The sequence below is a fragment of the Micromys minutus genome (genome assembly GCF_963924665.1).
Source record: "Micromys minutus genome assembly, chromosome: 15".
NCBI lineage: Eukaryota > Metazoa > Chordata > Mammalia > Rodentia > Muridae > Micromys > Micromys minutus.
In genome coordinates, this window is record NC_137984.1 from 3,981,290 (window position 1) to 4,098,474 (window position 117,185).

Genomic DNA, 117,185 nt, shown 5'->3' on the forward strand with positions numbered 1-117,185 from the left:
TCACCTGAAGTTTCTATTCATGAAGAGAATTGTAGCTAGACACTGAGAAGAAACCTAGACTTGAAAGAAAGAGGGGGAGGAGGGAGGAAGGGAGTAGAAACAAAGGAACAAAGGAACAAAGAAACAAACAAACAAACAAAAAAAAAAGAAACAAAGAAACAGAAGGAATAACATGAGGCCAATTAAACCACAGACTGTAGTAGTATGTTATAACTTTTACTTCATGATTATAAAACTAAATTTAGATACTCAACAATAACATCCAATACTCGAAGCCAATTGAATTGAATTTCTGAGAACTAAAAAAAAAAAAAAAAAAAAAAAAAACTTAATTAAATGAAATGGGTCATTTTTAAGGAAAATAACTTCTGCTCCTAAAAGGCAGCTGCTTTTTAAATTATACCAGTTGGACTAAGATTTTGTTCTCTTCCCTATAAAGGTAGTTTCGGTTAAATATAGTAACCAGAATCTACAGTTTTGGCTTTCCTGCCTTGGGCATTCTTAGGTTCAATTACCACTGTTTTTAGTTTTATACAGTTGTTCCAAGAACATACCTTTTCTCAAAAGCCAGTATGTCCTCTACGTTCAAAAAGGCAATTTAAGCAAAAGGTCAGGGAAAAAAAGCAAACTCCCTTAAAATGTACTTAATTTGCTTCTTGGAATTCATGCACAGCTGATTTTCTTTAGTTCAGTCTATTGTAAAGCAAAAGCCCCAGAGAAATTCATAGCTATAACTCCACAACCTAGACTACTATTAACAGTCTAGATGACATTAGCCACAAAGATTCAGCTAATCCCTTGAGGGCCCCTCTGCTCTGAGGCACTGGGAGATCAGCAGTGAGATCCTAATTGGGTCGGGGATACCAGCTGGAATGAAAGGATGTGTAGGGGTCATATTTCTGCTGGCTTATGGGGACAAGTTGAAAAAGTAACAAGAAGTGAACCCCTAGAATAATAGGGGCCAGGAGTCATGATTGACTCACGGGGACTTTCGATGGTAATCACCATTAAAACCAAAGTTGGCGCTGGTGACTCCCACAGCTATTTGAATAATTGGTAGGAGGAGAATATATCTTCTGATGGAGAAAGAAACTAAGTTTTCAAAGTCTCTGATGCATGCAGGAGACTCATAGACAGCTCTTTGTTGGATGCTGCATATTCCTAAGGTCTATGGACAGGAAGAGATGGCTGGAAAAGTGCTTGAGATTTAAGGCAGCATAAGGAAAATGGAGGCGTGGAGTGAAGTGAAGAGAAGGCTAAAGAAAGGAGAGAGGGTTGGATAGTGTGGCCCAAATTATCAGGGCAGCCCAAAGACTTTAAAATGAAGAGTGGAAACTGTTAATTAGTGTGATGCCACTCCTACTGGGGTACCTTAGAATATTTTACCTAAACCTCGGTAAAATCTGAAATGCACTTTGCGGTCGTGAAGTCTTGCTCAACTTTTCACACATTAGCACAAATCTCACCTCTCTGCACGGTGACACCACCTGATCATCTGTCTCCCTGAGAGTCCACCAGTGTAACGGCAGCTCTACACTGTCCCTGTTTCTGCAGAGCATCCTTGCAAAACACTCTAGAATTTACCAGCTGAATTTACGGTGTTGATTCAGATCTCTGCCTCTGTGAACTGAGATGGCTTCTGGGTACAGATGCTTGCTACCAAAGTCTGACGGCCTGAATTCCAGCCCTAGAATCACACGATGAAAGGAGAGAACTGGTACCCAGGAATTGTCCTCTGACCTCTGCGGGCACACACATGAATACGTAAAATTCTCTAATCTAGAATTCTATGTGCTCCTTAGTTAAGGGACTTTTTGTAACCTCCACATCTTAGCACCCACTAACCCCCAATCAACATTCAACACGTTGGCTGGTGTGAACCGGTCCAGGGAGTTTTATAAGAACAAATCAGGGTTTCAGCAACAAAGTAAAGGTTGCTATTCATGTAGGCGGGCTGATATGAAAGTCAACCCTGTAATTGTAGCATATAAAGTATAACGTTTTGTAGGTCAATGTCCGGGATACAACAGCTTTTCCAACAGCATTTGCACAGTTGTGTTGCTAGCTACTGTTTTCTGAGGCTCAAGCACGGCTGCACCAACCTGACATGGCGTGGAAGAGTCTAGAAAGAGTTTGAGAAGAGAATTAGACAAAGAAGGATAGGAATGGGGACAAACGGGAGTGGGGGAAGTCAATATTAAAATTGGAGACTGTGGTTAAAGAAAATATTATTAAAATGTCTTGGGGTATTTTGATAGGGTTGGAAGTCTCGAGGTCAAATAAGGCTCCGAGCCATGTGTTTCCATGTTGACAGTGACAAAGCCAAGTGAGACCCCGAGGCTTCCCGGTCTCCTCCTTATTCCTTAGGTGCCACATACGCATCTGACTCACATCAAAACAGCAAGCTGGACTCCTCCTATCAGAATGTGCTGGCAGGCGATCTGGGTGACCTTAAAGAGTCAGTCCTTCCAAATGGGCGCTTGAGCAGACGGAGTACGCCTGGACTGCCTCACATCCACAGACGCTGGCAACGAGGCACACCTCCAGTTACAAGCAGCACAGGTTTTTCTTTTTTTCCTTCAAACTGCCTGCCCAAACCTTCCAGTATTTTCCAGAAAACGGCGCCAGCCTCGGGTTGAACAGGATGTGAAAACTCTCCCTCCCTGTTTGGAGACAGTCTCCCCTCCTTTGCTTCAGCTCCCGCTGCTGGCAGCCTTTACTCGGCCCTGTGCGATTTGCGTAAATTGTTGTAGCAGCCAGATATTAAGAGCAAACACTGGGCTATCTTCTTCCTGTGTCAGTGAGTTCCCCACAGCAGGCAGCACTGCACCCTCTGAGCTGGTCCTACACCAGGCTGGTTGGCTCGCTGTAGGTAAACACAGCTGAGCAGCAGCCTCCACCCCTTCTGTCCTTCCTCAGCCTTTCTTAGTAGCCTTTCCAAGACTAGGGTCCAACTGCCTTCCCTTAGTCTTTCATTAGAGACCATGTGGAGTAGGGTGGGGGCCACCAATAAAGAACTTGGGTGGACTTTTAAAGCTAAATACAAATTATGATCCTAGGATATTATACCACTTTGGTATTTCTGAAAGCTCCTCTGAGTGAAATGTCAAGGTTTTCCTTTTGAATCTTAGTGCAAATAGCTCTTATTCAAGTGAACACATGTATGTGCCCACTCATACATATGTACACCTACACATGTGCACACTCACATGCTTTCCTAAACAGACATAGATTTGTGAGGGTATGGGAGGCTATTGCTTTCTTTGTGGCAGTGTGTGTGCATGTGTGTGTGCATGTGTGTGTGTGCATATATGTGTGTGTTGGGTATATATGTATGTATATGTGTTATATGTGCATACATGTCTATGTGTGTGTGGTAGTGTGTGTCCGTTGTGTTTTGTGTATGTGAGCATGTTATGAGTGTTGTGTGTTGTGTGTATGTGTGATAAAGGATATTAATGTTTTTTCAATTCCACACGTATGCACAGTGCACTGGGATTACACATACTCCCATGACCTTCTGTGCCCCCCCATGCTGATCTGCTTCTTTCGTCTCTCTCTCCTTTCTTTCATTCCCCTCCCCCATGTCTCCATCCCTGCATGTGCCCCTGATCACCCTGTTTGTGACTGCTATCCTCTCCATGTTGGCCTCCGTGGTCCTTCTCTCCATCTTCCATGACGCTCCTGGAACCTCAGAGGATCTGGGATAAATGTTGACTCTGGCCACGGTGAGTATACAACTTTTAAGTTCAAAAAGAAATCCCCAGTGCTTGGCTCTCCAAAGTCACAGTTTCTGACAACAGCGGATATAATAAAGATTGTCCCCTAAAAGTGACGTTTCACTTCAGGTGAAAGAGCCTAGTTAGGAAGGAAGTGATGTCACCAACCAATCGGTGACATTCTGGACACTTGTCACAATCTATTGATGTTTAGGTAGCATTCAGTGGTGAAAACTAATTTTATATGAGGGTCTACTGATGAAAAGATTTTTTTTCCATTTTGATTACATTAGTAGAAAATACACAAACTACTCATTTATAATTAAATACAGGATGAATAGAATATTTTCCCAAGAACCTGTTTGTTGGCCATTATATTATATGGAAATAAAATTGAGGGAATATTTTTGGCTATATTCTTTTTAAAATGTTATTGAATGTTTTATTTATTTATATTTTTAAATGTTAGCCCCTTTCCCAGTTTCCCCTCCACAAACCCTCCCATCTCATCCCCCCTCGCCCTGTTTCTATGACGATTCTCCCTCACCCACCCACTCCCACCTCACTGCCCTGGCATCCCCTACACTGGGGCATCAAGCCTTCCCAGAACCAATGGCTTCTCCTCCCGTTAATGTCAGACAATGTCATCCTCTGCTACATATGCGGCTGGAGCCATGGGTCCCTCCATGTGTGCTCATCGGTTGGTGATTTAGTCCCTGGGAGCTCTTAACACTCTTTCTTAATATGTGTGTCATTTGCCAAGTACTTGGGATCCCTTATCAAAGCCTGCATTGTGCGCTCCTTACCTGCACCCTTACACGGGTGTCTTCCTGATGGACAGAGCTCTACTCTTCCTGTTCTCACTGGCTAAGGGCTGGTGGCAATATCTGTGCTTCCGCCAGAGATGTACTGCCTAGCACTTCGCTCTGCTGTACACACAAACAAAGCATTGCCCTTTAGAGCTTCCAATAAAGTCTCAGACCGAATACGGCCACAGTCTTAGCCTCCGTGCTGTTCACGGCTGCGTCCCCACCCGGAGCTTACTCTGCGTCGTCTTTACTGCCCACCTTTCTGTCAGCATCCTGATATTCTGATGCTCCGCCAGAACTGCCCCACCCAGAAACGGCATTCTGAACTTTTTCTAACCTGCTCCATTCAGTTTTCCTGATTTGCTTCCATGGCTTTATTTGAAAGGAACTTCCATATTGCCAGGAATGTAGCTATCGTTAATGGCCTCACTTATAGGCATCGATTTCTTGTATTAATCAGTATCCCATCCAAAAGCAAAACAATAATTTTAATAGGGAATAGATAATCATCATCATCACCATCTTGATAATCTTAAGAAAAAGAGGTTAATTCTGGCTCATGATCCTGGTGCATGACTGGTTAGACTATTGCTTTTTGGGTTTATGGCAAGGCAGTAAGAATACTGTGGGAGTGTGAAGAGAGAAAAACTGCATGTGCTATAGCCAGAACACAGAAATAAGTGCTTGGGTCTACTTACTTCAAAGGGATTCCAACTTTCCTGATCCACGAGTTTCCTCTCACTGGGACCCCACCCCACCACGGCTATCACTGCCTTCCAATGGTGCTGGTGCTGCATTAAAAACCAAATTTTGAACAATGGTCCCTTAGAAAGTCTCCTGATCCAACTATAGTCCTATAACCAGCTATTGCCCCCCCCCAAGGTTTTCTAAATAAGGAAACAATCTTTTATCTTACTGTTTAATGCTATCAAACCATGAATTCACTAGAATTCATGGTACAGGAACAGCCGATGCGATGGCAGGAAAGCGCAGCTGCTCTGAGAGAATCCTATCCCATTCCCAATGGACAGACCGAGCAGAAACAAAGTGCTGCCTGCCATCCTCATTCCAAATCCTCTTCAAAGTTTTTCCTGTCCCCCTGGACCCTTCAGAACAAGAGTCTCCTACCTCAAGAGCGAGACCCTGGGCCAGAGCGCTTTGGAGCAGTTCCGGGAGGCGGTGCTGTGGAAAGAAGGGGGCGTGGTAGTTGATCATTGCTTGCTAGGTAGTCTTGCTCACATCTGACCCTTGCTTCTAACCTGTGAAAGACCAGACCATGTTTCAAGGAAGAATTAAATATGCCATGCACACCACTTGTCACCGGGCTAATAACACAATGCTCCAATGGCTTTTGTGATAGCTATTCGTTGTCCACTTGACAAAGTGACCTAGACTCACCTGAGGGAGGGGCCTCTGAGCATGTCAGAAGGGGCTAACTTTGATGGTGAGAAGAATCATCTTGTCTATGGTTAGGACCACTCTGTGGGAGAGATTCCTGGACTGAATAGAAGGCAACCTGTGCATCCATCCACCTGTTTCCTGACAATGAATGCCATGGCAACCAGCTGCTTCAAGCTCCGCCCACATGAATAGACCAGACCCTTGAACTGTGAACTTTTCTCTATAAAGTTGCTCTTGTCAGAATATTTTACCACAGCAACAGAAGCGAAACTAGAATGGCACTTATCAAAATGTATCCTCCCCCAAAACTGATCACATGGTTTCTTCTAACCATCTGGCCCATAGTTCAAAGCTACACAGGAGGCGTCATGAACTGAACCACCCAGCTGCATGGAGGTTGATGACACACCCACGAACAATTCCTCCCCTGGAACACTTACCAGCCACTGAACTTCAATTTTGTCACCCATAAATTAGGCCAATAGTAGCTTACCCCTCCAGTTTATTTTTTTTTTGTGTGTGTGTGCAGGTTTTAAACTGTGTGTAATACGTTAAATATTTAGTAAAATTCCTGGTCTATTATAAATATTAATACATATTAAGATAGTTACCACTTTACTACTTCAGCTGTTTCTACTTAGAATATTTGTGATTCAAACGAATAGAAATCATTTCCGTGTTTCTCAGGCAAGTGTTTCTCAGGTTGAAATCTGCTTGGTCTGACGTGTGATACTGTGGAAGAAGTCCCATTTGGGAGGGCACAGTAATGGCAGAAATACGAACGGCCCTTAAAGTCCGGACACTCAAACATCCCAGCAGAGAAATGAGAGCAGGGACCGAAAATCCAGCTGAACTGAGTCTCACCCTGACTCTGTGTCTCTTATACTCTAGGAGAGGATAAAGAGAAGACACGGCCACGTTCCACAGGAAGCCAATAGGAAGCACCTGTTGTTAGACGCCAAACCATCCCAAAACTGTGTACATGAGGCCTGTCTGAAATTTAGAAGCTCTGAGAGCTTCTAAAGAGATTCACTCTCCCGAATTTGCTGCTGGAAGCTCTCCCGCACACCTCACTGCCTAGCCAGTCCCATGCTGGCTTGGCCTAGCCGGGCATCTCTCGGTGGACCCCTGCTAGAGCCCCTCTCCCCTTTGCCTGAACCCACGCACCCAGCCCGACCCAGCAGCGGAGGCGGAGGAAGCCATTCCCTCTCCCTGACCAGAGATCTCCGTGTGGGGCTTCCGGCACACAGCCCCACAAAATGGTGATGCCAAGCACCGGAAGCAGATTGTGAACAATGGCCTATGCCACACAGTACTGCCTCATGACAACAAACATCTGTTTACCCGTGCACATATTTATTTTCTGGTTAATATATCAGAAACCATTAGCTGACAGCAGCGCTACAACGTTGTTACAGTTGAGTTGTGTCAGGAGGCCACATCCAGTGGTGAATGTAGGTTTGCGTAGATCCGCTCTTCAACATTCACCCAAGATCCCACCCCAGTGATGCTGAGCTCTTCTTAATTACCGCTAATTTCTTACGTCTGACTGACGAGTATCAACAGTCCCGGTAACGCAAAGGTTCTGGTATCTTCTTAATCACAGCTGATTCTTCAGCCCCAGCTAACCAGAACCCCAGAATCTTAAATGAAAACCACAAACAGCCCTGATAGAGTCTTCCCTCTGAAGCTTCACAAGACCGGCCATCTGCACTGCCCCCAACGTTCTTATCCTCTAAGCTCCTACAAAACATCCCACTGAGCCCTTAACAGCCAAATCTTTTATAGTTCAAAGTTCCAAACTCTTTCCACAATCCGTCCAAACAAAACAAACAAACAAGAACACAGTGAGAACTGTCGTAACAATACCTCACTACGCTGGTACCAAGTACGGTTTCCATCATTATGACAAAGCACCCAGGCCAACAAGCAAGTTGGGGGAAAAAATTGATTTGGCTTACAGTTTCAGATTATAATCCATCACTGGAAGAAGTGAGGACAGGAACTCAAGCGGGGCCGGGACCTGGAGGCAGGAGCTGATGCAGCGGTGCTGCTTACTGGCTTTCTCCCCGTGGCTTCCTTGACCTGCTTTCTTATAGAACTCAGGACCACTCTCCCACGGGCGACAACACTCAGTGTGTTGAGTTATGCACCATCTGTTACTAATTAAGAAAATGACCCACAAGCTTGCCTGAAGTCCATTTCATGGAAGCACCTTCCTGAGGTTGCCTCCTCTCAGATGACTTTAGCTCTGGTCAAGTGTCCTAAAATTAGCCACTACAGGTTTGCAAAAATTTCTATTAAAAAGCATATAAGATGGAATGTATTTTTTGCCTTACAACAGAATAGAAGGAAGTATAAACTTTCAGGTGAACCATGCAGGTGTATGTGCCTATAATCATGTCATTGAGGGGTTGGACACAGGATCAAGGTCATCTTGAGATAGTTTGCCAGTTTGATGAGATGGGTAAATGGATAGATAGATAGATAGATAGATAGATAGATAGATAGATAGATAGATAGATTGATTGATTGATAGATTGATTGAGAGATGACAAACAGGAACTTGAGGCAGCTGGTCTTTGTAGCGAAACTTCTCAAATCCTTTTGTGTGTTTTAAAGATGTAAATTATCTTCAATCTCCCTATATTTGCAATAGCATACCAGAATTGCTTTTTCTATAGCCTACAACCCTTTAATCAAGTCTTCCTTTACTAAAGTCGGGATTGATTCCACAAATTTATCATTTTCTCTGCAGGGTAACATATCAACCACAAGAGGGCACTGTGCTCACTGCTTACTCAAAAGGAACCTAAATTCTCACTAGCTTAGAGCCATTCTGGATTGTTTCAGAAAGCGCCAAATATTTGAAAAACAAAAACAAAACTTCTTGGGTCTGTCTCTTGTACTGAGATGTTGCTGAAACTGGAGAATTTATTTTGAGTTAGCTCAGTTCTAAAAGCAAGAATATGAATGTGAGACTTGATCAACAGTCATTCTTCGTCTGTGCCACACGATGGCGCCTGTTCCTCAATTACAGCTGCGCTGCAGAAAGACCCAGCGCTCATTTCCCCCCTCTCCGAACTCTCATTTTGAAAACAGAATGTTTCTTAACTACAAAACACCATGACAGAAAAGGAAGTTGTGGAGAGAAGGGTTTATTTGACTTACTCTTTTCACGTTGTTCATCATCAAAGAAAACCAGGACAGAAACTCAAGCAGGTCGGGAACCTGGCGGGGAGGAGCTGATATAGAGACCACGGAGGGTCCCCGTGGCTTCCTCAGTCTGCTTTCTTATAGAACCCAGTACCATGAGCCATGGGATGCAACTCCCACCAGGGGCTGAGCCCTCCTTATCAGTCACTAAGAAAATGCTTTACAGCTGGATCTCACTGAGGCATTTCCTCCACTGAGGCCCCTTCCTCTCTGATGACACTACATCGTGTCAAGTTGCCCCACAAAACCTGCCAGTACGCTTTTAAAAGAGACCTTGCAGATTTTACTTCTGTTTTATTTCCTCACCTCATTAAACAAAAGGTCTGTAACTTCTAGACAACATTCCCTCTAGAAATGACCTAACATTAAAAGTTGAAATGAAATTTAAAAAATTATCATTCTTAACTTTGCCAGATTCTGTGCAGATTCCAGTAAATGCAACAAGGTGTATTTCCACATTGTCCTTAGTCTCCTGTGTGTTAAAATACATTAACCATGAAAAGATGCTTTTTGCTCTGGAAAAGTGGTCCTGCCGGGCATAATGGTCCATGCCTTTGATCCCAGTACTCTGGAGGCAAAGGCAAAAGGATCTCTGTGAGTTCAAGGCCAGCGTGTTCTGCATACTGAGGTCCAGGCCAGCAGCACAAGGTAACACAGTGAGATTATGTCCCATAGAAATGAACAAACACACAGTTCCATTACTCGGTAGAGCAGTTTCAGTTCTGCCCCTCTTTTGATTTATTTCCTTTCTGGACATTAACATACTCATTTAGTGATAACTGAAAAAACTGGACATCAGAAATCAGTTCTCCCAATTTTTATGCATCTGGTGACAAAGCCTTCAGGGTCAGCGGTAAGTCCCGTTAAGCAAACTGAACAACAGCTCTGTCACCCGAAAATGTGGAGACACTACACTCAGCAGAGGCCCACTTCACTGCATGTGCCTTGGATTAGGTAACTATTAGCTGCTTTGTTCTCTATTTAGCATTTGTAACGTCTTATTCTGAAATACTTCTAAAAAATGATAATTGTAGGAAGAATACAACCAACCCTTGCACCCTTCATTTCAGCTCCATGATGGTTATTCTTTGATCACACTTAAATAATTTATTCTCTCTGAAAATAGATAAATAGATTGATGTTAAAAAATATGAAGAAGGTGGAAGCCTTTGGGAGCCCAAGGCCAATCAGCTTGGACCCCTGCTGCTCTGAGCCATTCCCAGTGACACAACCTGCAGAGGTGAGTTGAAGAGGCCCCTTGAACTCCATTATCTAGCTCTGAGCTCACTCTTTAGTTCTGAGGAGCCTTGTGGGATCCAAAAAGTGTCCTGATTCCCTGTTTCCCTTGGGGCCTATGGAGACCCTAATAACTACCAACTTGGAACATTGCCCTACCAGTCCCTTGTCACTGGGACAGCCTGGGGCATGGCCAGCAGAGTCTGGCACCTGACATCCATTGTCTAGCCCATGGTTTCCTTCACATTCCCAAGAAGTCCTGCTGCCATCAGGGTCACCCAGCAGACACCAGGGAGACCCAGATAACTGAAGGATAAAACACAATCAGCAAGGCCCAGGGCAATGCGGCCCAGCTATCCTACTGCAGCAACCTCTAGATTGCCTAATGACATTGAAGCACAAGAAGAGGATCTTAAATCCGATACTATAAGGACAACAGAGGCCTTAAAACAGGAAATGGATAAATTCACAAAAGAAATGCAGGAAAATGCATTAAAAGACAAACAGGTTAGAGGCATTAAAAGAGAAACAAATAATTATACAGAAACACAGGAAAATATAACCAAACTGGTGAAAGACCTAAATAAAACTGTCCACGACCTGAAAAGAGGAATAGAAGCGATAGAGAAAAGCAACCGAGGCAATCCTGGAGATGGAAAACCGAGGCAATCCTGGAAATGAAAAACCAAGGCAATCCTGGAGATGGAAAACCGAGGCAATCCTGGAGATGGAAAACCGAGGCAATCCTGGAGATGGAAAACTGAGAAAAGAGAGCAGAACTATAGACATAAGTGTCACTAATAGAACACTGGAGATGAAAGGCAGGATCTCACACATAGAAGGTACGATAGGAAAAACAATCAACATATTAATCAAAGAAAATGCAAACTCTAAAATGTTCATGGCATAAAATGTCCAGAAAATTTGGAGCACTATGAAAAGACCACACTTGAAAATAATAGGAATGGAAGAAAAAGATTCACAGCTCAAAGGCCCAAAAAACATCCTCAACAAAATCATAGAAGAAAATTTTCCCATCCTATAGAAAAAAGATGTCTATAAATGTAGGAGAAGCTTATAGAACACCAGATAGGACCAGAAAAGAAAACTCTCCTGCCACATTATAATTTAAACACAAATATCCAGAAGAAAGAAAGAATTTTAAAAGCAGCAAGGAGAAAAGGTCAAGTAACATACAAAGGCAGACCCATCAGAATTGCACCCAATTTCTTATTTGAGACTCTAAAAGCTAGAAGGGCCTGGGCAGTGGTTCTGCAGACCCTAAGAGACACAGATGTCAGCCTAGGCTACTATGCCCAGCAAAACTTTCAATCACCATGGATAGAGAAACCAAAATATTCCATGACAAAATAAAATTTAAACAGTATCTTTCCACTAATCCAGCTAAACAGAGGATTCTAGAAGAAAACTCAAACCCAATGAGTCTAACTGCACTTAAGAAAACACAAGAAATAATTTCATATTATTAAAATCAACAGAAGAGGAGAAATACACACACACATACACACACAACCAACCAACCAACATAAAAATAACAGGAAGTAACAATTATTGGTCATTAATATATCTCAATATCAATGGACTCAATTACCCAGTAAAAAAATAGGCTAACAGAGTGGGTGTGTAAACAGAATTCATCATTCTGCTGTATACAAGCAACACAGCTCAGTAACAACGATAGATAATAGCTCATAATAAAAGGGCAGGACATAGGTTTTGCAAGGGAAGAAATATAGAAATTAAAGACTTTCTAGAAATCAATGAAACTGAAGGCACAGCATATCCACACTTATGAGATACAATGAAATCAATGTTAAGGGCCTTCATAAAGAAACTGGAGAGTTCTCATACAAACTAATTAAGAGTACATCTGAAGGTTCTAGGAAACAGGAAGAGGAGGAAATAGAAGAAGAAGGAGAAGGGGACAGGAAAGGGAAAGAGGAAGAGGAAGAAGAAGAAGAAGAAGAAGAAGAAGAAGAAGAAGAAGAAGAAGAAGAAGAAGAAGAAGAAGAAGAAGAAGAAGAAGAAGAAGAAGAAGAAGAAGAAGAAGAAGAAGGGGAGGGGAGAGGAAAGAGGAAAAAGAGAAAGAGGAAAAGGAAGAAGAAGAGGAAGAGGAAGAGGAAAAAGAGGAACCAGAAGCAGCAACAGCAGCAGCAAACACACCAGGAGGAGTAGATAGCAGGCATTAATCACAATCAGGGCTGAACTCAATAAACGAGAAACCAAAAGAATCAATGAAACCAAGAGCTGATTCTTTGAGAAAAACAAGGTAGAAAAACCTGCAGACTAACTAAAAGGCATACTTTTTTAAAGTACCCAAAATTAACAAAATTAGAAATGAAAGGGGAGAATTTTCATTTCTGACACTGAGGAAATTCAAAGAATTATTATGTCGTACATCAAAAGCCTGTGCTTTCATAAATGAAATAGATCATTTTTTCTAGTCAGATACCAATTACCAAACCTAAATCAAGATTAGGTAAACTATTTTAGCAGCTCTATAACCCCTAAGGAAATATAAACAGTAATTAAAAGTCTCCCAGACCCTCTGTCCCCCCCCAAAAGCCCAGGGCCAGATGGTTTTAGTACATACTTCTATCAGATTTTCAAAAAAGACATACTGTTAATACCTTCTCAAACAATTCCTCAAAATACAAACAGAAGTAATATTGTCAAGGTCATTCTATGAGGCCACACTTTTCTGATCCCTAATCCACTAAGAATCAACAAATGAAGATAATTTCAGACCAATTTCACTTATGAACATTAATGAAAAACTACTCAATAAAATCCTTGCAAACTCAATCCAAAAAGACGTCATATACCATGGTCAAGTAGGCTTAATCCCAGGGATGCAGAAAAGGTTCAATATACAAAAGTTCATTAACATAATCCACCATGTAAACAAACTGAAAGAAAAACAAACACATGATCATCCTATTAGATGCTGAAGAAGCCTTTGACAAAATTCAACACCCCTTCATGTTAAAAGTCTTGGAGATATCAAGAATTTTAGGTACATACCGAAACACAATAAAGCCAATATATACCAAGCTAATAGATAACATCAAATTAAATGGAGAGAAACTTAAAATAGTTCCACTAAAATTAGGGATAAGGCTGTCCACTCTCTTTCTCTGTGTTCAATATAGTACTTAAAATTCTAGCTAGAGCAATAAGACAAGTAGAAGAGATCAAGGGGATACTGATTGGAAAGAGTCAAAGTATCACCACCCATAGATGATATGATAGAATAATAAGAGACACCAAAAATTCAGCCAGAAAACCTTACAGCTGATAAACACCTTTAGCCAAGTGACCGTATACAAAATTAACTTGAAGAAATCAGTAGCCCTTCTTTATATAAACAATAAATGTGCTGAGAAAGAAGTAAGGGAAATAAGACCCTTCATAATGGCCACAAATAATATAAAATAGATTGGTGCAACTCTAACCAAGCAAGTGAAAAACCTGTATGACAAGAAGTTCAAGTCTTTGAAGAAAGAAATTGAGGAAGATAACAGAAGATGGAAAGATCTTCTAGTCTCATGGCTTGGTAGGGAAAATGCTCATCTTACCAAAAGCAATCAACAGATTCAATACAATCCCATCAAAATTCCAACACAATTCTTTAAGCTCTTGAAAGAACTCAATTCTCCACTTCATATGAAAACAATCTAAAAACCTGAACAATAAAAGAACTCTTGGAGGTATCACTATACATGACTTCAAGCCGTACTACAGAGAAATAGTAATGAAAACTGCATAGAATTGGTGTTGAAATAGGTTGATCAATGGCATCAAATCAAAGACCTGAAAATAAACCCATACACCTGTGGACACTTGATTTTTGACAAAGAAAAGCCAAAACCATACAGTGGAACAGGAAGAACATTCTCAACAAATGGTGATGATCTAACTGGATGTCTCTATGTAGGAAATGCAAATAGATCCATACATGTCACCTGCACAAAATTCAAACTCGAAGGGATCAAAGACCTCAACAAAAGGAGACACACTAAATCTAGTAGAACAAAAAGTATGAAATAACCTTGAACTCATTGGTACAGGAGAGAACTTCCTGAGCAGAAGCCCAATGGCTCAGGCACTAAGGTCAAGAATTAGTAAATGGGACCTCATAAAGCTGAAAAGCTTCTGTAAGTCAAAGGACACTGTCAATAGGACAAAATGGCAGCCTACAGATTGGGTAAAGACTGTTTTCAACTCTACATCTGGCAGGAAGATAATACCCAAAATATATAAAGAACTCAAGAACTTAAACACCAGCAAATCAAATAATAGAATTAAAAAATGGGGAACAGAGCTAAACAGAGAATTCCCAACAGAAGAAATCTTGAATGGCTGAGAAACACCTAAAGAAATGCTCAACATCCTTAGTCATCAGGGAAATGTTAATCAAAATTACCCTGAGGTTCTATCTTACACTCATCAGAATGGCTAAGATAAAGAACTTAAGGGATAGCACATGTTGGTGAGGTTATGGAGCAAGGGGAAAACTCCTTCGTCACTGGTGGGAATGCAAGGTTATATAACCATTTTGGAAATCAATTTGGTGGTTTCTAAGAAATTTGAGAACAGTTCTACCTCAAGATCCAGCTATATAACTCCTTGACACATACCTGAAAAAATGTTCCACCATTCCACAAGGCCAAGGGTGGACTGGTGTAGAGAAGGATGGTGGGAGGGCTATAGTGGGGGTGGAGATAATACCTAGAAGGGGGGGTCTTTCTCCCTTACCAAAGGAGAAGAGGAAGGAGAGGAGGTTCTGATACTGAGATGTAGAGTGAATAAAAAAAGTCTCAAAACATGTGAAGAAAAGTGATGGACAACTATCAATATTTCATCAGCATTCATGGACAAGCATGCGATTGTTTCTGTGATTCCTTTAAACTGAATCAGTTGTACAGAGATACTCAGAGGTGATAATTTTATTTTCTTTTAAGAAACTTAAATGATGCTCAACACATAGAAAACCAAAAGTAGCCTTCCTGCTTCATGCTCAGTAGTGAGTGTGATTAAGCAAACTGTATAATGTGTTTATTTCTGCTTCCAAGCATCCCTTACTTGGTCTCTGAAGCCATCAGAATTGGGGTCACAGCAAAGCTGCTCAGTAATTGCAGTAATTGTCTCAGCTGACTGCATAGACCTTCCTCCTGCTAAGGTTCCTGAACCTGTTCAGAAAAGTGTGACCATCCAAGGTTCCCCCAACAATGATAGATTCTGAATTCCGTGTCTCCTTCACCAGCCCTGCAGGTGAAGATTAAGACAGAGGCTATCTCTCCTGTTTAGATCCCACTCTTCCTCAGGTGTCAGGCTTCTTTGCCTGACAATCTCAGAAAGGAGCTAAGGCTGACCGAGGCAGCATCAGGAAGACCATGAAAAATAAGCACTGGCAGTTTGAAACAGTTTACTTAGCACCTTATCAAACAACTTAGGAGATAGTAAGTACCACGCAGTAGTCTCACTACATAAGCTTTCCTAATCCCACCACATATGTGGTTCTTTGAAGCCCCAGGATACCGTAGGCGAGCATAGTTCCAGCTTGTACCCAGCAGCACCAGTGTAAAGAGGTCTCCTGGGCTGGCCCCTCACATGCAAGCTTCTGAAGCTCTTTGTACTGTTTTGCTTGCTGTGCTCACTTTCCTTACCGAAAGCAGTAACAGCGAGTAAGTTATAATATATAACAACGACAGCAAATATAGTACCGAATCATTCCCAGTGGAAATCACTTGGTTTTGGTCACTCAGATCTCAGACATTCTGAAGTAGAAATAAAAATGGAATTTCAAATAGGGGTGTCTGAGCTAATCATATTTCTCAGGCAAATATTCAAATGAAAAATACATAGAAAAATCATGGAATCTGATATAAACCATCCACACAAGTAAGTAAAATTAGCCACAAAATATATCAATGTTTTCCCAAATGTAAAAATTATTTGAATCAAGAAGTAAAAATTTTAAAGCATAAAATTTATTTAAATGACAATATAGTTTATGTTTGTAAGACAGAAAGGGCTTAAAGTGGAAAAAAATACAGTTTCTTGGCTGATTTTATTGACATCAGTATTCAATAACTTGATTCTCCCATGACTAACATAAGATACTATACAAAACCTCTAATTCCATTAAGTGTATGATCCAAACATTCAGCTTAATGGAATAGGACATAAAACAGGATTCAAGCAGATAATACAAAGAGAACCAAAAGGATAAGATCTTCAGTTGGTAGCAATTTTATATTGGGAGTCAGTTTACTAACTAATATAAAAATAAATTTATCATAGGAAATGTGACTCAGATCAACCCAGTGGGTAACACTGAGTGTTGAGAAACCTTACAGACCTCATGGCCTCCTGCATGTTGACCCTGTATATTCTTTTTGGAAATCTTGTCCCACCTAGAATCCTTCACGGCAAGAGGTTTGCAGCTCTCCCTCTGTATTTTTTCTCTGTCAACAATCAGCCACCATCACCTCTACACTTGTCAAATTTTATTTTAAGAGAGTTGGAGAGCTTAAGAAAAATTTTCAGCCTGGCAGTGCTACAGAGACTGGGAAATATTCTGGTGTGCGCTTGGGCATCAATAGACTCTCGGCTTAGTGAGGAAACAAACACTGAGGTCAGAGAACCACGAGTAAAGTTGTAGAAAACATGAGGAATGGGCATGTCGAAGAGAGGGCTGCGGTCACTTTGGGACATTACACCAGAAAGGAAGCAGGAGCAAAGAGTAACTCCACTAATGCTGTTAAGGTAAATGTGTTTGTGAGAAGGACCACCAAAGTAAGGTTAAAATCACATGGAATGTTGAAAATTTAAAGATTCTCTTCTTGCCCCTTGATGTGCTAAATCAGGTTCATTTTATTCTACTAATCATATGCACAGAACATAGACTTTTGAGCGGAAACCCAGAGAACCACAGTGACATCACTCAGGTGGCTTGGGAAGAAAAATGGACGGAGCATGTGTACAAAATTAAAGTTCCCAGGTTCTTCTCACTCAACCATCTCTTCATGCCTAACATGAATATGGTCTTTAACCTGACTTTAAAGGACAGTCTCATATTCCAAACTCTAGTATGACTATGCTCAGCAGTCACAAGCCCTGGGTGCTCAGCATACTTCCAAGAACCAAAGAGCACGCAAGTAAGCTGAGAGGGAAAATGCCATGCAAAGGTGAGGAAGCTGACGTCCCGCACACCAGAGGTTCTGCTTTATAAGGCTTTTTGATGTCAGGAGGTAATGCTGTCATTCCTTGAATCTGAAAAACAAACAAACAAAAAAGAAGGTAATTTTTCTGAGCAGCTGTTTAAGGGTAAGGCTGTGGCCTAGCTCACTTTAGTAGTCTTAATGATAAGGAGCCCCAACACTCATATACTTGAATACTTAATTTCCAGTTAGTGAAACTGTTTGAAAGGGATAAAAAGGTGTGGACTTTCTTTTCTTTCTTTCTTTCTTTCTCTTTTCTTTTCTTTTTCTTTTCTTTTTTTTTTTTTTTTTTTTTTTTTTTTTTTTTTGGAGTATGTGTGTCACTGTGAGTAGGTTTTGAGGTTTCAGTTAGTGCTCTCTCTGTCTCTCTCTGTCTTTCTCACTGTCTCTCACTCTTTGCTTCCCACTTCTACTTAGATAAGAATGTGATCTCTCAGTTACTGCTCCAGCATCATGCCTGCCTGCCTGCCTGCCTGTGCCAGGTTCCTCACCATAATAGTCAGGGAATAACCCTGTGCAATTGTAAGTCCCAAATAAACTCTTCTGTATCAGTGCTTCTCAACCTTCCTAATTCAGAGACCCTTTAACACAGTTCCTCATGTTATGGTGACCTGCCCAACCATAAAATTATTGCATTGCTATGTTATAACTCTAACATTACTACTGTTATGAATCATAATATAAACACATGCATAATATCGAAAGGGATTGTGATCAGAAGGTTGAGAACCATTGTTCTGTAAGTTGCTGTAGTCACAGCCTCTTATCATAGCAGGACACCTGCCTAGTCAGCTCCACATCTGCTGGAGATTAGGGAGTAGGCTCTACTTGCTGAGGAAGCAGCAGGTTCCCATGGTATCTAAAGCTGCCCATGTATTGCCACTTCCCAACTATAGTTTCAGAATAAATGTCTCTCTTCAAAGGGAGTTCTCAGGAATCAAAGGTGCATCAAAGGACACCCAACCACTGGTTTATGGATGAGCACCCGGAGCATAGATTTTTGGCAGAGGATGAAAAGCTGGGCTTACCGACCACTCCGCATTGTCTGTCTTGGAACACCTCACATTCACGGGCAGGCTAAGGACAAGCTTGTTGAAGGACAACCCTTCTTTTTTGGTCCATTTAAACTTGTTCATGGCATCCATGAAAGAAAGGTTTCTGTACTGCTTAGGGCTTTTGATAATGAAAGGCCATGTCCTGAAATTAAATAATCACAATTACATTACATTGCAGTTCCTGAAAACTTTTTTCTTCATTTTAACATAGACTACATGCATGTTCACTTTTCACATACAAAAATAACCCCATATAAAACATTTAGGGACTCATTAGTTGTTAGAAGAAATCCATTGCAAATAAAGGAGTTCTCTTTTTTTTCCTTTTATATTAATTTATTTTGTGTATTCAAGTGCTTCAGTTACATATATGGATGTGCACGGCATAGTGCCTAGTGTCAAGAGAGAAAGGAAGTAGGGTTCAGACTCCCTAGAATTGGAGAGTGATGGGTGGTGGTGTGCTGATATTTGGGTGCTGACAAATGAACCAGGTTTCCCTCTTAACTGCTGAACAGTCCTTCTAGTGAACAAATAGGAAGGCTTTTAAAAGAATGATTCTTTTTCAGGCACAGTTACTATTGCTTGTTTTCATTGTTTTAAGTAAAATCAGATGTAATTTTTATTTATATTTTTCAGTTTCACACATTGATCAAATTTTGTTTCACATTGTTTTGTTTTTAGAGAGATTCTTTTTTGTTCAGATTCTCTTTACTTTTGAAATTTTCATACACATATACAACAAAATACCACATAAATATCTATATATATGTATCCAATTTTATCCCTCTAACCGCATTCCTCAACACACCCCCTCCCAACTCCATGTCTTTTTTCTTTCCTTTGTTTATAACCCACTGAATCCAGTTGGTGCTGTGCCTCTGTAGATGGACATTGAGCCCTGCACCAGACAATGAGAATTCTGAGAGTGACTTTTAACTTTTAAGCAGATTATTTTCCTTCAGAAAGCTTTCTTTGTGTTTGAGAATTCCAGCTGACATTATAATATAATTGGTAAGTATTAACATATGAACAGGGTATTGTTACTAATGATATAACAGTACCTGAGAGAAACAATACAGATTATTGAATCTGTGGTTTAAAGCAGAGAATCCACCTGTGATGACCCTACCTATAACCCCAGCATCCAGACAGAAGGTGGGTAAATAGTTCAAGGCCAACTTTCAATACATAGTGAGTTAAAGATCAGTCTTGGGCTACACGTAGGTGACCCCATGTCAAAAAAATGTAATGAGAAAATTATGCTTTACACCCAATATACTCTGCTTTCATGGGTTCCCTTTAAAAAAGCATGTTGGCTTTAAATGCCAAAGAATGAAAAGATAACACAAAACGATCTTAGCCTGCTTGAAAGACTGTTCAGGAGTCTGCTTCCTTTCAATGTTGTACACTATCGATTTCTGGAGGGAAAAAGGTATATTTATGCATCTAAAACTTTACCTTAATTAATCTACAGCTGTTACACAGGACTGTCATGAGAGATCAGTAGGTGTCAGACTAGTGATGGCCCCACAGGATGATTTGGTGATTGTCAGAATTCACAAATAATCATCCTGGCTGCTGAACCTAAGGTCTAAACACTTGGTCCTGGCACTCTGACCACGTGTTTTCTAACTTGAGGCACACTGGGTGTCACCATTTTAAATAAGCTAGGCCAGCATGATGAGTCTGAGGGAAGAGATTATAAAGGTAATATTTTCATGCCAAATTTGAAAATTATTTTTCACTACTCTAAGAACCGAGAACATGAGGAAAGTGGGTAGAATTTGAGCAGGGTTATATCCTTCAGTCCTCATCCTCCACCCCAATTAAAGTCAAAATGTCTCTGTAGAATTTTAAATGCACTGGTTCACACTGTCATTAAAATTGAGTTTAGGAGCAGTCTTCATCACACTACATTAAATAAATTACCCAGTTTCCTAACGCCTATAGCATTTCTCAGCAAATCATGATGACGTATAACCCAGAACTGAAGTAGAGCAATCCTTGACTGGAAAGAATCCTGTTAAATTTGCATATTCTGCATTTAAATTTTGCTCCTAGTTTTACTTAATGATTTTTATTATTTATTTAATTTTATTTATTATAAGACAGTTCTATAAATATTATAATAACATTTACCTTCCAAGGGAGAAGAAGTATATGTTGCAAAAAATAAACTATGTGTGTAAATAGAAATGTGCAGGAGGGGCACTGGAAGTATCTGCCTGCAATCCCCTGAAAGACCACAAGGGGACGCCTGAACTTTTACGACGGCATTTGATGTGATTAATGTAAAAGTGACTTTTGTGCAGCTTTGCTGTCCAAAGTGAACACTGAAAGCATTCTGTAGAGATGACTTTAGAACCTTAGAGTCTATAATAAGTCAGTAAATTAATATTTATGGAAGATTCAGCGAAGCAAAAGGAGTGGAAGTTATAGGAGTTGGTAGGACAGCCAGAGAGCTGGGAGCAAACTCAAAGGTTCACACATTAGAGATGAAGCTTGAGGACTAGGAATCTGAAAATGCAGTACCAGTCTCTTGAGCCTGTTCACCGCATATGCTGCCTCTTTCCACCCCCGGTAATAAATGTCTTTTTTGTCACCTCTAACCTTTCCTGCTTCTCTAAGAGCAAAGCTCAAATTACTTCCAACAGAACTGAGAGAGGAAACCTGGCAAAAGCAAATATGCTAATTATTTGTTTGAAAAAGTCTACATTCTAGCAGAAACATTTACCCTGAAAGTAACAAAACTAGCCGGATTTGGTGGTGTCTGCCTGTTATCTCAGCACCTGGGACATGAGTTCAAGGCTAGTCTGGTCTAAAGAACAAGCCAGGGCTACACAGAGAAACCCTGTCTTGGAAACAAAAACAAACTAGGAATATTGTGTACTCCTGCTATTACTGGGTAAGGCTGAGTCAGAAGAATGGAGAATCTTAGAGAAACTAAAACAGTATATTTTGTCACACTCAAGTAAGTACTGGATGTGTCTACCCAGACCCACTTATAAATAAGTAGATAATACCAATAATCACTGTGGTTGATTTGAACAAATTGTGTTAATAGTATATTTTAACACTGACAGATAATTTTCCCCTGTAAGTCAAATTTAAACTTGGAATTACACTTTTCTTATAACCCAGTAAGACTTACATCAGCACACAATGATATAGAGCATATTTTAACTTTTTTTCTGTGAAACATAAACAATTTGTAAATTCAGCCCACTCAGGGAAGCATTTAAAGTTTAATGACTTTAGACATGGTTCTTCTGCTCCATAAAATGTAAGACCAGATGGGAGAAAATGACATGCATCTGTGAGTTTTTAGACTTCTTATCTGCCTGGCACCACACTGTGCTTGTGAAGATCTTACCGCTGGAGTCATTCTTAGGAGCAGGAGGAGGTGTGGGGAGAAGGAAGGGCAAAGGGTGAACCCAGACAGGAAGTGACATCAGGCCCACACAACTGAATTTAATGACCCTACAGATTGTCCTCCACAGCACAAATAAGCATATGGTCAAAAATTAGTAAAACAAACAAAATGTTCATTAATAGACTTTCACTCCTGGCCATGTGAAGCAACTAACACCAGCTTACTGTGTGGGGGAAAAGCTGACACTCACGGACAAAGCTGTACAGAGTGTCTGGCATAAGAGTCTGGAAAAACAGGAATGAGAAAACTCTGACCCAGAGGAAATGAAGACATGTCACATCCGAACACTATGTTCACTCCAGACTTCTGCCTGTGAGCATTCCTGGGATCACAGTGAAGAAAGGAGACTTTCTGACAATAAAACGACCATCTCAAGGAACTAGAGAGATGGAAGTCGGAGTTAGGGAGTCCAAGGTGACTCCTCCAAGTTGAGTACTGCAGGGGGATCCGGCTCACAGGGCTCTTTAAGTTTGTATTAGGGACCACCAAGTGCATGCTGAGTAATGAGCCAACTAGAATGAAACTGCACAAGGATGGAGCAGGAGTAATGGGGGCCATTGCTTTTAAATGAGGAACACGGGTCAGATGTTGAGTGATCCAGCTCAGATGCCTGAGAACAGGGCAGGCCTTAGCCAAGCTGCACACAAGACCCTCAACATCCATTCTAGAGTCACAGTGACATGGACATTAAGGGTTAGAGATAGTCGACAACCACTAGGCATGTGAGCAGCTACCAAAAGATAAGTTTAATCTGCAGAGACAGACTGGGAAAACTCACGCTCAGTGGACCAAAAGCCTCAAAAAACAATTCACAGACCTTATGAAGCTCAAAAAGAAGGAAGGCCAGAATGTGGATGCCTCAGTCCTTCTTAGCAGGGAGAACAAAACACTCATGGGAGGAAATACAAAGTCAAATAGAGGAACAGGGATTGAAGAAAAGATCATTCAGAGACTGCCTCACCCTGGGATTTACCCTATATTTAACCACCAAACCCAGTCACTATTGTGATGCCAAGAAGTGCTTACTGGCAGGAGTCTGATATGGATGCCTCTTCAGAGGCTCTGCCAGAGTCATACAGATACAGTTGAGGATGCTTGCAGCTAGCCATTTCACTGAACACGGGGACCCCACTGAAAGAGCTAGAGAAAGGACTGAAGGAGCTGAAAGTGTTTGCAACCCCATGGGAAGAACAACATTATCAACCAACCAAACCCTCTAGAACACCCAGGGACTAAAGCCCCAACCAAGGAGCTCACATGGAAAGACCCAGGGCTTCAGAACATATATGTAGCAGAGGATAGCAGTGTCTGGCATCAATGGGAGGAGAGGCCTTCAGTCCAGTGAAGGCTTGTTTTCTCAGTTTAGGGGATTGCGAAGGCACTGAGGTGGAGAGGGTGGTTGGAAGTGGAAACACCTTCATGGAGCAAATGGAGGGGGCATGGAGGTGGGGGAAAGGAGGATAACATTTGAAATGTAAATACAGAGAATGTCTAATAAAAATTAACTAAAAAACAATGGGCTTTGAATTCGCCTTGTGCCACCAAAAAATATATTTGAAATGATTCATCCATCTAAATTAAAAGTTACAGAGGGGGAAAGTTTCTATAAACTATAAAGTTGCAGAGGGGGAAAATGAGGTACAGTTTACAAAAATTTTATGGAGGGAATTTCAAGTCAAAATGAGACACAAGATGACAGACAGAACCTTGACAAGCACAGTGAAAGAATAAAAATGAAGTTATAGGTCAAGAGGAATGATCTGTGGCTCAGATCTAAGAGGTGAGTATCCACAATATAAAGAGTATTTATAATTCAACAAGAAAAGAAACAACCCAATTGAACAGTATACAAAACATGTATAGCAAAAGTAAAAAGGACTCTGAGAGACAGACTCACAGATGACTTCGGGGAGCTTTCTTGCTATACTTCTGAAGGTTAACTGTAAAATGCTTTAGGAATGCAACATGTCAAACAGTCAGGCAGGCCGGCTGGCTGCAGAGTCCGCTTGGTCCCAGTACTCCTTGATGTGGTGTGAATGTTTACAACTCACTGAAACTGTATTTCCACAGTGACAGGTACATAGGAAGTGAATTCACCATGGGGCAATTACTCAGCAAGGAAAAGATACTGATTGATTCAGCCACGAACAGGGAAAAATCTCAGAATCAGTCTTCATAAAGGAACCAGACACAGAAGCACATGGCACAACTGCACATGCATAAATACAGGAAAGAACAAATTTACATTTGTATAGATTATTTATGTGTATATATGAAATATAGCAGATATTCAGCTTCCCAGAACCTTATGGAGGAGGTGGGATTGCCAAACCTCTTTGTTACTATTAGTTAGGATGGATGTGATATCAATGACACTTCCTAAGATTATATTTAAGATTGGCACACTTTGATTTTAAATTGACATAAAAATAAACATGGTGCCTGGAGGCAGGTCATCAAGAAAAAAAAAAAACAAAACCAAGATTAACACCGTGCCGTAACCTGCACAAGATGATCTTAACAGGGAAAGATGTCAGAACTGTCTCAGTGGTGTCTCCTAATCTGCTCACATTCTCTTGTGAATGACTGGAAGCCACATTAGCCAGATGGAGTCTCCCAGTCAGGAGGCAGGCTCCACGGCGGCAAGCGAGTGGACAACCCCGTCCAAAACTGACAAGTTCCTCCACAGGTGTGACTCGGCTTACCAGAGTTAAGGCAGCTCTAATGGCAGTAATAAAGCCAAGGGAGAAACAGTGCACACATTGAACCTGGGAGCATCCAGTCCCACTCCACAACCCTTTACCCTCACCATATAAAAGTCTGTGTGCCAGAAATGAGTCATCTAATCCTCCAGCTGTGGTGTGGCAAGAAGAAAGCCGAGGTTCAAATAAGTTTGATGAGGTTCTGGCTAGAGCCCGCAGAATAAGCAAGAAAATAGATGGGAACCATGAAACCAAAAGGCTAAAGAAAATTATGTGGTACAACTTACACCCTACAGGTAGGTAGGTAGAGGTAGAGGGAGAGACTGCTCAGAGGTTGAGAATATGTATGGCTCTTCCAGAGGACCTAAGTTCTATTCCCAGTATCCAAGTCTCACAGCACACAACTGCCAATACCTCAGCTCCAGGAGTATCTGATACCTCTGCCCTTTGTGACCATTTACGTTCATGTACATGAAAACTCCCCCATACACATATTTAAAAATAATAAAAACAAGTATTTTAAAGATACCGGAAACTGAGATTAGAAGATAGCTAGAAAAAATAAAACTGGAAATTTTTATTTTTTTTTCTAGCTATCTTCTAAGCTCAGTCTAGAAGTTGTTTCTTCTTTAAGTTTATTTTAATATCATTGTTCTTCCCATGAGGCTGCAAACACTTTCAGCTCCTTCAGTCCTTTCTCTATCTCCTCCATTGGGGTCCCTGGTTAGCTGCAAGCATCCTCATCTGTATCAGTATGGCTCTGGCAGAGCCTCTGAGGAGACATCCATATCAGGCTCCTGCCAGTAATCACTTCTTGGCATCAGCAATAGAGCCTGGGTTTGGTGGCTGCATATGGGTTGGATCCCCAGGTGAGGCAGTCTCTGAATGATCTTTTCTTCAATCCCTGCTCCTCTATTTGTCCCTGTATTTCCTCCCATGAGTGTTTTGTTCTCCTTTCTAAGAAGGACTAAGGCATCTACTTTCTGGCCTTCCTTCTTTTTGAGCTTCATAAGGTCTGAGAATTGTTTCTTGGGTATTCAGAGCTTTCTGGGGCTAGTATCCACTTACCAGTGAATGCATAGCATGAGTGTTATTTTGTTACTAGGTTACCTCATTCAGGATGATAGCTTCTACCTCCATCAATTTGTGTAAGAATTTCATAAAGTCATTGTTTTTAACAGCTGAGCAGTACTTCATTGTGTAAATATATCACAATTTCTGTATCCACTCCTGTATTGATGGACATCTGGGTTTTTTTTCCAGCTTCTGGCTATTATAAATAAAGCTGCTATAAACATGGTGGAGCATGTGTCCTTGTTATATATTAGATTGTCTTTTGGATATATGGCCAGGAGTGGTATAGCTGGGTCCTCAGGTAGTATTATGTCCAATATTCTAATGAACCACTGGACTGATTTCCAGAGTGGTTGTATCAGCTAGCAATCCCACCAACAATGGAGGAGTGTTCCTCTTTCTCCACATCCTCACCAGCACCTGCTGTTACCTGAGTTTTTTATCTTAGCCATCCTGACTGGTGTGAGGTGGAATCTCAGGGGTGTTTTGCTTGGTATCTCCCTGATAATTAGAGATGTTGAACATTTCTTTAGGTTCTTCTCAGCCATTCAGTATTGCTCATTTGAGAACTCTTTGTTTAGCTCCATACTCCATTTTTAATAGGATTATTTGATTCTCTGAAGTCTAACTTCTTGAGTTCTTTGTATATATTAGATACTGGCCCTCTCTTGGATTTAGAATTGGTAAAGATCTTTTTCCAATCTGTTGTTTGCCATTTTGTACTATTAACACAATATCAACCAACCCCTTCCCCTCACCCCCACAGAACTCCCAGGTACTAAAGCACCAGCCAATGAGCACACATGGAGAGACCCATGGCTCCAGTTGCATATATAGCAGAGGATGGCATTGCCTGGCATCAATGGTGGGAGAGGCCTCTGGTCCAGCAAAGGCTCATTTTCCTAGTGTAGGAAAATGCCAAGAGGCTGAGGTGGGACTGGGTGGTTGGGAGTGGAAGCATTTTTATGGAAGCAAGAGAAAAGGGAGGTAGGAGAGTGGGAAAGGGGATAATATTTGAAATGTAAATACAGAGAATATCCAATAAAAATATTTTGCATTTATTTTAATAGTATGAATTTAGTAATGTGAAAATTTAATCTAAGGATCAAAAACTCAAGTAGAGGATGATAAAGTAATAGAATAATATGAGAGGCAAACTATAGAGCAAAAGAAGAAAGACAAAATAAATTATAATAAGTGAAGTGTGGATGATGGCTAATGAGAAGAGTTAGTATTGAAAAAAATTATTTGGAGCCAAGCTTGGAGTTCACATCTACAATTTCATTAACTGGCAGGGTGTAGCAGGAGGATTGTCATGGGTCTGAGGTCAGTCTGGACTACAGAAAAACTCGGTGTCTGAGTTTTTGCCTCCAAGAGAGGAAGGGAGGACAGGGAGGGAGAGAGGGAGAGATGGAAGAAGAAAAGAAATAAGAGGAAAAAACTGTGGAATTTTTTTAAACAGATTATAAAATATACATATAATACAACGAAATTTCTGTGAAATGAAATATAGTGGCTATTTGAACTGAAAGAATCTGTGTTTGAGTAAAATTTGATCAGATGTTCAACATTTAAGTATATTCAATTTAAATGAGATCTTAGGGTTTTACTGTTATGAACAGACACTATGACCAAAGCAAGTCTTATAAAGACAACATTTAATTGGGGCTGGCTTACAGGTTCAGGGGTTCAGTCCATTATTATCAAGGTGGAAACATAGGGACATCCAGGAAGGCATGGTGCAGAGCTGAGAGTTCTACATCACCAGCTGAAGGCTACTAACCAAATGCTGGCTTCCAGACAACTAGGATAAGGGTCTTAAAGGTTGCACCCACAGTGACACACCTACTCAACCTACTCCAGCATGTCTATGCCCTCTACTAGTGCCACTCCCTGGGCTTATCATATACAAACTATCACATTCCATTCCTGGCCCCCATAGGATTGTTAAAACATACAAGTCTATGGAACCATACCTAAACATAGGATAATGCAAAATACATTTAGTTCAATTTCAAAAGTCCCCGTGGTCTATAGCATAACCTTAAGAAGAACAATCTTTGTATTTAATCATGCTAGTTTCTATGGTATGAAGTTAGACACTATTTATGGAGCTGGCCTGAATCTGCCACCTTCCTGACCATGATCTTCTTACCTGCACTTGGAGGCATACAACTAGAATCCCAGTACCTGGGAGGCAGAGCTAAGAGGATGACATGTTTGAAACCAACCCAAGTCCTGCAGGAGGCCCTATCTAAAGTGAGAAAGTTGGCTTGCAAGGTTCAGTAGCGCCTAGCAACTTAAATAGCTGGGACTTTCCTAAGCTGATATAAAGCATTCTCTAAGTTACCAGAAGGCTCAGCCTACGTCGGCACTGTAGCCAATGTTTTGTGCTGAGTGCTTGCTTTCTATCATCAAGTCAGCAAGTTGGTCCTGCATCGGGAAGCATCTCCAGTGAAAAGCCTGGACACATCTGCTCCACAGAGTTTTTCTCAAAAGCCCTACTTCACAGACACCATCTTGACTGCTTGTGCCTTCTGTGTGGAGACCCAGAGAGAAGTCTGGGAGCTTGGCTGTTCAGAACTTTGTAATAACTTACCCAGGAGTTCAGCTAATGGCTGACTCCCTTAGGTCTTCTACTGAACCACTTATCTCAAGGCTGTTTTGGAGGACTTTGGATATGGCAACCAAGCTTACTTGGTCCCTTGACTTTCGAGCAAGCCAAAAGCGCAGCACACAATACAACCCATGATGCAATAGTTGTCTCAGCATGAAGATGGGAACCACTCTTGGATGCCCATAAGCCAATGGCACTCACGTGACAGGCCTGTAGATCTCCTTCACGCCGATGAATTGCAGCTGTTCCATGATGTCTGGGATGCTGGCACATCGAGTCAGGTTAATTCTTGGATAATAAAGAAGGTACGAGAGACACATTTCATTCCTAGTGCTTAGTCCTCCCTGGAAAAAAAATATACATTGCAAAGCTCTTAGACACAGAACACAAATGCAAAGGTGTCACACAGATCCACTCAATTCTGAAATGCATTCCGTCTTTATCATTTGCAAGTAGAGGCTTATTGTTTTTATTTCTTGTGGTACTGAGGGTCAAATCTGGGCCTCGGAGTTGCTGGAGAAATCACTAATACTCTTGACTCAGCCTCTCACTAAGTTTCTCAGGTTGTCCTTGAACCTACAGTTCTTGTACTTCTGCCTCTAAATCGCTGGTTTGAAAATTGTTAATTTACAGGACTCTTAACACTCGTAATATATTGAAACATTAAATATTAATATTATTTCTATCTCTTTAAAATGTCCCTTTCCTAGATAACTCATTAACGCTCTTAAGAGTTCTGTTGATCTGATACAAACTCGTGACGCCGTAGAGATCTCTGAGGTTCCTGGTGATGTGCCCATATTAGGAAATCCCTTGGATGGAATTATTCAGCATTGTGGGTGGGGGAGGAGACAGGGTCTTGTGGAGATCAGGATGCTTTCTGAGCAGTTCGTCAGCTGAACTGAATTTCCTGTGCTATTATCACTACGTACATCAACATCCGCAGCCTTGTGCCATGGTGGCTCCGCCATATTTTAGCCCCAACTCCCAACAATCTGAGGGAAGCAGAGCTGCTTCAACATTAGAAAAATTTTAAAGAAACAGTGAACTGTGATATTTACTCAAGAAAAGGAAGGCATTAGTCACACAGCGAAGGGCGATACAGACGTTAGGTTTAGCGAGGGTCATGAAAGTCTGGTCATTGAGGGCAAACATGATCAAAGAAGGAAAGACTTCAGAAGCAGCGCTGGAAAGAGAAAACTCAAGACAGGTAGGACATTAAGTGCTGAAAGTACAAAATGGAGTAGACTGTCCACAGGAGTGCCCACGGGAACATCCACGGGAAAGTCCACAGAACGATCATTGGAAGGCCTACAGAAAGTGTAGACCCACAGAAGACATTCAACAACACATTTGCTAGGAGCTAGGGAGGAATTAGTGAACTTAAAAATTTATTGATAGAAATAATCTGGATAACAGAGAGGAAAAGAAACCTATATAAAAAAAAAACCATTTATTTTTCTTACTCTGGGAACTCATCAATCATGTCACCATATCAAAAACCCCACAATGCCTCACCCATCTGAATACCCTGTTGTGAATCCTCAACCACATTTCCAATGTAGGATTGTAGATTTGTTGTTCTTCTGTTCTTTGCCATTGTGAGCAAATATTTTTAATTTAATATTGACTACAGATTTGATTGTAGCTAACTTTGGTCTAGGTAAGGCCATTCCCTCCTTTTGCTGGCTATGGCCTTTTGTAATCCCCCTGTGGTAGTCTTAAGTTTTAGGAAGTTTTCCCTCTGCCTTTTGTGGAGAAATAATATCCTCTTCCTTCAACCTCTTAACATGGAATGACAGGATAGATTTTCTTTTTTTAATTTAATTTTATATTCTTTATCTAAACCCAAACCAGTTATAGCAGTAGATTTATACATAAAGCAGGATAGTGGTCTTTCAATATTTTGTCAAAGGCCTGGTTTATGTAGCTGTAGATCAAAGGTTGTATTCTCTTCATGAAACAAGATGGTGGGAGATGACCTGTCCTTGTGCTCTTAGAAGAGACTGAGCAAGGCACAGAATATCTATTTCTTGAAAGCTTGGCAGAAGTCCTCAATAAATCTGTGGGGACCACGTTTCTTTTTGGGTTAGAAGCTGTGAGTTCATGTACTGCATATTTCCTTTGAAGTCCAGAGTTATCTAAGTAAACATCCCAGTAGAGCCAAGTGATATAGAGATGAGTTAGTGCCTTGACTATTTGATGGGGACAAAGTTAAAGATAAAGAAGGGTAGCCTCCACAAAGCACCAGTAAATTACACCGCGGTTACTACCGGTACCATTCAAGCCTGATAAAGCACTGATGGAGCTCAGTTCACCTTATGAGGCTTCGTGCTAAAGTGTCTCAAAGCTTTGTTTCAAGATGGGAATGGACTTTGCTTTTTATTGTACTTCCTTTTCAATCAAAGGTTATGCCTTCCTGTCTTCAAATGAGCTAAGACTAGCATTTTCTTACCCAAGTCATCGAAGCTCGGTCCTTGGTGTTATACCGGCATTCGGTGATCAGGCTGTCACCCTGAAACAGAAGCAAGAGCCTTCAAGTCGGGGTTTTAGACCACTTTGCTTATCTAATTCATCCTTAGATGCACTTTCACTGTGTGGCTTTGATCTGCTTAACTCCGGTTTGTTAATACACTCAGGAAGCAAGAAAACAAGGGGACTCTCCCAGTTAGGACCAGACTCTGCAGCTTTCCAGATGCACATCTAGATAAGAGGCTAAAACCTCTGGATAGGATGTGTGTGTAAGTACAGTGAGTAAAGCAGCACTTACCTTTCACAGCTGTGATGAGGTCTTGTGATGCCATAATTAGCAGCTAGGCTTTAGTGGAGATAATTATTTAGGGAACTATTAGTCACAAGCCTACCGTGCTTACTTATACATCCATTACCATCCTTAAAGCTCTTGGGTTACATTCTTATTTCCTCGGATATTAATAGTGATTTACTGTTTTAGTGCTTTCCAACGTTTTGAGCATTACAGCGCACATAAAAATTATGATTATTTTAATGTAGCTCTCCCCCATGTAGATAAGATATTTCTGCTGGTGTCGTTTTACCTTTGAGAGCAGTCTTAAAGGGCCAGGGAGAAGATGGTTCAGTGTTAAAACCCTTCCTATCAAGTGTGACAAGTCTAGTCTGATCCCTAGGGGGAAAAGAGACACCTTCTAAGTACATGGGTCGGAGGTGGGCATCTCTGGCCACCCCTGGATTTTCCTCACTGCACCTGAAGTTCAGCTTGCACAGTCCTGAGCACAGCACAGGCAAACATAACAGTAGGGAAGATAACAGCCGTAAGAGCAACACAAGAAGAGAAAGGAGAGCAAAGTGTTCCTTCACAAAACCTCATATGCCTGTGGAGGTATACAATAAGTTATAAAAGGAACCATGAGGCTAAGCTATGAGTAAAGTGTGATCATTAAAAAAAAACACATAGGTCCTTCTCTCTGTTAGATACTTCTATTTTTCCACAGTCCTCAACCTCTTCCTGACAGCTCACGCCTTCAAAAATTCTACTGCTAGCCTAGTTCACCTCGAGCAGACCTGTGTGTCATGGCCATCTAACAGACTACGTGAACATCTAAATCTTAACGGTCTATTTAAGGATAGGAAATTGTATGCCCACTGAGCCTGAGGGGTATCGAGAGGAGTCAATGCAATTCTAAAATTAAAGATGAAATGAAAACTGTCACTATTGTAAGAGAATTCTCTTCTTCTACCCTAACCTCGAGCATTGGTACAAGTTGGCACGCGCGCGCACACACACACACACACATACCCACACACACACACACGAGTGCATAAGCATATACTGGTGTGACTGACTCTCACATCTTTGTCCCCCAACATGCAGGTCATAAGGATGCAGAACTGTGTCCAGTTTCTACAAGGTTGTGGAACATTTGAACTGACACCCTCATGTTTACAAAGCAAGCACTCGAACCCACTGAGCCATTCCCCTAGCTCTGCTCTTCTACTGGAAGAATTATCCTAGGTCCATTGTTCACTCAGAGGAAACTAATGAAATGTGTCCTCTCTTCAAAATGACATATCATAACGAACAATTGTGCTGTTATCATAATTGCGACCTAAAGGCTCGGGAGCTGGTGATCTGAATCTGAGCTGTGCAGTTGTTTAGTTTCTTTCTTCCTTTCTTTCTTTAATCAGGAACTTGCACTGCCCCCAGGGAATGGTAAGAAAAGTGAGTTTCTAGTTTGGGAAGCAGATCAAACACATTCCAGATTCTGATGTAAGCAACACCCACTGTGGGTGGCTTTAAGACTATGAGCAAGCAATTCTCTTGGCTAGCAGGAGCCCTACTGCACCTTGGGTGCTAAACCTGAAGACACAGGCTCTGGAAAAGAACATGCATGCATACTGGTAAGATTGTTTGTTCTTCCGTCAGATACTGAAACTCCTGGAAATTGAAGTCATAGTCATCATCATAAGCCAGCAACCGCATTTCCTCTCCTTTTCGAAAATGACGCAGCCTGATGCCTTTGCCGGCCAGGTGAGCATGAAGAAGAACCGCAAACACTTGGATTCCACTTGGTTTCTCAGCACCCAGGGCCTGCAGGGCAGCGAGAAGGATCCGATTAGCTCCTGGAGGGCATGCTCAGACAGTTCAGGCATACTTGAGGTATAACTGACTAAAAGATGAAGCAATGTAAGTGAAACCCTGAGGTGCCAAACACCTTGAATTTGGATTGTGGACTTCTCTGTGATCAGTGTTTGCCAGAAGGAAAGACACCAAGCCACAGTGACTTAGCTTTCTCTTCCCTTCCTCTGGGAGATGGAGAATCAGACAATGGTCCCAGGGAAAAGATTACAGCATCAGGTCAATCACTGCGAAGTGAAAACTCTCCAGAGAAGAACCTGCTCCCACTTTCCCCAATAAAAGAAAGCATACTTCCGAGTGAAATTACGTGGCTTGCTCAGGGTCTGGAGCTGGTATGTGTTGTCATGGTAATCTGAATCAGGGTTTAAATGACTCAACAGAACATGTTCTTCCCCTTTACCATCATACGGTCACAGTATTTCATAAATAATACGACTCACATTGAAACACTCTGATGCAGGAGAAAAATCTGTTAATGGGGGTAGTTGTGAAAAGCCTACAGTTTACAACTTTCCCTGTGCACTTCACAGTTTTTTCTTATTAAAAGAAAAAATTCTATAAAGCAGAGAAAAACAGACAAAAAAACAAAGAGAGTCATGAAAAAGTACAGAGATAACAGGTGAAACGGAGAAAGGAGAAAGAAGCCACACAGATGAAGAAAACTCACAAAATGCCCAAAGGAAGTAGAAAGAAAAGTGGTCCAGGGAGGAAGAAATCACCTCACAGGTCATTCTGCCCCCCATAATTCTTTTCTCCCATCCTTCCTGTCATAAACATGCAAGGAAACTTTCATAACTCTGTGTCTGACGGCATGAGCTAATCTGGAGACGTCAGGTTGTGGACAAGGATACTGCTTACCTCCTCTAGGCATTCCAGAGTACAGTGACCCTCAGAACGAAACTCGGGCATCCCTGGAGGGATTGTGTGGAAGAGGCTCACCCAGAGGCCAGCCTCAATCACTCCTGCATCATATCTTCTTATATCTGTAGTATGGAAAAACCTCAGCCCAGAACTGTCTATTAGGCCTGTAACAGGAGCACATAAAAAAGAGAGGGTTTGAACACTTCTAAAAGGTCTTCACATCATTTGAAGTGGATCATTTCTGTTAAAATCTCATGAGGAAAAGGAATACAAGCAGAAATGAATGGAAGACTAAAATTACCTTTGTGAAAAGAAATTGGAACACAAATCACCATATTATCTCTAAGCAGTCAGATAACGTTCTATGGGAAATGTGCTCGGCTACCTATCGGTCATATTTCACTGTTATCTACCACAATGACAGAACAACAAAATTAAAGTCATTCATTATAAGATTGAGCAACACTAGAAGGTTTACTTTATATTGTTTTTGGGTTACTTCAAATCTTACTAACCATTCAGCTATTGATACAGAAAGCTGCTAAAGGTTAATTCTCCACAGTTTATCATCCTCTCACTCCCTAACGACCTCATCAGTCTTTGAGAGTTGATATGTGTTAGCCTTCTGTCTAACCTCCATCCTATAGTTACCTGGCAACAGCCAGGGATGCCTGGCACTATAAAAGGGAGCTGCTTGCACCTCCTCACTCTCTTGTTCTCTCTTGCTCTCTTCTCTCTCTCTTCTCTCTCTCTCTCTCTCTCTCTCTCTCTCTCTCTCTCTCTCTCTCTCTCTTTCTCTCTCTCTCTCTGCCTCCACTACCCTCATAACTCCCCTCCCCCTGTCCTGAATAAACTCCACTCTATACTATATCATCATGTAGCTGGTCCCTCAGGGGGAAGGGATGCCCAACATGGACCTTCCTGAGGCACCTTTTCCCCGACACCTCACCGCACATCCATAGAACATATTCTCTCTTCATCTTTTTATAAACACATCATATGGTGCCGAAACCTGGGAAATGTCCTCTCTTTATCTTTTTTATAAACACATCAATATGTGGTGGGCATATTATGGGATTAAAAGACAAATAACACATTCTCTGCTATGACATGTTATGAGGAATACTACAAACCTGTAATTAATTTTAATTAATTGAAACCTTTCCCACAGGTACCTAGACATAGATCTATGAAGAATCCTTTTTAACAAGCAAAGTTTTGCAGACTATCACCACATCCTACAGGCTTAATTAGGTCAACAATTAAATACTCTCACACTGTCAGTAACATCTCTTTTGTATCAACTGACAGAAACCTGTAATTTTATTTTAATTGTTTCTCTTTCCTACTGGGCCATAACTTTTGTTTGTTTCATTTTGTGTTGTTTTGACTCAGGGTCTTACTATATAGACCAAGATGGCCTCAAACTTGTGATCTTTTGCTCTTGGATCCCAAGTGTTGGGATTGCAGGCATTTACTATTATACAGAGCTATGGCGATAACTTCCATCGATGAGAAAGTGTCTTTTTCACTCATGTTAATCTTTAAACACAGAATAACCATGTAGTTGATGTTTAATGTCTACTGAATAATTACACAGTAAAATAATGAAGACTGCTTTCACTGGTGACTTTACATCTCATCTACTGATTATTCTTCTTTGCTTTGAAAAATGGCATAAGTACACTCAGAACTTAAATTCATATCCTCACACTAACCTCTTATCAGACAGCTTTTTACCAAAAGTATCTCTTCAGTTTCACTGTGGATAGCCCATAAAACAACAAACTGCCAGTAGCTTTTAGTGTGATAGGTGGTAGCTATTTCATAAGAAAAATGTTTGGGGCCAGAGAGGGCTCAGTTGAGAAAGTGCTTGATCTGCAAGCAAGAGGTCCTGAGTGGCATTCCCAGCAGTATTGAGGAAGCAAAGACAGAGGGTCCCTGGGGCTTGCTGATAAGCCATTCTAGTAAAATCAATGTGATTCAGATTAGTGAGAGATTCCATGTCTTAGTTACTTTTCTATTGCTGTGAAGAGACAAGATGATCAAGAGAATTTACCAAAGAGTTTGCTGGAAGGCTTGCTTACAGTTTCAGAGGGTCAGTCAATGACAATCAAGGTGGGGACCATGGTGACACACAGGCACAGCACTTGAGAACAGTAGCTGAGAGTTTAGATCTTGAGGAAACAACCATGAAAGAACTAAGTGGGTGCAGCTGGTATGGGCTTCTGAAATGTCAAATGTCTAGTGACCCACCTTCTCCAACAAGACAACGCTCAATCCTTTCCAATTTTACCAACTAGGAACCAAGTTGACCAAATATGAGCCTATGTGAGCCATTCTCACTCAAATTCTTCCTTCCTGTCTCAAAAAGTAAAATGGAAGGCAGTTGAGGAAGGTACCCAACATGGAACTAATGTCATGTCAGCATACATATATACATACATACATACGTCATACATACATACATACATACATACATACACACACACATACACAGAGAGAGAGAGAGAGAGAGAGAGAGAGAGACAGAGAGACAGAGAGACAGAGAGAGAAAGGAGGGAGGGAGGGAGAGAGAGGGTCTTTTAAATATCACATATATTTGAAATTAATTTAAATGACAAAGGAACTGCCTATTTTCCTACTTCTGGTATCAAATATGAGAATGTACTGTTAGGATCTGAGGCCATAGATGCCCATTTGCACAGATGCTGCTGACTCATGGCTACTGTTTCAGTGTAATTCTGCATAGCACTGTGTTAGGCTATTAAAAGAATCCTACTTTGGACGTACAAGTTAAAACTTTCTAATACAAAATTTCCTATTTCACTTCAACTATGTTATGGACAATAGTTATAATAACATGTAAAAACTGGCAGGTAAAACAAAGGAAGTACTTACCTTTCTTACGTGCAGGATTGTCATAATGGACTTCTAAAAGCACATAATGAGGATCCAGTGGCATGCCTAGGGATAATCCAACATGAGGTGGATAGGTAAAGCCCTAAATATGGGGGGAAAACTTCATGAGACAGCAACTTGTGTAAATCCCTAAGAATTCTGGCTCCCAAACCCAACCATTCCTTCAAGACCCTTCAGGTTTTAGAACAACATCACTCATTAAGCACAAATAATACAATCATATTTAGGGAAAAAACTTTCCTATGAAAGTGGACATATAAATAAATTATGTATTTTTTATTATGTATTTTTGTGTAAGAGCAGCGTGTTTCCACTAGAGCCACGCACATGAGAGAAGTACAATCAGATAACTGCCTGTGGGTTGGTCATCAGCATTGGTCTCACCTCTCCACCAATGCCCCAAGCAAAAATCACAGTTTCACAGGTAAGGAAAGCATCGGGCATATTCGGGTGGTAGCACTCATGGCCGAAGTCCAGGACGCTGTCGTTAAAGTTGCTGCTGCATTGATAGAGCAGGATGTGATGGACCAGGTTCTCATGGCCTCTCTCTATTATCGGCTCCACCTAGACAAATCCAAATAACAGGGAGAGGGTCAGAAATGAGAGAGCCTTCCTGCACGCTACAGTGGACACTGAAACAGCAGCAAGGACTGCCCAGTCTGCAAAGGCATTTCCCTCTCTGCTAAACGAAAGGCACTGAGATCCAAACATAAGTTGTCCTGAAGTTGTCGATGATGGTGATGATGATGGTGGATGGATGATAACAACAAAGATGAAACAAGTATTTCCTCCAAGAGCTGCAGAACATCATCAGTTTCATCAGTTTTCTTTTTGTGTGTCTAAGTCATGTCTGCTTCCTTCATTCACATTTGCAATGTCCCTTCCTCTCTTCCAGACTTTCAAAATACGTTCTTATCATTCCTCTCGTTTTCCCCTCAGACAGAAAATTCATATTAAGACTACCAGCACACACCCTGTTTTTCTCTTTTCCACATCAAAATATTATTTTTTACCCTACATGAGGTGGCAGATCATGTCTTAGTCATTTTTTATATATGTGGGCTGGGCATAAAGTAGGACTCAATAATAGGTATTTTTATTTTAATGATAAAGGTCATATTATAATGACAGATTAGGGGGGCAATTTGAGAGTCAAAAAAAAAAAAAAAAAAAAAAAAAAAAAAAAGAATTTACCGCAACAATGTTACTTCTTGAAATGTGAAGGGAAATTTTGAAGCCAGTTAAAACAGAAAAAGTCAATTGGTACTGATGGTCCCTGTGAACTACTCTTTTCTATTGAACTCTTTGTAAGTTTTCTTCATGGCACTTGTCTATATCAGTCAGGAACATATGAACCCAGAATGAACAAAGCATGTCACCATGCCAGACATCAATGCCCACACCCAGATGAAATGGAAGTCTGGGCTATGGGTTTGAGCCTCTGTTACAGTGGTTCTTAAGATGCTTCTGCAGTTCCAACATTCTCAGAACTCAGAGATGTTTTTGCTTTAGCTCACCCTCATTACATGCAGGCACTGCATTCAAAAACCCTTGCTTGCTCTCTCTACTTGAGACTGAAGATTTAGATGAAACATCTTCAGCCATTTTCTTCTAGGATATTGCATCTGTTGCCCCTGTGGGTTCTCTCTCTCTCTGTGTGTGTGTCTCTTTCTCGTAGGAAAATTCAAGCACAGGGATGTAGTGGGTTTGAAGTAGGCTGCTAAGAGAGCCAGCTTTATCAGGTCAGTTTTATATTGTCCACTGGTATATTTCAGACCTCCATTAATGACAATAAGGAAGCACATGGCTTTATTTACTCTTATCTTTAAAAGGTCACAAGCCTGAAGGCTGAGACTGTTTTTCATTTGCCTGGGAATAGTGGTGATGGTTCAAATGTGATTATAAAATTAGCCATGATTACACAGAACTCTAATTCAGACCTTCTATGGAAATTTTGTTTTGATATCCGGTTTGAGCTGTCCTGTGATATTATAAACGTATTTTGGTGCTTCTGTTCAGCCAAAAAGACAAAAACAAGACAAGGATTTCAACAGGCAGATTTTCAAAGTCATGTGAGGGTTTCATTATATGCCTCGGAACAGTTCCAAGTTTGCACTGAATTCTGCAAAACAAAACTCAGAAAGGAGCCACAGTACAAAGAAAGAGCCAGATGTTGTCAAGACAGCTTCTTCAAGGCATGGTGAGAGGGAGCTAAGAGTCTGTGATGCTGGGTGATGGCTGAGTTTAGGGAATTCAAATACTACTTAAAATTAAGAGCAATTTTTGTTGTCTTAAGAAACATTGAAATGAATGTTTCAAGCCTCCAGATTGCAGTGCATTCTTGAAATAATAACATCTATCCTTTATCCAATAACTCCCATGTCCAAACTGTCAGGAAGAAAATAGAGAAGAGGGGATATGTTCTACAAAGGTGTGGTGAGGTATGGGGGGCAAGGGGGATGCCTCTGGTGGAGCCATGTTGGGTCTCTTCCCCCGAGGGACCAGCCACAGGATAGTATGGTATGAAAAAGAGCTTATTCAGGGCACAGGGAGGGGACCTAAGAGGATAGTAGGGTCAGAGAAAGAAAAGAGGAGAAGAGGAGTAGAAAAGTAGAGGAGTAGGGGCTGGCCATGAGCTGGTGGATGGGTCAGGGGAGGAAATGGGGAGAAAAAGACAAAGGGACAAAGGCAAGAAAAGAGAACAAGAGAGCAAGAGCAAGAGAGTGAGGAGGGGGCAAGCAGCCGCGTTTACAGTGCCAGGTCACTGGGGTGGAGCATACTTGGCTGTTGCCATGTAACTGTGGGGTGGGGTTTACAGAATCCCAACACCAACCTCCATGTTATCCTTTGTTGCTATATCTGGCCTACATACTTAATATAAATGTCATAGGTATAAGCTCAGTGTTACTGTCTCCTTCACAGAAAGAGGGACTTGCAGAGAGTAGGCACCAGGTCACAGATACTTATGGAGAGGGAAACAGAGATAAGAAGCCAGACTGTTCTGACTTCTCTTCTGATGGAAACATGCTGTGACGAGAAGGTGTGTTGTTAGTCCATCAATGCTACAAGCCACTACCAGCAGGAGGGAGATGAAAGACTGCAGTAGGTTTAGCTGGAGACAGCTGGAGGGAGAGAAACGGCATCACGGGAAAATGCCAGGAGGTTCTTTGGGAAACCACAAACACACAAAGCTGCCATTGGAGAAGCTGTATCAGGCTGGGTTCTGTACTTTACCCCCAGTCCCTTGGCTGTTACTATGTCCTTCCCTCAAAGAGGACAGAAGACAGCGTGTCTCCAGTGAACCTGCCAGAGCTTCATGGAGAAGTTAGATTACAAATTGAGGGTAAAACCTAAAAGGGGAAAAAATGATTCTTTGAGGAGGAAAGTACTTATAAAGGAGACTGGCTACACACCTGGGTACTGACTAGAAAAGGAGAGGAGAGTAGTTTGGAAGGAGCAGCCTTTGAACATGAAAGAAGTGGGGGAGAGGGAAAAAGAGAAGGCAGTGGTCCAGCCCCACCTCCACCTTGAGCTGGGGTGGAATGTCTTCGTGGTTTCAAGATGTCCTATTTATTACAGCATCTTAGAGAGCTGGTGTATCACCTGTTCTGAATTTTGTACTATAAATTAACAATGTTCAGATCTGTACATTTATATGGAAGTCATGACTACCCATGCAATTGTCTGGAACACAGAAGACATGTGTCCCTTGTGATTAATACCATCTTTATCTCAGACTAAATCTTTATGTTTCTTTCTTTTTAAGGAGGCAGTAAAGAGGGAGAAGGAGCTTTCTTGTCCTGTACAACTACAGGGCACCAGTGACTGGAACTCCTTGGAACAGTTTCTATTTTCTTGTCCTTCCAAGTTATCTGCCTAAGATGTGGTTCTTTGCTTGTTGGAACATGAGTGGGGGAGTGGAGGGAAGCTCGCCAAAAACAACGTGCATGTCAATAAATTAAAATGTAAAACAAAGGCAGAGGTGATGGGAGGGACTCTGGGAAGAGCTGGAACTTTTGTAAGGTTCAATCACTTGTCTTCCTGTTCATATTCCTCCTGCTGGAGTTCATGAACCCTCCACTCTCTAGCCTCCAGACTCAGGGTAGAGTCCATGGGAAAGTCCATAAACCCTGGCAAAGGACACCTAGAGTTTGGCTGGTGCTGAGGTCTCTGTTGAGATGCTCATTTCCACACTGGCCTTACCCTCATCTCTGGCCTTACACTCATCATGGGTGACATGAGACCAACAATACGTTCAATCGAATTGGGTATAGAGTCTTCATCCCATAAATATCCCACTCTGACAAGTCCGGGATGAGAACAAAGACTGTCTTGATGTGGCTTCTAAAAACCAACAAGAATAAACTTGGCATCTAAAGAAGGTGACAGTAGGAGACTGAACTAGGGTAGAAATGGAGAAGAAGAATGAAAAAATAAAACAGAAGTAGGAAGAAAGAGGAGCATTCTGGGAAAGCATTCACCCTTTACTGCAGTCTAGAATTCTCATGAGAATCACCATCCTATACAAACCACAACTGACAAGCTTTGAGATGGGTAGCTGCACATCACGCTGTCCTGGGGTTTCTTAAACTATAAGAAGTATTCCACTGCCCTTGAAGGGCCACATTAGGAAGCCAGCAGATGTCACAGTGACGTGTTTCTGCCTTGGTACAGTAGGTTCCACACAGAGAATTGTAGTCTATTATAAAAACTAAAGGATAAACTCATCTGGTACGTAACTTAATAGTAAACACTAGTAAAATTGTACTAAATTCAGTCCAGTTTGGTGGCTATTTCCACTTTTCATTAAATGCAATTATTTTACCTGTGTTTTCCCCAACGTTAAGGAGCAATCATTGTTTTTCTTATGCTACCAATTTATTACATGGAGCAAAGGTTTTCAGAACCGAGAGAGAGAAGGAGAGAGAGGGGGGCAGGGAGGGAGGGAGGGAGGGAGAGAGATAGAGAGCTCACAGGAGAGTGAGCATGTGTGTGCATACCTGTGTGTGCATGCCGGTGTGTATGTGTAAATGTTTAGTGCATATACATGTGAGAGTTAACAAAATACACCGTAGAGACAAACTCCTGCACATACATGCACACACATGTACACTAATAAGTATTCACAACACAGAGAGAGACACATCTACACACGGCCACACTATGTACTCTCTGACATGGCAGCGCTGGTGCCCATTTAAACATGCACTGTTCCTGAAAGATAGATTTTTGTCTTGCACATTTCAAATTCTGGGAGTTTGTAGAGCCAAGCGTGCATAAGTCCATATGTATCCTTCATGCTATAGACAACATGGTTTAGAAAACATTTAAGCATATTTAGTTTTAATCAATGTATGGTCTTCAGTGCTGCCATTAAGTCAAAGAGACACATGCAGCTATTTATGCCGTCTGCTCAGGATGGACAGACAGACATCGATGGACCTGCTATAAGAGGCGTGAACCCTGCAGAGACAGGGAAACATTCATGTAACTACACGTCACAGTCTGACAGAGAAGACACACTATGGGACGAAGTGCACTCATGACCCGGCTTTATTTTGTGTCTCGCTCCCCCAACCCAGAGAAGAAAACTAAATGCAACAAAAGAATTGGAAACGGCATTTTATATGCATGTGAGTGTGTGTGTGTCTATATGTGTATATATGTGAGTGTCTATATGTATGTGTGTATATGTGTGTGTAAATTTCTAGAAAAAAATACAGCTCAGACATTAGAATCCAGAGCATTTTGCCATTCCTTTTAACAACTCTACATGATTAATTTTCTGTGAAGAGAATAATGATTCACAGTACATATTTAAAATTCTGGTTTTTATCACTAAATGGTCTATGAGAAATGACTTATCATTATGGCCTTCAACTTCCTTTCATATAAGGAGATCGGAGGACATGTTGCCCAAGAACCCCCCCCCCCCACACACACACACATCAGAGAGTAACAACCCAATAGCAATGCTCACTTTTCTCTCCGGAAATCTTTATTTCTTTGAAAAATTAAACTATACTTATTATGGGCCATCATAGTTAATTAGCAGAAGTTTGCACAAACCTTCAAAGTATTTACTTCTACCCACTAACTCACTGTACGCTGACTTACAGTTAGATCCAAGCAGGTTCTAACATGCTATGACCCAGAGAAACATTGCAGGAAATAGTGTGCATTGCATTTCTCACAAATTTAGGAGGAAAGACTTAAAATGTTTTCAGCATAAAAAATGAACAGTGTTTGAGAAGGAAGGCATATGTGTTTTGATGTAAACATTATTCAAACATGCATGTACATGTGAGTCATTATAGAGTGTCCATATGTACATCTTTTCTATGTTTTTTATATTGGATAAACTTTCTAATTTAAATATTATGAGTATTTATTTTCCAAATACTAAGTTAACACAACACAATTAATCTCCTCATATAACTTGTTTTTAAATTTTATAATTAAGTACTAACCATGATAGGTTTTGTCTAACGATGCATATATTCCATTTGAAAACTCAATTATGCCCCATGAGGCTTTCATCTCTTAGATTAACCAGCATGGTTTTATTACTTAATGCTGCTATGAAACCTTCACAGCCCAAATGTGTGGGTCCCTCAACAGCTTCGTCCCCTTGTGAGATGTTAGCAAGTGTATCACTGTCTCTCCTGGATTCTACAGTGAGTACCCTCTGAGTTGAAGCTCCAATATGGGTCTCCTTGGAAGATCTGCCTGCTGGGCTCATCTTGTTTGTCTTTGTTCTGTGTTTCATTTTATTATGTTTTTAAATGTATAATTTCAGGGTCTTAATGCCAATATGACAGGACAGAACTCAATTACCAACAGATGGCTCTCAGGATAAAATGTCACAGCCCTAAAGTAGCAGTGGAAAAGTTTTTCATTTAATATTCCAATATGAATTACAAAGAAAAGCAAGTTGAACATAACAGTTGAATACGTCATGTTTTAACTCTTACCAGTCTTGTAAGAAAATACAGAAACTCTTTTATCTTCAAACTTTGATTGCCTATGTTAAATATAATTTCTCATAATAATTTGGTAATTTTAAATAAAGCACGGTTTTTTAGTGTTTATTTATCATAATTTAAAGGTTTATTTGCTAGAAGAATTCAATAAATGAATTGAATATTTTTATGTCTTGTCTTGTTTTTACTTCTGAGAGCCAGAATGTAAGACAATGGCAGTCTTTATTTCTTCAGACATAATCTAAAAGATGAGATCTAATTGCACACAATACAAATTAGCAACATCGTTTCCTGGAAAAGTCTGTTCTGGACTCTATCCAAAAGCCCAGAATTCATTACTCTCTTAAAGGCCTGCAAAGTAAATTCTCTTTTATCAGTAACGAAGGCGGGAGATACTGATGTTGTTTTCTAAGATTCCAAATAAACTTGCTTTGGACCTGATAACCGTCCAGCTTTTGCAACAGTTGTCTGCTTTCCTGACTCTTGGCTTCAGCTGTGCACCATAGCTCATCACCCTGCCTTTCAGTTAAACACAGCCTCCTCGGATATCGGCCACTCTTTTAAAGTTCACTTGTCCTAGAGAGAAAACAGATGTGTAGAATACGGTTACAACTCACCAGATCTTTCTCCACTTAGTCTAGATTTGAGTCATTGGTTCGACAAAGATATACTGAGCTCTTGGGATCTGTATGCAGTGCTGAAGACCCAAGATGGCATAACGCAGTGGTCCAGGGACTTAAAGTTAAAACAGAGTCTAGATGCAAACGGTGACTATCATTTGTTCATCTGTTACACACACACACAGGCACACACACACACTCCTTCTGTGGCACTGAGACTTGTGTTCACTATTCCTGCTTTATAAACAAAGATACTGAGGACCCAAGTAGCATTCATACAGCTTCTGAGAACTGAGCCTGATTCACACTCAATTTCATGTCTTCAGTCTCATTCTGAGGACGGCACTGCTTGACAGCCACTCTGACAGCATTGTTTCAAAAGTCATTTTATTCTACGGAGTATTTCTTATTGGCAGAAGAGAGAATACTTTTAATTAGAAAGGCATTATTGTTCTTGTTATTAATTTGGGATCCACTCTTCCTACAACTGAGACATGTAGTCTAGGTTCAGTGAGTAAAGTGCCAGCTTCACATGCTTCAGGTGTGTGAGTGTGTGTGTGTGAGTTTGTGTGTGTGTGTGTGTGTGTGTGTGTGTGTACAACATGCAGGTTAGAGCTGATCTCAGTGGTGTGTGTGTGTGCTTCATGCAGGTAAGAGCCAAGTGCAGTAGTGTGTGTGTGTGTGTGTGTGTGTGTGTGTGTGAAGCATGCAGGTAAGAGCCAAGTGCAGTGGTGTGTGTGTATGTGTGTGTGTGTGTGTGTGTGAGTTTGTGTGTGTGTGTGTGTGTGTGTGTGTGTACAACATGCAGGTTAGAGCTGATCTCAGTGGTGTGTGTGTGTGTATGTGTGTGTGCTTCATGAAGGAAGAGCCAAGTGCAGTGGTGTGTGTGTGTGTGTGTGTGTGTGTGTGTGTGTGTGTGTGTGTGTGTGTGAAGCATGCAGGTAAAAGCCAAGTGCAATAGTGTGTGTGTATGTGTGTAGCATGCAGGTAAGACCCAAGCACAGTGGTGTGTATGTGTGAAGCATGCAGGTATGAGCTGAGCACAGTGGTGTGTGTCTCTAACTCTAGCTCTGGGACTGTGAGGCAATGAAGATCCCAGGTGGCCAGCCTGTCTTCCCTAAACATGAGAAGCCCTATGTTCCATAATTGGCTCTCTGTCTCAAAACATAATGTAGAGAGCAATTTGTTGTTATTCATTTGTTTTGTTACTTTTTGTAGGTTGATGTCAAGGTGCTATATGATTGGACGTTGGAGAGGTAGGCGGGTAAAAGTCTAGGGAAACGGAAGAGGAGGCGAAGACTGGGGAGGAAGAAGATGCAAGCCAACTTATATGTTTCTCTTGGCACATCTCTAGCTTGATAAGGTTGTTATAATTATTTCTAAGGGTCTCTATGGGTCTAATTTATCTTATCTGGATGGGCAGTTTATATCTTTGTCCGCTGGTTGTGAGCTTATTGTATAGAGGGTTTGTGAATTGAGAATTTAACATATAAACCTGTTTGATAAGTTAACGTTTGTGTTGTCATGTTTATACCAAGTTAGAGGTCCTGAAGTGTCATGTGGCCCATGGGTGTTAGCACTAGCTCAGGAAAATTCCCCATTTTAATATTACTGCAACAATTTCCCCCCAAACATGACAGCTCCCTTTAAACAAAACAAATGCAATAGTTTGCTAGAATTTAAATTTCCTTAGGTTGTGGGCCATAAAAATTACATTGAAAAATGGATCTACTTACAAATGAAACATAAAACACATGGGTGATTTATTCTATATTTGGGTATTTTCCCAGGCATATAAAAACCAAACCACATTTAACTGTGTAATTCACTCTCCTTAGGTGCTCAAAGAAAAGGTTTACAATCTGAGAAATGTGGTAGATGTCTTTTCTTGGCAGATGAAGAAGAGATCTGAAGGGCTGGTAAACTGAATTATAATCATGGTTCTAAGAAAGAACTTACCATACTCTCAGCTTTGAACCACTAGTTCCTTTTAGATGTTTATTACGGTCCCAATGCCTAGCAACAAATGAATTAACACACGAGATTTGTCCTTTGCAAGCTCTCATGACCCTCTGTGCCTCTTGCCAAGGCTGCTCTCCCGGCAGCCTTTCCCCTCACCCTGTCCTGTCCAAATACTTACGGCAGAGCTCCTAGCTCTAGTGAACTGATTTCTAAATTCTACAGCAGACCCTTCCATTTCTCCAACGTAGTAGGTTTGGTTATGGAAATGACCCAGTGGAGGAAGTACTTGTCTCCAGAGGATGAAGATCCGAGTCGGAAATTCAGTGCCCAAGAACAAAACCTGAGTGCAGTAGTGCATGTCCGTGATCAGAGCACTGGAAGGAAGGCAGGCAGATTCCCAGGCTTGCTGGCCTGGGGATTTGTGCAAAGTAGTGAGCTGCAGATTCAGTGAGAGACCTTGTCTCAAAATCAGGTGGAGAAACAATGGACATCCCTTGTTGAAGTTTCACTTCTACATTCACATGCTTGTACTTATGAGCTCACACACACATGAGCTCACATACACATGTACTCACATACACATAAACTCACATACACATGAGCTCACATATACAAGTACTCACATACACAAGTACTCACATACACATGTGCTCACACACACATGTGCTCACATACACAAGAGCTCACACACACATGTGCTCACATACACATGTACTCACATACACATAAACTCACATACACATGAGCTCACATATACAAGTACTCACATACACAAGTACTCACATACACATGTGCTCACATACACATGTGCTCACATACACAAGCTCACATACACATGCACTCACATAAACTCACATACACATGTACTCACATATACATGAGCTCACATACACATGTGCTCACATACACATGCACTCACATACACATAAACTCACATACACATGAGCTCACATACACATGCATTCACATACACATAAACTCACATACACATAAACTCACATACACATGAGCTCACATACACAAGAGCTCACATACATATGAGCTCACATACACATGTACTCACATACATATGTACTCACATAGCATGTAATTGCATACACTTGTACTCACATACACATTCCCTAACATACACATGTCCTCACATACACATGTACTCATATACACATGTACTCACATACACTTATACTCACACATGCCCTCACATACACTTGTACTTACATACACATGCACTCACAAACACATGTACTCACATACACTTGTACTAACACATACATGTACACATGAACTCACACAGGTGTATACACATACTCATAATGCATGTATACATGTAATCACACACACGTATACATGTAACTCATACTTACATATACATGTATTCGCATACATATGTGCTTTGTTTCTGCTCAAAAACAAAATGAACAAATGAAAGAATCCAATTCACTTCAGGGACTGGGGAGATGTCTTGGTGGGTAAATATGCTTTTCCTGCAAGCATGAGGGCCAGAATTTGAATCCCACTACCCATGTAAAAAGCCAGACCTGGATGGGTGTGTCCATAACCCCAGTGTAAACAGCAGAGAGCTATAGGGAAGACATCCAATGTCCTGCTTTGCCTTCTGTATCTATGCACAGGGACATACACACACACACACACACACACACACACACACATCTACATGTACCACACACATACATGAACAGTGATGGCAAAGAATGAAGGGAAGGAGAAACACACATAAACATGCTAAAAAAATGTACAGACTTTATGTAATGGCCTACTCTGCACGATCTTTCTGGCCCTTTCACAAGCCTTCAGTCGTTCCCAGTACCATCTTTGTCTCCAAGCCTAAGATCACGCACTTAGAAACTTCTAAAGCCCCAAACTGCTGAAATAGTCAGACCCCTCAACACTTGTGCTTCTGACAGAAAGTATCGAGGTATTCTGAACCTCCCTCAGAACCCTCTGTTTTAGCCACCAGTTGGCAATGACTGACATACCTAGTGCTAAAAGGATGCTGGGAAGATAATCACACAGCGGTGGTGATGGGAGAGACATGTTTAGAAACTAAACTGGTTAGTATATTAACATGAATAACGTCTATAGCCTTGACCAGTGAATCGTGCAATCCAACCATCAATGGGACTATCAATACTTAAGGTTCTGCTTCTAACCTTATGAACTATGAACACAACCCACAAGTCACCTTGAATGCACATCAGTGAAAGATGATTACAGAAGTCGGGCTCATACAAAGCAGAAGATTAAATTAGGAACCAAAAGCTTTTTATATTTTAACCTGCAAAAAAAAAAGTATGGTGATTTGATAAAATGGATTTCAAAGTAACTTTAAAAAGAAGGTAAATTAAGCTCAAGGGGAGGCCCCAAGGGTCTCTATTAGTGAGGTTATAAAGCACTCACAAGAAGGAACCTATCATGACTGCCCTCCAAAAGACCCAACAAGAAGCTGAAGGAGTCAGATGCAGATATTTGCATCCAACTAATCAACAGAAGGGGCTGAGCCCTGTAGTTGAATTAGGGAAAATCTGGAAGAAGCTGAGGAAGAAGTCGACCCTGTAGGAGGACCAGCAGTCTCAATGTAGCCTGGACCCCGGAGATCTCTCAGACACTGGATCAGGCAGCACAGACCAGTTGATATGAGGCTGGGTCTGGGTTCAGTCAGAAAAGATGGACCTAACCCTCATGAAACTGGAGGCCCCAGGGAGTTTAGTTTTGGTGGGTTGGGTGGGGTGGAGACATCCTCTTGGTGACAGAGGTGGGGGGCAGAGAGAAAGAATGGAATGTGGTACAGTCAGTGGATCAGGAGGGAAATAAAATCTGGAGTGTAAAAATAAAAAGAAGGGGCTGGAGAGATGTCTCAGTGGTTAAGAACACTGACTGCTCTTCCAGAGGTCCTGAGTTCAATTCCCCGCAACCACATGGTGGCTCACAACCATCTGTAATGTGCTCCTATATCCTCTTCTGGTGAGTCTGAAGACAGTTACAGTGAACTCACATATACAAAATAAATAAATCTTAAAAAAAGAAAAAATAATAAAAACTTACGTAAAGTATTAATTTTGGTGTGTAATTTTTTATTTGCAAGTCTTTTAATAATAAAAGAAAAGCATAAACAGGAAAACTATTTAAGGAATGAAAATAAAAACAAGTATCATTACATTGAAATAAACAACAGGATCCCAGTCTCCTGTTGGAGATTGAGCACTGTCTTATGGGCAGGGCAGAGGACATTCTCCTCCACCCTCCCAGTGGGGAGGGATCTACAAGCAGCTGTTGGGACTTCTCAAGACCTGCTGCGCAGGGTCTGACAAAAGAATCTCCTACGACTATTAACTCCAGCTGAAGACGTAAATTATTCCATAATGGTAACCTTAGCACTTCAATAAATAGCATTTGAAAATTTGTGATCACATCAGCAAACGGTTGGAAATTTTTAATTGTTACATACATGAAAACATTACTCAGAGAGTTCCTGTTCTCTGTTTATCATTGCAGAGAACTTAGTTCTCTGACCTTGTAAATTTTATGTCTGTAAATCTTACAAACCTAACCTCAGTAGAAGAGAGCTTACACAACTAAGGGTTTGGGGTAGTAATCTCCTAACTGCTTAGAACATAGAAATCTAAAGCAAAGATGGTCAAAGCAATGAATTCCAAGATATAAAGGAATTAGTATACCTCAGAAAACCCAGTCAGCTATAAACAAATATATTGCAACTTTCTATTTTAAAATATCTCGACGCAACCAACAAAATCAAAGTGAACTGCTTTGAATTATTGGGTAATTACATTCAAGTAATTAGAGCTTTTTCAAAGGCTCTAAAATTCTTTAATTATAGATTATTAAAAGATGACCATATACACACAAGATATATATATATTTATATTTATATAAAATCTGAAGATTCTTTTCAAACTTCACATGTTAAAATGGAAATGGAAATAAATAACGGCAATTTGTGACTTAAATTTAAGTTCTAGCTAGTTAACAGGTTGATAAAGAGGTTTTTTTTTTCACTAGACTTCATTTTTTTAACATCTGTGCAATAAAATATTGACAAAATGAGACAGCTAGTCAGATTGTCAGAAAAGAAAAAGGATAAGAAGGTGACTCTGCTTCATCTCTTGGCCTCAAATGCTCACTAAACATTTTCAAGTAAGTTCCAGGATCATTTGTTTTGCCAGTACAGAAACTAAGACTCAAAGAAGATATTAAAGATTAAGGGTGGTCCGAGTATTTGAAAGCTTCTCTGTGAGCTGAAAGACAAGGCCCTTCAACCTCAGCTTCAGTTAACTAAATAAAATTAAATCGTCTCATTCTTGTGATTCACTGTGTTCATATTCCCTACATACACAGCAGTCATGGAGACCAGGCTATTAGACTCTAAATGCCATCCTGTCTCGCCTCCAGCTCTAAGTCTCTGGAGACAACGTCTATCATTTCTGAGCCTTGGTTTGCTCTTCTGGGAAACGACGTGACTATTAAATGAAGCAGTATCTGCGATACATTAAGCAATCTGTAAGCATGTGTGCTATCTAGTGAAACGTGTGACACTTTCAAAGCATTTGCACTTACAAGTGGATATATACACATACTGCTGCCAAGATCATGGCAGTTAAAGGAAAAAGCTGTCTTTGCTCATAGTTGCCGTAGTCTTAGTTGTGATGAGGAACTTGGACTGAGCTTTCCTCCAAAGGGATGAATTTTACCTTGAAGTCATGAGGTCAAAGGTCAACTACTCTGGATATAACGACTGGTTTCATAGTAGAAGTGATTGTAGAAAGAAGATGGGGGGCGACCAAAGGTGTGGCTCAGTGGTTAACATGATCATTGTGAAAGTTAAGTTCAGACCCCCAGAACCCAGGTAAAGGTGGGGTGTGTATGGAGTTTTCATTTTTAACTCCAGTCCAGGAAGGCAGGGTCAGGACTTCCCTGAGGTAAACCAGTTGGAGGTAACTGATGGGTGAGCTCAGAGCTTTGTGTCCTAACTCAAAGAATAAGGAGACAGAGTGAATCATGAAGAACCCCTGACTCATGTGCATCCACACACAGGAAAGCACGCATGTACATGTTTACATAGACCACACAGTTATACACACATATACAGCAAAATTCCACAACGAGTTTAATATTCAAGAGAACCAAGGGTACTTTTTAGGTAGGTGGTTTTAAGGTGCTAACTTTTCCTTTTCATATTTGATACAGAATTTTGCTACAACATAACAGGCTTCCCTTGACGTCATGATCCTCTGGCCTCCACCTCTTGGGTGCTGATGTTATAAATGTGTAGCATCATGCCTGCTTAAAGGAGTCGTATTTCTTCAATGTTGAAAGATAAGCAAATAAATAATCCTGACATCATTTTAGTTTTGTATGTTGCCTTAGTTTGTTTTCTATTGCTGTGAAAAACACTAGGACCAAAAAGCAAGTTGAGAGGAAAAGGGTTTATTCAGCTCACACTTCCACATCCCTGTCCATCACTGAAGGAAGTCAGGACAGGAACTCAAATTGGTCTGGAACCTGAGCCAGGAGCTGATGCAGAGGCCATGAAGGGATGTCACTTACTGGCTTGTTTCCTATGGCTTGCTCAGCCTGCTTTCTTATAGAACCCAGGACCACCAGCACAAAGATGGCTCCACCCACAATGGACTGTGCCCTCCCGGACTGATCACTAGTTGAGAAAATGCCTTACAGCTGGATCTCATGGAGGCATTTCCTCAACTGAGGCTCCTTCCTCTCTAAATACTGTAGCTTGTGTCACATTAACACACAAAACCAACTAATACGTATGTCCTAAAATGGAAAGCTAAATTATATAAACATTTCAAAGAAGCCCACATGGATCACGTACATTTAAACTATTAGGAAAGGTTGAACAACCATGGCCTGGGAACAGATATTATTTGAATATTCCAACAAACTCAAGTTGTAGTCCCTAAGGAAGATCCCTTTATTTCCACAAGAGCTGAAGGACCACCACCAGGATTGGAGAAACAGCCACATCTTCCTTCCAATACTCATGTGCACGCAATTAAGAGAAAGCCTTGATTTCTCTTTTGGGAAGAGTCATGCAATCTGCCAAAGTTTTAACACTAAAGGATGCTGTTAGCCCCATATAATGATATAATTTAAGACAAATCTCTGTGATCTCATGTAGGTTTAAAATTTTGATATTTCACAATAGGAGTCTTGGTGTGGTGGTGGCATTCATTAATTTTATGAAAAAGTGTTTTCCATTACAAGAAGTCAGTGAACATCCACATTTAACTAACATGCATCACTTCACCCATAAAAGACACAGACAGCACCAAATACTATTTATCGCACACACTTGCTCCCTAGACACTCTTTTGTCCTCTGTAATCGTGTGGATAAATGGACGGTGCTGCAGGGTTAAGATACACAGTGGGCAGGATGAGCGTGTACCTAAAGGCACCGTTGTCTAGAGATGCTGTGCTTTCAGGACTTCTTCAAGCTGAGAAGCAATAGATATCATGTGCATGCTAAAAGCTACCCACATGGTCTTGATTTTACTCAACACTTAAAATGCAGTTACAGTGATTTTGTGAGAATTTGGGTTCAGTGATGGAACTGTTTCCTTAATAAAGACATTCTTTTAAAAGTCAGCTTCAGGATTGCTTCTGAAATGCCCTTAAACTGTAAACATTAATGTACAGATATAATGTCAGGGCACCGGTTTTATTAGAACGTGGATCTTTTCCCCTACATCAAGAAAGCATCCTCGAGCTCGGAAGTCATTCTGGTTTTTTAACGGAAGGCAGCTGTGGCTCCAGGAAATATGTGTGTTTTCAGCGTTTCTATTTCTACAAATAGATACACAATGCACCAAGGAATAAATCATGTCAACTGAACTGTTGAATTATAAAGAATTGTTCTTAATAATGCTATGTGCATGGCCATGTCTGCCTAAGTTCAGGTATACTGTATCCCACGGTGCAGCTTCCCACAGAGGCTGGATGAAAGTACTGGACCCCCTGGAGTTGTATTTACATGGCATTGTAAGCCACCATGTGGATTCTAGGTATCAACCCTGGGTCTTTTCTAAGAGTAGCAGGTACACTGAACCATTTCTCTAGTGAACTGAGTTGTTCTTCATGGGCAACAATACCACAAATGACAGTAGATGCTCAGTGTGAGCTCAACCTTCAATATGTGTTGAGCAATTTTATACAATGTAGTATTAATGCTACTGTGAAAAGCATTTTACTGTGTTCTATAAAATAATAGTGCTTTGCTGGGGCAAAGACATGAAGGAACATTTCACTGAAGCAGACATAGGAGAGCGGATGGTCTGCTAAAGCAAGCACGTGAAAGGACATGTAATAAGGATTCTTTGCTAACAACATGCATGTATTGATCTGTCTTATATATGTAGTTGAGCTGCAGTTGTCAGGTCTCAGAGTGAAAAGCACCAAAAAAAAAAAAAAAAAAAAAAAAAACCTCCTGGTGGTAGGCTGCAGTTTCTTGCTGCTTCCGTGGACTGGGGCTGATTGGATTCACTTGCTGAGGTAAGACACATGCTTAGGCAAAACCCATGCTGAGGCAAGGTACATGGGGAACACATGATGTTTGAAGGCTATAAATAAGAGTCTATGGAATGACAGAGAGAGCTTGGCTGGTACTGCGCAATGCTTGTGGGCCTCCTGTCTTTGCTGGTCTTCACTTCCCTGAGAGAGGCAAAGCTGAGAACTTCTCCTGATCTTCCTCCCTGGTCCCTCCCGGTGACTCTTGCTTAGGCTGAGGCCTGGCTGTCTCTGCTAGGGAGTGTGCTTCTGTTGCTAACTCACCTCTACCAAACTGGACCGCTGGTGTATCGGTGAAGTGTTTGCAAGTGGATCAAGCTGCCGCCACCTGCTAACCTGTGAACTGAGCTGCTAATTTCCAGACAACACAGACGGAGAGTTGCTCCAGAGAACCTTTCTAAACAGGTCCGCCACCCCCCCCACACACACACCTTATCCGTTCTTTTCTACTACCTCTGGTAGGTGGTGGGCTACATGGGAGGTTAAAGCAGTTTAAGAATCATCATTAAAAATAAGGTTTGAAATAAGTAAAGTTACAAGAGCCATCTGGGGATTTTAAACCAAGCAGTAGTTCTCAAATAATAGGTTGGCATGTATTTGTAGAACTTTTCCAGAGAATATCAACAACTATCCCTTTACTCAGGAGTTGGCACCATACTTAGAGATTTAACGTAGATCATTTTTAAGCTGTACCCTAAGGATATGAACCGAGCAGAACAATAGTGACTCACCAGAGCAAGACAGATCCATAAAGCTTTTAAATTTGGTGTGATTTTCCCCTTTCTAAAATAGTTGTATTATTAACCTTCTCTTCTGAACATCTGATGAGTAAATAGCTCAGTAATGTTTTGAGAAATGTAAAGTAGAACGCTGTAAAATATATTCGACTCATGAGTTATAAAAACTTAAATTGCTAATATCTCTTTTACTAAAAGTCAGTTTTCATTTCAGGCATGACAAAAGTTTCATTCATAAAAACTATAATAATTTGTTGTTGCATTAATTGTGTCAATTTGTGATGTCATCCTGGTTGTATATTAATATGATTTTTTACACAGGAAATTGCAATATAATCCTCTTTAGGAACACACCAATTTATCTGCATGATTTTTTGTACTTATAAGGTAATTTTGCATTATAACTTAATTTACCAATGAATGAAAAGAAATACTTATAAATGTATGAGTTCATAAATCCTCATTTTTCTGAAGTCCAATATTTCATGAATGAAGAAACATTCTTAAGGATTGTTAATCACACAGAACCACCTCTCAGTTTCTCAGATTTACAGTTTTCCAGTGGTTTGGGTAACGTGAGTTTAATCTCCTAGAGGAAACATGGTATTAGTTTTCAGGTTGCCAGTGGATTGGGGTTGGATCGGAATCTGTGCTCTCAGGGTTTCCTAGGCAGCCAGTTTCTCTAGCTTCCTTCCCAACATGCCTTTTCTTGTCTTATGGCACTACAGGCATTTTGACACACACTTAAGACCAAATGAAAACATCAGTGTTTCATCTCACGGGTCCTTTTATATAGAGCATTGTTGGGATGGGGATAAAATGGTCCATTACCATCACTTTCATTTCCAATGAAGATCTGTTTTTTTAACTCTACCAAACAGCTGCTGGCCTTTCTCCAAGGATCCTTATGATGCGGCACATGCTCAGTAAGGTTAGAGCCCATTGCCTCCTTTCATTTAAATTATTGCTAATTCTTTTCCCTTCACCATCATCTCAGGCTCAGCATTCTGCCCTTTTCTAGAAACATGCATAATCTTTAGCCTGAACATCTGAACTCTGACCTTAAGTAGTTTCTTAAATCATTCATGAGGCTTTATTTGTATCGTCGGCGTCATTGATAAGTGTGTCTATTTTTAGCAGCACATTAAAACTCTGGATTTCTGTGTACTCAGATGCCATGTAAAGTCTGCCAGCTACCAGGATTCTTAACCCAAGGTCTCTGAAGGTTCTGGTGGGGTCCCCTTATGCAGCCCAAGAAGTATGCTCACATTGTATGGGACTCAAAAGCAGCCTTGCCCAATATGGTTCTGAATACTTTCAAAGTTTATTAACGTAGCACAATCCTTGTTGAGTGTTCTTAGTACAACAGAGAGAAGGGAGCATTAGGAAACATTGGGGGGCAGTGCAAATGTCCTTTCCCTTGGCATTGGAAATAATATCGGGGTATTTAAATACATTCAAGCTCACCACATAGTGCACATGCAGTTCTTTATAGACCACATGTCTCAGTGAAACCGTCAGAACAAAAACAAACTTCGCCTGTGCTCTCAGGAGTCTCCTGAAAAGTCTCAAGGCTGAATCTGAGCTCTGTGACATCTCCACATGGATTTTTATTTTCATTTTACCACAAATGTCTTTGGAGGTGGGGGAGTCAGAAGGCTTGAGTTAGGAAGACTATACAGACAGATCTATCAGTCTTTCTCAGAGGAGCTATGCTCAAATCTTGGTTCTGCTTCCAACGCATCGTATGGGGTTGAATAAGTTATTCTAACCTTGCCTGACTCCAGAAACTTGTGGAAGGTCACTTTTATCCAGAGAAACTATGAAGTCCTGAACAGATAATATATCTAAGTAGGAAAAATTAACAGAAGATTTACCTACATTCTTTCCTGTGTCACTAACAAAAATCATTCATACCTATCTCAGCATATCTACTAATCTGACGGTAGCACCCACACCGGGAATTTAATATAAATATTTTCTCATTCTGTCACTAGAAGTGATGATTAAGTCACTTGGCAATTTTCCTGCCATTGCCTCCCATTATATGTGCTAACGCTTTACTGTGTTTCCATCCGGCTGCTGCATGGTTGACATCCAGCTGCTGCATGATTGACATCCAGCTGCTGCATGGTTGAAATAATAAACTAGATCGGAGGGGGAGTAGGATTGGGTGGTGGGGGAGAAGGAAAATAAATATCCAGAGTCTGCTGAAAAATGTACTATTTAAAGTTATCAAGTGCAAGACTAATGGGAGCTCTAAGAATGCCCAAGAATGTCCCAGGGGAGAACCACCAGCTGGTCATTGTCCCTACTTAGACAAGAGCAGGGGGGAACGTAGCTTACATTTCATTTGGTTTAGAGTAATAGAAGCAAGCAATGAAATTCAACTCCTAAGGAATCTTCCCTTCAAATAAGAGTGACTTACTGCCTGCCATGGCCTCTGTGAAGCCTTTAAGAAAATCCTATATGGCAAGTCTATATGAGAAAATTCTAGAACTTTTAGTCATCATCTCTAATCCCCTTCGAGGGAAAAAAACAAGCAATTATGAGCCTGTTATGCAACAGGTGTTTTTGCTTGTGTACACTTAATCTTCACTGAGAACTACTTTTCCTACTTTACGACTGACGAGGCAAGCTTTGAGAGTTTTCTTTGCCCAAGGGGCACTTAGCTAATGAGAAACAATCAGAATATCCCATTGTACTCAGTTCCAGCCTATTTCAGTAAAACCTTGCCCCTGTCTTATCCTACAATTTAAAGCATGAAAACCATGGTAAATTGGTAACATGGCTTAGTTCGTGTTAAGCTAATACATGCTAACATGTAAACACTCATTTGGTAATGACAGCTAACAATTTAAGGAAGTACTTTTATTAGCCCTGTTTACAAATGGTAGCCTAAGACTTAAGTGAAGAACTCCCTTGGGATCAACATCTATTGGCTGAGGAGCCAAGATCTGAATCATGATGGCTGACATCATAGACTATGCTTGAGCCACTTCACAATAGAGCAAACATGTGTGATTTCATTAGTTAAATGTGAATTCTTCATATGTTCACAATTTTATTTAAAAGTAATAGTCATTGAATAATTATAGTAACAAGCTCGGTCAATTGTGGGTGTAAGGATTAAACCAAACAGCTTATAGCCCAGGCATAATAAAGTCTCCTGCTCATCCTTTTAAAAATGGAGTCTGTTAACGTACTGAGCTATTACAATTGTGTCTAGACTTCCCCCACTTCTCTTGGTGGCATACCCTAGAGATGACAGAGATACACGAAAATCTATGCTAATGGAGTCCCTGTGAAATAGATCTTTTAACCTCTGGAAAAGAGGCACATTTCTCTCTGGACCTGCTGTAGGCCTGTGAGATACCAGAGAATGGGGATCTCAGACTACAGGACATGTGATCTCCAACACAGACTTTAGTCTTAGTTTTCAGCAAGTCACAGACATTTAGAGTCAGAAAGAGCCCACTGAGATCATGGGGTGAAATCTCTTCATCTAACTGGGCAAAAGTTTGAGGAACAGGCAAGGTTAAGTGCTTTTTCTAGGGTCAGCAAGCTAATTATCAGGGCAATAAACCATGTTCCTGAATAGACATGCTTTCCAAGTGAACTCAATCCCTTGCAGTCTATGTGACTATGAAGAACACCCAAGTAGTGAGACAAACCCCTGATATATCTGACATAGATGTAGCCCAGGAGGATACAGTGCAAAGTCTTCAATACTGAGCATCCTGCCCGTATCAGCAATCTTTAAAATCTGCTTCTTTAAGTCACATCATTACCAGTAAGGCTGACGGTTCTACTAACATCTCTCCACCTAAAATTTTAAGTTTAGCCACCGTAAAACCCCCTGTCTTTTCGTCTTTGTGTTTGTATGAGTGTGTGTGTGTGTGTGTGTGTGTGTGTGTGTGCATTAAGCATGTGTATATTTGTGTGTGTATAAAATCAGATTCCTTAAATATAAAGGATATAATTACTTGCCACTGATCCTCTTTGTAGCACAAATTGCCAAAATGTCAATTGTTGAAACTTTTATACTTACAGCATGAAATTTTACTGGAATAGTGAGTGTGGCAAAGTTTTTAGAAGAAGTGGAAGGAACACGGTTTTCCATGAGGCTTATTGTAAAAATGCATTTGTCTCAACTTGTTAAACAGATCCATCTACAGATCCAAAGATCTGCCTCCAGGGAATATGGTAAGAGAGCCAGGGATGAAAGGGAGACAGCGGTGAGCAAAAGCCATCCCCATGGTGAGAGCAGATCTGGGAAAGCACACCCAACCACTGAGTCAGAGTCAACAGCAAACATCTTGTTCCCGCATGATAACATGAAACAGAAGGTGAGCACATGACAAAGGCTGATGACAGCGTGGGCACACATCCCAAGGACAAGAACAAAAAGCATTTCCATGATGAAGAAAGGCAACATCAATGAACACACCACTTCAGGGGCTAGGGAGGGAGAAGGGAACAGGAGTGAGATACACCGGGAGAGAAAAGCTAATTCTGATCCTCAGAGACACAAGTAGTTTTATATCAGCCATGTTAAATTCCCATGATTAAGAAAATCGACTACAACCAGTTTACACTCTTTTAAAATAGTAACCTATTGGCACATTTGACGTTTTGTAGCATGCTTTAATGATGTTCTTCATCCAACGATACCCTTTCATCTTGAGAAATGACTGAACACAATACGGCACCTGGTCAGCCAGATCTATTCAATATATGATATGATGACAGAGACGTTTACTCTATGCGTATGGAATCCAATTTCTAGTAACGATTTTATGACTGTGCAGCACTCAAGTTTAAGGACCCTTCATGCCTATTTAACAGCAGTTATGCCTGGGTTCCCCTTGGAAGCATCCTCAACAATCTGCCATTGAGATTTAGTAGAAATAAAGTCTGATCTCCTGGAAATGCACACATTTCTTCAGGGATGCACATAAGGCATAGCATTTCCCTTCCAGTGCGCATTGAAGAGGACAGTGATTTATTTTACTTCAATGTCTCTCTTGTGCGTTCACTAAAGCATGCATTTTTCAAGTCGATCTCCCCAAGTGATGTGACTGATAACAGAGAGGTTCTCTGTTGTGTGGTGTATGTGCTCACATAGAGGTCATATGGAGGTCAACATTGGCAGTCTTCCTCAATGGCTCTCCACTTTATTGCTCTTAGACAAGATTTAACAGTGAACCTGAAGTTCAAATATAACTAGACTGGACCCTCCTGTTTTGGTCTCCCCAGAATTGAAGCTACAGGCAATTTACATGGAGGTTGGGGGTCAAACTCATTTACTCATGCATACTCAGCAAGTATGTTACTGACTGAGTTGTCTCCCCAACCTCAGAATGTAGCTTTTATTTAAATTCCTGAACATCTAGAAAGGCTGATGGGAAACCCCTTGGCAACCCAGTCAACTAGCAAGATGAACAATATGTAAAAAAACCACTTCTATATGTTGTAAATAATCTACCAGCTTATTAAATGTGTCAGTTTGGGCATGGTACTAAATATTAAGCCCCTTTAACTCATAAGTCATAGTAATACCTATGTTAAAAGTTAGTTAACTAAGTTAAGTAAAACCTATTCCTCCAAATTCTAGGAGGGGAAATTAGCAGATAAAGGAAAACAGTTTATAATTAGTTAAAGCCATCCTAACTGAGACTCAGCTCTGAATGAACTTTTGGCACAGTGCTCTGCTCTTTTCCAGGTGTTCAGAAAATGTAGTTTTAGAGAGAAGTCATTCCATGAGAATCAATTGAAACAAACTTTCCAACAGCAGTGTCAGGTTGTCAAAGAGTTTCTGAGTCTGCTGTGCTGAGAAAAACAAAATTCAAAAACAAAAAATAAACAGACAAACAAAACCCACTCAAACCACTCAAATGCTAGTCTAGCTCTTAGTCTAAGACACTCCCGAGGAAGGTATTATTTCTGTAGAATAGCTAACAGCTCTCCCTTAAATAAGATGCGCAAATCACTTAAAAGGATTCAAATAGATTTAACTAATATCATTAACTTTAGTTATTCCAATTAAATAAAGTCATGATTGGGTCATTGATAAGTTTTACCTGTTTAGTTTTGTTATTATTCACAGCCATAAAATACATAACCATAACATTTATGCCACAAATAAGAACCCTCTTTGAATTACAGTAAAATTTTAACCTTACAAAAATTAATCTATAATCGATATTTTTGAAACTCACTGAAAATCACATACTTGATTGTAGATAGTCCTGAAGCTGTTTGTAATTTGGTGCTAATTCCACTTCCCCAAGAAGGGCTGCCTAGTCACATACTCACGAAGGTGACTTTATCTGAACCTTCCCATTTTAATTAGTAAAATAAAGGCAAGAGCTGGTGATTGGGAAGGGTAAGGGAGGTGGAGAGAGAGGGTCAGAGGTCAGAGGAGAGAGGAGGATGAGGAGAAAGTTCCAAGATGGAGGTTGAGAAGGATGAGTTGGATCCAGGTGGGCTTTATTTGCGTTAAGTAGCTATGAATATTTAAGAATTCCATAGGTCTAATATCTCATACAGAAGGGCTGTTTGTATCTTTGTCTATTTGATGTAATTTTATTGTGTAGAGGGTTTGTGGATTGAAAATTGAATATATAAACCTGTATGAAAAGCTATCGGGCCTTAGAGTTGTGTTTGTGTTGGGATTGGGGTAAAGAAACACCCCAGGACAAAGGCAGTAGGGCAGGCGAAGTAAACTGCCAGGGAAGGGAATCATGCAGAGGAAGTGAGAGCATGGAGGCAGCTCAGACGGAGTGACAGAGTCGGTGCAGCAGCTCCGTACTAGAAGCAGTGCCCGAAGCGTGAGACCGTGGGGGCTGATAAAGAGAGAAGTTAATCTATTTTTTTAAATATTTACTGAAACACTTGATGATCCAAGAAACAACCTTCCATAAAAGAGAAGGACTACCTTTTAAATATGTGTTGGGTTATTTGTTGCATGTCTGTTAGACGCACTGCAGAAGTGTGCAGAAATGTGAGGTAACTTGTGGGAGCTTGCTATCTCTTTTCACCCCCCTGTTTCAGGCTGTAAAGCTTCCCAGCCAATGCTGAAATGTCAATGCCAATGTCCTGAAAGGACATCTCCCCAGTCTGGTGGAGCCCTTTCCACACAGTGTTAACACATTGTTGGGCATGCAGCTGGGGACAATGAGAAACACCTGACCCATGGCTTTTTAAAACATGAGTCATTCCATATGGGAAGGACACATATTGCTCATCAAATAATAGAGAGCATCTCTTCTAGGACAAAGAGACTGGAAAAAATATTTCCAAGAAATTTCTAGGTCTATAAAATCTACTTCATCACTTTACTAGACTCTTACTTTACCATTCACTAAAAATAAAACATCTTTTGAAAGATGGAGTCTAAACAACGTGTCCAGTGCAAAGTGTTTAACCCTGTTTCTGTAGGCTTTGTGTAGCATGAACTGGGGGTTGTGCAGCTGCAAAAGCATCTCCTTTGGGAGGACCTAATTGAGGACTGCCTGAGAGAGCAAGGATTGCTGGTGCAGGTAATGCCAGCCAACCAGAAACTGCTGTTTAGAATAGATGCTTTCTTGGGACCAATGGGGCATGTATGGAGGGTATTAAAGGAGCTTGCATCAATGTTCAGATGAGCTTGCTGTAGCCTTTCTCATCTGCTCCCTGAGTCTGTGTTCTTGACTCTGTACCAACTCACCCCTAACCCCCAAGAGCAGGTTGGAGCCAGTAGAAAGCTACCCAGGGTACAAGGAACAGATTTGGTTCTTAGTATGCTGTCTTACTTGGAGGATGATATTTCATAATATTAGGTAAACTTTACTTTGGGGGCTGAGAGATGAGAGCAGAAATCTATCCTGTGGGAAATATTTTAAACTAAACAATTCAGTTTTAAAGCGTTAATCACCAAAACTCTCCTCATTCACAAAATTTGACAGGAACCATTTTCTACTTGGTGACCCTCCTCCAAATCCTGTCTTCCTCAAAGTAAAGCTTTCTTGGGTTTCGATACAACAGCAGATCCTGCAAAAAGTCTTTCATGCATGAATTCTTCCCGCTACACATGGAGTAAAGACATGAACAGGTGCCAAAATACCTATCCAAGGGCCCGTGTCTGTTTGTTGAAGTGATATGCTTGTGACAAAAGAAGCTCAGAACTCTTGGTGAGGTGCCAAACAAGGAAATCCGTACTGACTTCCCACAGACAGACACGATCATCTTTGTCTCATGAAGCTCCAGCTTTTGCATAAGTAATGATAAGAATAAAGCATGTCAGTGGAACAAGTTATGAATTTTACCACCTACCAAGATTTAAAATGAATAAAGACCCTATTTAGTGAAAAGGATGTTTTCATTTCGGAACCTGGTTTTATTCCTGTTTCTTAAGCCAGAAGCTTGTAAAATTACTGCAAATGACACATAGTTGTTTATGAATATTCTGTTTTCTGGGAAAGACTTTACTGACATAATTAAAGAACTTTGACCCTGCATTAAGTACATAAATTTGCATCCACTTTCTACTTACATAAAGTTAAAAAAAAAAAAAGCTTTTTCTAGAGGCAAGCAATGCATTCATAGTCATATGGTTGCTATGACACCTGTTGGCAAAATATGTGCTGTAAATGTTTGGGGCCATCTAATAACTCATACAGTCTTTGTACCCTACACAGCTGTGGCGCATCCCAGAAACAGACAGATCTGAGCACCTGGATGAATACATCTGAAATCAACAGGTTCCCGTCACTCTAAGATATGAGTGTTTCCACCTCGGGTTAAATGCTGTGAGCCTGGAAGAGAGACTGTTATGACTGAGATGTTTACTGCAGAGGGAACTGTGGCTACAGCTGTCTTCAGAGTCCTTACCTGAGAGAACAGTGGGAATGGAAGGACGAACCACTGACTCCGATGCACAAGTCATCTAAGAGCCAGAGTCGAACCATTTGTTCCTCTCTCACATCCACACCATTTCATTACTCACTCAGGCTCCCTAAAGGCTCAAGTTATTCAGTTGGCAATATTTAATTCTGTCTTATTCTACAAGAACCGTGAGGTTTTGGAGAACATGCAGCATAATGTTCCGTCTCTTTGAAACTGCCAATAATGATCAGGGCCAGAGGAGCGTTCATTCCTTAATTAGATGTCAGAGTCTGGGGAGACGCAATCCCAACGAACAGAAAAGAATTGTATGTCATAGGCAATTTGATCTCATCCATTTTGAGTTTGTAAAATTTTTCATTTTCAACAATTTGGTACAAATTCACTGATTATCTTTTTTCCCCATCTTCAAAAAAAAAAACGCAACAGAATTTTTTTATGACAAGATCTCTTCTTTTCAGTGAACCAGATATTCTCAAACAGTATAAGTGATAAATCCTACATTGGATGCATTAATATACTATTTAAAATACACTATTTAAAATAGCAATTCCTGATATAGAACTATTATCTACTTACATTAGATGTGTAAAGTTATGAAATACGATTAAGCTTTCACTCTCTAAAGACAGATGTAAATCAGGTTAAACAGTCTCTATTCTCTTAATAACATTTATATACTTAGAAATCAATTTCTATTTTCATTTTTTAAAAAACATTTTTTTCTCCATTTATACCAATGAAGTTAGACCCACATGACAGTCACATACCTTTATCACATGATGCTTTTCTTGAAATGTAGGGATCTTAAACATTTGGCACCAGTACGTTGTGCCTTTGCTTGGAATGGGGACCTGTCTTAAGAAAAAGGGGAAGAAAATAAAAAGTCACATTTAGGTGATATGACAATAAATTGAATAATATAAACAAACATCTCCTATAAACTTTCGGTTAACCCATCTTTTTGTTTAAAAACAAAAAAGGAAAAGAAAAGGATAGAGACAGAGAGAGACAGAAAGAAAAAAGGAACTTACGTCTTGATTTACCAGATCAAAATATGGTGAGACTGTAGACAACACACTGGCTTTCTCAGGATTCAGTAACCGTAGACTCTTTGTGCCTCTATTTGAGTCATGGTACTTGGGACCAGATTCTCCAGGGTCTTCATGGTGGTAGGCCCAGATAACTCTCACTGTGCTATCCTGTTCATCAGACATGGACATGTTACGTCTCATAACAGCACTTTCCTTACCTCTAACTTATATTCAAAGAACACTCCTTAAAGCAGCACATATGAGTGAAGAAACGAGAATAAAGGTATTTAGATTTTCCAGGGCGTTAATTCTTCACCACCCTCCCAAAACCCCTAAAATTGACAAAGTACTAGTAAAACTGAACAAAATAAGGAATAGGAATACTCAAATTAATAAAATTGGAGATTAAAATGGAGAAAGTTATCAAAACACAATCCAGAAACTTATTTTAAAAATCCCTTGAAGACTAATATTCAAAAAACTGGAAGATTTTGAAATAATGATAAATTTCTAAAAATATATGTGTTGTGTAGCAATTTCCACTAGAATAAAACCTTCCATCTTTGAGGCACATTATATAAAGAACAGGGTGTTCTAAGTGTGGTGAAACATTTTATACTGAAAGTAATTTCCTTAAACTGCAGAAGTAAACAACTCAACAACCTCAGGAAGTTCTTGAAACTGACCAGATACTCTAGGCTCCTCATTCTCAAATGTATATAAGCTCTAAGAACTTCTAAAAGGCACACTCAGACAAGAACCTCTGAGAATACTTTCTAATCAGCTGAGCCACTTCAAAGGCTTAGACAAGCTGAGCTGTCTAGAAGAGGTTAAAACTCCATCTACCCAGATATCTGAAAGAAGCAGAGACCAGCTGAACTGATTAAAAGAAAGAGTACAACCTGCTGAGATGCCTACAACTTGTCCAGTGTACTCCAAGTAAGCTGTGACACATGCTGAGGTGAGCCTTTACTAATTTAGCTTCCTATGTATTTCAGTTGCTGTAAGTATCCTCTGATTCCTCTGATCCATATTTCTGTTAATAATCCCAATAAAACACATTGGTTCACTAAGTTTGACTTTGGTATTATCTTTAATTCATTGTTAGTTGTCAAGTGAGTAGATGCTTGTTTGTGTCTAATCATGAATAATGCTGCACAACAACATGGCCAACCCAAATTAAACTAAGAGGATATAAATTATTTAAACATACACATAATAACCAACAAGATTTAAACAGTAGTGTGACAACAAGAAGCTTGTGACTATATGGATTCATTGCCAAATTCTACCAAACCATTTTCCATATTGAATATATAGGCAAAAGTTTCATGAAAATTCTATTAAACCAAACTCAAAAACACATTACAAAGACCATACTCCATGCTTGGGTTTACTTATTCCCAGGTTGTCATGGCTATTCCCGGTTGTGAACTAGTCTATATCTGAAATGAACTACAACCCAGAAATGGAGGGCACATCTGTGATCCAGATCTTGATGCTGGAATACACAGGTTTCAGACCTGGATCTCGAGGCTTGGTGGCCATGAAAAGTTTAGGTCCAGGCGAGGTAGCCTTTAATCCCAAGAGACTGAGGCAAGCAGATCTCTGAGTTCAAGGTCAGCCTGGGACAAAGCAAATTCCAGATCCAAGTGTGGTCTTTAATTTGGACCACCTTTAATCTAGGTCACACCTCTTGCTGGAGGCATACATGAGGACATTGGAAGAAGAACTCTTATTTGTCTCTTTGCACCTACTTACCAGCACATCTGCTGGAACCTACTTCTTCAGCATTCCAGCTTATACAGAAGATGAACTAAAACACCTTGTGGGACTGAAGAACTACTAGATTCTGAGACTTCCCATTCTCAGCTGCCCATTATTAGGTTAGCTGGACTGCAGACTGTAAATCATTCCAATATTCCATAATTTCTGTGACTCCACAGAACCCCGATTAATACACAAGTTGTGAGGTTGGTGCAATATACCCAAGCCAGTAAAAATCATACAGCCCATAAACATAAGAAGAGAAATCATGTAAGGGGTACATCAGGTCAGAATAGGCCTTCCATCAAGTTCATGACAGAAGCTCTGAAGATGCCAGGAATAAAAAGAACATATCTCAAACAAATAAAGGCCATATAAGACAAAACTGTAGCCAGCACAAAGCATAAAGGGAAACTGAGAACATTCTCTAAAGTCAAGAATGAGATAAGTGTGCCCACTTGACCTTTATTTGCTATAGCATTGAAGCCTTAGTTAGAGTACTGAGACAGAAATAACATTATAAGAGTAAGAGATAAATAAACAAAATTATTGGTATTTGCTGATGACATATTCTTATATTTGAAAGACACTAAAGTTTCCAACAGCCTTATACCTGATAAATATAAAGGACAAAGTAGCAGAATATAAAACTCACATACACAATTATCATTAGCTTTTCTATATGTGAAGAATAAATTTGTTGAGTATGAAATTAGGTGAAAACGTCATTTGCAATGGTTTTAAACAAAAAAAAAAAAAAAAAAAAAAAAAAAAAAAAAAAAAAAACTTTGAAATAAAACTAAGCCAGGAGGTGAAAGACCTCTACAGTCAAAACGAAGTTGAGAAAATGATTGGAAGATGCAAAGGCCTTCCGCCCTCATGGGTCGGCAAAATTAATATTAAGCAGACATGTAGATCAATACATTGGAGCACTTAGGAATAAATTCACAAAGCTATTGATACCTGCTTTTCAACAGTGTCCTCAAAACACACACTGCAGAAGAGAAAACATCCTTAACAAATAGATAAGGGAAGCTGGACTTCCATATGAAGAAAAAAATTAATAGTTCATCCAGATCAGAAAATTGATCCAGAATGGATCAAATATTAGCCAGACGTAAGACCAGAAACTTTTTAATGGCTACAGGAAAACACAAGTAAAACATTTCACAATCTATGTTTAGGCAAGGACTGTTGCTAAATAGAACTGGAAATAATTCCAAAATTGAAAAATAGGATGACAGAAAATCAGACAGTACCTGCACATTGAAAGAAACAATTGTCAGGGTAAAGTCTTACCCAGCAACTCATCAGAAAGGGAAATAGTGTCTTTTGGACATAAAGAACTATAAAAATTAATTATCAAATCTCAAAGTCAGCCAAAAATCAAATCAGCTATTGGCAGAATAGTCTATTCTCAGAATAAATACAAATGACCAACAAATACTTGAAATAGAAGTTTCAAATCCTTTGCCATTAGAGAATTTCAAATTAAACTTTGAGATCTTTGGGAGCGTCCTTGGTGCCACTTTGATTAAGAAATCAATTACATGTGATCCAGTCCTGACAATGGAGGTTTTACTTAGTAGCATAAGATTTTCATAGTAGTAGATTTCCATATGGCTGCCAATGGCCCCTAATGCTAATTGTCCCTTCCCATATCCCTTCCTCTACCCCTCTCTTCTTTCCCTTCTAGTCTTGAGATTCCATTTCTCAGGCAGAACAGCCATCACCAAGAAAACCAATGACAATTCCGGTGATGGTGTGATAAAATCCAGCCCTTAATTCACGGCTGACGGGAGTGCAGGCATGTGCAGCCACCTTGAGATTGGCATGGAATTTGCTCAAAGAGTGGAAAAACATAATCATATAACCCAGCTGTTCCATTCTTGGGCATCCTCCAAAGGACTCTAATATCCTGCTACAGAGGCATTTACCTATAGATGCTCACTTCTAGTCTATTCAAAATAGCTAGGAGAGGAAATCAGCTTAGGTTTCCACAACTGATGAATGGATGATGGAAATGTTGCACGTACATACAGTAGAACATTTCATAGCTGTTTACAAAAGGAAATTGTGGTATTTTCAGGAAAACTGATGCAACTGAAAAATCTCCATGCTAAACAAAACAAGCCAGACTCAGAAACCATCTGTATGTTTTCTATAGTAAGTAGAACCAGAGTTTAAATTATGTGTATGTGTGCCTTTGTACACATGAAACTAGACTGGGTATCATGAGACAGCTGTACACGATCTTCAAGACAAGGGAAAGACAGATAACAAAGCAGAAAAAAATCTATCAAGAGAAAGAAAGGACGAAGACAGAAAAAAGAGGGTGGGGGCATAGGGATGGCAGTGGGGAAGGGGATCAAACAGCAAAGTATAAATAACATGCTTGTATGGAAATGCTACAAATAAATCTACTACTTTTGTATGCTAAATTAAAAATACTTTTAACATAAAAGGTACTTTTAAAAATTTCCCTAAGACTGTATCATAGATTTACAGAACATACAAATACAGAAGAAGGCAGTTCTGGGTCCGGTCTTGTTTACTTTCTGTCTCAAATCTATGTTCAGCATATGAATCCCGGGAATTTCCAAGAGGAAGCAAGTAAAACTGGCTTGGAGTGAACAGAAGAGAGAAACCGCCCAGGGGGTTGTGGGATGGAAAGGGAAGAGTTTGCAGGAGGCTGGGAAAATGAGTCCTTCCGCAGATAAAATGTTTGCCAGCTCCTTAAAACAAAAACTCTGAGAATAAATAATAAAGAGAAAACTACTTGTTCTCTTTGCTCTACTGTGTGATGACTGTAGTAGTTTCCCAACTGAATGATAATTGTGCTGTGTTACAGGAAAGCGATCCAGCCAGTCCCCGAGCATTCTTCCTCCTTGGCTCCTTACATCGAAGGGAAATCAGAATTCAGATTTGTTATATTATTTTTTGAAGCTTTTGTGAATTAAATTAAAAAAATTATCATTCTATCAAAATGAAATGGCACAAGCAACTGGTGGAAAGTGCCACAGGAGTGTGTCTCCTCTAGATATTTATTTTGCATATTCATGAAGATAATTTTGTATCAAATCTGAAAATAAGAAATCTCATATAGCATGCCAATAGGTGATTATAATCAACTGACTATTCAGCTGGATTTTAGAAATATACAAAGCCAAATCAGTTACAAATAGATGAATTGCTCTCTCACATTCAGCATCACAGTTATCCTTTGAGTAATAGTTCTTCAACCTTTATTATCTATTTTAAAATTTTATAGGGAAAAAGCTAAGGCATGCTTTTATTTCTTTTAAACCAAGAGCCTTAAAAGAGATTTTTGAAAATGTTAAATTTGCATATAAATTCACTGAATGAAACTTATGGTTTTAAAATTGTGGGTGTTCGTCAAGTGTGTAGAGGGTTCAAAAAAATCCTGAGGATTGTGTGACGTTGGTGACACTGTTTTTCAATAGCTCTTCCCACATGCAAACGCACACTGCTGGTGAAGTCGTCACTGTCACATGCCTTACCGTGAGACTCTGGTCATTGACATCACATGTGTGCAAGTCTCTGCTCAACTCAATCACCGTGTGTGTGCTGTTCTCCAGGGCGTAATCTAAGCGGTAATCCTGCTGGGCATCTTTTTCCAACTCTTTGTCTGCATTTGTGAAATAGTCCTGTGGAAAACAGGAAAAAAAAAAAAACCCAAAATCAAGATATTTAATATACATATTCTTAAGTATGAAAATAATTTAAGAGAGTTTAAAGGACCTTTCAAAGTACATTCTTGGTTTGTTTATGATAGTACCCTTTATGTAAACCCACACTATGAATCCTGGGACTTCCTAAGGGCTTATTACACATTGAGAGTTGGTTATCTAGGGAACCAGGCTATATTTAGACAACTGGCCTTCTGGGAACCAGCAGTAGAGATGTATGCTACCACAAAGCATTGCCAATAAATGCCTATTTGAGGTCACTCCGTGGATTTCTCCTGGTGTACAATTGAAAAAGGAGAGACAGGCACCATGTGATGGCTTATGCCCACCAGAGTCAGCAGCAAAGCCAGAACCCACCCCACGATCAGCCCTGTCTGCTCCCCTACCTCCTATAACATGCCATCATTAGAAACTCCAGCCCTGACCGGAGTCACTGGGAATCTCAAAACAGACTTGGAGAACACATGCTTATTACAATGAAATACAAGATACACAAAAAAAAAATCTTACTGAATTATGAGGTGAATTATGGCAACTGAAAAAAACATCTAATTTTGTGGATCATTTCTGGGATGCACACAGGAACAGTGAAGGAAGCCTGGGCTTGAAGCCAAGTGACCCGACTTTGACCCCCAGCTGCCCTGGTGAATGGCTCTGCAGAGTATAGAAAGTCAAAATTCTGAGATCTTTGGAGGACAGCAAAGTGGAGATAGCATGTATTTTTCTTGTAGATTTTGAAATAGTATATAGCTTACCATACTAAAAAGGATCAAAATAAAGGTGTTCATTTTTATTGCTTAAAAAAATAGTTTTCTGTAGAGTTTAATTATAATTCCAATGTATTTTATTTTTGAAAAGAATCATGTTGTGTTAGAATAAACATATCGTAACATAACTTTGATGACTATAACTGACATTGAATTATATCTGAAGAATTGATTGCTGTGCTAGACTCAGAAAACACAACACAAGAAAAGCCTTTGGCCACATCTGAGAAAGACACGTGAGCAGCTTTTGGCAGGTTTATTCTGAGTACACTCCCCATAGCTACCAAATGTGTAGACATTGACATCCAAGGTCTAGATATACAAGGACTTTGTAAGTGCACGAATGCGTCAGATAACTGACTATAAACTAGCCTTTATTTACGTCGCATTCCAGTAGTGTAACCTGTACATATATGAGCTACTCCAGGTCTGCTGCAGCGTGCTCCAAGTACAACAAATTGACATGGAACCAGTGAAGCAAGGTGTGTAGATCATCCAGCTGGAAATGCTAACCGCACAATCAGATGCTGTCAGCCAGAGCTCAGTGTGTGTCCTTCTCTGTGGTGTCCACTGCTGAACTTCGATGGATCCATTTATTTTCGTTATTTTTCCTGCCTGTTGAAATTCATTACATTCATTTTGACATAGAATATCCCCTATATAGGCTAAACATGAGGGCTGACTATTCATTCTGAGAACTAAGGTTGAAAACAATTTAAACAACATATTCTGTGATGATGCCTGCATGTCTATTCATTTCAATCGCATAGATTTGAGCCCTACAGTGACACCCCAATACTGTGGAAAGAAGAGACTGGGATCAGCTGTGCCTTTACACTTGGCTCATGTTTTGTTATGTTCTTTATAGAATTCACTTTGCAAACAAAATCAATACAACACACACCATAATCAGTTCAAAGAGTAGAACAATTATCCTGATCTCACAAATGTTTTCCAAACCTATAGTTGTAGAAAATGTCCATCTTGCTTGCCAAGTTTTCATTCATCTCTTTCCCGCTCACCAAAAACTAACTCCTATCATGTACTTTTCTCTTGCTTCTCAGAGAGATCATCTATAAAATAGGCTGCTCCCTTGGCTACCACTGTAGACCCCTCATTCTGTCACAGATAATCAGTAAGAACTATGGATACATGTATCTATGGTGGATTTTGTGGTACCATGTGCTAGGCAAGTGCTCTACTATGAAGGCATGTCCCCAGTACCCTTTCTAATTTTCTTTTTTGCAACAGGGTTTTACTGAGTTGCCAAGGGTGTCTTTGAATTCATTCTGTATCCCAGGATGGTGTTGAATTTTAAGTTGTGATCTGCCTGTCTCAGCTTCCCAAGAAGAGGAAATGATAGGTCTATGCAGTCTTTAATGTTCAGAAAAGTTTGGAGTAAACTTTTATGTGGTGGCATTCATCTGTGGAGCCAGATGGATGAGATTTAATGATTTAATGAGTTTGGAGCCTAAGTAACGCTGTCTAAAAGAGGCTGATAATCTCAACATTAGTAAATCAAATTATGGTTGAATGTTATTAAAGTTAAATTGATATGTAAAATAATTGAATCTCATAATGGTTTTCCCCCATTTTCCCCTTCTTAGAAGCTTATTTATCGGGTATCCAAATGCTATTACTGTGTATATATTTAGTTCAGATCATCAGTGACTAAAGGTCTACATGACTTCAGGCCTCCCAACTACAGGCATCTTTACAGGATGTGAACATTTCCTCACCCTCACCCTATGTGTCTTCTCCCTCATAATGAAAATTTCAGCCACGATACTTGAGGTCTCTTTCCTTAACTTCTTTCAATCCTAGAAAATTCCACCTCTACTAAATGCACTACAACTAAAAGATCCATGTAGATTGACAAAGTGAGTGTAAATAAAATACAGGGGCATTAACAAAAAAGTCAGATCAGATCATGCAGACATTCAAAGTTTATGATGTCATGCACTTCTTAGTGAAAAATGGAAAAAAATTAGACAGAAATAAAAATGGATAAGCCAATAAAACTCATTCAGGGGAAGAAACGACCAAAGTGATCTCATAAGTGAAACGCCTTCCTCCCTGCCAAAGCAAGTCTAGGCCATTATGGTTTCACTGGAAACTTCATCAGATGTCTTAAGGAAAGTTAATTCCAGTTGAAGTGGAAATTTCTTGTATTTTCAGAGACTTGGCTGTGTCATGTGATGTTTTCCTGGACTCTGTCTTATGAGAAGATGTTTTTCTAAGAACAGGCATGTGAGGTTTTCTGGAAGCTGCCTGCCCAATGGGGCATGTGTGTTATGCTAGAGCAGACACTTGAGAGAACTTGTGATGTGTAGAAAGGGCATAACCCAACAGACAGTGGACAGTAGCATTGGTTCGCCTTGCCACTCTTTGCTGGTCTTTGTTGGGATTTCCTGGTGCTGGTCTTCACTTCTGTGGCATTGGTTCACCTTGCCTTCACTGATATTGTAGAGAGAAATGCACCAAAGAACTTCTCGTGATATTCCAGTGTCTTCTTACACTTCTGTGGACTTGGTCTGATTAGCAGAGACTTGTGGTTTCTTCTGGATCAAACTGCCCTTGCTGACTTGTAAATGCTGATTGTGAGTGTACTGAGCTACCACTGCTGCTTTGTATAAACCGAACTGCTGATATCCTGAAATCAATGATTGGATTTGGTCAAAGACCTATTTCTAAACAGGTCTACATCATCCTTTGCCATATTAACCTTGCCTAGAGAGAGGTTAAAGCCTAAAGGTGGCACCCAATGTGGGTACCAATCCTTTCTAAAATTTCCTAGAAAATATGAGAATAGTTTTTAAGTCATACTTTTAAATCTCTAGCATTACTCTGATACCAATGTGAAAGACATTGTAAAATTTGCAGATTGATATCTCTCATAGAACTAAGTATAAACTTTCATAAAAGTAAATACAGAAATAATTAGAAAATCATGGCTTCAATATTAAAATGATATATCATGTATATGCAGACTTGAGTGAACAACAGAGAAACAGTCATCTAAATGTCCTTTTCTAACCAAGAACAGTCATATTTCAACAAAAGCCTTCAAGGCCCTAGAGTTTATTCATGGCCAAACCTCTCTATAACCATGCAGTAGAAAGGGAGTACTTTCAACGTTCAGCCACAGAAGGGACACAAATGATACAGTTAACGTCGTAGTTAATGATGAAGGATTGAATTGTCTTCCTACACAAGGTTGAGAATAAGTCTTGGAAGCAAGGCAAAGAAGTTACACACACACCACATGCGCATACACACACGTGCACATGCACACTCACACACCACACACACACACACACACACACACACACACACACATACATACACACACACACCGCACACACATATACACCACACACTCATACACACAAAAGCATATGAGCACACACACACACGTGCATGCACACATACAATACCTCAGATGGATATTGACAACCCCACTGTTAGAGATCTAGTCTATCCCCTATTGTTCTCTGGCCCTATTGAGTCCTCCCATCCTCTTCAGATTGTCATCTTTTAATCAGTATCACCAAAGCACATTTGACTGACAAGTCTTGCTGTCACTTCAAGTGAACCTTGTATTTCTGCCCACAATGTGTGCATGTGTTTTCCAGATTGTTTTTAATGATCCTGACACCCTTCCTGCCATCCAAATTCAAAGTCCTTGTCTTTTTAAACTTCCCCCCAGGACTCCTCTCTGTACAGACATCTTCTGCCCGATCAACTCAGACTCTGGAAAGATTAATCTGCCTTGTTTTATTTCACTTCAACAACTCATTTCTGACCCTATCAATTAAACAGCGCTGTCAAGGTTGGCTTGGAGATGTTACTTCATTTCTCTCAGTATGCCACTGTGTTTTATCCAATATCATGCACTACAACATATGAAAATCGAGATTCCAGGTTCCTTGTTTCCCTCAAACTTAGCCTTACCTACCTTTCTACAGTTGTTATGATTGATAATAATATAGGTTCACTGTGTATTATTTCCTTCAAACATTTAAATGTCGGATTTTCATTGTTTACATTCTTCCTTTCTGTCTCTCTCGTCTTTGACCGTAACTGAGATCCTCTCTCTCCACTAACATCACCATCGGAAGCTCATTCTTCAAACCTCGTAGTTCCATTTCTCTATACGGTTTACACTGAGCATCCCAGCAGGTAAAGTTCGCTACAGTTCGGAATCTCTGTTCCTCTACTCGAATTCCTATTTAACATGTAATACTTTCTAGATACTGCAAAACCATCCCAAGCCAGGCACCATTGACAAGAGATGGACAGCTAATCCTCTTAACCTAATCATATGTTTCTATATTTAAAACGGTCGATCACATTGTAGATGGAGCCACCCAAAGATTATCTAATATATTATGTTAATGCATCCTGCCAATTACATCTTTAAGACCCAGTGTGGAAGATGTTGGGATAGATTAGCTTTTGGGAGCTCAGCTTTCTGTAACACTCAGAAATGCTGTCATGATCTCTTAGCTTACAAAAAGTAAACTCACAAGTTAACAGGGGGAGCCTTTGAGGTGACTCCTTTACACAGCAAGGACACTTTAAAGAAGAAGAAAGTAAAAGGCACATCTGGTGTGTGTATCTTTGTAGCAGAGAAAGAGTTAAACTTAGGGAAGCACAGACAAAGTGCTGTGGAGGGTGGAGTTGTTAATCGAGGAGCATTATTGTCCTCTGGAGAGAAGAAATGACACAAGAATAATAAAACATAACCAATTAATAATTCAGATATGAATAAAATGACCTACAAGCTAATATTCATAAAATGATTCTGTATAATACTTGTGATATTAAATTTCCCTGCTGGCCTTCACTGGATCTTATTTCTTCCTTGATAATTGAACCGAACGATGCCCTGACTACTTCATGACCTACACAGCACATGGAACTACACACACACATGTGCACTGCACATGCAGAGAGTCATTACTCAGCCATCTGCCTGCAGTGGATGGCGGTCTGAGACTCCTATAGGCACAGGATGGCTCACAGTGCACAGGGGCTGTGATGGGAGAATCCCGAAGCCATTATAAGACATTTAATTGTACCATCTATGCATTAGATACATCATCTATTATAAACTTAACATAATGGTGATGAATAAAACGTTCAGTTCAGATGAATTAAAAGTGTCTGGAGAGGTGCTCAGTCAATAAGCGTCTGCTGCACAAGCAGGAGGACCTGAGTTTGCAGCCCTGACACCTATGGGAAAGCCAGGTGTGGTGACATGCACCTGTGACTCCACACCATGAGGGTGAGGGGCAGAGATGAGCAGATCCCTGATGCTCTTTGGCCGGCCAGCCTAGTAGAATTAGTGAACATTAGAGTTAGGTTCAGTGAGAGACTCTGAGTAATGGCTAAAAAAGTGGAGAGGACTCAAGACACTGAAGTCCACTTCTGCCTTCTACAAAAACCCCACCGCGCGTGTGCGCACACACACACACACACACACATATTACACACCCATACACAGAAACACACACTACACACACAAACACATACTACACACATACACATGCATCCATATTACTCACACACACACACACACACACACAGTACACATACAAAGACACACACATTTTTTATTAATTCATTAAAATAGAATCTTGCAACACGCAGGAGGTAGTTTGGATCGAGGAAAGCTCCACCTCACAGAAGCTGGGAGGGTTTACGGATAACATCAGGCAGGCGTCACTCACAATGCAAGCAGAAGCTCTGACACGCAGAAGCCAGGCTTGGCCGTGCTCAGTCAGCTCCAGTGCTCTGTGCTCTTTGCTTATCTCTGTGGGTCTCCATGGATCCTCACCGCAGACACTCAGTATCTCTGTGGGTCTCCATGGATCCTCACCGCAGACACTCAGTATCTCTGTGGGTCTCCATGGATCCTCACCGCAGACACTCAGTATCTCTGTGGGTCTCCATGGATCCTCACCGCAGACACTCAGTATCTCTGTGGGTCTCCATGGATCCTCACCGCAGACACTCAGTATCTCTGTGGGTCTCCATGGATCCTCACCGCAGACACTCAGTATCTCTGTGGGTCTCCATGGATCCTCACCGCAGACACTCAGTATCTCTGTGGGTCTCCATGGATCCTCACCGCAGACACTCAGTATCTCTGTGGGTCTCCATGGATCCTCACCGCAGACACTCACCCACCTTCCACCTGGACTGACATTGATTGAGGACTGTTTTATTGATCATGCACCAACCCCATTCCCATTTTCCTAATAAAATACCATCCCAAAGTGAGTTAATTAAACCCAACAATGAAGATTTTCCTTAGCTGTGTTCCAGAACGTATGCCTCCTGAAGCATGTTTTCTCGTGATACCCGCCCCGTGATACCCCCCCGTGATACCCCCCGTGATATCCCCCCCGTGATACCCCCCCGTGATACCCCCCCGTGATATCCCCCCGTGATACCCCCCCGTGATACCCCCCCGTGATATCCCCCCGTGATACCCCCCCCCGTGATATCCCCCCCCCGTGATATCCCCCCCCAGCACTTTATACTTTGGAAAAAAATAACATCAAGTATATAATTGAGGTTTTTGGAGTATTTTTTTAAGGTTTATCTATCCTTGTATATGTGGGTACACTGTAGCTGTCTTCAGACACACCAGAAGAGGGCATCAAATCTCATTACAGATGGTTGTGAGCCACCATGTGGTTGCCAGGAATTGAACTGAGAACCTCTGGAAGAGCACTCAGTGATCTTAACCGCTGAGTCATAATTGAGGTTTTAAAATGCTGTGCAGCAACAATAAAGTAAGTTGCCCCCAGCAGCAGTTGGCAGGGAGTTGACAGCAAGTATTTCATAGGGTGCCAGGAACACGGGCTGCCATTTCCAGAGTAAGAACGTGTACCCCAAAGCTAGCTTTGCTGACATTGCTGAGGCCTCTTGCTCAGAAACAGGATCACACAGATGTTCAGTGGCTTCTTGCTCACTGTTGGTCTTTTTCTTGCTCTCTGAAATGAAATCTCTGCCATAGAATAGAGCTTTGACGGCTGCTGCATTAAACAGGACGAAGCTGGTACTCTGGTGGGTGTGACGAAGGATGTCAATAGACCGGGCGCAAGCGCGGCTGCACCGTCTTGGGGGGAAGACGTCTGCCACCGTCTCCCACTCAGGTCCTGCAGTTCCTCTTCTGTGCCTGATACCCAGAAGCCAAGCACAGCACACATTTCTGTGTGTGGTTCCGACTTCTGGGATAAGGTTTGGCTGACAGTGCGGAGTTAACGGAACCTATGTGATCCTAATGACCAGGAGGTTGTACCCGGCTCGAGTGGAGGCCGCATGGACGAAAGCTTCACATTTCAATCACTTCCTACACGAATGTCTTCACTAACAAATCGAGACGAAACCTCAAAACAGAACTTGACTGTGCTTAGGAAACAGCACCAGGCAAACTTCTCTCTTGTCCCTCACGGGTCATTAAATATCCAACTGAATTTCGGGTACCAGGCACCCCAGGAATGGGGTTTTCTGACACACACGAGGTTTTGTACCCATTAGATCATCTCAGTTTTCACGTAAAGTCATCTATAGAATTATGAGACATATACAATAAAGTTTCTTGTTAGACTCTTCTAACCATATGCTTTGGTGGAAAGAAATATCTGTTTTAATTGTTAAAGTAACATTATGTTTCTTCCTTCCTAACCTACCTTCTAATTAAAAAAAAAAAAAAGGTGTTTAGAAGACTTCACTTAAGAGCCTAAGTTGACTTTATCCAAGCAGTAATAAAAATCTTTAGAACAGCAGGTTTTTTCTTTGTTTCTAGGCTCCTCCCCTTCTCCTCTCCCCTCTTTCCTTTTCTCTTGCCGTTTTCTTCCTTGCTTCCTCTCATGCAAGGGTGTGTGCATGTGCCTGCGTGGGTACGTGCATGAGTGTGTGTGTGTGTGTGTGTGTGTGTGTGTGTGTGTGTGTGTGTGTGTGTGTATGTGTGTGTGTGTGTGTGTGTGCGTATGTGTGTATGTGCCTGTGCCTATGAATGAAGTATCACAGACAACTGTGGCTACTGTGGAGAAGGAAGAGGAGGGATGCAGATTGTGACCAAGAGATACAGAAATCTCTCAGGAATCCCACTGGTTTTTGTTTAGCCGAAGAGAACTGAGCAGCTTTTAGATTCTGGTAGGAAAGACATTGGGACCTGAGATAGGGGTTCGAACCTGGATAAAGGAAAGGGGAGGAGAAATGGTTGCTCCTACTTTTTAACTGTTGCTTGCAAAGACTGCCACCTCTTAAGGTAGGGAAGGTTGGCAAAGAGACTGGCTTGGCATGAATCATGCTCAGTTAGAGCAGAGAATCTATATTGTGGTGGGCAGGTCAGGTGGCATGAAGTATTTTAAGAAAGGGACAGGCCTCAGAAACTCAACAACTTTGCTCTTGAGACCTTCCAAATATGGCTTTGAGAGATAAATATTCATATTTTTATGTTTTTCATATTTAAAGATAAACAGATCTGCTATATATAGTTAAAAGTACTGAAGTTCATGAAAGGGCTAAAGATGAGATACTTTTATGACACTGTAACAGCTCCATACATAACTATCACACACACACACACACACACACACACACACACACGTTAAAGAAAGAAAGGAAGAAAGAAATAAAGAATGAAAGAAAGGAAGGAAGGAAGGAAGGAAGAAAACTGTTGTTTTTAAAGCATCATGGAGTTTTTTAATGGTTACAACTTCCTCTGCCCATATTTTGGATTATCTGCATGGAGTGGAGGACTCTTCAGTACTGGGTTGTAGCTGGAAAAATTTCTGAGGTAAACCTAATCTTGTCTGGCACTGAGCACACATTCTCCCAAGGGCTTTTCTAGCACATGTTTGTGCATGTGCTTGTGTCTGAGCGTGGGGTGTGCATGCACCGCAGCGTCCTTCCTCAGATGCCTTTCCAGTGTGTCTGACTGGCCTGCCACAGCACCCCTCCAGCTTCCTGCAGGGGACCCAAACACCAGGCCTGCTTCTGCACAACCACACCGTCGTCTAATCTGTCCTTCCCTTGCTCCGGGTCCCTGGAGAGGCCTCTAAGACATGAGCACACAGGGCAGAACTCTTGCAGTGTGAAGTTCAGGACCTCACAGCCTCACAGGGCCGGGGCACCCATCCCAGGTTCGCATCTCTGGCACAAACAGTGAAGCTATGCCACAGTATCCTCTGAGCCCTTAAGGTGTGCCGACTAGATCTTTATTTTTCTAGAACACTAGAAGTGATGTTGCTGGAGGAAGTCAGCCCACCACACGATAACGATCATTCTTTCTCCGTGAAAACACTGCCAGCTATTTATCTGTCCTTCGGTATCCAAATTTTCAGAAGTTTCAGTGACTCTCAGAATGCTACCACTTACTTACTCCTCTTTGGAGAAACGATATTCCTAGAAAGGATCTTTTGGTGTAAACCTCCTGGGACATAGTACAGTGACACTATTGAATCCTTTGATGTGAACAGCTCCAGTCGCTAGTTAATACAACCTCTGTTTACCAGCCCCATTACAGTGAACTGAAACGTGTCTCCCAAATTAAGACCTTTTCCACATGAGGCAGATTGTACAATTTTACAGCGTTGTACATCTACAGTTAGTTTTATTCAACTAAATTGTCATTTTCATTTATATCTTAAACAATTGTTTAGCCTCTGGTTTCCACACATTATTTTAGTGTGGTGCTGTTTTATAAGCCCTCATCAGTAACCTGAGGCAGTTGATATCGTGTTTGGGTATGGATATCAAATATTTATGATTCTAGCTAGCTAATTCAATATTTTAATCTATTGTCTAGACGGGTTGAATGAGACACCCCACTCACCCAACCCCAGCCCAGCTAAATGCTTTACTGTATCATTCAGATGCACCATTTGTTTAAGGCCTTAACCCACAAGAACAATAATTCAAACACAAAGGAAAACACAGACACATCCTATAAATTACGTTCATGGAAATAAGTAAGCCTCCAGGTGGTAATGGTTGAAACAATCACCACCCAACTGCCTGCACTTTGTCCCCCAGACTTCTTCATGTTTTAAGCCCCTCATCTGTATACTTAGTGAATGCCTTTTCAAAAGCTGGGAAGTTCCCATAATTCACCAGTGATCATTATAGTCATCACTCTCGCTTACAAAGGTCTGTGAGTAGCACTCTCTGCTAAGAGCTTTAGTGCTTAATCCTTGCAAAACCCATGAGCTAAAGAACATGATCTCCCTTCTGCACAAAAGGAAACTGCCACTTAGGGAGGGGTTAAGGGTTTGCCAAGGGCCACACAAGAATTAAGCACCAGCATCGGTGAGACTCATACCCAGCCTAGAAGACTCCTGGTCTTATCCACACCAGCTACCCAGCCATCTTTGCTGAGATCCTGCCAGGCACATGGAATGGTTCCTGCTACCTCAGGGAGGTTTGGCAGCGCTGACAGAGTCATCAGCCTACAATGTTCCATCCTATCTGTGCCCTAATAAGACACTAATTATCTACCACTCCCGTACCTTACCTGTACCTCGTCTTCGGCTTCCTCTGCAAGGATAGCCCAAGGGTATTTACCAGCTTGCAAAATGGGGGAGGAAGGGAAAGGTGATCTATTTATATAACAAAAAACACGAGAGAATTTTCAAATATAAAAAGAAAGCCCTGCTGTTAACGCTAATCAAAAGTTTCTAGTCAGAACCCTTCTCTTGGCGAAATAATAGACGATAACCTGAGGCCTGGGACCTTCTGTCAATAATGAAAGAAACAAGGTAGCCTGTGGTAACACATAACTGTTACCTGCTTCACTGTGTGAGGGCAGACAGTGCTGCTTAGGAATACAGTTAGCACAGGCCAGCATGAGGCCTGCAGTTAGAAAGAGGGCTATGGGAAGGAGGGAAAGACCCCTTGCTAAGCATGCTTTGAAACACTTACACTCAAAGAACCACTGTTCTTGTCCCAGCATGTGGATTTAGGGAAATGCTTGGAACGACATGCAAATCCATTAAGTGCATCTCAGAAGCATCTCCGCACTAAGAACAACCACCTTGTGTTTCTATTTTAAAATGTACTGCTGAACAGCCACAGAGATATTAACCCCACCAAATGGTCACTGAGAAATGACTTTGTAGGAACTTCTCCCCCTGGAATCTTCTAAGCGACTGCAGGCTAAGATCCATGAGTTCTATCACAGAGCCTGACCACAGGGAATCAGTCACTCACAGACTTGCCTTCCTACTAGAATTACCTTAGAAACCTGAAATATGACTTCCCCATATCCATATGTGGTCTTCTTCAGCTAGGGGTGGGTACTGGGGCATTGAAAACCATGGCAGACGTGCCTTTGCAAGAATGTGCCTATTTGTATGGAAGCCAGAGGAATGTCTCAACTGCCATTCCTGAGGAGTGTCTACCCCAGTTCTGAGACAGGCTCTTAGACCGGAGGCTAGTGTTCACAGGCTAGGCCAGGCTAGGCTGACTGGCCAGCAAGCCTTGGGGACCATCCTATTTCCACTTCTCCAGAACAGTGGGTCGCAAGTTTGACACTACACCTGGCTTTTTTCACATGGGTTCTGAGGAAACAGCCTCAAATCCTTTTGTGGGTAAAGCAACTACTTTACCACCTGATAATATCCCCAGTCACTGGGGAACATTTTAAAAGAAGATCAAGTCACTTGTTTTTTGAGGCGGAACTAGACGATATACGTCCTGATTCTCAGTGACCAGGCATCTTACCGCAGCAGCTCGGCAGTCTGCCATCATGGTACCCAACACTGAGAGGGAGAAAGAGCCCATGTGCTTCAGAAACTCCTTACAACAAAGGGCAAATTATTATCTTTTCTCCAGGTAAATAGTTTCCTAAATCCAATGCCTTCAGAGACCTTTATTCCCAGGCAACACTGCCTTCTTCCTAGTATAGGACACTGGGTTGGAAACACCTATGGTCAACCGCCAAAGACAATCCTCAACATTCTCCCTGCTTGTGTGAGTTAGACCAGCAGCCACACATTCTTCACATCCCTCTACCTTTTTTTAAAACAATTACTTGCTTATGGAAACCGCTAAACCAAAATGCAGGCTTATAAGATTCCTGGTGACCTCTGGTTCTAAGATATACGTCTAGAACTGTCAATTGATATTGCCTGATCGAAAGATGGAGTATCCCAGCATCTTCTGCCGATAGGTGAGCCCTTCACTGAAGTTACACATGGAAACCACAGGTGATTTCAATGATGAGTAACCCAGAGCCCAGAGTTTTCACCGAAGATATTGGCCTCAGATGGGCCATTTGAGACTTACATGATCAGCACATCTAAAAGACTTATCAAAATGAAGGGTTCATGTCTGTGACATTTATAATAGAATAAAATATAGTAAGAGACATAATTCACAGTTTACATGTACTTTTGTTATTTAAAAAGGAAACTAGAATATTTTGGGGTAGAGGCTTCTTATAGAAGTCTAAGTGGCACCAAATCAGGATTCATAGGGAATGACTGTAGACTTGGATCTATTTGTAAGGCACCAAAAAGTTACTTAACAGTTACCTAAGGTCTACTCCCCACCTACGACATGAGGAGAGCAAGCTAGGGGTAGGAAGTTTGAAATGAAGCCATCAAATTCTGATGGAGTAATGATTAAGTACTCAAAGCAACATTTAGCCTGCAAAAGCAGTGGAGAGACCTCATAACTCTTAGGCTCATAGGTGAACAAACTGCCTTCTTAATAAACCTTTTGTGTATACAGCAATGGAATAGGTGATCCAAGAAGTTAATAAAGTTATGCTTCTGTTCTTTTTTTTTAACTGGGGAAGAGGAGAGCTGTGTGTGCACAGGGCATGTATAGACCAGAGGATAACATTACAAAGTTAGTTATCTCTTTCCTCCGAGCAGGTTCCAGGCACTAAACTCAGGTCATCAGGAATGGCAGCCAGCAGTGTATTGAGCCAGCAGCCTACAATTACTGTTCGAACAGCCTTTGCTCATATGCTTGGTGTATGCTGCCCTTCAAACACATATTTTTACTCTACAGTTTGGCAAGTTAAGAAAAAAAGATACAAATTTGAAGCTGGGTGTGGCAGCCCACTCCTTTAATTCAGTACTTGTAAGGCAGAGGAAGATGGATCTGTGTGAGTTCAAAGCCAGCCTGGTCTACAGAGTGAATTACAGCACAACTGGAACTACAAAGAGAGACCCTGTCTCAAAACAAACAAACAAACAAACAGAACATTCTGGGTGTGAAAGAAATTATGCTTTCTGTGTTACATTCTTTTAGACATGCTATATATAACCTGTTCTGTGATTTATTTCTCTCAGGTTTGGAACAAGGGAGTTAAACACACACATGGGGGGTGGGGAAGAGACAGACAGATAGACAGACACAGACAGAGGGACAAAGAGACACAGACAGAAAAGCAGACACAGACCGAGAAAGAGACAGCGAGATGGACAGAGAAACAGACAGAGAAAGAGAGACAGACAGTCAAAGAGAGGAAGGTGGAAGAAGATTCCTAAAGAAATTGTTCCTACTTGGAGATCCTTTCTGTTTGAAAGTTCTTTACTAGTGATTAATTATTACTACAGCAAAGCATGTGAGGCATTGTTCTGCACCGTTTTTATTATTACTGTTGTTGTTGCTGTTGTTACTACACATGAATGAAGCATTCCCAGAAACACAGTACTGTGTAAGGAATCCATCTCTTTTGTGAGGAACTTTAATGGCCCCCTTACAAGCTTTGACTCAATCAGGCAGGCACCATTCATTTCCTTTGAAGTGGACTCTGTTTCTCCTTCCAAGAAGGCCAGAATCTGCCTCTGGTCACCCGAAGCCTTGAACTCTGTTTGTCAATTCAGGTGCATTGTACCCTTGGCTCTGAGGGTGGCTCCTTTCTCCAAGCCAATTACGAAGCCCCCCACTCTTACCCGGAGAGGCACAAGCTTATTTGAACAGTGGGACTTGGCTCTTTGCTTAGCAATGCCAAGAGCAAGAAGCTTGGAAAGGCCCCTTCCTCATCTGGTAGTCAGAGGGCATCCCGAGATTTATAAATATCTCTTGCCGAAGCCACAGCTGAGCTGTGTGGGACTTGCACACTCCCAGTGTGCTTTGCCAATGTTGCTTTGTTGCAGTTGGCTGGGGTGTGCTTAACAAGCAGTCCATGTTAACCACAAAGAGTGATTTCAGATCTCCTGCAGGAACTTCCTCAGTGAGGGGCCGGCAGCAATGACCCAGATGCTCCACACAGAAAAGCTTCAGTCTCTCAATGGGTCAACAAGCAAGGTTACCACAAATAATGACATATGTGTCGGACTCCATTCACTGGCGATGTCTGCCCCCATAGGAAGGGTGAATCCATTTTTGTGCAAATCCAGAGTTCGTCTGACAATGATGCCCTCTTTTCCCGCTCGCACAAACTGGGCATTCATACACAGGATCGCTAGCCTCGAATGGACACTCACAGTTGCTAAATGGTTCCGATGGGGGTGGAGTTGTGTGTCAAAGGGGCAAAGAACAGGGGAAGGACAGGGATGCATCAAAGAATGAAAGTCCGGCTGACGCAAGAGACAAAATACTGTGGTTCTAAGAAGCCACTCTGGAAAAGACAGAGTGCTTCCAACCTGGCCTGGCTCCTAATGAGAAAGACAAACTAGAAAATGACCTGCCCAGCACCCCAGAAGGACTGTAACTCTGTAAGTGTAAAGTCCCCGGTTTCTCCTTCATATACTTTATCCCCAAGATTTCCCAGAGGCAGACTTCCTTTCATAGCAAACCCTTCCACTCTTCCTTCCCATTTGGAAACCCATATGACATACAATATATTCACAACATATATTATTATGATAAATAGTGATTATATGTTATATATAATATATGCCATATATAAAATATTTAAAATCTGTTATAAATGATATATAATAATATTATATATGTATACATTCATACATGCACATATATGTGTGTATATATAACCCTCTGTAACATATATTATATATAATGATTATATCTTATATATGATCTATAATGATTATGTTATACATAATATATGTCATATATATTTACAGTATGTTATAAATGATATATTATATATGTATAATATATCATTTATAATATATATTGTATATTATAATACACACATATATATACACATATGTGTTTGTGTGTGTGTATGACCTTCTATAAGCTAGTCAGCAAATGTTACAGTGTCATCTACAGATGGTTCCCTTGGGTCTAACCTGAACAAGTGATTGGTAACCATTAAAAAGGACAGGTTTGCCAAAGTTTAGAAAACTCATATTGGGGAGCAGGCTCATGGAGAGAGAAAACTGATTGTGTAAACAGGTGGTGGGGGAGGGGTGAGTGCCATTAAAAGGAGAGGATTGTCTCCTGACTTAAGTAACGTCAAAAGAGAGTAGGTGTGCATATATAGTGTTTGAAGTGAGCAGAGGCGTGGCGGAAGGAGAAAGGTGGGAGAATCCAGGTTACAAAAGTGGCCACACTAATACACTCATTATCAAGATAAGGTCCGCAATTCTTTCTGAGTCTATAGCCTTTGACAGCAGCAGAAGTGCATCAGTGACTGACTCAGACATAAGGCCATAAAGGGCTACAGTGAGGCTCTGGGATGATCGGTCTGAGACCAGCCACTATGCTGGGAGGGAACCACGCAGGCAGGTGGAAAGGCCACAGTCACACCACAGAACTGGCCAAATGGGTCCAGCCTCTGGTCAACCTCAATCCCAGAGAGATAAAAAGGTGAGTGAGTCTCCAGGTACTTCCAGCCACACCTCTTAGAGTTGACACAGAATGGAGACCAGCAGCTGATTCCACCAAGCCCTGCTCAAATTCTGTATGTTAGAGCAAGATAACGGTGATGTGCTGTTTGGGGTAAATTTGTTTTTTACATAAAAGTCAATAGCCCCCCCCCCACACACACACATACTCTGACTTCCCGTGTTCTCTCTAGAACAATACAAACAAAATATCTGGTAATGCTGGATTTGTGCTTCCCCTGAAAATGTAACTGACAAAGACTGAGGCTTTTCCCGTGTGCCCCATCTTCCCTCCTCCCCTCCAGCCACGCTCTGCATAGCCTGTCCTCTTGATTTCTCCAGACATTAGGGTTTGGGGCATCAATGGAGCTGAAAATTCTCTTCGTTTTTGCTAGGAATCTCTCCAGGTCGCATGGGAGTCAACACCCATGTGCAAAGAAGAGTTTATAGGCAATTTTTAAAAGTAAAATAAAAATATTAAGAACATGAAAGCTTAAGTTCAAAATTACATGGAGAAGGCTGAAATACAAGGGGAAGCCATCAAAGGGAGGGACTGAGGTGTCAGCTTAAGTTAAATCACACAGTGTGGTGCCATTGTACGGCTGTCCCTGTGTTCTGTACTTAGACTAAAGCCCCAAGGAACCAATGCTTTGTGTGCCATTGCTCCACACAAAGTCTATTCTCACTAGAAGCAAAATTGCATGAAATGCGGGGTCTACTAATAAAATCATATACGGTTCATTAAAGAAGCATGTTTTGGTTTGTGTTAATCTATTTAATCAAGGCACACCTGTCACAGCACTGTATGAGAAATCTTAAAGAATATCTAGGGAGAAAAAATGTTTTTCAGTATTAGAAAATAAAATCTCCTATCCTGGATTACTGGCAAAAATCAAGGCATTTATATTAATGTTATTAATATTTTACCTTATTAGAGAGGTCTTTTAATAGGCTCTCTTGCCACCTAACCAATTAATATGTGCCCCAAAGTCAGAAGAACCTCTAAGGAAATGAAGTGGTAAAGGAAATCAGGCAAATAAGAAACTTAGAAACTCTTGTATATGAAACCAAAGAACATATTTCTGGACCTACAGGAAATAGAAAAGATTATTTCCCATTCATTACACACAGAGAGACCATTTTTAATGAATCATACATTAATACATAACTGCTGCTTTAAGAAGAGTTTCAAAATCAATCTGAAAAATACTTAATTCTTACAAAATCGTAGGAATAGCCACCCACAAGAAGCAAAGATTGTGTGGTTGGGAAGAGGGTTGTGATGGGTCTGTTAGCCGAAGTTGGATCAGATTCTTCCCTTGAAATTCCATTTGATATCTAATTGTGTGGGCTTTCTAGAAATGCTACTGTTTGGGCAAAAGTACTGTCACGTTCACTGTAAATGTGTCCTGTTGCTGTTACCTCAGCCAGATGTGTCATGGCCACTTCTGTAGGCTGTGCAAGGGTTGTGATACGATACAAAACTAGCTTTAAATCTTTCCCCCATTGTAATGGGTATTAAAGCAAGGCAGCATTTTCCTCAGATCATGGGCGAGTATGCTAGCTGGTTAGTGAGGCCTGGGATCAAATCCTCAGCCACCAAATTCCGTATCTGAGATGCTGCAGCGTCAGAAAAGTTACACGTGGGGAGTGAACAGAGAGAGCCCGGTCGAGCTTGATTCTGTGAGAGGTGCGCAGCACTGGAGTGGAGAGGAAACGGTGACTTGGGGAAAAGAAGTAAACACACGATAGAGTGGCTTGGAAATGTAAATTGCTGTCCATCTATTTCTAGTCAAATATTTCAGCGTCAGAACTGAAGCTAAAATACAGTAGCACCTCAGTCAGAACGCTGTGAAAACGCATCTTAGAAGACCGGAGAAAGTATCGAGGCATACACGTTGAAATTCACAAGGGGCATTTTTTATGCTGCCCAAGGGGAGGCGATCTCAATAGTTTTCATGGGGCTCCTTAGCCTGCCTTCTAGGATGGAAGTTGGTCCTTGAGATCCACTATGACAGAGATGTTTGTTCAATATGCAGGGAGCGCAGCTACAGAATTCCGGTCGTCTCCCTACACACAGATAACTAACTGTATGTGTAGCATCTTCCAGGGCTCTTTCCCCTGAGGCTAATGCGCAGCAAGTGAATCGGGTGAACTTTGTTGCCTATTAAAGTGGGGGGAAACCCTATCCCTGAAGAGAGGGTTCTGCCTGGAGATTCTGGGTTGTGCTTGGCTAGCTAAGCCAGGCTTCCGAGACAGCTGCTGTCAATAACTAAAGTTCCTTAAGCAACTCTTCAGGGACCTTCATTCATCTCGAGCATGGTCTAGTAAATGTTGACCCTGCTCCTGGGGTGTCCCCAAAACCAACCACTGGAGACTCCCAACAGGCAAGTGCGTGCAGATCTGACCTGTTAGGTCTCCAAAGCTGTGGTCTTTTCTTTCTTGAGGGGTGGAGGGAAATGTGTGGCCTGTGAGCATTGGTCTGTTTAAGTGGGGCACCAGGGTGCAAGCTTCCCGAGGAGGGAACCTTCCCTGAGTGAAGGCTGCAAGTGTCTTAGGCAGGAACCCCAGGGCAAGCTCTGGTGACCCTGGGGCAAAAGGTGGCAAAGAAGGTGAGTGGGGCTCTGCTGAGTCTCGCGCTCCGGTGGACTCTGCCGCCCATCGCGCTCCGGGAGCCATCCCAGCTCAGGGGGCTCCCCGAAGGTACCCGAGCTTACCTGGAGGTAGGGCCTCCCGTGGGCCACGCCGCCCACCACGATGTCTGCCGCAGCCATGGTTCCCGTGGGCGAGAAGCCGAAGCCCACGTAGCCGTTCGTGCGCACCTCCAGACGGAAGGCCAGCCGCTCGCCCTGCCGGCCCCAGTGCAGCCAGTACATGCCTTCGGGGTCGAGGACCACGCGGTGCGGGTACGAGCGGCCCGAGCTCCCCGCAGCCGTCGCGGGGAGCAGCGCACAGAGCACTAGCAGCGGCCAGCAGCACATCTTTCTGTCCCGCCGCACCTGGGCTGCAGCCACTGGGGGGCGAAGACCGGGAGCCCAACTTGGGACCGCCCCGGGGCTGGCCGCGCCCGCCCGATGTCCCCGCCCCTTGTTGGCTCTGGGTCCTACCAGGAGATTCCCCAGCCTCTCTCAGGGCATCCACCTGCTGCCAAGGTGAGTCTGATTTTGTCCCTGAAGTCTGGGTTAAGAGGGCCAGAATGAGAAGAGCTTCCTGGAAGAAGCGGAGAAAAGGGGACACAGCCGGGTAGAGGGAAAGGAGGGGGGGAAGGAGGTGAAGTGCAGACTGGGAGGGACCTAGGGAAAGAATTGTAAAGTGATGAGATAGAAAAGCGTCCCGCTCAGGAAGTCAGCTGAGGGAATCTGGGGTGCAGTGGAGAGAAAGCGAAAGCACGCCTACCCCCAGGTGGTAACTGTACAGTTTGCAGCCCTGGCTGTTGACTTTCCTGAGCTGGGGCACCTAGTGATGCCTGGTCCCTTTCTTCAATCTTTCCCCTTCTGGGAGGAGGCAGGGGTGGAGAGGTGCAATTCTTAGTTCCCCTGGTGATTTAGGAGTTTCCCATCTAAATTCGATTTCTTCCTTCGGTTTGGCAGTAAAGGGATAACGTCTGCCTACATATCAGAGGAATAGGTCAAGATCAACTTTCCTTTGAGACCTTCCCCCTCTCCACCCTCCCCACCCTCCCCTCGGCCGTGCCATGGTCCTGTTAATCCCAAGTCTTATTTGGCTTGGCTTTGAACACAACACTCCAGTATTCCAGATGCGCAGCTCTCGTACTGAGGACAAATTAGATCCCCCACTAGTTCATGGACTGTGTTTCAGAAGCAAACTCTTGTCTGATTTAAAACAAACAAACCAAAACCAAAGGGGATAACAAATACGGGGAGATCAGACCAAACTGTGGATAAGAACACAGACAAGCACGCTGTTGCTCTCGGTGCTGCTGCGTTTCTCTAAGTGTATGTAGATGTCAGCATAGGGTGTGTGTGTGTGTGAGTGTGTGTGAGTGTGTGTGTGTGTGTGTGTGTGTGTGTGTGTGTGTAGTCTTTTCTCAAGGCAACTTTTAAATAGAACTGCCTCCTGAAGAATTTGGGCAGGTATCTGAAGAAATAATTTGTTCCCAGGAAAGAAGGAACTCTGTCCCCAAGGTCAGCCTCTGTCCTTAGAAATATTTCCTGAGCCTCTCTGCATATGCCTCAGCCAGGTGGTATGAGTTCCTCGGTGACAATGCATGAACAGTTTCAGATGTCCTATATCACATCGGTGCATGAGCAGTCTGTTTACATGCTCGGCCTCTTAAGGGTCACACTGCCTAGAGAACTGATGGGCACAGACAGATATTTAATGAGTATCTGTAGGAAAACCAAGTCTTAAGGTCTCTAGGTTATACTGTAAGAGTCCCACTAACTAAGTGGGCTAGGGAGGGCAAGTATTGGGGCTGTGATTGCATGCTGTACTTTACATAGGTATTGTAATGGTTTGGAAGAAAATGGCCCCATAGGTTTATAGGGAGTGGCACTATTAGGGGGTGTGGTCTTGTTGGAGTAGGTGTGGTCTTGTCAGAAATGTGTTTGATTTTCTTCCTGCAGCCTACAGATCAGATCATAGAACTCTCAGCGACCTCTCCAGCACCAGGTCTGCCTGCTTACTACCATGCTTCCTGCCACGGTGACAGTGGACTAAACCTTTAAATTGTAAACTAGCCCCAACTAAATGTTTCCCTTTATAAGAGTTATGTGGTCATGGTGTTTTTTCACAGCAATAGAAACCCTAACAAACACAGATATTAAGACGAAATATTAGAGATAACACCTGAACATGCAACAGAGAAAACTGTAAGCCAGATTCATGAAGATCAAGGAGTGTGAAGTTATTGATTCCCACCCCCAGGAGAAAGTAGATTTTAACAGTAACATGAAATGTTAATATCATCGAATAAATGATGAAATTGAAATTACTAAGTAAGCTGTCGGAAATATATATAAAACAGTTTCACAAATAATCCACAGACCAAAAGGTAACTATTTAAAGCTGCATTATTTAATATCCACTTAAACACATTGGGTTCGTGTGTATGTGCCAATCATCACAGCCACGCCCACCAACAGTATGGATTGGATGTTGTGATGGGATAGACTTCCACACATTTCACTGAAAGATCAGTCTGGTGACACTAAATTCTTCATAAAAAGGAGTTGCTGTATTTTGTCTGTCATGGTTGGTGTTACGACTCAATCTTCTGGGGACAGAGAAACATTAACACTAATGTATTCATCTTGAGCTTAGTTGAACATGGAGAAATCTATCCACACAATGCCTACTCAGGAGAGACACTCTACTTTGGTCTGAAGTAGTACTGTAAGATAAAATTTCAAAATGTGTTCTGTTCCTTTTGTAAGTAAGTGCTGGAGTTCCCCGGATCAAAATGGTCTTGTCAACTCATTTGGAAATAGGTTGCTGCATTAATGCCTGTCTTAAATTTATAAGGACATCAGAAGGGTAGCTAGGGTGTGGCTCAGTAGTTGTAGTGTGGTTAACCAGATCTGATCCTTAAGAATAGGGAAGGTAGTTAAGGGAGGAAGCAGGAAGGTCCATTAAAACGTGGTGTATAGAAGAAAAAAAATGAAGTTGAAGGTAAAGAGGGTTCTCATTCATCTTTTATGCTATTGACTTTGTAAAAATGAAATGTGACCACTGCGGGGAGCCTCTGGAAAGCAGAGTTAAAGTAAACTTGAAAAGCAAACCTGAAAATCTGTCATCCAAACGTAACCTTGTGCATTTCTGGACATTGTCTCCAGAACCTGCTTGCATTGAAGTATCCCAGGAACAGCCTGCTGGACAAGAATGTGCCAACAAGTGAATTAATTCTGTGAAGACGCCACTCGAAATAAACAGAGTGACTGGAACCCTTGGATGGGCCTCATTTTCTTCCCACATCCACAAGGGTAGATTGGGATGTGGGGGGAGAGATGAAAGAAAAGAAAGAGGAAGGAAGGCGGGCAAGGGGGCGAGAGGCCCCAGCATTCTTCGGGATCCCACATTCAGCCAGATCACTTCTCACAGTTTTCCTTCAGGAACTCAAAACTTAATACTTGTGTTGATATTCATCCTGTGATGGTACACAGCAGGACATCAGCCGGAGAGACTGTACTCAAGCTGAGCTTCCTCATCCCCACCCCAAACCTCTGTGGCTAAAGTTTATTTATATTGCTACACTGGCCAACAGCACAGAGCTGGTGGGAGGGTGGAGGATAAGGAAAGCCAGCAGACAGTCAGGTGGGGGTAAGTCAACTCAAGGTCATTTGGTATGCTAAGAAGTCTGAAAGAGTGCACTTCTTGGGAAGGTCATAACTGTCCTGTTTCCTTGTACCTAAGGAGTAACAACAATACTAAATATTTATAAAGTTCCTGTCTTCTTTCGAGCTCAAAGGAAAATATTTATATAAGTGTCCAGCAGTTCTTCAACTCTAGACTAGGAAACTTGAAGCACTTTCTCACTTTATAACCAACCTGCATTGGTGGGTAGGTGTCTAGTTCAAACTCTTCCCTGAGTCAGTGACAGAAAACGCTGAAACAGAAATGAGACGTCTTTCCAAAATGTATGTTCCTCAGCTCTAAGCTCATCTTCAGTAGAAACAATAACAAAATTTAAAGCCACTGGCTCTTTGTCTTGGAGCATTCAGTAGGGCTGGTATTTCCTTTCCCCATGAGTCAGGCAGGAGGTGCTGTGGGCCAAGTGGATTGATGGCATGTTCCTCATCGAAACTATTGTTGCTGTGACTGTAGAGATATGTAAGAAAAAGGATGAGAACCAAGTGAATCTGCCATGTCTGAAATTCAACTGCTTTAACTTTAAAAAGTTGAGGTTGTAGGGTGCAGAAGCGAGCCTTCTTACTACTAATGATGCTACTTCGTAGGATTGCTCTTCTAAAGGAAGCACAGGGGAGTCAGCGATGTGTTCCATGCAGTCAACTTCGTTAACATGGAGCCATGTCTAAAGGAGGCTTGTGGGCCTCGTGAGGACAGGCATTGGAACTGTGCTCTTACCAGATCAATCCTTAACACGAGGGAAATGCTCATAGTCTCATGTTTTATGAGATATCACTTCTGAGGGGACCAGACAACCTGAGCTGTCAGCAACTGCAGGGAGAGAGGTGAGGGAGGGGCCAAAGGACTAGGTAGGTCACTTTCACGAATGTCAGCTTTGCAGAGAACCATAAAAAAAAATACCACGTTCTCATCTTGCAGATAAAGGAAATGAGTCCCATAGAAAAGAGAATTGTTCCAGAATACAGGTTTTAAATTAAGTAAGCAGAGAAATGGGTTGTCCCATACAATCAACAGTACCTGTTCAATCCTCCCCTTATAGGAGTCTTGAGTATCTCCACTGGCAGTAATCTGACAGCTCAGAAGAGGTATGGAGAGAGCAGAGAAGGGGAAGACATTTTTCTCACCCGAGCCTATAACTTCTCATTATCACCCTTCCTGCTAGACTTGGTGCTTAAATATTTTGATCTTTTGTGCTTCCATATCCATCAACTTAAAGAAAGGCATGCCTTCTGCCAAAATAGAGTAAAATGACTTCAATTCAAAGTCAAAGGCAAGTTTAACACCACACTTACAATGGCAGGCAGGTCCAGGGTAACTCACTTGATTCCAGAATTCCACATGTTGTTTGGGAAAACTTATTGAAATCTATACTATACTGAAATAATACACTATGACCTGTATTCTAACAAAAGAACATAAAGATCAGAAATTAAAAAAAGAAAACCTAAATCATAATATCCAAGAACTTAACTGAAGGCATTATGGCCATTGCCAAGAATAACAAACAGTGAACAGTTTCCTCTGAAGAGGAAAAACTAGAATTAAGCGTTTATCCTCGTATGGGAAGTGACTGACTCAGGGCACATTTGGGACTGAGGCACACTAGTCAGCATGGGGATAAGGGAACTGTGTGAGCCTATTTCTTATTTTATTTCAGAACTAAATCTAACCTCTTATCTCAATTATCTTCAGACATTTCTACTTTTTAAGACCCAAACTATATAATTGGCCTCTTATAACTATAGTTTTGTTTTGTTTTTAAAAAGGATCATTTCCCTTTCTTTGATAACTACAAAGTAACTCTTTAAATAATGGGGTTCAGCATCACAACTTGACACAAACTAGACGTATCTGAGAATAGAGAACCTGAGCTAAGGAAATGCCTTTGGATGGGCCTGTAGGCCTCCCACGTGTGTTTGTTTTGTTTTTAATTAGTGATGGATGTGAAGTCGGTGCTTGGCCCAGTTTGGGTGGTGCCTAACCGGTGGTCCTAGATTAGATGAGAAAGCTGACTGAGCAACCATAGATAGCAGACAGGGAACAGTCGTCCTCCATAGCCTCAGCTTCAGTTTCTCCAGGTTCCTGCCTTGACTTCCTGCCCTGACTTTGTCCAAAGAATGCCTTTCTTCCCTGGCTTGCTTTTGGTCATAGTGTATTACAGAAACCTGAGCTAAGGCATGGACCAGATCATCACTTGCACTTTGCTTAAAGCTATGTTTGCCCAGACGGGGGTTCTGTCCAGACCCTAGGCTGTCCCAAAATGACCCAGAACAGCACAACAGCCAATGGAGTCTCACCAACAGAACAGAGTTCAAGGAGTCTAGGTTTGGGGAGAGGGACTTATTTTATGCTCATTTCCCTTTTTCTCCCCCTCTCTTTTCCATCTATCACATTATCAGCTTCCAATATGGCATCAGGACAAGCCAACCCTCGCCTGAGACACCAGAAGCATAAAGAGCAACTGCTGGCAGGAAGTGAAAGAAGCCAGCTACCATTAGTGTTTAGTGTAAAGCGACAACACTAATTCAGAGCCCTCAGGTGTAATACACAGATCAATTCACTTAACTTCGTGGAAACCGTTGAGAAGCAACTGACCAAGAAAAAAATAAAATAAAATAAAGTTTAAGTGTAGCATGAACTGGGAGAGGATATCTTGTAAGACACAACTTTAGCACAAAGGAAACCCAGCCCTCCTTTTCAGGTTATGTTATCACTCCTTGGAATTCACAGCAGAAAAACATTGTGGAGGAAATTGCCAGGATCAAATATTTTAAATTATGTGATTGTCTTGTGTCCTGCAGTGGCATCAGAAGGCAAAGGCACGTAGATCCTTCAGACAGTAACTGCAGATAGCCCTTAACCTATCACTGGCTACATTTCGAAGTTCTATTGCAGTATAAATACCTTTGCAGATCACTGGGTTTCTCCATGGAGTTTTTCTTATGTGCACACACTCAACTTCCACCATACCAACCCCTACCCACTTCTTTCACCACATTTTCTACTTCATCCCTACTCTGCCATCTCTGTCTTCTAAATTCATGTCATTTTTGAACATATAACTTAAAATCTTCATTAACTGACCCGACTAATAAGGTTTCATTATTGATATTTATGTCAGCACTAAATAATAATAATAATAACAACAATAATAATAATAACCCTAAGCAGAAAAAATCTCCCCTGAGATAAAATCCAGGAAATTCACATTACTTTAATATCTGCAATATTATTAAAGAGCTTCTTTGCTTCCCTAGCAGAACCAAGACTGATTTGAAGAAAGAAAAAAGAAAATTTTGTGAGATTTATCCCTGTAGAGAACATTGAATGTGTAACTATTCAAGGGAGGAGTTTTGAGATGATTTTTGGAAACTGCCTTTTCTACTACTGACAAAGAAGAAGTGGAAAAAAAACCGTCATACAGCCAAACTAGGTCCTGGTTCCAACCTTCCTTCTTCTTCAAAACTCATCGTGATCATGCAGAGATGTGCACACAGTCTAGGTCCTGGAAGCATGGTAAGTGATGTAGGGTAAAGAGCGTTAACCGTGTTAACACATGGTGAACACAAGATTAGCACGGGAGTCGCATGCTACTTTAAGATGACAAATGATTACTGCTATTGTGAGGGTCCATGATTCTCCAAAGAACAATACCCCTGAATAGTACATAAAAGCAAAAAGTGTTCTATTCTGCAGAGGCATCATGGGGTCTCCCATTCTAAGATGGAGACACCCAAGTGAGCTCCCAGACCTAACTTAAAGCACATCAGGGGAATTCTGGGAGGGCTGGGTGACCTCTGTCATTGTCTCTATCTCTAGCCACATTCTAAAACCATTACTGGGGAAGTCTGGAAACTGTTGCTGAGGAAGTCTGGAAACTGCTGCTGACCCATTGTCCTTGCTCCAGGCCAGGTGGTGGGGCCACTTTTGATACCTGGACTTGCTTGAACTTGCTGGGTTCTAGGAAACAGAAATGTAGGCATTGTCTCCTGTACTGCCAAATTAAAGCCTGTCATAGAGTCAGCCTGTCACACTGTGAAAATATTTAAAGCCAGGATACTAACGGAGAGGATGAGATGTGGACAAAATACAAGAATCAGATCTTGTCACTGCCTGAGGACAAGGAGAGAAAGCACTAGAAAGTAGCAGGTGAAATTCCTCTGAACAGGTCAGGGGACATATATAAAACCAAGGGGTAAGGATGACTAGAATTTTTGAGTCCTCTTAACATGGATCTCCTGGCCTTGACCCCCATGAACTCTACCTCCCACGCCATCCCCATTTCAAACATCACTCTATTCACTATGATCCACATCCTTCTTGGCCATTTTGTAGAATTTTGCCATTGACCTAATAAACCAGCAGAACAATGTTTGTGGTTCAACAGAAGATACAGCTCACCTGGGATGATTTTCCCAAGATAGTTTTGTCCAGATGACAAACACATCAGACTGGTACAGCCTGAAAAGGAAATGTGAAGATTAAAATACAAATAAACATGTATGTGTGTAAAATTGCCTGAATGGTTCTGGTTTTATGATAGAGCTTCATTTAGAGCCCTCGGCTGTGGGGGACACCCACACTTTAAAATCAGAAATCTCAAAGCATTGTGATTTTTGCATAAAGGAAAAATTTTAATGAAGATGAATCCCTTTGACACTTGAATAAGAAACATTATTAATATATACTCAATAATTAAAAATGACTATTTTAAGAAATCTGAGCTTGTGAATAACTACCAGAATTTACAAATTTCTATATTTGTGAGTAGTTCATTTTTATGTAAGAGGTCTTCTAGTCAGAAAAAAAATTAAATAAATGCTTTAAAGCAAGACTTTTCGGAGGAGGAGTCATACTGACACAGCTCTATAAATGGACAGCTCTTTGATTCGTTGAAACTGATTCTTTCATGTTTTATGTGTTTAAAAACACACGCATTTCTCATTTATCTTTGCATCAACATGAAATGTTACTTTGCTCATGATTCACCAATGTTTGTGAGCTTCTACTATGTCCCTGTGGGTTTCCAGACACTTGAGACACAGTGAATGAAACCCATCTTGTCTTTGTATGGATCCTGCATTCTAGGCCACAGGTGACTTAGAAGGAGGAAACAAACAGAGGAAGTCACAGACCTGACACCCTCACCTTTAAACTGAATATGGAAAACATTTCTTCATTAACATTAAATAATTTAAAAATATTAGTCTGTTATAGCTGGGAGTGGTAGTTCATGTGGGAGGAATATGTGGGAAGGAGGATCAGGTGCACAAGGCCAGCCTTGGCTAGGTAGCCAATTCAAGTCAATTTGATAGACGTGAAATTTTTCTGTCCTCTCTCTCTCTCTCTCTCTCTCTCTCTCTCTCTCTCTCTCTCTCTCTCTCTCTCCCCCTCTCTCTCTCTCTTTCTCTCTCATCTTTATCTCTATCTCTCACTCTCAGTTTCTTTCTCTCTGCCTCAGTCTCTCTCTTCCTTTTTTTCTTTCTTCTTCCCCCTCTCTCCCTCTTTTCTTCCCTCCCTCCATCCTTCCCTCCCTCTCTTTCTACCTGTCTATCACCTACCTATATTTCTACTTGTCTTCTATTCATCTGACCTGCTTTATTTTGAGCTCAACAAAACAAAAGTACAAAAAACGAGCCCTTTATTCTCCTAAATAAAATTTGAATTGCTTTGTGCATGTGGTAAGAATTATCAGAACTAAAACAAAACAAAAAACTGTGGGAAAGGATATTTACATAAAATAAAACTACATCAAGATACTCTGCATGGAGCCAAGACACAAAGTTTTAACCAGTAAAGAGTCATGCACTTGGGTTCTAAAGAAAGGAATAGAAAAGGGTCGTTCTGAGTAGGGCTTTAGCTTACCAAAGTCAGGAATGTGTGTGTGTGTGTGTGTGTGTGTGTGTGTGTGTGTGTGTGTCTGTGTATCTTAATGTGGTATTCCAAAGACAGATATTTATCAAGTTAATGCATTAGGAAGCAAATTCAGCTGAGCAACTGACTTTACATATATACAAATCACCTTATTATGAGCTATCATGGAAATAAAAATAGTCCCAACTGCTCTACTATATTTATTTGAATGTTTGCACATAATCATGGTCAACATCGCTCTGTAAGATTCACTGTTTAAGCTTCCCCTCCCAACCTTATTTCCTGTGCAGCCTCCATTCCACTTTGGACTGATCCAGCACACAGTGTGCTTTATGGAATAGCTGAGTCTTCCTAGAAAACACACACATCTACAATATCTGACTAAATGTAATTCCGTCCAATTTTGCAAGAGGTAAGCCTCAGTTATTGGGTCCACATTTTAAAACAGGATCTTTTATTTAGGAAAAATGCTGAAAGAAGAAACTTTCCTTCTATGTTTTGATCAATATACATTGATCATATATGTATAATGTATGTTATATTAATATATATATTGTTTTCTCCCTATTTTCCCTAACCCTCCTTCTCCTGTTCTTTCTTTTTGTTTCCCCTCCCTTCCTTCTCTGGGCTCTGTAAGCAAGTAAAGCTGTAGGTGACAATGTGGCTTCGGCTTCAGAGACTGTAGCAGGAATGCTGGTACAAGGAGTGAATTCCTGGAACTGGCTCTCAGCCTGGCCACCTACAGTTTCCACAACATCAACTGAGTTTCTCTGTGCTTCGTTTTTCTGTTTTGTGAAATGTAGGTAAGAATAATAATTATTTCAGAGACTGGTAGGGAAAAGTAGACTCATGTTCCAAATTCTCAGAGTCCGGCACTAGGAAATAATGTGTAAGCATGTAGTTAATAAAATTAAAGAATAACACTTAAGACAAAATTTATCTTCACTCCTAGAAACAGAGACTTGGAAAGTTTGCTAAAAGGCCAGATTTTTCCGTTGACCCGCCCACGTTACTCCTGTCCCTGCACAACAAATGTGTTGTGTATGAAGTCATTTTTTTCACCCATTGAATTCATATATGCACATGCAAGTTCTTCAGAGTGCCCACGGCTCCCATTGCACCAGTGCTGAGAGGCAGGAGCTCTTCAGAAGTTAGGTGGGTTGAGAGATGAATGCATCAGAGGTGCCTTTAAAATGCAGGCAGTGAAGCAAGAAAAATGTTTACAAATGCTGCGATGAAAGGCGTCTAGTGAGCCTTGCTCACCTTGCCGGCTTCCTATCACAGACTAGAGAACTGGGCCCTTTCCTGAGCCATTAGCTATAAATACAGGATGAAGAGTTACAGCGTAAATAACATCAAAGGCAAAGGGAAAGTGTAATAGGCCAAGAGGCCCAACCATTCCCCCTGGACCAACTAGATTTTCCAGTGTACTAACCAAACCTTCAGCTTTGATGTTAAGTGTGAGTTTTTTTACCAGCTCTGCCATATAAGCATCTAAGAGGCATTAAAAAAATGTAACTCCTAGGGACCAACTTAGAAATTCTTGAAATTAGGCACCAGATGTCTCATGAGCCATGAGACTATTGTGTGGAATTCTTGAATAAGGTCCTCTCAGACTGGCAGACTCCCCTAAGGGCTTTGACATCACTCACAAAACACTCACCCTCTATGAGCTGCATCAAGTTGACCTTTGACCAGATGGAAAGATCTAGTTCCTGAGGGTTCTGAAATAGCCATTCATTTGGAAGGAAGTGAAAACCCAAGTCTAAGTAAGTCATCTGGAACTAGTCAACAACCCTGAGAGTTTAAAGTGGGCATTGTTGATTTGTTTATTGCTGAGTTCAGAAGTCACTGTTCTGTTCTTACACTTTCAAAAATAAATAAGTGAAAGGAAAAGTCGAATGCGAAGACATGGGGTAAGATGAGTGTTTTCATTTACATTTGCCAAGTACAGCACAGTACTTGAACCAACCAATACCAGAAGTGTGATCTTTTTGTATGACAGAAGGGGTTTCTATGGGGCCATTCCAGTGACTAAGTCATGTATCAACAAGTAAAGGTGGCCACTGGGCTCTCTCTGACTTTACCTATTTCCAAGCACGAGATGTTTGCAACCAACTAATTCAGATTACAGAAACTATCTGGTATGCCGAAAAGATGTTTTGAGTAGGGGAATGCCTCTGAGTAGAGATGGCAAGCTGAGTCACCTTCGGGCTGACTTACCTGGATCCCTCCCAAGCCTCAGCTGGTTCCTGCTGCAGAGCCTGAAACCCAGGAGGAAGACTAGAAAGACTCTTGTGACATAAGTTCCACTAAATCTCAGTGCTTGGTATTTTCAGCCCCTAGCTCTCAGAGTGGGAAAGTGCAAACCCTACAGGTATTGTAGGAAACCCAGCTACCCCAAATGAAAGCCAGAGACCAAGTCAACTGCAAAACTAGCAAAAGAGAGTGAGTGAGTAATTGCTTTATATATTGCCAGAGGCCTCCATTGTGGCGTTGAATAAAGGAAGAACATCAGCTATCCGTGCTTTGAAGGTGATTTTCAAGAAGACAGATACAGCCATTCTCAGTTACATAGGATGCCCCTGAGATATTTTCATGGGTACACATTATTCCTTCCAGAAGTTTTATTTCTGTCTCGTTGAGCTATTTGTGTCATTTGTGAGCACTGGTCTTCTCAGATGTGTTTCTACATGAATGCATCATTTCTGAGCCATCTCTGAAGAAGCATGTTTGTACCACTGCTGCTGCTTCAAGAAGATACCGCATCCAGATCAGCTGCTCTGTCCAGCTTTACAGAGAACAAACTAGTCCCTCATCCCCCATCACATGGCCATATTGGTTATATTATTTATAACTAGTGTTTTGTTCGTCAAGTACATGGTTCTGCCAAACTGAGTGATTTTTATGTGTATTTCCTTTTACTATTTTATTGTTATTTTAACATATAATTCCAATTTATTAGTTTGGTTCTGTCGTGTGTTATTCCTGTGATTCTCACCCAGAATGCCTTATTTGCTAGTGTGCTTTATAACTTTGTAACGTGTTCTTGGGCTTACTGTGTAGGGATCATGGAAGCCATAATGTAAAGTCTTGCTGCTCCTCGTGGTGGCTTGAGGAATGCGCTCCATGAACTCCTGTATTTGACCACTTACTCCCAGTTAGGGGTACTGTTTGGGAAGTTTCTGGAAGTCAGTCTTGTCTTCACTGACAACACTAAAGGGGATGTTGAGAGTGTATAATTTCACCCCACTTTTAAGTCATTTTCCTCACTTCATGCTTATAGCTAATGACGTGATCTCTCAGCTTAGTAACTCTACGACCAAGCTTGCTGGTTGTTACCATGCCTACCACCATAAAAGAGTCACTCTTCTGAAGCTACAAGCCAAAATAAACTCCTACTCCCATTAGCTGTACTTGTGATATTTTCTCACAGCAGCGGCAATGGTGCTGACATGATACCCTTCTTCAGAGATGACTTACAGTTGATGCTTCCATGTGTCTCAAAGCCACCAGCTCTGGACCATGTTATGGGGTTTTTCAGTGTTGGGTTTGGGGGTTCTTCAGTAAGTGGGGTTTCACAACCCCAGAGTTATGTGGAAGTTCAGTAAATATATGCCCTTAAGGAGGATTTCCTCCTACCAGCACACAGAGCAGTAGACGCGTTGCTATGATATTTTCGTGGTCTTCTTGGCTGTCACATGCTTCTCGACTTTATTTCCCTATGGATTCGGCATTTTGAGGTTCTTCCTACAGTGTGTGTCCTGTTCCCAATTTTGTCTTTCTGGAATTATAATAAGTGTTGTTATTTTTGAGCTCAGTGATATACTACCCATGCTTTAGGTAGGAAAAAGGGAAGGACCAGATTCCATGTTGTTTCTACAAAAGCATTTTCTCTATTTCTCAAGTGCACACTAAGTATCAGCAACATGTTCAGTTCTGAAGGCAGCCTTCAGTGTCCTCTTCCTGCTGGTACCCAGCTCTCTGTGCTGCTTGCTCTGTCTGCTTCAAATGGCTGAGCTTTAGGTAACGTGGAAACGACAGTCTGGTTTCCAAGTTAGGTCCATCTTACAGCTTTGCTTTTGCTTGGCTTTTGTGCTTCTGTCTCTCTAATAGTCCAACCTTTCTTTTCTCTTACCCCTTTTCCCTGACCTCACCCTCCCCCACCCCGACACAGCTGCTTATCACTATTAAAGATACCAATAACTATAACTAGTCTATATTTTACTAGAACATAGACATTACAGAGGCACGGGTTTTGGTCTGATAAGTTACTGCTATGCTTTGTAACATTAAAAACTGTTTCTGGAAAATGGTATCAGATCAGTAAGGAAGCGGGTAAAAAGTTAACATGAGCCTTATTCAGGTTATGCTGATAAATCTCTCTCCTCAGAACTCTGATCTAGTCCCAAAGATTCCCAGGAAGATCAAGTGTGAAGCCCCTGGTCTCCAGATACAGGGGTGTGTGCACCATGCTATCTCTCATGTTCCTTCCAACTCCTCTCAGGGCCTATACTCCTCACTTGAATCTCAGTCACTAAAATCAGTTGCCAAATAGGTTTCCCCAAGTTTCCTGTTTCTCTCTTGCTTGTTTTATAATATCTTTGATGTCTCTTAAGTCTTGTTGATACGTAACAGTCACTCCATATTGAAGTCAACCCTTTTCAGATCTGTGCGTGAAAAGGCATGACTCATTCACATAATGTTTATCAGGGCTCAGCATTTCTTCCATAGACTTCCTGGAAAATTTAATTGTGGACAGTGGGAATCGCATTGTTCAAGATACTCAATATTTTAAAAAATATCTATGCAAAATAACAATGGAAAATTCCAAGAAGGAAAACTGAGTATAAATAATTTTAAGAATTTTAGTCTTCCTTGCATTCTGAACCAAAATGATCTTTTGGTTTGGACATAAACACCATAAAAAAGTATGTCAGTTTGGTTCTTCTTCAAAAAAACAAAACAAAAAAACAAAGGAAGAAAAAAAACTAGGATTGTCATTATAAATATTGAGGAATGTGGGTTACCAAGTAAGACTGTAACCTAATTAGGCTCATTCTTCTTCCTCCCCTTACCACACTGTTTTGGCAGCAGAACATGATCAAAGCTGGCCACTTCTCCACTAAGAGGAATACAAAGGAACAGTTGTTTTAACTTAAGCAACATCTCTCTTAGAATTCTACTAGGAAATATTTACTTGGGCAGAATATGGGAGCAAAGCTATTTCTGGTTCTTAAAGCATCTGGACATTTGAAGTCACATAAGTCTGCCCTTCTGCTGACTAATATCAGATCTCCACATGGCAAAAGAACCAAGTCAATTACACATGGAGCATTCGTTGTTTCGAGGTTGACTCAGCTGTCACAGACATGGAGCACTACAGGAGGAGAATGAAGAACCAACCAAAATCAGTTGTGCATCTACCAACATTGGACACAGTTCTCTAGGGATTTGTCATGGTCATAATGAAATTTAAGGAGAAAATATTGGCCAGTTTCTGGCTGTATAATCTAAAGATGAGATGGCCAACCATTGCTATCAAGATGAATGAAATCACTGATACATTTTAACTATTCACGTTGATACACAAAATATTCAAAATGTTTTCTTTTCCTTTTGTGTATCTGCTATAAGTTATTTTGTGGCAATGAACTCTGAAAGATTCAAGACTTCCCCTAGCTTACTAGAGATTTCTGGACCTTGTCTGCAGTGGCCAATAGGAACATGTCTGTGACTATGCTTGCAGCTGAGGATAAAATTCAGAGGGTCACACTTTTCCTTCATGACATCTTTGCTGCCCTGGGTTTGAGCTGTTAGGCCCCCTGTTTATTGCAGTACATTGAATATTTTCAGTGAGGTTGGACAAAACCTGTAAATGTGTAACTGCTCTGGGGAAGCCGTTTAGGACCACATATGCTATTTCAATAGGTATTCTGGGCAATCAAAACTATATTTATTTAGCATGGGACAATAATAAAAATCTATATATAGATACTAACCAGTGATTGCTTTGGGATCACAGAGATGACAACTGGTGAGGAATCAAAGAATCAGGTCTCAGTGGAGGGCAAGGAAAGACTGTGTTAATTATTAGGCCAGCTAGATACCAGTTTGGTAAGGGACAGTGAACTGCACAGAATGTGGGAATGACTAGAGAACAGGATCAGAATCAGGTAAAGCCCCAAGTCTTTACATGAACATACCTGAGTGTTTAACTTCCTGAACTCCTCCTACCAAATATAATCCTGAGAGAAGTCCAAGAGGTCTTCTTCTTGTGAATTTTTTTTTCAGTACAAGATATGGGAGGAAATGCTCTCACCAGTGCCTGGAAGTACCTTATGCCTATTCATGTATGAATCCCATAAACACAAGCTTTGCCCCCACTTCCCAATTGGGAGTTATTACTATTTGAATATGAAATGTCTCATGGTCTCATTTCAGGAACTTGGTCCTCAGATGCTGTGGAACCTTCAGGTATCGGAGCTTCAAGGGAGGAAGTTGATCCCTGAAACTCAGATATAGCTGAGTTGTACTTCCTGTTTTGTTTCTGTTTTCTGTTCAGCCAACAAGTGAGGACGTAGAACACTGTAGCTACATTCTCCTGCTGCCATGGAGCCACCTGCTGCCCAGGCCTTCTCCGCCATGATAGGCAGACTGTATTCTTCAAACTGTGAGCCAAAGTAAATACTTTCTCCCTTAAATGGCCATAGGCAGAAATTCTACCATGGAAAAGAAAAGGTAACTAATATGGAAAGGTCTCTATGAGTCTAATTTATCTTTTCTGGGTAGGCAGTTTGTATCTTTGTCTGCTGGTTGTAAGCTTGTAGAGGGTTTGTGATTGAGAATTTAACATATAAACCTGTTTGATAAGTTGATGGTTGTGAGTCACATTTTTATTGGGCTGTGGAAAATGTGAGCTAAGTTCTCCTCTGGTAGAGGAGCAGCCAGGGTGAGCAGTTTCAGCAAGTGGCCTGCGTCTGGAACTGGTAGCCAAAGTTCCAGACTAAAAGAGAGACAGCTAAGAGAGGGTGGTGTGGGGACTGCATGGTAGAAAAAGGACCTGGAATAAAATGTTTCCACTATTTAATGTTACCACTACACGGAAGTCCTGAATATGATTACACAAGACATGTATTTGTTTTTTAAAATACCTCATTTATTCAATTAAAAAAATATATATATATACCAACAAACTGTAAATTACTGACTCAACAATTTGAGGGATGGTAAAAAGACAAGGGTTCAAACTGCAGAATATAGGCATGAAATTCAAAGTCTAACTGAAATAATTCTCATTCTGTTTAACCTTTTAAATATTTTATGGTCAAAATGGTAAAACATGTACATATATAGTGTGTTCTGCTGCACATATTTAATGCCTTGTTTCATATTGGAAATTCAATGGCTTAGTGGAGTAAAATATATACTTTCTTTCTTTGAATAGTATGGACATAAATTTTCAACTGGTTACTAAGTTCATAATTTTCTTCTTAACTATGAACCCAGTATCTTTTTTCCTTTGTCTTAATTTCTAAAATCATCTTTCAACTGAAGCAAGGCTTTGAACTTATACATAAAATAAACAAAAATTATGACCATTGCCTGCCATTGACAGATGGCTTCATTTATATTGTTTGCAGTTATAAGAAAATATAATTGAAGAACGGTAATATGAGCATACAATTTACCCAAACATTTATAAAACTCTTCAAATTCACAGGAGAAAAAGTTACAGCACATTATCTCAAATGTAAACAGCATTGATTTCTAAATATCCAAAGTTGCTACTCAGTCATGTTCTTGATTTAAATGGAACCAAGTGAACAAGTAACTATCCTTGAACAAAGTTATTTTAAACAAAATATGAGGCTGGAAACAGTGGACATCTCACTTTCTCTCTCATTTCTAAACTATAGAAATATTTAATAGCTTGTAGCATCTAATGTTTTGGGTTACTATAAGTATTAAACATCTGTCATTTATCGGTGATAATCTTAAATAAAACCAGATGTGGCCCTTGCTTGATTAATCTCACTGATTTCCCCCCTGTGGAATATCTTGTGCTCCTGCATTCATTTTGCCTCTAGTCAAATGATTCAAATGAGACCCCGAGCAATGTGGACTATTCAACTTCTAAACAGTAAGTTTTCTGAGAATAAGCAAATGTCATTCTTTTTTTCTAAGCACTGTCTTGGAGAGAACGTGTGGTATTATACTTGAAACAGTTATTCATCTTTCAAACATGAATGTTTCAGAACTCTAATACCACACGAACACCCTCAAAACTATAAACCAAATTAAAGTAAATTTTCTCAGATGCTGTCCTAAGACTGAAAAAAAAAAAATCTCTGCAGGACAGATGCAGATACTTACTGCCAACCATTGGACTGAGGTTAGGAATCCTGTGTGAGAGTTAGGGAAGGCTTGAAGGAGCTGAAGGAGATGGCAATCCTATTGAAAGGGCAACAGTGTCAACCAACCTGGACCCCAGGGAGCTACAAGAGACTGAACCACCAACCAAAGAGCAGACATAGGCTGGTCTGAGGCCCCAGGGACATATGTGGCAGAGGAATGCCTTGTCTGGCCCGAGTGAGACAGAATACTCAGAGAGGAGCAGAGACTTGATGCCCCAGGAAGGGGAGAAGCCAGAGGGGCACCCTCTTAGAAGCAAAGGGGAATGGAGAAGGGGAAGAACTCTGGGAGAGGAGTCCAGGAAGGAGACAACATTTGAGATATAAATAAGTAAACTAATTAATTAATTAAAATTATAAAACACAAACACAAGAAAACAAAAACTTGTTATTGTACAAACTAATGTGTTTCAGTGTGGCATAACATGCTCATATATAATTGATTGTGTTATGTGCCTACTCACCTCCCTACATTGCCCCTTTACACGCTTCTTCTCACTCTCCCTGCCCCTTCTTCTTCCAAATAGTCTCCTGTCTGCTTTTGTTTCACACATGTGTTCACACACACATGTGCACAACATGTATACTTGACACATGTGCACATATATGTACACACAGAGACACACGTGTATACACTCACATCTGCAAATACACACACACACACACACATACACACACACACACACACACACACACACACACACATAACCCTAGTTTCCACTGGAGAAGTAGCATTAATTTCTGTTCTTCTTTCCCTTTCTTGGTCCCCTTTCTGTTCGCCCCATTCCTCCTTCATGCTAATATGCCCTTGGACTAGAATCCCCCTACTTCAGTTCCCAGTTGCTGGATTGAACACAGGCATGCAACACAATTCCTGGCATTATCCCGATTTTTTAAAATGCTTTAATACATTTTTCATGTCCCTAAAATGTAAATGATAGATGTGGAAAATCAACATTGAAGTTTTTTTTTCTTTATTCTGTTTGTTATAACAGCTAATTAATGATAAATTTTCCTAGAAAAATTATAACTACATGAACCAATTGAAATTATCTTAAAATCAGGTATTGCTGAATAAAAGACTCAGTGGGGACAAAAGAGAAGCTCTCTTTTCTGGAAGTTATATAAACCTTCCAAGTATTTTAACAAATTAAGAACAAAAGACATCTTTTTACCCTGTGGCATAGGAGACTGAAAAACTGTTAGCGTATATTCATTGCACACAGAGACGGGCTTCATAAAGACATTTTTAGTCCTGTAGATTTTTTTTAAGTTTTATTTGCTTTTTCCCTGCACTGGTTCGGTTGTGGGGGAGACTGCAATCAAATGTCATGAAAGGACTGTGGGGGTGATCACATTTTAGGGCAGCATTAATGCCAGCTACTGCCCCCCCACATACACCCCCACCTCACAATACCTCACTCAATAGGATCTTTTCTAGTTACTTGCATTTCATTTTTTCTTTATAGCTGAAAAACTTTCCATGGTACATGCATGGCATTCAGTACAATTAGGCTAGAGGAGCCCAAGCCAAAACATATTGTTTCCTAGGAATTATTGTAGTAGTTTGAATGTAACTGGGCTCCATAGGCCCATAGGGAGTGGTACTATTTGGAGGTGTGGCCTTGTTGGAGTAGGTGTGGCCTTGTTGAGTAGGTGTGGTCTTGTTGAGTAGGTGTGGCCTTGTTGAGTAGGTGTGGCCTTGTTGAGTAGGTGTGGCCTTGTTGGGCTCTGAGGTCTCCTCTCCTAAGCTTTAGCTATTCCCAATAAGGTATTCAGTCTCCTTCTGATGCCTCTGGATCAAGAGGTAGACCTCTCAGTTTCTTCTCCGGCACCATGTCTGCCTGCACACTGCCATACTTCCCACCATGATGATAATAGACTAAATCCCTGAAACTGTAAGACAGCCCTAATTAAATGTTTTCCCTTGTTAGGTTACTGTGATCCTGAACTCTCTTCACAGCAATAGTGAATAACTAAGACAGTGATAATATCATTCCTCTCTATGCAGATTTTGTAAGTTACAGAAAGAGTAGCAGGTCCTTGAAATACAACTAGTGTTGAATTAGTCAACATACCAAGTAATCATTAAGGGCACCACAAAACAGGGGACTTGGAAGTAGCCAAGAAAAGATTAGCTCCATTTACTCATTATTTTGAAATAAGGGAGCATCATTTGAATGCCAGTATTCATGAAAAAAAGGAAGTTTTCTTTTGAATTATAAGGAAGTCATCATCATAACCTTTATAATGTGTGAGATTCCTAAAACTCTCAATATAGCCCCAGAACAGCTTTAACCATGGAGCAAAAGCATCACAGACAAAAATGAGTTCCCTTACAGCTCCCTGACATTTATATACATGAGCTTTGCTTACCTCTAAGAACATGCAGTTTCCCTAGTGCCAGTCTTTCTTCACAGGGTTCTGTTTATTTGCTGATTCATAGCCACACTGATCAATAGCCACACTGATCGGTAGCAAAACTGTCCATACTTGCTTCGGTTCAGATTGTAATTTCTTTGTAAACTACCTGACCCTTATAATCATATGGTGAGTAGGTCTGGTCACTCATCTTCCTGGGTCAAGAACTTGGTCTGAACACAGCGTCCTTTGTGTTTCTGAGGCCTCTCAGTATCCTGGTGAGCTGAGCAGGAAGACCGTCTGGAGAGCATTGAAAAGAACTTTTTATGCGTTGTTCTCATTGTCTTACTCTCTTTCTGGACCTAAAATTCCTGGTTGGAAAAACAAGTCTTCCTAGATACAAGGATGAAACTTTAAGAGATGCTCTTTTGTTTCTAATTAAGCATGGGAAACTATCGATTATTTTATTATTGCCAGAGTTAGAAACTAGTGAACAAGATTAGTGAATGAATGCTCGGAGGGCCCAGCATTCATGTAGAACCCAGCAAATTCTTTCTAAATGAATACAAGAAGGACGGGCTCTATACATCCACGCCTTTGTTGGGCAGATATCTTTTTGTAAGATGGAAATGTTTCTTTAGGGTCTGGCTTGGTCATCAGAGAATTCTGTTCTGCATCTCTCCCAGTGTGCATCGCAGGTTGAAAGAAATGTCATATGCTGACAGATCACTGAGACTGGGTTCCTGCCTATCTCTAAACCATCACTGAGACAAAATGAGTAGTTAATGGCTGGTTCACGTAAAGCAGCATCTGCAATCTAGGCCCTTCAGAGACGTCAACTCCACCGAGAGCCTTCAAGTTTAAAGAATCTACTCACTGAAAGAAAAGATAATTTAAAATGAAGCCCGAGTTTCAAAAAACTGACAAGGTGAGGAGACTGCTTAGTGAGCAAGTCACTTGGCCCAGAAGCATGGAGTTGGAATTTGTATCCCAGCACCTATGTGAATACTAGGGGCAGGCATTATGCAGAGCAGCACCCTACAAACCCAGTGCTCCAGAAGCAGAGACTGGTGATTCCCTAGAGCTGGCTGGCTAGGCAGATTAGCCCAGTCCGAGAACTCTGGGTTCTGAGGGGTTCTGCTTCAATACAGAGGTGAAGAAAGAGCAAGGGAGACACTCAGTGTTGACTTCTGGCCTTTATAGGTACATGCATTCATGTGTACTCACACACATGTGAACATTTATACATGCCCATGCACTCTCACATGTGTGAACACTCATACATACCTGTAGTGGTTGGTTTTGTGTCAACTTGGCACATGCTGGACTTATCACAGAGAAAGGAGACTCAGTTGAGGAAACACCTCCATGAAACCCAGCTGTAAGGTATTTTCTCAACTAGTGATCAAGGGAGGAGCGCCCAGCTTAGTGTGGGTGGAGCCATCCCTGGCCCAGCCCATTGTAGGTGGAGCCATCCCTGGCCCAGCCCATTGTGGGTGGAGCCATCCCTGGGCTGGGAGACCTGGGTTCTATAAGAAATCAGACTGAGCAAGCCAGGGGAAGCAAGTCAGTAAGTGACATCCCTCCATGGCCTCTGCATTAGCTCCTGCTTCCTGACCTGTTTGGATTCCAGTCCTGACTTCCTTTGGTGATGAACAGCAATGTGGAAGTGTAAGCTGAATAAACCCTTTCCTCCCCAGCTTGCTTCTTAGTCATGATGTTTGTACAGGAATAGAAACCCTGACTAAGACACTGCCCATGCACTCTCACATGTGTGAACACTCACACATACCCATGCACTCTCACATGTGTGAACACTCACACATACCCATGCACTCTACATGTGTGAACACTCACACATACCCATGCACTCTACATGTGTGAACACTCACACATACCCATGCATTCTCACATGTGTGAACACTCACACATACCCATGCACTCTACATGTGTGAACACTCACACATATCCATGCACTCTCACATGTGTGAACACTCACACATACCCATGCACTCTCACATGTGTGAACACTCACACATACCCATGCACTCTACATGTGTGAACACTCATACATATCCATGCACTCTACATGTGTGAACACTCACACATACCCATGTACTCTACATGTGTGAACACTCACACATACCCATGCACTCTCACATGTGTGAACACTCACACATACCCATGCACTCTACATGTGTGAACACTCATACATACCCATGCACTCTCACATGTGTGAACACTCACACATACCCATGTACTCTACATGTGTGAACACTCACACATACCCATGCACTCTACATGTGTGAACACTCATACATATCCATGCACTCTCACACATGTAAGAGAAACAGAATGAACAAGTGTGTTGTGGAATAAATGGGTATGTTTAGTATGACTCAATGTGAAATTAAAAATGCATTGTGAATTGGAAATAATCTCACATTTCTTAAGTAGTAATGAAAAGCTGCTTCACATTGGTAATAATAAAACAGTTAAAGCATTACTATGACATTTTATATTTCATTTTTGTTTTAAAGAAGGAGCTCTAAGATACTCCAGTATTTATTGTGTAAAAGAAATGGTTTAGATTAAGTCAGTGTTAATTAATGGACTAGGTTGTTATTTAATAAATAACATTCAATAACATTCAATAATTAACATTATTTACACAGAAATTTTAAGAAAAATGACTTTATGTAGACGACATTTGCTGCTTTTGCATATTTTAAATGAAATCTTTCTGAACAATTACGTTCTTTTCTTTTTCTCTTTACAATATTTTTTATTTTTATTTAATTGTTGTTTACAATCCAGATTTGATCCCCCTCTCAATCCACCATCTCCGACTGTTCCACATCCCATACCTCCTCCTCCAGCCTCTACAAGGATGTCCCCACCCCCACCCTCACCCCAGTCTCTTGAGGGTTAGGTGCATCTTCTCTGAGTCCAGACCAGGCATCCTTTTGATACCTATGTTGGGGGCCTCAAATCAGCTGGTATATGCTGCCTGGTTTGTGATCCAGTGTCTGAGGGATCTCATGGGGTCTCAGTTAGTTGAGACTGCTGGTCCTCCTACAGGGCTGCCCTCCTCCTCAGGTTCTTCCGCTTTTCCCTAATTCTACCAAAGGGCTCAGCAGCCTCTGTCCATTGGTTGGGTGTAAATGTCTGCATCTGACTCTTTCAGCTGCTTGTTGGGTCTTTCAGAGGGCAGTCATGATGGCACCTTTTTGTGAGCACTTCATAGCCTCAGTAATAGTGTCAGACCTTGGGGCCTTCCCTTGAGCTGGGTCCCAGTTTGGGCCTGTCACTGGACCTCCTTTTCCTCAGGTTCTTCTCCATTATTGCTCCTGCCGTTCTTTCAGACAGGACCAATTATGGGTCAGAGTTTTGACTGTGGGATGGCAGCCCCATCCCTCACTTGATGCCCTGTCTTTCTGTTGTAGGTGGGCTCTACAAGTTCCCTCTCCTCACTGCAGGGCATTTCATCTAAGGTCCCGTTCTTTGAGCCCTGAGAGTCTCTCACCTCCCAGGTACATTCTGGGGGGTCCTCTGTCCTCCTACTTTCCAAGGTTGCCTGTTTCCATTCTCTGCTGGCCCTCAGGGCTTCAGTCTTGTTCCCCCACCCAACACCTGACCATGCTCCCCTCATCACCTTCCTATCCCTTTTCCCACCCAGGTCCCTTCCTCCCACCTCCTGTGATTGCTTTCTTCTCCCTCCCAAGTGGGAGTCCTCACTTGGGCTGTTTGGCTTCTTAACCTCACTAACCTTGAACTCTGTCTAGTGCAAAGGATGGGTCTTCCAAAGATAAAGGGAAAATGCAGATGGTGGTGAACACGAGCTTACAGAACTGAATGTTAACAGAGCAATAGTGACAGTAACTATTAGAGGTCAAAGGAAGCCTGTCACACAGGCGCAAAATGATAACTGAAGGAGTTTGGGCTAACAGGAAGAAATGACCCCAACACAGAACAGTGTGTGGAACTATCCCCACCCCTGTTCTTTTAAAAAGATTTCTAACCTGCGTTCAGTGATTGAATAACAACTCTGTGTTGCAGGATATTTGATCACACTGTGAACCCCGAGATTTTGTTATTTACTGATGAAAGCTGTTTCTAGTTGTCATGTGGTGAGCCTTAGCACGCACCTTTAATCCTAACAATGAAGGTAAAGTTAGTTGGTAGAAGGAAGCGCCATGTTTGGATGTGATGTCTAGGTTAGTGGCAAAGTGACGGTTCAGAGAAAGATTTGACAGAATAGGACATGATGAACTTTCACGAGAAGAGAGAGGAAAGGGAAGCTATTGGAGGGGCAGTGCAGAGAGAGAAAGAAAGAGGCAGTTTTAGTGGTGCTGGGGAAGTTTTACAGAGAAAGGTTGAAGAGAGGAAAAGCTAGACGAAGGTGAAGACAGAATGAGCCAGAGAATGAGAAGAAGCCAAAAGATTAGAACAGATTGCCTAAGTTAGCGTGAGGTCAAGCAGAGCAATTCATTCAGAGAGAGAGAGAGAGAGAGAGAGAGAGAGAGGGAGGGAGGGAGGGAGGGAGGGAGAGAGGGAGAGAGAGAGAGAGAGAGAGAGAGAGAAAGAGAGAGAGAGAGAGAGAGAGAGAGAGAGAACCAGATTGAGGCAGTGTGAACAGGAGTTTGAGCCAGGACAGCTGAGTTAACCAGCCAGCCAGCATTCAGAAAGAGTTAGGAAGGGTGAGTTTATTCAGCCATAATTCCCAAGAGGCTGCAAACATTCCAGGCCTGGGACTAGATTGTGGAGGCTAGAGGTTTCAGCAGTAACCTTGGAGAGGACAATTACATCGGGCCAATAAAAGTTACTTTTACAACTCTGACCTTAAATATGGTTCTGAGCGTGCACAGAGGGAATGCGTGTAAGAGGAATAGAAAATGATAATAGACATAAAGGATAGCCCCACGCTGTTCATGACTACAGCACACACAGTGGGGACACTACAGATATCTAGACTGAAACACTTGAAATTTCATAGCCAGAGCTGCCCTGAAAATAGCCAAATAGCAAGACACTGAAAATGAGTGACTGGTTTCCGAAATGAAGAATAAGGCAGAAATAAGACCTCTATTTAATCTCCGAAACATCTGAAATTTATTGATTGGCTGACTCATTGATGCTCTATTTATATGTATACCTGCATGACAGAGGAGGGCACCAGATTCCATTATACATGCTTGAGAGCCACTGTGTGGTTTCTAGAACCTTTGAAAGAGCAGCCAGTGCTTTTAAATGCTGAGCCCATTTCGAGACTTCTTACGTTAACCAATACTGTTGGCATTGGTACACACGCAGCTCAGTGAACCACAGCAGATAACCAAGAGGCTGACTACCTCCCCTATACCCCCAACACACACACACACACACACACACACACACACACACACAGACACACACACACACACATAGACACACACACACACACACACATAGACATACACACACACACACACACACACACACACACACATCTCCAAATCAACTGTATCCTCTACCTCATTCTTGACTAATTAATACTGATGGAGAAGGAAACCAACCCAGTGGAATGGGAAAGATAACATTTTAAACAAACACATGTCAGGTGCTACTGAACATCAACCAGCAAAGAAATGAATCTAGATCCAAGTCTGGTTTTACACAAAATTAACTCAAAACGCCTGTGTATTTAAAGGTAATGTAGAGATACATTACTCATAGACATGAAAGAGAAAACTTTTGGAACCCAGGGATAGGCAAGAAGTTCTTAGTGCCAGAAACATGAGCAGCAAATAAATATGGATAAGTGAGAGTTCATCAGAATCAAAACCTTTCACTCTGCAAAAGCCGCAGATGAGAGATATAGAAGGTAAGCCACTGGCTAGGAGAAAAGAAAATCCATGAGCCTCATCTTAGGGTTTCTATTGCCACAGCAAAACACCGTAACAGAAAGCAGGTTGGAGGAAGAAAGGGTTTGACTTACACTTTCCACATTCTTGTTTATCATCAAAGTCAGGACAGAAACCCAAACAGGGCAGGATTCTGGAGGCAGAAGCTGTTGCAGAGGCCACGGAGGGATGCTGGTGGTTATCTTTCTCCCCCTGGCTTGCTCAGCCTGCTTTCCTATAGAATGCAGGACCACCAGCCCAGGGATGGCACCACCCACACTCTGCTGATCACTAACTGAGAAAATGCCTTACAGCTGGATCTCATGGAGGCATTTCCTCACTGAGGCTCCTTCCTCTCTGATGACTCTAGCTCATGTCAAGTTGACACTAAACCGGCCAGTACAAGCAATATATCCAACGAAGGACCATCTTGCAAATATGTTTTTTTAAGCCAAAGCTTAGCTAGAAAAAGTAGAAAGACCTGAAGAAATTTGTCACCACAGAAGAACTATTGGTGGCAGTAAACATAGGAAACAGGGTGTTCCTCACCTGTCAAGAGTAAAGCGTAATGTAAACGGCAGCTCGTTAGCACTGCTCAGCAGCAGAGGACTGAGACACAAATACCATGTGGGAGACCGGCTCCTTTCCACACCGCCAGCAGAATTGAAAGGGACAGCTAGTGCAGCAACCTAAAATCTTCACATTTTCTTTAAAATTATCTATTCGGGGCCAGGAAAGTGGCTCATTGTTTAATACGCTGGCTGCCTATCCGGAGGATCCGGATGTAATCCCAGCACCCACATGGTGTCCCATAACTATCTGTAACTTCAGTTCCAGTGCCTCCAACACCATGTTCTGTCTTCCATGGGCCACAGGCATGTACGTGGTACACAGACATACATATTAGAGCAAAGCACACATCCACCTTAGAGATTTTTTTTTAGAGCAAACTAGAAAAGAACAAAAAAAAAAAGAAAGAAAGCAAAAAAAAAAAAAAAAAACCCCAAAACAAAAACCAACCAAACAAACAAACAAAAAAAAACATATTCAACTAGCAAGTGACCTAACAATTGCACTGTTGTACACATTTATAGCTATTTCACACACATTGGCACAGACCTGGTCAGATGTCCCTCGGCAGGTAAATAGGCCAGGGTGAAGCCACACTATGGAACCATACATTACAACAAAATGCCACTTGACGTGTGTGTGTTTGTGTGTGTGTGTGTGTGTGTGTGTGTGTGTGTGTGTACATATATGTAAATAACTGGGGCGAATCTCTTAAGAACTGAAATTAAAAATGTCCACTATTAAGACTACATGCTATTATAGTTTGCTTACATGACACTGTGGAAAATGTATAAAACTATAACACGTTCATCACTAAAACATGCCTTGTGTTTCCTGGATCCTACTGACAGGAAGACAGGCGTGGACCTGGAAGCCTTCACCATTAAGTCTTTAGTGATACAAAATCTTAAAAAGAACAAATCTTTCGACTTTTTTGGACTAGACCTATTTTTCTTTGTAGGAGCTCAGTATTTGGATTCTCCTGTTACGGCACTGACACAAAGGGGCCATTCTGAGGGGAAAGCAGGAATCAGTGCCGTGGCTGAGGC

General features: G+C 41.2%; 1 protein-coding gene across 1 annotated transcript; it reads right to left on the bottom strand.

Moving 5' to 3' along the window:
- Nucleotides 1–17,515: 17,515 nt before the first annotated feature.
- MOXD1 (monooxygenase DBH like 1) lies at nucleotides 17,516–89,689 on the bottom strand (the record flags this gene model as incomplete). Its single annotated transcript, XM_080929321.1, has 12 exons — nucleotides 17,516–17,680; nucleotides 18,657–18,825; nucleotides 28,711–28,853; nucleotides 30,965–31,024; nucleotides 32,885–33,076; nucleotides 33,983–34,149; nucleotides 36,887–36,989; nucleotides 37,292–37,471; nucleotides 64,428–64,511; nucleotides 64,692–64,859; nucleotides 69,980–70,126; nucleotides 89,426–89,689. The coding sequence occupies 12 exons, from the start codon at nucleotides 89,687–89,689 to the stop codon at nucleotides 17,516–17,518; spliced, it is 1,842 nt and encodes a 613-aa protein (XP_080785447.1).
- Between the last annotated feature and the right edge of the window lie 27,496 nt (nucleotides 89,690–117,185).